The sequence below is a fragment of the Leptonychotes weddellii genome, chromosome 9, assembly GCF_054177405.1.
Source record: "Leptonychotes weddellii isolate Sample4059 chromosome 9, ASM5417740v2, whole genome shotgun sequence".
NCBI classification, from domain to species: Eukaryota; Metazoa; Chordata; class Mammalia; order Carnivora; family Phocidae; genus Leptonychotes; species Leptonychotes weddellii.
Window position 1 is genome coordinate 43,162,872 of NC_138377.1, and position 144,179 is coordinate 43,307,050.

Below are 144,179 nucleotides of genomic sequence, written 5' to 3' on the forward strand. Positions count from 1 at the left end.
TCTGAGGCTCCTCTCACTGAACAGGAAGTTTGTGGAGTGGGCAGGGGGAGTCTATCTTTTGCAGTAACTGAGTTGAGCTCCTGCATCTCAAGCTCTTGCCTTCACTTCATTGTTTCACTATAGCTTTTGGGATGTTTGGCAGTCAAAGTAAACCAAATTTATCTGTGGTCCAACACATTTCAGCAGCTTAGAATTATGAACTTTACTTCATGTTCATGCTAAAAGTCCCCCATGGAAGGGACAAGAAGGTCTTACTGAGGAACCAGATTGCCAGAGGCCCCATCTGAACAGGCTTCCTTGATCATAGGGGCAGGGGAGAAGGAGCATGACAAACCACATGGGGCTCTTGAAGCTTAATATTGCTCATATTTCTGGAAATGACCCATCATATTGCTCATATTTCTTTTGTCAAAGCAAGTCATATGGCCATATCTGGGCTTAAAAGGGAGAACATGTATAATTTTTCTACAGGGAAGTGCCCCCAAATACTTGGACAACTTACCACAAAGAGTTAACTGAAAGTTAACAGAAAACCCCTCTAAAAGCAGCTTAAACAATTAAGGGGTTATTTTCTTACACAACAAGAAGTTTGGAGGTAGATCAAGTCTCAAGTTGATAAATCCAGTAGCTCAAAGATGTCTTCAGGGACCCACTTTATTGCCATCTTTCTACTTTACCATCCTTAGGATATCAGCAGTATCTCTCTTTGTGGTCACAAAACAGCTGTAGCAGTGTCGGCCGTCACATGCAGACAAGGAACACCCAGAGAAGAATGATAGTGTTTCCTTCCACTAGTCTCAGAGGATTGAGAAAATCTGTCCCAGAACCACCAGCTTACCTCGGGTCCTGTTGGCTAGAACTAAGCCACGTGGCCATGACTCAGCCAGTCATGAGCAATAGGAAAGACCACTTCCTGGGATACGAAAAGGCCTATTTTCCCTTTGCACAAACAACTCTGATTTCTATAAGAAATATGCCACTGAACATAAGAAATCAAGAAAACAGGTAACCCAGTTTTACCAATTATGGTAAGCTCCTTTATTCTGGGTGTAAATAAAGAGGGACAATTCTTTTATGAAAAGCCAGCATTTGTGCTTACATAATTATTCACAGTCAAATAACTATGGGCAAATAAAGCAAGCAAAACAGGCATCTAATAGGGAAGGATCATTTACCTAACGGGCAGGGAAATAAGAAACTACTTTGGACTGATATGACACTCATCTCAAAAGAGTTGACCAAAAGAATTCACCACTCCCTTCTTTGTGGCCACCCTGGACTACAGCTTAAATGTTCTTTCTTCATCATTCACCCACTACACTTTATTGCCTTTACCTGTGTACCTATCTCCAACTGCAAAACGATGAGCTCTTTGAAAGATGTGGCGTGTTTCATCTGTTTATTCCTGTGCATGCTAAAAATAATAATGGGTAACATCATTTGATTGCCCGCTGTGTACCAGAGCCCATTCTAAGTTCTAAATGAATTGATTCTTGTAATACAACTGTCCCATGAGGCATGTGCTATTATCTATGCTTAATACCTAAAGAGTTGGGAGGGTGAAAAGGTTAAGTCATTTGACCAAATGTACACAACTATTAAATGATAGAGTTGAATTTCAAATGGAGGTGGCCTAGTTGGGTTATGCATGGTACATTTGCCCCCAAAACAGGTGAAGCTAATCTGCTTTAATATACAATATGAAGGTGTGAGAGAACAAGAGTGAAGGACAAGAGATATTATCTTTTATTTACATGTAGAATCTGAAATCAAGTATGATAGACTTAAATTCTCTGAAGGTAGAGATCATGTATGTTTCCCTTGCTCAGGATGGAGTCTCTATCTCCTAGTATACTTCCTGGCACACAGTAGGTCCTCATGTGTTCCTGGAAGTGGGGGAGGGAGAACAGGAGGGACCGAGGGAGGAAAGAAAAGAGGGAAGGAGGAAGGAAGAGAGAATGAATGAATAAACACAGTTAATGTCCTCTTTGTCTTGCTCCTTATATTTTCTACCTTCTTTTCCTGTATTATTTCTATGGGCAATTTCGTGTCTAAAATTTACAACATCTTACCTAAGATAGGGGGAAGTGTTAGTTTCTCTAAGTATCAAGGGTTTTCAAGAAGAGAAGAGTTTAAATGTAACGTTGTTGCAGAGTAGGGAGGATTCTCTGTGCCCTATAATTCATTTGGCTTTTGAAACAATGTGTCTTATATAAAGTTGATTTTTCCTCAAACAGACACATTTTTTAAGAATTTGTGGACTTGTGCTTTTTCTTCTAATTGTGTGCCGCTTGAAATGTCAATACAGTGTATGGACATATTGATTTTTTTTTTTAAATCAATGCAAGGCCATAAACAAATGAACAGTAATAATTAAGGAAATGGCCACTGTCAGTTGATGGAAATATTACTGTAGAAGTCCCTCCACCAGCAACATGTTTCAGTAGACAAGTAATAGGTTGAGAACACTAAAACACCATGTTTCTTCTTTATTTTAGCCCCAGCATCATCGGTGTCTGCTTCCATAGAATGCTCCAAACAGACACACAAAGTTAATACATTAGATTTAATCGTTAGACCATATAGACCGCCACTCTGGTTTTAATCAGCAAAGTAAAATCCTGGTGAAACTGAATCATTACACTGTTGTCACAAGTGAATTTTAAGTGTTCTTATTCTTAAAGGGTGTCCACATTTCTACTGTTGATTTTGTTGTTCCGATTCCTATCCAGAGAGCTAATTTTAAAAAGTGTTTCTGTGGTCTAACCTTGAACTAGAACTTCATGAGTCCCTGAATATCCCAATTTTCCCCCATATTCCATTTTTTCCTTTGTTCTTTATTCTCAGATGATTTTCAGATTTCATTCAAATTTCTTTGAGTTATTAGGGATTTTTTTTCATATGTCTCATCCAATTTCAATATATCAAAAAATGAACTCACTGATTTCTCTCCCCCATCTGTCTTTCTCTCCTCCTAGGTTCTGTCTCTTGGTTGATGGCACCATCATTCACTCTTTGATCCAAACCAACATTTAGCCACTTTTGATGGCTCTTGTTTTTCCACTTACATACAGTTAGTTGATAAGTCCATTCATTCAACCTCTAGATCCATCCTTCCCTTTTCATTCCCATGCCCTAAGTCAGTCCCTCATCATCCTTGCCCAAAATATTGCAGTAACCCCTCCCACCCCCCAAAACTGGCTTCCATTGTGTATCTCTTATCCCACCAACCCATCTTCTATATTTCCATTCAATTATATTCTAAAAGAGAGATGTATCATGTTTCTTTCCTGCTCAGAAACCTACAATGGCTCCTTATTGCCAATTTTTAAAAAGTCCAAACTCTTTAATAACATTCAAGACTTGGGGCACCTGGGTGGCTCAGTCCATTAAGTGTCTGCCTTCGGCTCAGGTCATGATCCAGGGTCCTGGGATTGAGCTCCACATTGGGCTCCTTGCTCAGTGGGAGCCTGCTCCTCCCTCGGCCTTCCACTTCCCCCGCTTGTGCTCTCTCTCTCTCTGTCAAATAGATAAATAAAATCTTTTAAAAAATAACATTCAAGACTCATCTTTAGTTACTCCCAGCCTACCTTAGCAGTCCCATTTCCTATCACTCCCCATCATTACCTTCCTTAGTGCTGCACATACATGTGTTCTCCTCAGACTTATTGTGACATTCCTCAGTTCTATCTACCTGGCAAAATCCAAATTACCCTTCAAGGCCTAGTTCAAATACCCTCCTTGGTATCCAGGTGGAGTTAGTCAGTCCTTCTTTGCTCTCATACCATTTTGTTTCTATCCTTATTATGCCCCTGTCTTAGGTCAGGTTCCCAAATATAGACCCTGAGAGGAGGATTTGTAGGAAAGTGTTTTCTTTCTTTCTTTCTCCTTTCTTTCTTTTTCTTTCTTTCTTTCTTTCCTTCTTTCTTTCTTTCTTTCTTCTCTTTCGGTCTTCCTTTCTTTTTTAAAAGATTTTATTTATTTATTTGTCAGAGGGAGAGAGAGAGTGTGAGCACAAGCAGGGCGAGCTGCAGGCAGAGGAAGATGCAGGCTCCCCACTGAGCAGGGAGCCCGATGTGGGGCTCGATCCCAGGATCCTGGGATCATGACTTGAGCTGAAGGCAGATGCTTAACCGACTGAGCCACCCAGGTGCCCCAGGGAAGTGTTTCCTTAAGGAAATATTCCCAGAAGAGATTGGCCAGTGAATGAAAGAAGGAGACAGGCAAGAGAAAGGGATTGAGCAAGGGTGGCTTTAGACAAAGTCACAGAGGGAGTGGCTCAGCCTCATTCAGTAGAGAAAGCCTGGACATTAATTTATGCCATAGCAAGGGGGCTGGGCCTTCCTACCCCTACACCAAGCAGTCACTAGCAAGGAACTCAGCTCCCAAGCACTTGCTGCTCTCTGAATATGTTCGCAGTACTCAAGGGCAGCCGCTCAAGGAGTCATAGGTGCAAGCCATTGGAAGCAAAAGTATGTCAGAGTTGATGGAGACCGGGAATGGTAAAAAGGGATCCCCAGGCATTTGGGAGGAGGCAGATAGTGTCAGCTACACTCCTCAGTATACTCGGCCTTGTTTCCACCTAAACACCTCCAGCCCCCGGACGGTGAATTACTTGGGAGGAAAGACCCCTTCTTAGTCATCCTTATGTCCCTACAGCAGGGAAGATATTACTTCACACCTGGAAAGTGCTTAAATAGCATTTACTGGTCTGAATTGAATACTCGTTTTGTAGGTCTTTTGCAACATTTTGCTGCTACTAATCATATTCCTGGGATTTTTTTTTTTCCCCTAGCTGGTTTTAGCTCAATAATAAAAGATAGGGCTTCTGGGGTCTCAAAACTTAAGGTTCAACTTTTCACCTTGCACTTTTCTTCCCAGGGCAACAATTTGCTCAGCATATCTCTTCCTAAATTCCAAGACAGGCTGCTTGCTCTGTTCAGTCAAGACTGCCAACCCAAGAAACATTTTCAAAAGATCACAGTCAACGTCATTGCCAAAAGAAGAAGTTCTTGGCACACAAAGGACCTGGTTCAATATGAGATGCCAGATGGTGATTTCAACTTCAGCTAAATTCCTGCTGAAAAAAGTGTTTGAACTGCAGATGAGAAAAGCTTCTATGACAAATTTCCAAGTGTGAGAAGCTTCAGAGGGAAATGGCAAGTGTTGATGCACCCCTCCCCCCCAACCACATGCACACACCATAGAACTACTACCTGCATCTGGTAATTAAGATTCCGACAAAGATGTCTCTGCTTTTTAAGAAGACTGAGCCCTGATTTGATTTTTACCAATATTAAAGTGTATTAACTGAGTCCATTAAAAGCAAATACTATTTGATTACATGTAGTGTTTTTCAAAGGATGTGTCCCCTTAGCATCTGCTGTAAGCTTTTTTAGTATCTGGAGGTAGTTCTCATTCCTCTCTACCAATAACTCCATTATTAAGCCAATTAATAATCAGCATGTCTCCCCTCCCTAACTTTCTTTCTTTCTTTTTTTTTTTCCTCCCTAACTGCTTTCAAATTACAGGGAATATACATGAAGTATAAATTGATGGTGTTCTGCCTGGACACTCTTGTGTCCCTGACTTCCTTTCTCCTTCCAGGAGACTGAAAGCCCATCTCCCCTGATTCCAGTCAGGGCACATTCTGAGATGTGGTTTATGCTCCAGAGCTCCATTCAAGATTCAACTGAGGTTGAGACTTTGCCTGAAAGTGTACTCTTGGCTGATTCCTTCTCTTCTGCTTTCCCTATCTTATTCCTCCCTCCCCATCCTTCTCCTCCACCACACTCCCTTACAGAATTGAGGAGCATCTCTTTAACAACATTCTTGCACCCAAATCCTTATTTCAGGGTCTGCTTCTGGGGAAATGACTTAAAATTCTGTGCAATGGAAAAATTCAAGGCATTTCATGCTGATAGAGAGAAGGGCTATTGTTTCTGGGGCAAGAAATGTATTCATACTTACTTTATCAATCAAGATTTAGAAGGAAATAGTGGATAAACTCAAGTTAGGTATTTGGAGAATAGTTAATAAAAGGGCTGATTATAAAGGGATGGGCTGGGTGCAGAGAAACAAGGAGAATACCTGCCTGGAAACTGATAACAGGGGGTGCCATTACCAACCCTAATGGGCTCCACTGGAAAGCAGAGAACTGGTGATAGAGTTGCGTGGAGAGGGCTGTGTGACAGAAGCTGTGATCTTGAGGGATGCAGCCAGCCTAGGGGACCCTACAAGGAGCAAGCTGGCCAAATAAATACCGCAATCTCATGCTCCTTCATTCCTCCCATCTTTTACCAGTGATCCCATCAGCTAATGGGAAGCCAGGTGCAAAAAAGCCCCTTCGTGTAGCACATCTAAGCTGGCCTCTAAGGGCATATAGGGCAGGTGGAGAAGGGCAGAGAGGGCACCCCGAGGGACAAACAGAAGCTATCTGGCGTAACTACCTACCTTTTCTCTCTCTCTCTCTCTCTCTCGCTCACACACACACACACAGTTTGTCCTGTTCTTGATTTTGACCTGTGACTAGACACATATAAATAGGCACTGATTTTTCTCCCTGCTGATCTTGTTTCTTTTTATCTTATTTATACTTCAGAGAACCCAGAGATAAGGCTGCATGATACATACAATCAATCATCATACAGACTATCAATAATCAAGAATCAGACAAAATACATTTTTATTAAAGTCTGAGTATGGTATCTGGGGCATCTCAACAGTAGCCCCCAAACCTCAGCCTCTAAGATGGCATTTTTTGTAGATTGAAATATGACTACAGAGCTCACTACCATAAAATTTATCATCTCTTTGACCCCAGTATTTTGATGTAAAGAGCTCTAATTTATATCCCTAGAGAACCATGCCCATTTTCTCCCAATTGAAAACAAAATACAAATCAAAGATTTCTGTTGTTTTTTCTAATGATGTGCCTAATTGCTTTCTCATCAATCCAGGTGCAAAGATGCCCTCATTATTCGGTTTACTCCCAGATGTCCTCATTATTGGAAGCAACACTCTCTTTCTATTGGTCTCATTTTCTGTTTTTGAAATGATCATTTTCCCCACGAGCAGCTTTGGCTTGGTTCAGAATATAAAGCACTGCAAAATGTGCAGATTGAAGACAAAGGGTCACTCAGTTATTTGAAGGTCTTTGAGATTAATCATAGAAAGCAACATCCTGGTCCTCGGGATGCTGGCAGGAGCTGATGTGGGTGAGATGAAAGACAAGATGGAGAAGTACCACTTCCACATATCCCTGGAGGACAGGCAATGCTCAGCAGTGCCTTCTGGGCCTCTAGCCCTCTCTCTCTGCTGGGTGCCCTGCAGACTCAGATACAGCTGAGCAGAAAACAGGTAGGTCGTGGGGCACACATTAGCAAATGACCTACAGGGCTGCTCTTTCTAAGTACTAAAATAGTATAGGGGTGCCTGGGTGGCTCAGTCATCAAGCAGTCTGCCCGGGGTCCTGGGATCGAGCCCTGCATCAGGCTCCCTGCTCCGTGGGAAGCCTGCTTCTCCCCCTCCCCGCCCCCACTTGTGCTCCCTCTCTCTGTGAAATAAATAAAATCTTTAAATAAATAAATAAATAAATAAATAGTATATATTGGGCTATTTTCTTCTGAAATTTTATTTTTAAGATATTTGTGGGGGGTCCAAAGGTTTTAGAGGGTGGTGATTTTTTTTTTTTAATATTTTATTTATTTGACAGAGAGAGACACAGAGAGAGAGGGAACACAAGCAGGGGGAGTGGGAGAGGGAGAAGCAGGCTCTCTGCCGAGCAGGGAGCCCGATGCGGGGCTCGATCCCAGGACCCTGGGATCATGACCTGAGCCGAAGGCGGATGCTTAACAACTGAGCCATCCAGGCACCCCTAGAGGGTGGTGATTTAAAATATATATATATCTCTAAACACCATGCTTCATTTTGAGGCAGCTGTTTGCATCACCCATGCAAACACACCATGGAAGGGGAATGCGAGGGTGGCCGGGCTCTGTGTAGGCGTCTGATGCAGTCAGTAGGAGATCCTGCTGAGCAAGGCACCCAACCCTCCCAAACCCAGGTTCCTTGTGACAACAAGGAATGAGGTTATGAAGCTAGAATCCTCTTCTTGTTCTAACATTGCACTGTGAGCTACAGTAGCCACTGGCCTCATATGGCTAGTCTGAACTGAGATGAGCATCACCAGATTGCCAAGATTCGGGACAAACGCAATGTAAGTTATATCATTAAAAATTTTTATATTGATTGTGTGTTGAAATGATAATAATTTGAGGTATATTAGGTTAAATGAAATATAAAAATTTTACTAATTTACTATTTAAATTGTGGCTACTAGAAATTACGGAATTATACATGTGGCTTATATTACATTTCTATGGACAGAATGGGTTTTTTGATTGATTGAACTATTTAAAAATGTATGTTTCTGAGTTCCCATTTCTTCTGGATGCACATCAAATTCTAGAAAACTTGAAGAAGTCTTGCTTGGGAAAAAATATTACCTCATTTTCCATTCAAGGATCTTTTTTTAAAAAAAGGTAAAAATTTCATGTCATGTAAGTGTTGAAGAGAGTGTGAGGAGAAAGAACAGCAATGTTCCTTAAACTAGAATTTCATTTTCTTCTACTTTGAGTGAAGCTGGAGTGTCAGTCTTTAGTTTTTAGAGCAGTAGAACATTTCCAGATTGCAGACACATGAAAATAGATGCTTCCCAAAGTGAAGAGCAGCCCTCCTCCCCTGCCACGCACACACATGCAACATTTCTTCTCCATGTGAGTGCCAAGTATTTGGAAAGCACCTAAATGCTCAGTTCATGAGCTCCAGGAGGCACATGTTCAATAACCACTTCCTGCTGTGCATTAACTGCTGGGTCAAATAAAGAACAGTAGACAGAGACAGGGTATCAAAATATGCCCCAGGACTGATGATCTGGGCAGAAAGGGCAGCACAGGGAAGATTCAGAGCCACATGAGAGCAGAGTGGAAGGAGGGTATGTTGTTTGGGGACACTGAGCCAACATCTGTCTGCAGGGATCAAGTAAGGCCTTGCCTATCAGAAAGGAGATCTAGGACCTGACATGAAAGAAGATGGGCTGAGTGATCTAACGGAAGCCATGTTTTAGGGGACTCATCCTCTCTTCCCTGTCATGCTATATGTGTCCGGCAACTGGAGGACCTGATTAGAATCCAGTGCTACCCAGGGGCGCCTGGGATCGAGCTCAGCAGGGAGTCTGCCTCTCCCTCTGCCCTTCCCCCTGCTTGTGCTTTATCTCTCTCTCAGATAAATGAATAAAATCTTAAACAAACAAACAAACAAAATAATCCAGTGCTACCTCACATCATTTCCTTACTGTCTCCGGTGCATGTTTTTTGCTTCCCCCAGGGAGAATGATACAGTCAAAGGCAAGAGCCAAGGTTGATGTTTCTTTTGAATATCTCATGATTTCCAGGACAGTTGTAGGCACAGAGTAGGTAACTCAATGCTTACTTTAAAAATAATAATAATGATGAATTAAATTGTGCTAAATCCCTGTGTCCTCTTCTTTCATATATTTCATGAGGGAAAATGGAGAATCCTAATTCCTAATTAGGGTTCTTCAGGGGCAAAAGTATAGATCAGTTTGCCTTCTATTTCCTGTCCCCTTTCTGTGTTTATCTCCTTTCTTCCCAGCATCTTCTTGGGTTCTTACCACCATCATTTTGTCACTGAAACTTTCTCCTAGCCTTTGACTTACGCATCTGGACGGAACCCAAATTTCCCCCTTCCTCCTTTCATCACCCATTACCTTAGGTTCTTGGGGAGAGTATGATGTCCCTTCTACCCAGACAGTCCCTTGCTTGGACTAGAAATGATGATCTGCTTTAACCATTTAGCCCTCCCTGATGCAGCTCTGTAACTTACCTGAAGATTGTTCTGATCAGTTCACATGGTCAGAGAAATAAGAAAGTCATTTATTGAAGTGTAGAAGGAGCTGTGAGTTACTATAGAGTGACAAAAACATTTTTGTTTTGTTTTTGTTTTTTAAAGATTTTATTAATTTATTTGACAGTGAGAGAGAGCACAAACGGGGGAGCAGCAGAGGGAGAGGGAGAAGCAGGCTCCTTGCAGAGCAGGGAGCCCAATGCAGAACTCTATCCCAGGACCCTGGGACCATGACCTGAGCCAAAGGCAGGCGCGTAACTGACTGAGCCACCCAGGTGCCACTGTTTTGCTTTGTTTTTAATTGTATGGTGACTAAGAAATAATTTATACCCGACTGTGACTTTAGGAAAGGGTAGACTGAGTTTGGTTAGAACTATGGGCTTTCCTTGCCCAGAAAAGAAATATAACTCTGTAGATCCCAAGGAAATTAACAAAGCCTGAATTTTCTCTCTCTCCTTTTTTAAAAAAAAAAATTCACTTTTGTTGTCCTGACTTTAAACTAATCATTACAAAGTTACTTCAAGAAGAAACAAAGAATAACTTTCTCTTCCCTGGATTATTCTTTGGTTAACTTTTTAGAGCTTTTAGCCACCTGAGAAAACCAATCCAATACTGAAAAATGTTGCCAAAAGCCATTCAAAGACCTCACCTACCCTAATACTTTAAGGATCCTGAGTCCCCGAACAAGGCTCTTTATAAATTGAGAGTTAATATCAGAGGCAGACAAACTGCAACAGATAAAAGGGAAATGTGGTTTGTAAAGGCTGGGTAAATGTTTACGTCTCTTTTCATTTTTTTCCTTCTATTGCATAGGAGCCTGGCTACTTTTTTTTGCTATCTTCATTTTTGTTTAACAGAGAAAAGCTCAAGTGTTAGGTTCTAAGGTAAGTCCCTGCTTTTTTCCAGTGACTCTAGACTGGACTAAGATTAACCTTTCACCCCGTGCAACCTAAACTGCAGGCACATGGTATTAAATTATCTGCCTTGGTAAGACTGTCCTTGCAAAGCTACACCACAAAGTAGCCATGCTCCACACTCACCCCTCCTTTGTAGCAAGGCTGGGGGTTGGATGTCATTGCAGGTTTCTAGTCCCAGCATTAACTCCACCCCACTCACCCCTCTCAAGAAAGAGTATCTTGTGTTTCTCAAACCAAACAACCCCCACCAATTCTGACCTTTCTCCACAGGGAGTGAATGCCACCTCCAGCATCCCCTGACTCCCAAGAATCACCATTTTGAATTAATGAGCAATCCCAACCTTAAGGATTCTTGCAGGTAAAAGGGATGCTTGGAGAGAGAACCAGTAGGATGAGGCTCCCATGGCAGAGATTAAGTGAAACAAGGAAACATCCCTTCATTCTTACCTTCTAAGACTGTTGGCTGTTTTCCTCCCCAGTGAACATTCTTCTCTATAAGATGACACCTATGTAAGTATTCTGGTCACAAGTTAGCTATTCACTTAACAGTTTGTCTGTGTGTTGTGTAATTACTACTGGACGGAACCGTGCATAAAGTATATGAATGTGTGTGTGTGCACAAGAGTATTAAAAAGGGGGGGGGAGCATGTGTTGAAAGAAGAGAACTCGGTTCTAAAATAAGACTGATATGCTTTAAAAACAAACTTTTAATTTGGGGACAACTGTAGATGCACTTTAAGTTTTAAGAAATAGTATAGAGAGATCCCTTATAGACCTTTTACCCAATGGTAATATTTTGAATAACTGTAGTATAATATCACAACCAGGAAACAGACATTAATACAGTCCTAGGGCCTTATTCAAATGTCACCACTTTTGTGTGTACTCATTTGTGTACTTAGTTTGGTGCAATTTTGTCACATATGTAATCTGCTTTTGAATCTCAGCTGTGCTAAGTACTAGCTGTGTGACCCTGAACAAGCTCCCTAGCTTCTCTGAGGCCCAGTTTCCTCATCTGCAAAATGGGTATAATGTCTGTCTCCTAAAGGTGGTGCGAGGATTAGGTAAAATCATTTCTGCTAATTTTGCAGCACACTGGATTATCAGTAAATGCTAGCTTCCTTCCTATCACTTGTTCTTTAGTAGCGAGGGAATATTCTCCAGTTTCTTGCTGAAATAACCAGACTTGTGGGTTACAATAAATCAGGCAGCTCCTTCTTCAAGGCCAACACATTTAACCCTGCAGTTCAAAGAAAACACAGTGGATGTCACCTGCCCACAGCTGCTGCCTGTAGGCCTGGACTTGGGATCCTGCTTGTATCCAGATCAGAAGTGTAGAGATGGGGGGGGGGGCGGGGAGTGAAAAAGGAGAGACTCAGGGGAAGCTGTGGAGTAGGGGTAGGAGGTGGTAGAAGGTGGTAAATACTGAACAATCGTTGGCTGGAGAGCTACCAATTCCAAGGATTTTGCATCCGGTGTGCCTAGAGACCGCGGGTTGGATGTACCCGCGGAAAGCTAGATAGCGGGTGGGAGCCTTTGAGGACATGGTGGGCAGGTGCGGAGGCCAGTCTAGACCTGGTAGGAGGATCACACTCCTTCCAGAGTTCAGTCAAGTCTAGAGCTCTTTTGTCTACTGCAGTCCCCTTCCAATGACAGCCAAGGAGCGCTCAAGGGGGAAGAAATCCAGGATCGCCTGGGAGGCACCTGAATCCCCACCTTAAGGTCCGCTGGCTGGAGGCAGAGGCCTTTCCTCCCGGGTGTCCTAGACGAAGCCGAGGGTGAGCAGGCGGGTTTGGAAGGAGAGGCTAGAGGACAGGGGGGTCGAGGGGTGAACGCACTAGCCCCTGCTTGGTGGCGACCTCGAGGCGCCGACCTCCTCTACCTGCGCGCCGCCAACCCTGGCGTTTCCAAGTTCAAATCTCCGAAGCGACCGCCCCAGCGTCATGCAGCAGCCAAGCCGGGACCGGGCTCCGTGTTCCCGCGACCCGAGCAGTCCCCGGGAGCCGGGGCGCAGTCGGCGTCTGGGTGGGGGTCGGGGGGCGGACCCCGCGAGGGCCGGGACACCGCTCGGCGCTCCTCCCTCGGCCGCCCCCAGCGCCGCGGGCCGCGGAGGAGGAGCCGCGCCGGGGCCGGCGTCGCCCTGGCTCCTCCTCCCGCGCGGCCCAGGCCCTTCCTCCCCGGCGTCCAAAGCTCCGGGTGGCCGCGGCCGAGCCGGGAGCTGAGCGCGCTGGGCGCGGCCGTCCCGCTGCCGCCGCCTCCGAGCCCTGAGTGCGCCCGCGGCCATGGTCCCCGCGGCGGCGCCGGGCGCTTGAGCCCCGGAACGCGGTAAGCGAGGAGCCCGCTCCCGGGGACCCCCGCCCCGCGGCCTGGGGGTGCGCGGAGGCCTCGTGCCGCCCCCGCGCCGTCGGCAGGGCCCTGCGCGCCCAGGGCGGACCCCGCACCGGGACCGGCTGGGGCTTCCCCTTCGGGGCCCGGGGCCAGGGCAGGAGCTGTCCCCGCGCGCGGGGCGCTCCCGGGGGACGAGGCGGGGAGGGGGCGGCTTCGCGGGCGGGAGGAGGGGCCGGTCGTGGCGGCGCGAGCTGCGCTGCCGGGGTGGGTGGGGGGGTGGGGGCGGGCCGGCGGGCGGGGAGGATGCGCGCCGCAGCCCCGGAGAGCCGCGCTTTTGTACGAGCTGGCTCCTTACATATGGAAATGACGCTCGCGCGGGTCCCCAGTCGCGTCCTTCTGAAGGACGCCCGCCCGGAACCACGGCGTCGGCTGCGAAGTATTGTCCCGCTTCGCGAGCCCTAACAAAGCATCCTCCTTCGCTTTGCAGGGCCCTGGAGGCAGGCGGCCGGCGGTGCGGGCGCAACGGAGAGGCCGCCAGAAGGTAGGCGAGGACGGCGGGGGCCGAGACGGCGTGCCGCCTGGTGACACAATGGGGTGTCTGAGGTTTCTGGCGGTGCGATGGGCAGGCGGGTCGGAGACGCACCTGCATCACAGGTTGCCGGGGACCGGGGCGGCGCGCCCGCCCTCCCGCCGCGCCTCCGCCTCCCCGCACGGCCGCACAGCGGGGTCTGGGCGCCTCAGCCGCCCGTGCGGTCCCAGCCCGCGGCCGCCGGCTCAAAGCCGCTACTGTGTGTAGACCCAGGAGCGGACTTGAGTCCCGGAGGGAGCAGAAAGGGTGGTGGTTCTGTTGCCTTGTGCCACCCAGGCAGCCTTGTGATTGAGCAGCTGAAGAGAAACCTGTCTGGGGAAACCCGAGGTGATAAGCCTGGACTCTGAGCAGCGGAGAGCTGTTTGGGGCCCTGAAGGGGGGCGGGGGGCGGCATCTTAGAAGGCGTGTGGGAGAAGCGCATATAGAAAGACTTTGCCAGTGCAATGACTAAGAACTAAGGGGAAAAGGACCAAATGACATGCGGTTATTGCCTGAAAACCTTGATCGCCAGACCAGCGGAATGGAAGTGTGGAGTGCTGCGGGAGAAGCTTCCAGGGTTCCCAGGGCTGGGCTTCTGCGACTACCAAACCGGTCCCTGACAAAAGGACAAAGCTGATGGAAACACTTTACTGCGGAAAGCTCTGTCTGTGAAGTTGAGAGAGAGGGAAAGAAAGAGGCGTTTTCCTGACCCCAGCCCCGACAAACCCGGGTCGAGGTGCACGTACAATGGGGGGTGGAAAGATTGCCCTACCATGTACCTTGCTTCGACAACTTAGCTATTATGAGATCCTGTGCCTTCTTAACAGGGACAGAGGAATTCCTGAGATGGACTCGCCATACAACTTAACTCTGAATTTATGAAATCAAAACAGATTGCCTAGTTGTCTTTTGTGACTGACATGGTAGCTAGAATCCCCATAAAGTCTATCCCAGCATATGGGCTGAGCTCCTGAGACCATGGAAGATTTCTCAGTGGGGCTCCCTTAAATACGTTGACAAAAATTTATGCCTGCTTGTTTCCAGAGGCTTGACATTCTACAAGGAAATGTATTTTTCCTGTGTCAGCTTAATTTTATCTTGAATCTTCTGGTGGATGACCTGAAATATTGGCAGATCTTGCTCTGGAGTTGAGGGGCGGGTTGTGAAGATTTCCAGACTGTGTGTAAAAGTAACATCACAGGCTGGCTGAACAACCAGTTTGTTGTCTCTTCAGCTGTTGTCAGTGTTCTTAGGGAGGTGAAGTGAACTCCTGGGGAGTTCATTTGCAGGTTTATTTTCACCTGTTCTCTGGCGATTCCACAGGGGAAAGCATTCTGAACTGCAGTAGAGATAAAGGGAAGGACTAACAGATGTTCCAAATGGGTTGGGCGTCAATAAAGATATTGCCAGGGCAGAAGGCTTTACAGGGGCAAAGGAAAGGAAGCTATCAGAAGCACAGACTTCACATTAAAATGTCAGGGATCAGTCATTTTAATAGGCATTTGCTCAGAATGGCCTGGTGTCTGTCTTCGTCTTTTTTCATTTTCGGTATGTGATGACCCTTGATATCAAAAGATGTTAACTGTCACAGAGGGGGAGAATAGGGCCCCAGTGAATGCTGAACAGCCAACCTTAATTTAATAGGCAATATTCTTATCATAAGTCAGATGTTAAAATAAATTGTTTTAAATGTCACTGCAAATGACTTTCTAAACTAACATTACACCAATCTTGATGCTTCCATTTTATGTTGATAATGAAAATACATTTTATTAGTCTTACATTGATAAAGGGTTGACAAGTTAGCCGGATTCAAGCAGCCTAAAGCCTTTTCAGGAGGTTTATTTTTATAGATGCCAATTCATCTGTAAGCCAATAAATTAAGTGGTTTGAATTCTGGCTATTGAGCTTACATCTGTTGGGCAGGAGCTTGTGGAGAGACTGAGGCTTGCAAAAAGATGTTTTCATCTTATTTACAAATGGAATGGAATTTTATCAAGATTATGGGGAATATGCAAGTGAGCAACTTTTTTGAAATTTATATCAGCAGTTAATATTTGTTGCAGTTTATATCAGCAGTTAATCATTTATTCAAGTTTTGGATGGAACAGTTACAAAGTATTTATGTTCTAACGTTCACATAAAAAACAAATGGGAAAATATCGTTTATAGATGTGAGAAGAGAAGTTCTTCCCCAGGGGACTGTGCTCATAGATGCAGGCATTCTGAATTAATTCCAGTAAATATGGCTCAAGAAGTGAAAGTTGTTATAAGCAGTCTCTTTTAAGAGAGTAACGAACATGTAGCTCTGTTTTCTGCTTCTATCATTTTACTTAGTAGCTGATTACAGGTTATTGAATCTACAATGTGCTAGGCTAATGATTTTGTTCCTCCAGCTACCTTGAGTTAACTACTTGATTGGTAATCCCCCTCACTGTTAGGTTTAACAAAAGCTTGGGTTTGGCACATCATTCAGGATAGAAAAATACTAAAACTGTTTTTAATGTTTTAGAATAAATGCTAGTAGGATGTCCTTAGTTAAATTCAGTTTATTTTATGTTTTTTTTTTTTTTAAAGATTTTATTTATTTGACAGAGACACAGCGAGAGAGAGAACACAAGCAGGGGGATTGGGAGAGGGAGAAGCAGGCTTCCTGCAGAGCAGGGAGCCCGATGTGGGGCTCGATGTGGGGCTCGATCCCAGGACCCTGGGATCATGACCTGAGCTGAAGGCAGACGCTTAACGACTGAGCCACCCAGGTGCCCCTTAAATTCAGTTTAATAGTGTAGTTAACAAAGGTTGTTATTTTCTTTCAAATTTATGTAATGTGACTTTTGTTTCTGTGCAGTGGCATTTAACTTTTGTGTTATATCTTTATGCCATGGTTTTATTCTTGGTGATACCCTGGTGCTTATGGTATCCAGCTAGAAGTGAGGTACTGTCTGAACCGAGAGGAGGCTACCTGATAGGAGTCATTTTGATGACCAGCAGTGGTTTCTGGCAGAAATATCCTATATAGATATGTAAATAGAGACAGTTGCTTTTTTTGTTAAGCTTTTGCTGAACTTGAATTTATTCTTGTCACTATTTCGTTTTATCTGGAAATGGATCCAAAATGTTAAGATGCGAAATCTTTGCAATTAGAGTGTCTGCAAAAAAAAAAAGAGAGAGAAGAAGAGGAAACATTTTAATTTGATCATTGGCATTATGAGGCTCTGACTTGCCAAACGGTGAAAGCTAAAGGCGTGAATGAAAAGCGTTCCCAGAGCAGGGTTTCTCCATGTTCACCGCTTTAGTTATAAAGTAACTAAATTAGTCACTTGGTGGTCACTGCCTGGTCTGTGGACCCCCAACAGCTATGTCTGAGCACAAACCTAAAAGCATCTATTATGATACCCAGGGAAAGCGGCTGAGCCGAGAGGGGCATCCAGACATTCCACATAGCTGTTCAGCTGCTGGACCATCTGGAGGGAAATAAAAGGCCTGGGCTAGGGGCTCCAGGCATTGTGCTCATTTATTATTTGGTTTTTCCCTTGCCAGACTTTGTCTCTTTTTCACTCCCTCTGGCCCAGAACAGACGTCCCCTTTGGCTGGGGTGCCATTCTTACAAGCTCCTTTCTGTACCTTGGCTGCCGGAAAGTTCAGAAGTTCACGCATCCACTTCATGGTGGCCTGATGTTGGGGACTTCATTATTCCAGCTGTACCTCCAGTTACGTCTTTTCCAGTCCCAGTGGGCACCGATTTCATCAGCCGGGGTTGCCGAGCGGCACGCAATAGCACAGATCTGTAATGGACATCCCCGTCGGGGTCTATGCATGTTGGCAGCCTTGTTTTGAGTTATTTGGAAGGAAAACGCTCCAAATAGTTCTCATTATGGGCGCTTATTGGGTGGTAAATGTTTTGATAAATGGCTGTGTGCATTTGCCTCTTATTTAGCCATCCCTAGTTAGAACTCCAAAATATTGCCCACCCTGGCCCTTCTATTCCAAAGGAATTGGGAAGGCTTCTGTCCATGTGATTGGGAAGGTAGATGGCGAAGAGAGGCCCCGGCTTGTGGTAGGCTTCATAAAGCTGGAATTGTGCTTTGTGATTTGAAGGAGGGCTTGTCACTCAAAACCCAACTTTTCTTCATCTCTGAGGAAGATTTCTGTCACTGGTAGGTGTCCGTTAGGCTTTAACTCTGGGAAGCATTGATGGCACAGATTAGACATACTTAAATATTTTGAGGGAGTAATTTAACAATGATCAATTTCTGGACTATGCCCACTGTTGAAGATATGGGACTCTTCCCGATCATTTTTATTTAAAAAAAATTATTTCTTCCTTGCCCTAAATCCCAACGCTGCTTTGGAAAAAAGAGAATGCTTATTCTATGTATCTCTAGTGCCTTATAGGCTCTAATTAGTCAGTAAATGGATTAGAGAGGTAGGGAGGAAGAAGCCCTACCCTTACCCCCCCCCCCCATCCAATTGGGAGGAGTTTGTGGCCATCAGGTTTTCGTGGTGGTTTCTGGTACTGTTTAGCTGATTAACACATGAAGGTGGAGATGAGGGATTTGTCTTGATATTGTTTCAGTGGTCCCATTCATGTGTTCTGTGTGCATGCATAGGACTGAGAGATAGTATCATTCAGAGTCAGACCAGAGTTCAGATCTCAGCTCCACCCCCATCTTAGCACTGTATCCTTGGACAAGTTGCTTAGTTTTACCAAGCCCCAATTTCTTCATCTTAAATGGGAATATGATGGTCTACTTTAAAGAATTAGAGGGATTAAATGAGCTCATTTATGTAAAGTACTCAGCATAGGCCAGACTTCTAGTAGATGCTCAGAAGTTTAAAGATTTTTATTTATTTATTCATGAGAGACAGAGGCAGAGGGAGAAGCAGGCTCCCCGCGGAGCAGGGAGCCCCATGCGGGACTCGATCCCGGGACTCCAGGATCATGACCTGAGCCGAAGGCAGTCGCTTAACCAACTGAGCCACCCAGGCGCCCGATGCTCAGAAGTTTAAAAAAAAAAAAAATTCTTCTTAACTCCCAATTATATTTCAGCCTTTCTGCTTTTGTTTGATGTTAAATTTATCAGTAATCTGCCTTTAAAGATGGAGGTAGCACTGAACCTTACCCGCTGCTGTTAACCATTTAGTAATATAATATTGTATATATACATAACCCCTGCCCTGTGCATTCTTGCTGTCTCTAAGGCATTCCACAGCTCCCGCTCTGCTTCTTTGAAGGCAGATTTCTGGCTGGTTGACTTGTGAGTTACCTTTCTTCAGTTTACCCCTCCTTGGTCAGTCACTCCTATTTTCCTGGTTGTTTTTTCAGTACCCCTCTTGTATCAACTTTCTCTGGGATTCTCCTGTCACTTGCTTGCCATCTTTAATCCCTAGGACAGCCCTTCCAGATGGGTATTATTATCCCCATTTTATAAACAGAGGGACTTGGGAAAGTGTTTTAGTACAGAATCCCCTCCTAAGTCACATCCTATAACCGCCCCCCCAAACAAAACAAAACAAAACAAAAACCAAAACCCAAATGCAGCTGAAGTTTATGAATCCATTGGCTTAGTTACTAACTCCTTAATCAAACTCCAGACAGTTCTGGATGCTACAGTTTGGGAGTGGGTTCTGGCTTTTAATTCTGTTAGTTACAGCTAAGACTGAAAATGCCTTTGAAAAAAGGGTTGGATGGGGGAAGGAGAGGTGTGCTTGTGGAAGAAATAGGCATTTCAAAGACTTCATGTGCTCATTATATCACTCTCATCCAGGGGAAGTTTCCACTCAAGGATCTCCCTACACTAAGTCAGTCCACGGTGTTTACTGAGTTTCTGGTGTGAGGAACAGACTGTATGTACTATGCATTTGGGGGAGGATAGAAAAGAAATGAGTTGTGGACCTTGTCCTTAAGGAAATTTCTGCCAAGTGGGGGGAAAAATTCTTGCACATGAAATTACTCATGAACATTTGGGGGATAATATCAACCAGTAAAAATGCATTCTGTGCCAAACGAGGACTGACAACTTGTCACCATATGCAACATCATTTGGATGTTTCTGTATGCTCATTTGTTCCTCAGAGTTGGGGCTGTTTTTCCCCTTCAGTCAAAAGAATGTTTCCCGAAGCACAGTGTCTTGGGAAAGAGGGAGATGAAATAAAGAGATTTAAAAAAGGAACGGCCGCTGTGAAATGAAAGAGATTTGATTTAGCAAAAATCCAATGACCTCCCAAAGAGCAGGGCATGATAGCTTATCAAATGCACAGCTGTGGATGAGATCAGGACTTCGCAGTACATTATGAGTTTTATGCCCCTCTTTCATTGGTCTAAATGCACCAATCCCCATGCCTTAAAAATAATTTAAAAAAGAGGAAATGTTAGAATTCTTTCACTGTTGAGTTTTTTTTTTTTTTAAATATGCAAAATCAAGTGAAAGCAGAATAGCCTGCCTTTTATGAAGTTGGTCAGATTATAGCCCCGGGTACTGCAGAGCTATGGCGGCCCCAGAAAATCCCAGAACCCCTGGGCATTCTCAGCTCTTAGCCGACAGCAAACTGGCCGGCTCTAAGTGAATCTCATGAGCCAGCCATTGGCCTTGTCAAAATCCCTAACTTTTGTGGCTTTACTTAACACCTTGGTGTTTCTTTTCTGATGCTCTGGTGTTTATATAGCACTCTCAACTTATTTTGAAAACATTTGCATGGTGATTAGTTAACCCAACAGACCAACCCTGGGAAGGCAGCCAGAGCGGGCAACACCTTAGTAATAGAAAAGCTGATAATTAGGAGAAAGCCCCCCTGCCCCCCACACACCCAGACCAGGAGCCTGGACCTAAATGGTGCCACTTTGCTTTAATGAGTGACCCCAGTAAAAACTGATCAGTGGTCGAGCTGTTTGAATCCACCTTGAGTCCACCTAGTTCTGCTGAAACTCTTGGGATGGTCATGGCTCTGTTTGAGCTTGTGGTGTTTGGACAGTTGTCTGTAGGAAGAAAGCACCGCCTAGAGCAGCACTGATGGGTCACGGGAACCTCTCTCATTTTCAGTTCTGGCCACGTTCAACACCTGAACTTGGATGTTGCCCGTGTTTCCCATCTGCTCTATGAACATCACCTCTAAGAGAGTTCTCTTACTCAAGGCTTTTGTTAGTTAAAGGTGCTGCTTTTAAAACTAGACCGGTGATTGCCAGAGGCTGGGGGAGGGGGCAGTGGGAAATGGCTCCATGGTGGGTGTAGTTTCAGTCACACAAGATGAACAAATTCCAGAGATCTGCTGTACGACAATCCACATACAGTGAAGACGACTGTCCTGCACACTTAAAATTTTAATAAATTTTTGTTAGATTTCATGTTATGTCTTTTTTATCATAGTAAAAAACGTATCAGCAAGATAAATATATTTTTGAAAGTGCTGCTTTTTATAGTCAAGGGGCTGATTCTGAGAGCCTTGATTCACATGGGCTGAGGTCACCGTCTCGAGGGTGTATGTTGTGTTTGGCTTCCATTGCATCATGGTGAAGGTAGCTTTCGACGGGCACGTTTCAGGCTTTCATTGGAAGCCCCACCACATTAAAGATGAATTATTGTGCAAGCAACCCCCCTCCGATTTCACTCATAATATATGAGGTACCTAGAATTTCATGATGTATATTTTTAGCAGAAGTGATTCTGAGTTAATCGGGAGCCCACGTTTTTACTGATCCCATGGAAGGTGAAGAAACGGAAGGCCTGGGGTTGGAAGGGGGGAAGACAGATTAAGCAGGTGTACAGACGTGAGGTGGTCTGGATGAGGGAGGCTCCCTGAGACTCTGTACGATTCATGTGGTCTGCGGCTCCTCTGAACCTCACGGTCTGAAAGCTTGGAGTAGTGTTTTCCCCTTTCCCCTTTCTCTAGGTAACGAGGCATTACCTAGAACTCCCGGGGACTACAGCGGCGCTTCAGGGAATACTCTTCCCGCCACACCTCATGTAATTGCACCAATGAAGTTAATTGCACTGCTTTTTGAGGAACTTGTGCAAAAGGCATTGTGTCTCCTGTAAACAGGGAGGTGGTTTTGTATCAGACCCATTCATCCAGTGCCTCTTGCTGCAAGCCCCGGGCTGACTGCGATGGGGGGCATCTAGGCATCTAAATAGCCCAGGGGTGGAGTGCAACATCTGGGCAGGTGGTCCCGAGCCCGCCGACTTGTGTGGAAGCTCAGGCCCCGCAGCCTGCAGGTGCTACCAGTTAGTTTGAAAGGACTGTGTCCGGAGTGGCCTTTCACCTTCTGTAAGTCCAGGGCCAGATGAGCTGATAGAGAATTGCTTTCAGTCTTGAGTTTGAGACTGGCCACCCGCCTGAGGACCAGGCAGGAGAGGAGACTCCCTCATTCTGGTAACAGTACCCCCGCGTGACCCGACCTGTGGCTGTGGCCCTGGTGGGAGTGGCCATGGGAGCTGGCTGGCCCGGGCTGGCTCCTGGAGAACCCCACAGTCTTGCTGGGGGAGGGGAAGGGGGGCGGGGTGCAGCATCTCTCCTGCGAACCCCGCAATCTTTCTGGGGGGGAGGGATAGGAGGGAGCGGGGTGCAGCATCGCCTCTCCTGCCCTCCACCGAGGTCCCGATGGGCCAGCACCAGGGGCCAGGGCACACAGAGCATTCCTGAGGGGTGGGCGAGGGCAGGGGTAGGACTCCTGGGGCTGCCACAACCCCCCCTTGTCTCTGTCCCACCCAGGTGAGCGCCGTGGGCTATGGGATGGATGAGGTGGAGCAGGACCAGCATGAGGCCCGACTCAAGGAGCTGTTTGACAGTTTTGACACCACGGGCACTGGGTCCCTGGGACAGGAGGAACTCACCGACCTTTGCCACATGCTGAGCTTGGAGGAGGTGGCCCCGGTGCTCCAGGAGACGCTGCTTCAGGATAACCTCTTGGGCAGGGTAAGGTCTGGGGAAGAAGCAGGGTGGCGGGAAGTGGGTGCGGCTTTGGTCAGAGGCTGGGCGAAGGGGGGGGGGAGGTAGGGGCAGAGCATGCGTGTTGCAACTTGCTTCTCACATCCTGGCTGTGTGTGCCCCTAGCTGTTAACCTGATGAACAGAAAGAGAAAATGTAATGGGCGGGACCCAACAGTGTGGTTTGCTTGGGTTGTAGAGGACCTGCTTGGGTTTGTGCTCTGGAATATAGATGTACCCGGAGCATCTTAGATGAAGGGAGAAAAAGAGGCAATAAGAGCATGTTTTCCAGCTCTTGTTCATGGTGGATCATTTTATGGACTCTGCATTCATCATTGGGGCAGAGGGAGGGGACCGAGATTTCCCTGGAAGAGAAGGAAAACACAGTAAGAAAATTGCCACTCACAGGATGAACAGATTGCTGTTATGACTTTTACTTCCAATAAAGCTATTTCTTGTGCAGATTGCTTCTCGGGTGAAGTTTTAATTAAACCTTTCACCTAGGAAATAAGACAGGAGGGTAAGTAAATACACTGCAGGTTCATTTAAAACCCAGCACGACTTCCTTCCAGCAGCGATATGCATGTGTGCTGATGGTAACTTCTGCATTTGACAACAAATAGTCATGTTGTCCCCACAAATCAAGTCACAGAAATGAGTACAGGGTGAGAAAGGGCCTTTTTAACTCCTGCTATTAGTGGGAAGGATGTTCGATCTGTCTCGACCTCCTATTGCCTTCAGTCCTCATAATTCTAATTAAGAGCATAATTTGTATGGCTTTGAGTTGAGTCTTACTGTTGATTGTTAGAATGGATGAGAGGAAAAAATGGGCAGTGCTTTATGGGCTCTGTTGTCACTGATGATACTTTGTAGACATTTGTTTTTATCATGTAGCGCAAACTGAGGAAGGAGTTGTGAAATCCAACTTTATTCTAGTGACTGAATTTCCTTTTCTTCATTTCATTTTCACTGTCTCTTAGTTGACAAGTTGGGTAAGTGACCTCAGAGACAGTACGATGGATTGGCTGGCTGTGACACAAGACAGACGGGAGCAGCGATCATTCTGAAATTAATGTACAAAGGATGCTATTCTCAGGGGCTTGGCGCTATGAATGTCATGTCTAACAGGGCTCACACTTAAAAAAACAAATGTGAGGTGTTTTACAAAACTGGAACCATTCTTGGTCACTCTGAGAAGGGGGGATTAGCTGCTTGTGAGGACATGTGGTCTCTAAAAAATGCTGAAAATCTTGCTTCGGAAGCCATAGAGATGGGAGGTTTGAGGATGAAATCATTTGCTCATCATGTAATGCACTCAAATGTGTTTTCGTTCTGTCTCGGTCTCGGACACCTTGGGCAGTCAAGGGAGTCTTGAGTTTCCCACTGTGGTCCTGGGGGATCTCAGCCTTTTGGGATATAAGGGTAGTACCAAGAGTGGATCTGTTTCAGGGCTGATGAAAGCCTGAGAAGACCTGACACAAACTAAGGCTTCCCGTGAGACGTCTCCGAGTCAGCGTAAATACACAACCCTCTGCTGCTGACAGATTGCGCCTTGGCAGCGCATTCACCGTTCGCTCTCCAGATGTTGCCCATCTTTGCCCCCCGTTCGGCAAACTAAAGCAGGGGAACAGTTATCGATTGATTTGTTAACGACTTGACACCATCAGCCTGCTTTTTACGTTTGCTATTTGCCTATGAATAATGAATACCTAAGTGGTCTATAGCCTGATATTTACTTAGTGAGCCAGTGATAAAAGTTAAATAGATGTATGCATATTGATTTCATGTGGGACGTCCCTGGTGACTGTCTTGAGAGCAGGGTTGGCATGAATTAATGCACTACTGTTCGATTTGCATTTTTTATGAAACTGAGTTATTCTCCTCAGATGATCACATAAACTTGGCCATATGTTGTTAAGATACTCTACATGGTCTATAATTTTAAATTATAAGGAAAAAAATTCCTTAGAATTCACTGAAGAATTCTAAGTGCTAACACCTTCTTGATCGTGAGTTATAAAATTACACGTTGTCTTCAATGCCAGTCATCTTTCTTCTCTTTAGAGGGTATTTATAGAAAAACTTGTAAGGGTTGGCAGTTTGGTTTCATAAACAAGGAGAAAGAATAGTAGCATGACAGATCTCAATATATTCAACTATTCAGTAATTCAATAAATACGTATTGTAGGGATCCTGCGTGTCAGACTTTCTGCTAGTCTGTGGTATGGGTGCCACTTACATATGTTTATCATAGACTAAGGTTTTCCATTAAATTGGCTTTTGGGTACGGTAGTATCCAACAGCTTCCTGGATATTTAGGTTTAAATTTATCTTTAAATTTTAATGAGTATAGTTTCTAAATGAAACAAAACTTCCAAGTTTACCTTTATTGGAATTGGGCTGAATTAATCATTTTTTCTTGAAAAAGAAATAAGATAAAAAAGCATTGCCCTCCTCAATAAGAATATGAATATTTTCTGTTTATTTTTTATTTCAAATCCATGTGTAATAACTTCCTGGTTTTTTTTTTTTTTTTTAAGCCTAATATTTCTTTTGACAGTTGTTAAAGAAAGTAACTGAAATTGACTTGCCATTTTCATGCATTTTACTCCTAGGCCATTTACCCCCAAATTATGTTTCAGTTCATCTATCTGATCTTGCTTTATAACTTGAAGTTGTATTCCCCTGAGCGTGGTGCCATTTAAGTATTTGAAATGCCTGAGGATTGTGGATCACTGATTTGAAAGAAGCAAGACATTGCTGGTGGGTGTTTCTTGCTACATTATCAAAAGAGCTCCATGTATCAGTTAAGCATGTATCCATGTATCCATGTATCAGTTAAGCACCTGTCAGGTGGGTGGGAGCCCAAGGCTAGGGCCAGGGACTCCTGAAGACACAGAAGTACTTTTATTCTGGTCAGGTAATGTGCCTAGCAGCTGAACAGCCTTTTTTTTTTTTTTTTTTAAGATTTTACTTATTTATTTGAGAGAGAGAGCATAAGTGGGAGAGCATGAGCTGGGGAGGGGGTAGCAGAGGGAGAGGGAGAAGCAGATTCCCTGCTGAGCATGGAGCCCGACGCGGGGCTCAATCCCAGGACCCCGAGATCACGACCCCAGCTGAAAGCACACAACCGACTGAGGCACCCAGGTGCCCCCACAGTCCTGAGAGCAAATACTACAAACATATAAGAAAGTAGAACAGCATTAGCTCTTTTTTTGAACCAAGTTTTCATCCAAACAATTGATATTGGTCATAGCTACTTCCTGTTTTTTGTCTTTTATTTTTCATCTTCATTATTATTTTTTTAAATTCAAGTTAGTTAACATATAATGTATTATTAGCTTCAGGGTAGAGTTTAGGATTCGTCAGTTGCATATAACACCCAGTGCTCATTACATCAAGTGCCCTCCTTAATGCCCATCACCCAGTTACCCCATCCCCCCACCCACTTCCCCTCCTGCAACCCTCAGTTTGTTCCCTGTAGTTAAGAGTCTCTTATGGTTTGCCTCTCTGTTATTATTTTATTTTTCCTTCCCTTCCCCTATGTTCATCTGCTTTGTTTCTTAAATGTGTCTTTTATTTTTCTATTTTTTATTTTTTAAAGAATTTATTTACTCATTTGAGAGAGACAGAGCATGAGCAGGGGAGAGAGGCAGAGGCAGAGGGAGAAGCAGACTCCCTGCTGAGCTGGGTGCCTGACGTGGGGCTCAATCCCAGGACCCTGGGATCACCACCTGAGCTGAAGTCAGACACTTAACCATCTGAGCCACCCAGGTGCCCCTTAAATGTGCCTTTTAAATTATATGTTGTCATATGCTTCTCTCTTTTATTAGAAATCAGAACATAAATATGATAGTCTACCTTGGCTTTATTGAAGCTGTCATATCAGTTTTAAAAATGCGTTTTTCTTTACTTAAGGAATATAGCAACTTTGAGACCTAACAGCCCCCTGAGATTCTAAGGAGTTTCCTTGCTGTACTCTCTGGTAGGAATCTGGATGCTGAGGTACTCCATGTCCTTGGTACTCTTCAGAATCAGAACAAGCCCCCTGGTAGCAGAACCCACAGTTGGCTTCCGAAGAATCCCATAGGTGTGTGGACTTTGGTCATCAAAGGCACTTTGAAATTTTTAGTGTTAAAATCTGATAGCTTTACAAATATAATTTAGCTCACTTTTTCCACCTTTCATTTCAAAGTGCTTGGGGGTTCTTTTATAAATATCATGATTAATTTCATATGATGGATTTGCTTATTTGTTTCCAGTTCATTAAAAGCTTTTAGGATTTCTTTCTCTTATATATATTTTAACCATTTGAAAGGTAAATCAAATACAGAAGTACCTTTCTGGTCATGATTATCTGGACTTGTTCTCCGTGTGCAAAATTATGCATGATCATCAAGTAGTGTCTATTTATAACTACCCCGTGTTCATGCTCCTGTTTCATATTATTGATCTGAGGCTTTTTAAATGCATTGGAGGAAATGGTGGCAACATTTCTCATTGCATCTCTTATTAAATGTCTGGAAGCTGCCGTATCACTGTTTAACCACCATAGTTTAACCTGATATGGTGAGGTGTATTGTCTGATTCCCATTTGGTCCTGTGACTCTGTAAACCATCACACCCTTCCATTACAACAGTCTCCACTGGGGTTAACTTGAACTCCTAAGGGTCTTTGGTTCCCAATTATAGACAAGAAGACCATTCTGATTAAGAGTCTGCAAGACTTGCTTCTACTCTGTATTAATGCTTCGTTGTCAAACTCATTGCAAAATTAACTTCAGTTTTGCATGCTGCAACCTTGAGCCTCTCGGAGCTATTGAGTCTAATGGGAAGCCAGGGCAAGGGGCGGGCTGTTGGGAAGATCAGGCAGCTCTCAGTGAGAGGTGGGAACAGGTGCAGAAAGGCTGTTCTCTCCTACCTGCTTTATTTCAGTAATGACTGCCTCTTTCTCCGGAGAAAGTATGGTCCAGAATGCCGATTTGATTTCTGCAGTATTCTGCTGATACTCTTAAGAGTAGCTTCTTGGGACAGAGGGGACTTAAAGTTCTTTAGTGTCCATCACAGATTTTAGACTTCAGTGTTCATCTGTATGACAAAGAAACCTTGGAACCCAGAACTTGGGAAAGCACATTGGCCTGTCCAAGGTCAGGCAACTCATTTCAAGCAGCAGCAGGATAGGAACCCAGATTCTCCATCCCTGAATTTGAATGCATGTCTTCACAGCCTCCTCAGACTCCAGACGTAGGCAAGAAAGAATCTCATTCTCCACCCCCACCCCCATCACCACTACAACCACTTCAAGACAGTATAGGATTAGAGCAGAGTCTTTGAAGTCAGCCCCGGATGCGAGTACCGGTTCTTGCGATTTTTAGCCCTATGGGCATGTTACCTTGTAATAGTCTGAGCCTCAAGTTCCTCATCTGTATAATGGGAAAAATAATACCCTCCTTACAAGATTGTGATGAGGGTTGAATTAGATTGTGTGTGTCAGACTTATCGTAGAGCCAGGCACGCAGTTAACTACCATGTTCTAGGTCTGCCTGTATGCTTCTCTCCTCCCTCCGTCCCTTACATACCTAGAATGGGTCTTTGATAAATAGTGCCTTCCCAGTAATGATTTCCTGAGAAAGCTCCTAGGCGTGGAGAATGGATTTGCTAGAAATTCTCTTGTGTGGCCGTGGTTTGCATCTGTTTCCATCTGTAGGCAGGGCCCCTTGGATCCTCTTGGAGTACGACTTCATACACTTGCTCTAGGCTTGGACTCCCCTTTTCAAATGAGCTTTGCCTCTCTTCACGTTGTCTGCAGTAGATGATTGCGGTAACCTGAATGTGTTACTTAGAATCAGACATTTCACAACGATGTCTTTCATTATGAAACTGTGTCTCTTTATCTGTATTCTTTCTCTTTTGCATAATGCTGTGCACATCATTTTCCTGCACAGTGACCTTCTGAAGAGTCTCGATTTTCTCTCCCCATTGCAGCTAGCACTTCATGTTTGGAGTGTTCTTTCATCGATTTCCCTTTGTATTAGGAGATACGAACCTCCGTGGTGTGATGATAGTTACATGGGCCTTTGTCTCGTTTAATAAGATCACTTAGCTGAACACTTGGCTTGAGCCTCTCATCCTGGGGCTGTTTGAAGTGCTGCCTGCACACATGTGGAAACTGTATGTATTTGATCTCCATGATTGCACGAGACAATTTTATGCAACGTTAAGTTCCTTGTTCTACTTCCTGTTGCAGGGGGGTTTTTTGTGTGTGGTTTGAAGTAACGTTTGTTTCTTATGCGGTGCTTACTTTCTTTTTTTCGGAAAGGCAAATTGTGTTTCTAAAAAAGCATCCGAATGAAATTTGGAGAGGAAAAATGATGAGGTAAATTTCTGTTAGGTGGGGGTGACACATGACGAAAAAAATCAGACTTGACTGGTCTTCCCGTTAATTTAGCTCAAATGCCATGTGTGTTTTTAGTCCGTCAGGTAATTTTCCCGATGCTGCAAACTGCCCTTTGCGGCATACAAGATAGAGGAATGCTTGTAAATGAATGGCAGCAATTATTATTCAAATGAGGGGGTACCAACCGGGAGAAGCACAGCTTGGAGGCTTGTTACCGCGTGAGATTTAATTGCATTGTATATTTGTGAAGATTTCTAAATTTTAACATAATGCAATAGTAAAGCTCCCTTGGAGGAGAAAAATGGTACTTCGAAATTCCAGTTACTGAACTTAGTGAGCCCACTGATGCACATTTCTTCACAATAGAGGGCATTTATTAACGTTTTGGTTCTGGGATGTGCCCTAAGGGGCTTTTCCACCACATCAGTATTCATGAGCATTGTTAGAAAGTAGCAGTTACCTGCCTCTATTAGAGAACCATCTTCTTGGAAGATGCGGAATTTACTGTTTATTTAAAGTGGAGGGTCCAGTGTCTATATGCCCTTGCAGGAGGAAAAACAAAGATCAGTTTAAGACTTAGGACTGCTCCAGTTGTTTTGATCAGCTTGCCATGTTTTCATTTTTTGGATTTTTAGGTGTGTGTGTGTGTGAGTGTAAAAGAGGTCCATCAGATAAACGTTGTTGGATTATGAAGAAGTTAATCATGTCTAGTCTTTTATAGACCCTTTTTCTTTTTAAAAAAAATGCAGCTGATTTAGTAGGTCCATTTTGGAAATGGTGCAGCCCTGCCTGTGAATATCTTAGCGAAGCCATATGTCCCGAAACTGTCCCACCCCCTTGTTTTTGTGTGTCTCAGAGCACTCACCAGATTCTACCTTACAGGTGCTAAGCAGCTTTCCTCTCTTCTTCCCCTTCTGCCCTCCCACAGTCAAGATTCTCTTCCTCATCTTGGAAATTGAATGGGATTAACATCCAGAGTATAGGTACCTTGGTCATTTTTCAGGGTGAGTGAGATTGAGGTACATAGACTCCTGGGCTACCTTCATGGCTAATACTTGCTGTTGAACTATGTCAGGACTGGATTCAGAAGGGCTCTTTCTGATAACCTCTGTCAAAGCTTAGGCCTTTAGAAGACCCAGCAGAGACCCACGAGTGAAGTGTAGAGAATTTGAAGTTCTCAAGGCGAGTACCTCCCTTTTGAAATGGGAGCCTCCTTCTGTTCAACTCACAACTGGCAAGGAGAGACAAAGGTTTCATTCAGGTCACTCCATCAATATCCTACGGGAGGAGAACCCCCCCCCGAGCCGAGCTCCCTAAACACAGCATGCTGGACCCGTTTCTCTGATGTTGGGCAACTGTCCAGATCCTGGTGGGGAGGCAAGATCCTGGCTGTCACCCCCACCACCTGGCTGTCCTGGTTACTCTTGCTTTGCTTGAAAATGTGTCCATTTCTCTGTAAAAGTTGAGGAAACAGTCATGCCATATACCTATTGGTAGTCACTAGCCTCTACCTATCGGTAATTAAGTATACCAAGTGGTATTAACTTCCACTTGCTGAGTACCTGATAAGTCCCTGGAAGTTCTAGACACCTTATGTAACTCTCGTTGTGATTTCCTGCTGCCGCTGTGTGGGAGGTGTTGTTATAAATAACATGAAATACATGCGGTGCGTTCACACAGTAGGTGCCTGGGCTCCCCGTGCTGTTTCTGGAATATGCACTCCGTGGCAGCACGATCTCCATCACTCTTGTTCACTAGGATAGTGCCTGGCCCGTGGCAGCTGTCCGATAAATATTTGTTGAACGGATCATAAGAATTGTTAGAGGTCCCCATTTTTACACACGAGCAAGCTGAAGCTCAGAGAGGAGAAGTTTAGTAGTTGAGCTACAGCAGGAAGTCAGTGGCTGAGGCAGGGCCGGAACCTGGACCCGGCTGGCTCCAGCGCAGAGTCTGTGCTCCTCACCCTCCTACTGCTCGCCCTCAGGGGAAGGAATGAGTCTAGTAGGCAGTGGTAAATGCCTGGCAAGTGTCCCGGGATGGGAGAGCCCTTGGATATGTGCTGTTTGTGGACTGGCTGCTTGGGAAGACGGCCTTGCCCCTGGAATCAGGAGCCAGGATGCCACAGTGCCTGAAGCCCACACTGACTTTGGGCCGGCAGCAGGGCCTGGCCCTCTTCCCTCCTGCAGGCTCCTCGGTCATTTGTCCCTTGCAGTCTCTCAACCTTTCATTGATTGTCGGGCCCTGGCTCTCTAGCAGATGCTCTGCCTCCCTTGACAGACTGATTTTTTTTTAAGTGGGAGAGGAGGAGGGGAGGGACAGAGGGAGAAGGAGAGAGAGAATCCCAAGCAGACTACCTGCTGAGCGCAGAGCCCAACATGGGGCTCAATCTCAGGACCCTGAGATCATGACCTGAGCTGAAACCAAGAGTCAGACGCCCAACCCACTGAGCCACACGCAGGCGCCCCTGCCTTGACAGGTTTCTGCTCTGGATCCATAGAATATACTGCTTTTTTTGGTCTATACTATCTAAAGGAACATGCTTTTAGAAAGTCATTTTAAGTGATCAAAATGGATGTGGTAGAAAAAGCACATATACTTTGGGAGACTATGGTAAATTGCAAGCATATACAATTTTATGTCATAGGAACCTCAGCGTACTCCTCTCCTTTGCATCAGTTTGCATGGATAAGACAAATGCTTTCTTTTCTCCATTGCTTAGATAACGAATGAGGTTTGCTGCTTTTCCTAATATAATTTGGCAGTGGTTTTTATGTGTCACCTATATTCAAACTGCTAGGCAGTGTTTCGTAATGATGCCCAACGAGACCTGTAGTGGTGCAAATACCAAATTGACTGACATTGTATTTACATATGGGCTTCTGTGTAAATAGGTGCCCTGTTATCAAACTAGAGTTATGGCGAGAATACCATCTTTCCCTTCTGCCCCATGGTGAAGTCACACAAATTTAAGTTATAGGAGAATAAACTTGGCCATAAAGAAAACCATTTTACCCCTTCAACCAAAGCAATATCCCCATTCTGAGTTGTTACTTGAATAAAACTCATGTTCTTTCATCCTTCTATCAAGGTCATTGTGTGTTTAAGAATTCAAGAGAATGCTTCCCAAGGTTCTTTTATTCTTTGTGTTTACGATTGATTTCTTTTTGTTTATAGAATCACAGGGGCCTTGGGAGATAAATATTAGGTACCTGCCTCAGGCAAGACTATATTCAAGTCATCCTCAAATGGTCACACATTCTCTTCTAGAATGTCTTAAGAGACGAAAGCATCTTTGGGACATTGTTACAATGGATCATTTACTTGGGAAGTTTTTCCTAATATCTCACCTAACCTCTTTCTCTTGTGGTCTTGTTCAGAAGAATAAAAGGAGTTGAGTTCAAAACATCTCTTTTTTTTTTCTGAGTTTACAAAGAGTGTTTTGCTCTATAGCTTTCCCCCTCAGGGTTGAATAAATATTGGTATTAATGTTAGTGTTTATGACACTGGGGTGTCAAAAATGATCAGTGCACTTTCCCTTCAGTGCTTTAGAGAAATGAAGAAAAGGGAACAAAAGCAGGTTATGACTCACTTCAAGGCTGTCAGGATGCTACCAAGTGGTTGTGGCACCTTGAAAATGGATTTACTTCATTACGGCTATGGAAACTATTTTGAATTTATTTTTCGTGGTTTATTTTTAGGTGCATTTTGACCAATTTAAAGAAGCATTAATACTTATCTTGTCTAGAACTCTGTCAAATGAAGAGCACTTTCAAGAACCAGGTAAGGGCACTCACTAACTTTTCTTCTCTACATTCCTCTTTAAAAATTGTCCAGGGAAGAATTCAGGGACCTTGAAGCATGTCTGTGAAAGCTTTGGGTGTCTGTCTGCCTTTTACAGATTGAACAGTTATTTTCAGTGACTTGTCTTTTGATATTATCCTAAAAGCCTTGCAGCTGTTGAACACTAAAATGAGTCTTCCCTGCCACAACAGTGTATTATGGAAGAAATAATTGGATTGTTCCTAGGCAATATGTCAGATCATGCACCAGTAACTCATTCCTGGAATGAGCAGAGTGAAGGTGGATGGTACTTCCTTCGTCCTACTTCCTGTGTATGGGGAAGGATCTGAGTCGGGGGTGGAGGGTGGGTATTTTGCCTGAAAGAAGAGTGGTCAATCTAGAGATAATCTTACTTAGTCCTGGTAGGTGGATAAGACATTATCGCATTTTATTATAATTGATAATATATATCTCAAGGGATAGTTCTTGAGGACCATGTTGTTCATTTTTGTATTTTCAGTGTTGAGGGGAATGCTTCACACATCGTAAATATTCAACGAATGTTAAAAAACAAAGAATATTACACTTCACTGATTTTTTTTTAAAAGCACTGTAGATTATAAGACATCATAGTTTTATGTATCTCTGAAAAGAAAATTTTTTTTTGCCAGTTATAATAGTAAAATGCCATTGATCGTAAGACTTATCCTAATGTCAGAGTGTTCGAATCTTGGTGGGGGGGGGGGTGTCTGCGTGTGTGTTTAGTGTTTGTGTGTGTGTCTGTCATCGGATCAATGAAATACGATAAATACTTAAAGGAGAGTCTAAACAGGGCTGAAATTTGTATTATAATACAGTCCCGTTTTATCAAATCATTGGTTCTCAGATTTGGGTTAGGGGTTGGCTATAAAGGAGCATGAGGGGATTTTTGGGGTGATGAAACTGTTTCATATCTTGATTGTGGTGGTAGTTACAAATATTAAGAGTTTTTCCAACCCATAGAATTGTGCACTAAAAGTGAAATTCTGTGTGAATTACACCTCAATAAACCTGATTTTTTAAAAAGATAACAAAAAATAGTCCAGTTTTTGAGATTGAGGAGAAATCATTAACATTTTGTCGCTACAAAGACTCATTCAATGTGACCTATTTAGATAAAGCACAGATGGGAACTCATTTCTTCACTGGTGATCTAGTTCTTCATTGTACCTTCTGGAATGCTTAAGATTTGTGTCATGTGTATGAACATTGCGTTTAGCAGTATTTTGGATTCCAGATTGAGTCGCCCCTTTCTGCCTCTTGTCACCACCCCTAAGAAGGTTATCTTCAACTCTGAGGCTTGCCAGCGCTCTCTAGAAGCCCACAGTGAGCCTGTGGGGGAGGTTATTGCCTTCTGGAGACTTTCCAGACTACTAATAGAATTACTACAGATGACCACTGCTGGAACATGGGCTTCTGTTCTTACGAGGTTTCACATTTTGTTGGTATTTTTATTTATTTAAGGTTGTCTTTCATCTTGATAACAATAGCCCGAGATCTAGGAACCCTGAGTAGAGCTATGGTGCCATCTCCACATTTTAGTTAATAAGAGCGTCCGTAACCTAAGAATTCAGTTTGTTGCTCTTCTATGTGTTGATCATGTGCTTTTATGTGGGTTTGGAATGGGCAGTCCTGCCACCAGTCCACGTGATCTCTTTGCTGCCCTTTCTTCAAAACCTGTATGATCACTTGCCAGAAAAGGGTCATGCTAAATGCACCGATTTATGGTGACCACAGATGTGAAGGGTACCTCCTAGAGTTGCTCAGTGTTGGGATCTAAATAATAGGATGAGGAGGTAGACAAAGGCTGGCTGAGCTTGGTCATAGCCGATTTATGAATTTATGATTTACAGATCTAGCTCCGGATGGTGGGTTCAGAGTTCTCTGTGTGCCTCACTGCAGTGCAGGTTGAGACCATAATTTGGACAAGTCTTCCAGGACAACACACAGAAGGGATTTTATCATGGCGCTGTGTGCTCCGTCCTTTGGGTAGGCTGCTGCAGACCTTCGTGAGAGAGCTGCCCCAGATCAGGGGAATGAAGCAGCAGAGTACCTATCGACAGCATTTTACACAGCACTTGTGGGCCCTCCCTAATGTTTGGCCTGCAGGGTAAAAGCTAGGATTGAGCCAGCACCTTAAAGAGTGTTCTATCTCTTAGGAGCCAGTGAGTCAGCCCTGCCTCCCACAGTCCCCGCTTTGTTCCTGAGCATCTCTGCTTTTTCTGTCTCTGGCCCAACTCGCTCTGGCCCCTCCAGTTGTTCCTGGGGATCATGCAGTTCTTTCCACGGCAACATTCTCTCACCCACTCGAAAATGCGATTCAACCCCCACGGGCTGACTGGCTTGGCCTGGTAAGCAAGCAACAGAGAAAGAAGGTTCAGGACTCAAACGCAGTATCCAGAGTCCGCCTGAGGTCACTCCCTTCTTCCCCTTTATGAAGATGACTGTCCCCTAAATCCTAGACCATACCTTCGGAGGGCTGGAGAGAATGCTGGCGTTTTCCCCATGAGCACACCGAGGCCCGAAGAGACACGTGGCTTAATTGAAGTCTCACACGTGGTGGCAGAGGAGGTTGCTGCCGCTGTGTCACTGGGGGGCTCCTCCTCTAGAGGAAGCTCTGGCTTAAGAATGTCAACCCCCAGATGTATGAGCTGGGGGCACACCCAGTCCTCAGTCAGTGCGGCCTGGCCACAGAGATTCTGACAGTTGGCCAGAGTCAGCAGGAAGGAGTGAAAAGAGCAAGTTTCACCTGATCATTAGTGACAGGAATGCCTGTGTCTGCAGCCTTCTTTGGCTTTTCAGTACTTAGGTCATCCTGTACCATAAGGGCCAGACCTGTGGTATTTTTGTCTTGTCTTTTGAAATCAATGGACCAACTAGACTTTGAGAGGGAAGATTGCCTTTAAGCAATGGAAGGTGACGGAAAGAACAGGGCAACAGTGCACAGTCTTTGAAACAGAATGGGTCACGAATGGATATTTTATAACACCTAAGATTTTTATCGGTTAAAAATACCTGACTCTGTACCAGAGTATAATAGAGAAAGCCCAGCTTGATCTGGTGGGAAAGGCCCTCAAGCCAGGAGGGATAAAATATTGGCTCTGCCTCTCTAATTGGGTGGCCTCCTACGTCACCTCCTCTGTGGTCTTCGGTCACCTCATATGTGAAAGAGGTTGTACTGGAAAATACTTAAAATCTGTTCAGCTCCAAGAGTCAGTCGTGTCATCTCTGAATATCTAAATGACCTCTAAATTCATGAAAAAGACTAGCTTTGTGTTTCTGTCAGATTCTCCCTAACCTAAATTGACACTGGGAAGTTCTGCTTGCTAAGGACAAATGCCTAGTGGACTTCATGCTTTCATATTCCTCTAATAAAAGACAGTTATATGTAAATAAACAAAAACAAAGCTGTATTTGGATTTGGGACGAGGGGTGCCCGGTGGCTCAGTCGGTTAAGTGTCCCAGTCTTGATTTCGGCTCAGGTCATGATCTCAGGGTGGTGAGATCGAGCCCCACATCAGGCTCTGGGCTGGGCATGGAGCCTGCTTAAGATTTTTTTCTCTCCCTCTCCCCACCTCCTCTCTCTCTCCCTCTAAAAAAAAAAGAAAGAAAGAAAAAAAAAAGAATTTGAGAGGAGATGGAATTAAATCATTATTTCCATAGACTTGGGTTCTGCCGTTTATAATTTCTCTGAGGTAGTTTCTTTATTTTTAAAATTAGTGTGATTTTCATACTAGATGATTTTCAACATCCATTCTACTCTGATAATTTATGATTCTAAGACTCTTAGGGAAGAGTTTCTCCCCTAAAAACAGCAACAACAACAAAATGAAAAATGCTGGTATTGAGATAGGGACAGGAAAATGGATTGGGGATGTAGGGAATTGTTTTTAAATTCCTAACTGATTGACATCAGTGACGTAATTCCTTCATATCTACATGCACAATTTAATTTTTAAATTATTTTCCTAGAATAAGAGAGGGACAAAAAGTTAATTATTGCTTATTTATTCAATTTGCTCTGCTTTAGATTATAGGATTTTTGTAATGGAAATGCCACCATGGGCCTGAGCTACATGGTATCAACATACTGTCTGGATCTGTTCTCCAGAGATTTTGTCCTTGTTTGATGTATTTTGCATTCGATTTCTGTTCAGTAGTAGGTGTTAGCATAATACTGGAAGCCCTTTCTTTCCCTGATATGGTTAGTGTAAAAATCTTCCCTTTGTTTACCCGGTGAGGGAAAACTGAGATCTGCAAAAGCCAAATCATTAGGAAAATAAGACTATGGGTGGTTTTGGTACAGATGACTGTTTTTTGGGTTTTTTTTTTTTTTTTTTTTTTAGATAATATTCCTAATTCCAAGAGCTACCCTAATTTAATTATTTTTCTTATATTTTGAAGAAGCTATAAATATAATAAACAGATATCATTTCATTCACTCACCAGATTTGCAGGGAAGCAGGTCTTATGAGCAGGTATCGGGCTAAAGATGGGTGTTTGCCACTAGATTCAGAGGCCTTGGGCCAGGCACCGAGGTCTGGCTGAGGGCCCTGTTTTTAGGAGATCTACACACAAATGGCCCAAGAGTTGTGTTCTGCTGTGCTCTCTCTGGTTGAATCAAGTAAGTAAGAACTTGGTTCCCTGTTCCCTTGTTGTCTATGAGGACCAGAACAGTGAGGACCAGAACATCTTTCCAAAAGTTAAAAGCAAAATAAAACCACCACCACCACCATCAAAAAAGGAGTGAAGAGTCACTTCCTGAGGTCAGGGGGAATTGGAAACACTCACACCCACTGCGGATCACATAAAATGATAGGACCGTCCTGGGATTATATGGAACAATGAACAAGCATCAGAAACTATAAAAATTCCTTTGGCTAATCAATGCAGCTCTCAGATTTTATGCTATGGAAATATTTATGGATGTGCACAAAGATGTGTGTATAAGGATAGTAGAAATTTGAAATAGTGGAAAAATATATATCAAGCATAAATATTTGATAATGTATAATTAGGCAAATTGTGATGTATCTGTAATCAAAGAATAAATAGCAGTTCAAGTGTGCTATAGAAGAATGCTAATGATGATTTTACTAAGAATACTTAATGATGATTTTGCATGTGCTTCATTTTTACTAAAGGGCAGAAGGCATTCTTCTAAAAACTACATGTGCTGTGCAAAAAAACAAAATACTTGTGCAAAAGACCAAAATACTCCTGTGAACAAAACCGTTGGCCCAGGAGTTGTGCCAGTGTTGTAAGTTTATGTCAACTTCAGAGTCTGAGAAGGTTTCCAAAGCAGGGACGTGAAAAGGAGAGTTAGGGAGTCTTAGCGTCCCTCCCATATCAGGTAAAGGGGAAGGAGGTGACAAGGAAGAGAAAATTTGGGTAAGAATGACACAGAGGTGGCTCCAGTTCCTGAGAAGACAGACTGGATCACAACATTATGCGTTTGCCGCTGATCTTACCCATTACAAAAAAATGAGGTCAAGGAAGTTTGCTGCAGGTTTGGGAGCCGTGGAGTCTCTGACTTTGCTCCCCTGGCCCAGCCCACTGGCTCCAGGCCACTGTTGGCCCCACAGAAGTCTGGGGCGGCAGTGGGGGAGCCCCATGGGGTGTGTCTCAAGCTTCTAGGCCAGGAGCTACCAGACAGAACAGCATCCTTGTCCCACTGAGCTCCTGTCGTTTTCCCTTCCAGAAAAGTAGGCTAAGCTTTCATGACATTAAGTACTCCTGATCTTGATGAGGACTGAGGGTTCCAGTCCAGGTCTGTTTGAATCAAAGCCCAGGCAGGCTCTTTCCATGAAGCTCTGCTGCCCTAGAAAGCCTTACAGCCCAGCTGGGCTGGTAATTGTACATGTAAAATGCTTTTAGAAAAAGAGGACCATGATCATTATGAAATCAGGAGCTATCAACAGTATGGGGGGCACTGAATTCATAGAAGAAAAGGTTCCATGAAAGTTGTACCAAGCCAGTTACTTGAGAGAAATACGTTTTGAGTTGAACCTGGAACTACGGGGAGGATTCACTTAAGTGAAATGTGAATTCTCTGCCTTCTTCCCCCAAAATGGCTCAGGATGCATGGCCTTCCAACAGGGATCAGCAGGCTGACACCCCTAGGAGGAGGCTGGGGAAACAGTCCTATCATCGTTAACAACTCAAAGCGTTTTTCTGTGGATCTTCAACGGCTTTAGGGCTCCACAGGCCAGCTAGTCAGACCACTAGGTCCTGGGCTGGCCACACCCATCCACCATCCCAGGCACCCTGGTGGGGGGCAAACCTTCCCCTCCGAACTTTCCTCCCAGGCAAGGTTAGTCAGAGCCACCCCATTAGCTTTGTGCCCCGAAGCACCTGTGTGCTCCAGCAAGAACCATCAACTCAGATTGGTGAGAACTGGCTATGGTGACCACTCCTGAAATTCTACCACCGCATTCACTGAAAGCCCCGGATGAGCCCCCATGTCTTGTGTGTGGATTCCAGGACAGAGGGGTAGCTGCGGAGCGGGGTGCTAGTGGCCAGGGCGCAGCTGCCCCAGCAAGGGCCGTGTGTGCACAGAGGTGTGGGGTGAGGACCCTGCTGGCTGATGACCTCCCACGGAGGCACAGGGCACACGGGGAGGCGGAAGGAACGTCCGAAGGCTTCCCTGATGTCTTCATGTTGTTCATTCTCTCTTGGACCCTCTTCTCCCCTGCCCTCCTTGGGACATCCCCCTCCTCACCCCTTTCTTCTTTCTACCGCTCCAGCTCACCTCTGCCCTCTTCCTTGGACCCCCCACTACACTTTGCCCCCACTTCTGGTCCCCTCCCCCATCTGTTCCTCTTGCTCCCCACCCTCCATAAGCCTCTAGGTCCCTGCCCATCTTCTCCTTCCCACCCCCTCTCTCCCCACCTGTGTCGGTCCATGTCTGTCTCCCTCTTTCTCCCCCCTCCCCCACCTCTCTCTCTCTCTCTCTCTCTCTCTCGGTCTTCCTTTAATTCTTTCTCTTCCCTTTTCTCTTACTTAGTATCAGGTATGAGGTTGCACTCTGTGTCATGCCCGTGTAATGGTGTTATAGGAGGTGGGGAGGTGGGGATGCGCCACGGGGCTGGAGGGTGTTCATTTGCTGCCTGACTGCCCTTTCCCAGGGAAGCTTCTTGCGGCTGCTCGTCCCGAGGTTTGCAATGTGCTTCATTTTTGACTCCTTATTTTTAAAAGAGTTTCAGGAATCCCATGTGCTCAGCAGAAATGTAATACGGAGGGCCTCAGACCAGAGTTACCCTGTGCTGAGGGCCTTTGGCTTTGGAAGGGGCTGGTGTCCCTGGGAACAATTGTCCGGGCTAACTGAATGGGTCAGGAAGGGAAGGAGAAAGCAAGGGTCCATACAAGCAGTTTCAGAATAAGAATATCAGCACCAAAAAGACAGAGCTTTGTTCTTCATCCTGGAAATAGCCTCAGGTCAGTTTTGGGCATAGGGAGGTTTAAATCAAAAAGTGATAAAATATCCACGGACTATGTGCTCTGTACTGTTCAGCGAGAGTTGAGGCAGGGAGCGAGTCGAGAGTGGGATGAGTGGATGAGTGTCTGTGGTTTTGCCTGCCTGCAGCTGGCTTATCCCCTGAGTGGTCATTCTCACTGACTCTGCATTTCAGTTTTACTTTTATTATAAGTGCAAGACTCTGGTCACAAGACATGCATATGCATGGTGGTTCATCCTGATTCTGGAAGGTGGACATTATTACAGGTCTGGAGTTTCTCTCCTTGGGACAGATGGGATATGGAGTGAAGAATGTGGTGTCTGAGCATCCAGATTTTGTTTCATTTCTAAGACTGGGAGAAATAGTATTTCTTTGATCTTTTGAACTCCCCGTTTAGATTCCCCCCACCTCCGCAGCTGCTCTGTAGAGACTATTAGTTGTTTCTGTATTTCTCTAGCATTCTTTAGGGGAGTGAATCAAGATATTTCTGTTGTCCCCTACTCATAACCAAGTGTTTGGTGTATGGAATAACACCCAGATCATCTAGACTAAGTCACATAGGACTGCTTCAACACCACTTTATTAGGATTGGTGCATTTCACGATAAATTCTCCAAGGATGGGGTTCAAGACTCCTCTAGGCAGTCTGGGCTTGTCTTCTTTCCTTCAAAGCCCATTTTTATTTTTGTCAGATAGGAGAAATAAAAAATTGAAAGAAGCGAAAATGACTCCGAAGCTTGGCAATCCAAGTAGAGGCGTAAATAAATTTTCAAGGAAATAAAACACTGAAAGTTTGGCAGTCCCTTATATATCGTGTCACTGGCATGTCATATCCCTTCTTGGAGCACTTGATTGGAGCAGTCGCTTAGGCTTAGGCTATAGGACATAAACAATTTCATTTCTGAATCAGGCAACACCATATTATCTGGCATAGGTAAAACCATTCCATGATGAAACCCTGAAATGTGTAAGTTACATCTGGATACACTCATAAAGGACATAAACTTTGCCCCTGGGCTGCAGTTTTGTGAGTCTCTGTTGGACGTGGTAAGGATGGGGTAGAGCATTCTTTAATTTAGGGGTATAAGAGTGTCTTAAAATTTATTTGGTGGGCTGCTGCTGTGGCCTTTTAAAGGCCTGGTTGCGATTGGTAAAGAAAATCATAGTTTTCAAATGTTTAACACATTGATGACTGTTGACCACGAATGTTCTCTCTGGACGTCCTTCGCTTCTTATCATGTAAGCACAGTGATGCTCATGCTCTAAATAGAGAGAGATGTGAGTATGTAGTCAAAGAAGTGACTGTTGATAATTGGTTCGATTAGTCTAATTCTTTAGTGGTCACAGAGACGCTTTGGGAAATTCATTATGAGGTCACATTAATACCCCATTCTTCCTTTGTGTGTGCTAATATCTTATCCCCCCAAAAGAGTACACAGTATAACAGATTTCTCTAGAAATTGACTTTGTGATGTAGTTACATTCTATTAAAGATGCTAACTTAAAGTTTGCTCAAAATTACTTATAAAATATGAAATAAATATTTAAAACAATTGTTGGCAATGCAAAAATAAGTAAAATAAACCCAAACCTCGCAAGGTCCCTAATGGCTCACAATCTGTTACCTTCCGTCCCTTATCCAAATCCAGCACTGCTCCCTGCTTGGCATGAGGCATTTAGTGGTAAATAACTGAGGAGTCATTTTCCCCACAGGTGGGTTCTGGAGTAACTCCCAGGAGTCGTTTTAAGCGGGTCGCTCTGTCCCACCAGTCTTTTCCTCTGTAAAAGCGCAGGACGCGGTGAGAGCAACTTTGTCACTCCCATCCCCAGACCACGACCGATCTCACACCGGGGAAATGTCATGTTCCTTTTCTGACATCCTAAGTTTTTCTTTTCAGCTTTTCCGACCCCGCCCCCATTGTCATGAATGTTATATCTTGTTGTCTGCCAGTAAGATATAAGAATGTGTAATAAATTAAGGATGGTTCTGCATTGCCTCTTACCTGACCAGCATGTGGGGGTCTCAGCTGCCAAACATAGCTCGAGTGTCTGGGCCGCTCCTGAATACTCACAGGCTGACCCACTCTCTCCTGATGAAAGGTATCTTCAAACATGCATGTGATTTTCAATATAAATTGTGAATGCTTAAAGCCTCCCTGTAAGAGAGTCGCTCAACCGAATAAGATGACTTGGCTGGGACTTTTAAGAAGCTGGATATAAATATCGCTAGAAATTATAGAGCAGGCATAAATACTTCACTCCGAGCTTTGCTGAGCATTTTCAGGATGCTTCTGACCACATCTGTGAAATCTGAGCTTATACGGGAGGAAGGGCGGCGGGGGCGCAGGGAAGGGCGGCGTTAGTCAGACGGCATCCCCCGTCCTCCCAGGGAAACGACAGCATGATGGCTAACCCCGAACGTGGTTTCCGTGGTGGTGGAGGAAGGGTTTCACTCTGCCAGTTCTTCTCTAATCAGCCACCCTCGTTTTGATGATGGGTGTCCACACCTCATCTGAAAATCTCCATGTCTGAGTTCAGACACATCTTGTGAAGACTGTCACGTTCAAACAGAACAAGCATTATGTTCTCTAGGGACGCTGTGCTTTTGTGGATGATAAGAACCGAAATCAAAGCATTGCCAATCTTTTGTATTTTAATAGAATATCTTACTCTCCTAATTCTGTGCAAGGTGCTAAAAAACCTGTCTGTGTCTAAGATGACGTTGGTATGGAGTGAAGTATTTATTCTATTGCTTTCAAGCTACCCATTGTAGAGAAAGGTTAGTGTGCGGTGGCGGAGGCGGTGGCCCTTGTACCTGAGACGTGTTACACCAGAATGCTGAGGTCCTTCTTTAAGGTCAAGAAACGACTCTCGCCTTACGCACGTTCCTTTTTACTTTGTGCAACACCGAAGCTCATGAAGAGGAAAAAAAAACACATAACGTACCGTTTTCCTTTATGCAGTTTTGCATTTACTGTTTTATTCCCCAGCTTTTAATTTTATAAGGAGGTCTTGATGCCAGGTTTCATGTAAGCGATGAGCTGTCCTTCATTTATTAGGATCCACTGTGTCAGTTTCTTTGTTCTGTCACCCTGCTTGTCTGACGGAGCAGAAGGTGGGATGGTTCACAAAGGAGTCGCTGAGGTACAGGAGGGCTGTGTGAATGCTAACGGTGTGGGCGTGGTGTTCGGTTTAGCATTATTCTCCAAGACTTCCTCCAGCATGTCTCCCTGTCAGGACGATCTCCCCCTCTCCCTTCTCCCTTCTCTGCAAGACACCAGCTTCATAAACAGAAGACCAAATAGGACAGCTGGCTTTAACCTGATCTTAGTTCTGTTCTCGTCTTGCCGCCATCGCATCTCTCGCGTGGGATGCAGGGATGTGCTCGGGGTGCTGTCAGTCATTCCGAATGAGAAGCTGTGCTCTGCGCCTGACCTGGCGGCTCAGATCCACCCACGTCCAGCACAACTGGCCAACAGTGGTGGTTTATTCTGGGGCTGGTATAAGAGGCTGCGTCTGACGGCTGTGAGTGTCAGCTAAAGGGCTGAGTCTGTCATGTAATGTGGCCTCAACTCTTGTCTCCTTGCCTAGACTGCTCACTAGAAGCTCAGCCCAAATATGTTAAAGGTGGCAAGCGTTATGGACGAAGGTCGTTGCCTGAGTTTCAAGAATCCGTGGAAGAGTTTGCCGAGATTGAGCCCCTAGAGGAAGAAGCTCGGCCCTCACACAGCCCAGCCGGTGACCGCCACGAGGTAAGGAATGGGACAGGCATCGCCCTCCCGGGCCAGAGGTGTGGAGACCCCCACACGCCCCCACGGTGGTGGCGTGGGGACAGGAGAACTGGGGGGGGGGGGTCATGGCTTCTCTCTCTTGCTAATCTTAGTACTTGCCCTTCGGGTGTATAGATATGGCCAGTTTGTCTATGGTTTGAATGTTTTCATCTCTGTTTCCGCTTCTGGAGAGCTGACATTTCTGTGCCAGCCTAATGTTTATATATTTTACAATTCAGTTACTTTCACCTCATCTGGGGTCTGCCACTTCTGGCACTTCCTGGGAATATGTCTCTCCTCATGGCACCGCCATTTTTAGTTGTGTAAAAAGCTGCCCCCTGCCCCCCCCCCCGGCGCCCCGAAATCCATAAACCAGCGTCCGTGGCAGGTGCGAGAGGAAGGTGGCACGCGTAGGCATCTTGAGAGCCGTGCCTTGTCTTTTGTGGCAGCATAAAGCAGCTTTCCGGCTTGGTTCTTGTGGCCTCAGCAGTCGCCACGGCTCTCCTTCGTGGGTGCGTGGCACCCGGGCCTGCCTGGCCTCCAGCAGCCCGCTTCGCCTGCTTTGCTCATCTCCCTGCTTTTCCTTGTGCACGTCGCCGTAATCTACCAGCAAAGGAGAAGCAGTAACATTTTCTTTATTCTTCCCTCACGGCTCATTTACCAGCGTGCCATTTATAGAACATGGTCGAGAATGCCGTGCTGAGCAAGCTCTAAATATTTCTTGCAAATCCCAGCTCAGACTGGGGGTGCACATATTTCAGATATTAACACCAGCTGGGAAAGAGACAAAGTGCCTCAGCTTTCTCAAAGTGGTCTGTTGATTGGGGGTTGATGGAGGTGTGTGTGTGCATGTGTGTGTGCACGCGCATGTGTTCATTGCTAACACCCATGTTCAGCTCCTTAAAGCCCACAGGAAGCTTGCTCCAATAAGGTCCCCAGCAGTCAGACATCTAGCATCTTCAGCCTTGCAGAACGCCCACAAACCCAAAGGTAACTGAAAAGAGCGCAGGTGCTAAGCAGAAATGAAACCAGCCATAATACTGCAATCTAGAAGACATAGGACTGGTCTGCCGATCCCAAGAAGTTCCCATCATTGTTTTAAAGATAAGGAGTCCCTGGGGGCACCTGGCTGGCTCAGTTGGTTCAACATCTGCCTTCAGCTCAGGTCATGATCTCAAGGTCCTGGGATCGAGCCCCACATGGGGCTCCCTGCTCTGCAGGAGAGTCTGCTTCTCCCTCTCCCTCTGCCCCTGCTAGTGCTTTCTCTCTTGCTCACTCTCTTTCTCTCAAATAAATAAAATCTTTACAGGAAAAAAAAAAAATAAGGACTACTTGTCCTCACACCAGAAGTGAAGGAACAGTGGCAGACATGTGAGCGAGAAGAGAGGAAGAAAAGCAGGCAGAGAAGAAAGATAGAAACCCCCCCAAAACGGTGTAAGAGTGTCGTGGGTGAGAGGTGACAGCTGAAGACAGAAAGACCATGAGAAGCAAAGAAGAGAAGTTACTGCCTGGGACGTCACAGCACGGGGCTGGTCAGTCTGGAAGCAGAGGCTACTTCTCTTCTTGGGTTCAGTCAGTTGCAGACCCTTTCTCGGGTCCCTGTGAAGATTTAGATCGGGCCCTTTCCCCAGGAAAACGCATGTGCTTATGTGCACAAAAATTTTGCTTATCCAATTTCAGAGATGCGAGTAATTTTCCTACTTTAGTTATTGCTGTGTCCATATTTACCTTGCTGTCAGGACGGGTCTCATTTTATCACATAAAGTCTGTTTTATAGCCCTGAGTAGTGTGGAATGTATCTGAGACACTTCTCTCTGGGGGAAAAAAAATGGTTAAAATATTTCTCAACACTTCAGGGGGTAAGCTTTTGTTATGTGGGAAACACTTTTAAGTCTAGTATTTCCTTTCTCCAAGTACTTTCAGTACCCAGGGCATTATTATTTGGTGCTAAGAAATAAAGTGATTACTTACTTTTTGATAAGATAGTTTCTAGTTACTGCCTGGGGGGTACCCAGAAAGTTCTTGGGCAGAGCTGATTTTGTTGCTGGCAGCTTATTTCTTATATCCTTGTTTTATCTACCGACTTCCAGTGAGATTTACTGTTTAAAAGTGAGACTTTGGGCTCACGTGTGGGTAAAGATAAGAGTTGAGGCCTGAGTTTGGGCAAAATCCTGCCGCTGTGTCTTAGTAAAAGGGTACGTTGGGAGACCCATTTCACACGCGCTCGCCCCGCCTTGTATTACCACTTCCCTTACTCCTCCAGAACCTCGTAGGTGAGACCTTCGGACACTGTATACAGAAGCTTTAGTGCTCAAGGGCCCCTCTCAATAGAACAGCAAGTAGAGGCCCAGAAGGGCCCTTTCTCCCCATGTCTGTTCTCCAGGAGGACCCCTACTGACCCGACTTTGTGAGTCTGTATATCCTGCCCCCAAAAGCCTTACAGGGGCACTGGATCACCCCCTTTTACCCTTTTTAAAATTGCTGAAGGTGGACTCAAGCCGAAGGTCATGCAGATGCTTTCTTGCCTAAAAATGAAGTGTTTTGTGAGCTGAATTGAGCCAGTCGGTTCTCAAAGCGATTCATCACTTTAAAACATCAAGAGCTGCACGTGTGACGTGCTTGAAGTTCCTCTTGTCAACGAAGGGCCCGTCCAGGCTTTGTGTCTCAGCCACGTCCGTACGTCACACTCACTGCCTTCACGGGTACGTGCAGTCCAGTGCCATCGTTTCCCCGGGATGTCGCTCTTAGGGCACACTGTCGTGTCAGGACCGCATTCCTGTTTCCTGGCCGCTTCCACGGGAGTCTCAGCAATTTAGGGCCTCGTGGGCCAGCAGAACTCATGCTCTGGGCAGCTCGAGCTTGCACCAGAAGTACCCTTGTCTCTTGGGAGTGCCCGCTAATCTTCCTTATTCTAGAGTGGCCCCCACTCGGGCACTGAGGGGAGGAGAATGTTCTTAATAACCTGTGGGGTTTATTTAGTCTTACCTTACAAGCATTTGAGAATCTGTCAGGAGTTCTTTACTCTTCCGTTGGCTCCCTTTTTTTCCCTTTAGATTGCCTGGGCTCCTTTTGTCTCCTGCCCTTGGCTGTTAAAAATTTATTTCTTGGGTGTATTTGTTACCAGTGGCTCATACTTCATGTCCGTGTCACTGGGCAATATTGAAGGAGGGAGCAGGGAGGGCTGTCTCCTGACGTGAATAATTCACAAGGAGTCGTCAGCTGGGGAGCCGGGGATGGGCCTTCTTGGTTTTGACTGTGGGTTTCCTTCGACTCCTGGGTCCTGGCTCAGGGAAAGGTGAGAATCCTAGCTCGCCTTTAGACTGCAGTCTAGTCTCTGCTGCTCTCAGACACGCCCGATTTTCCCTCAAGTGACTTGCTGGTTTTTTGATGAAGGTGAAAGGACCTGAACTTGTGGTCGAAAGTTACATGGAGTAGAAGCCCATCTGTTGCTACCCAGCAGGAGACCAATTTTTGCCCTAGGATGAATCTGTTATTTTATTTATCTGAGCATGTGGAGAGGGATGGGCAACGGAATGGAATGGTGTCACAAACACCCCTGAAAACTGTCCCCGGCGTGGCTTGCTTCCTTCTAAGAACTCCTCCTATAGGGATAAGTGAGCAGACAGTCATCAGAAGGGATAGAACAGGAACTCCCCCCACCTCCCTTCCTTCTAGGGTTGTTCCATAATAGGGAAGTTGCTATGGATTGACAGTTCATTCCTCGGCTCCCGGATTAGTGGCTCACAACATTTTTTCTGCATCCTTATTTGGGAGGCCTTCTCCCATATGTACGACCAGAATTATAGGTAATACTTCTTTGTAACTCCAGCCCTGCCTCCCATCCAAGAAGACATAGACATGCAGACAGATGAGAGTGATGCCATTATAAAGGTTGCTTTCAAGCAGCTAAATTTATTTTTAATGTAAGTCCCATGGGAAGCTTCCGGCTTGCTTCGTTACCTGGAATCCCTCTCATGACCACTCCTGGTCCACCACCGGGATGTGGTGCCTTGGGTAAGAACGCACGTGGTTGCTATGTGGTACCTAATCCTCTACCACCTTGGCCTCATCCTCTGAATGGAATATATGACTGTAAACCTTGTTAGGAGGGGCTTTTGATGTTTCAGTTCATATATGTTGAACTAATAAAAATTGTACACATTTTAATCTTCTCAATTCAGCTTTATTCCAGCAATTTAATTCTTTCCTGTTTTATGCCAGTGATTTGATTCTTTCCTGCTGAAACAGAAAATCTCCAACCTAGCTATTAAGAATGCCTCCCCTACCATGTCTGGTTCACAAGGCCCTGAAAAGCCATCACATGGGGAAAGACCTATAATCCTAAATTTTCAGCACTAAAATGTGTATTTCAGAATTTCATTTGGAAACCCTGAAGCAGAATGTGCTAATTCACAAGTGACAAGTAGTTTCCACATCAGGCTGATATATGCGTTCACCTTCCAATTTAGTGTGTTTATCTGGCAAATGGATTCTCTTGGGAGTCTGACCTCTCAGGTGGCATTGAAAGGAAAGTGGTTGATTTTTCTTTTTTTTATGGGATCATTATCACTCAAGGCAGTTCGGTTGGACATTCGATTCTGAAAATCCAGACCAACAAAGGACACATTCTTGATTGCAGCATAAGGTGTGATTAATGCGACCGTTTTCATGGCTGTTTTTGCTTTACTTGGTTAAGAAACAGAAGTGAGATTTTAGGTTCCAAAGAGTACTTTTTTTTTTTTTCTTTTTATATGCACACCTGCAGCAGCTACTGAACTGACCTTGAATTTTAATTTTGTGCTTTCTTCTCAGGATAGGTGGAAGTAGGGAGAAACAAAACTAATGCCCAGTTCCAGTCTGTTCCTCAGACCTGGTGGGTGAGGTGGTTCCGTGACTATAAAGCAGGGCCACTTTGCTTTCTGCCCTCGTTGAAAACAGGGGACACCTTGTTAACTGTTTTCCTCCACAGGGAATAAAGCAGGTCTAGTAAGATTAGTATCGAGAGCAGGAGGCTTTAAACAATGATTTCTCCCACTACAGACAATCGTCGTGTAAGCCAAAACCAGGCAGTTTAAGTGAGGGCCTGAGAGAAAAGTGGAAGCCAGTTGCTTCATGTGCTCAACAATGGATGGGCAATCACGGCTTTGTGTCGGGACTGTGTGGGGAGGAAGGGGTGTGGGGGTGTGGGGTTTAAGAACTAAAAACGAACAAACCAACCCCCCAAACTGGCTTTACTACCCTACGGAAAATTAGACTTTGCCAAGCACTGGGAAACTGACTTCTGGTCCCCTTAACGTTCATTTTCATATAGGCCTAACTTCACAGTTAACCTTCGTGAATTCCTCGTTTATACTGTATGGAGGAAATATTTGATGCTGGAGCAAACTTCTTAATAATGGAGCGAAGTTCTGCCAAGAACTTTTGTAGCTGAAATGTACCTATTCCTCCCATTAGATTTTCTTGTTCTAGTCTTTGGCAAAGTAAGTGGTCTCATTCCTGATGCCATTTACTTCCATCAAACGACGTGACATCATCAGGATAGCTTTTCTTATTAATGGAATTTCAGCATTTCCCTTTCTTTTTCTTAAATCTGTTAGACCCTTTGGCCATTCCCAGAGATGAAACGCTCATTCAAGATACAATTATAGACCACTTGAAAGTGATGTAAAGAAGTCCCTTCAAAGCTAATACAGTATCTCTCATTCTAACGCAGATCGCAGCTTTCCGACTTTGAGGCTTTGCTGTCCTGGGTAAGCCTTCCTGACTTGATCCTGGAGGGAATGCCCTTGGCGTCCAGCCCCCCCCCCCCCCCACGTCCTTCCAGGTCAACAATTTCCAGTAATTATTCTCTAACTAGAAAATAAAAGAGACAACAAATAAAAACATTAACTAGTTAATTTTAATGATAAGAGTAACTTTTCCAACTATACCATTAGGTATATTTTCCAAATGGAAAAGTGGTGTTCACTATCCACCAAGAGCAGCTCTGATGAGTAAGATCTGGTGAGCAGATATATTTAAAAAATCCCTTTCTTTAGGGACTTTAGAATCCAGTGAACCGAGAGCACTCCCCAGCCTTGGTATGAGAGGAGACTTTAAGGCTCAAACGCTTTTAAATTCAGCATTTCTTCACACTGGCAGTCCCAGAGGCGTTTTGGCAATGTAGCAGGACTCATCTAAATGCGTGTGCCGCTAAAAATCCTACATTAACTCCTGTTGTCCCCAGGACTTACTTGTAGCTTTTAATTGCTTTTATTTTTTAATTGCTTTTAAAGATAAAGGAACTGATGGGCTTTCTGGTCATGACAGACCTGCAGCGGAGCAGCTTGTCTCTGGGTTTGGAGCGGAGAGACCGGGAGCTGGGCGGTCAGGCCTTCATTGCCTGGCGTGCCTTCAAAGGCAGGGTGGCAGGAACGAACTGAAGTCCCAGGAGGTGTGTCCCTGCGGAAACAGGGGCCCTGCTGGGCGTACTGGGCTCCCGGTACCTGGCTCAGAGCAAGGGCTTTATAGATATTTAGGACTATTAGTTAAATATGCCATAGATGCCGTATTTTTAAAAGTCCTCAAGTTTTGGCTATAGGCACTCTTCTAAACTGATTTCTGTGTGTGTTTTTCCAGAGACTTCCTGGGCTTAGCTAAGTACACTGCTCTCATCAAATGGACACTACAACTCTGTTTGGGGAGCTTTGTTATCCCAGTAGATTTCCTTCCTCCTCCTCTGGGCTTGCAAAGCTTTCCCCTTTCAAAAGAAGAAGAAGAAGAAAACAAAACAAAACATGTGCTTAAGCCTGCTGAGATCAGTTCAGCCACCTCTGCTGGGAAAGAATAACCCCGTGTGTGCCCCCATAATCGTTTTAATTAGCCATACATTCTGCAGGGCACGAGGTCTGCGTTGGAGCAGATGACTGGTGGGGGCTGGGACTGGGCTATTGTGGGTGGGGGCCTCGCCGGGCCCAGCCTCGGGGCTGGAAGCCTGGGCTCCAGGAGGCTCAGGCCATCTGCTCTGCAGGCCAGCAAAGCAGGTGGCCCTCCCAAGAAAGCGTTCCTGAAAGCAGTTTCGCTGGTGTGGCCCACGTGTGCGGGGCACCCTGGCCCAGCCATAAGACAGCTAGAGCGCCAGCCACAGTTGCCAGTGTGACGTGGAGAGGCACAGCCCACGGAGTGGGTGCGGGGCTCCCTTTGTCTGCCCGAGGGGGGCTGGGGGCTGCCTTTGGTAGCAGCCATTTTGGGGCCAGGCAACCTCTGACCCTCTCCGCTCCGGCTGCTCTCAGTGGGGCTGTGGGCCAGCACGCTGGTCATGCTAATATGGAAGCACGGGCTGCCCCTGCCGGCTGCGGCCACCCACAGGGCACTGCCGCCCATGGGGAGGGTGCCCAGGGAGGCCCTGCTCCTAAGTTGAATCAAAAATTGATTGCTTCATCACAACAACCATGTTCAAAGCTGTAGCTTCTACAGAGTCTCTTTTGGGTTTGTTTCTAAAGCTGACGTTGGTCTATCTGCTGTTTCTTTTCTCTGCCCTTGTCCTAGTTTTGGACACCCAAATAATAGGAGCAGTAATAGTAATACCGATTTACTTAACAGACACTTAGCTCTTAATTTGTAGCAGGCACCATTTTAAGTGCGTTCCAAATATTAGCACACCTTTGTAGGCAGGCATTTTGAGATAATCGAGGCAGGCGGGGAGTTAAGTAATGAGTCCAGGGTTGAACAGCAAGGAAGTGGTGGAGCTGAAACTGAACTGGGGGGTGGGGGTGGGGTCCAGCTCTGGAGCCCAGATCCTTACCACATCATTGTTGTGGCTGAACTAATAACAGTGGCTAACACTTCTAAGTGCCAGGCATATGCCTGCACGTTCTTGGGCCTGTGGCCCAAGCCGGGTACCCCAGGGGTCACAGAGCGCCAGAGCCAGACTTAACCCCGTCTCTCCGCTCAGCCCTTGTGCTTACGCCCTCTGCCCTTTTGCCTCCAGGGGCGGAGTAATTGAAGTCCCACAGAATGATTTGAAAACATTTATTAATACCATTTCTCCAGTGCGAGGTGATGGAAGATTTCAGGGGAAAACTTAACCCTTTTTCGTGAATTAGTCTCGAGAACACATGCCAGCAATTGTCCCTCCTTTCTTCCCCGACTTTTCCAAAGGTTTTTGAGATTACCTCCCTTCTGATGCTCGTGGCTGATCTGTGCTCAGAGGCCACCTGCCGTGCCAGGCTTTCACTGCACTGGGTAAACCAACAGCAATGAAAAGACCTTGTTCCAGAATGATGCCTTCTTTTATTGGTGCTATTCTAGTAGGCCAATGATCTAATCCCCCCAGCCTTCCAACCTGACATCCCCCTCCCGCTGCCCCTGAGCTATGAATGAACTGAATCTCTCCCCTACCCACTCACCCCTCGAAATTGCAACTTAATAACAAACATTCAGCCACCCTGTGCTTACCTCCCCCTTATGAAAGGGACGGACCCTTGGTGGAGAGTGGGGAGGGGCGCAGCACATTTCTGGGCAGCAAACCCCATCTCCAACTGAAGCGGTCTTGGAATGAAACTACAGCCATTCAGCCTAAGTTTGCTGCTTCTAGAAGGCTGGTCCTAGCTGGATCTAGGTTTCTTACACAGGGCCACGGGAGAAATTGTGCGTGACTGTCACCCTAGCGATTTTTTAACAAGTTCTCCCTTACCCGCCACCGCGTGCCCAAAGTAGTTTGTGTGAGATTGTATAAGCTGCCTGAGCTGCCTGGGCTTCAGAAGGCGGGGCTGAACCTGATGCCACCCGGTTAAGCTACCTCCAGGGTGTCCCGGTCTCAGGCCCCCATTCGGATCTCCGACCAGTGTCCCTGATCTTTCCGCACTCCGCTAAGCTCAGGAGGCACCAGCAGGAACCGCACCTGGGCCTCCTGTGAGGCCTCCTCTGTCCCAGGTCACAGGGCAGGACGAGGCCGCAGACATCACAGACATAGGAAATTCATTTGGTGAGGATTTGAGGGCAGGTGGGTAAAAGAAATAGCAAGGTCGGACCTGTTCCTATTGCATGAACGTCTAGAATAGCAAAGGAAATATAATCGTTTGCCACATTCCCTCAACCAAATGAACCAATTTTGATTATGTCTGTTTCCTTCCAGTCTTTGTCTTATTGTATAAATATTTTTGCTAGCGGCAGTCATAGTATAGAGAGCATTTTTGTTACGGTCTTTCATTTAACATTTCATATTTTTCCGTCTCCTACATGGTTTTATAATTATAGTTTTAATGACTACATTATGATGTATAATTGTAGTTTGTGCCCCATTGTTGAGGGTTTTAAATTGTTTTCTGTACTCTTACAAAGAGTGCTAAATGTACATATCTATGCATATGCCTTTTTCCTTTGACTTTACTATCATTAGAAATCATATGAAATTACTGGGTCGAGGAGTATGAACGTTTTTATGGCTTTCAAACATGAAGCAATTTTCTTTACTAAAAGGGTAATGTCCATCCACATTGCTACCAGTAACATTTTAACAGGCCTATTTTAAATCATAACCTTGATGGTAATAGGACTCCTGTCTTAAATACTGCTAATTTAATGGGAACAAAGTGATTCCTTGGTTTTAATTTACACTTCTTTGCTGTTGAAATGAGTCTTTCCCCATATTTGTTTAATTGTGTTGCCTTTTATGTGAATTGTCTGTCTGTATTCTTTGCATATCTGCTAGACTTGGCATTTTTCTTACAAATTTATATGAATAACTGATACTTTCCCAGGGCCACCAATTTAACGCCTTAAGTTTAAACATGGTAATAAAAATAAAATCTAGCAAAATAAATTTAATAGGTACTACATAAACACATGAAATAAGGTTTTATAGTGCTTATTATGTGCTAAGCACAATTCTAAGCATTCTTGCCCAACTCTGTGAAATATGTACTATTATATTCCCATTTTGTAGATGGAGAAACTGAGGCAAAAGCAATTCATAAATGTGTCCAGGCCAAATTCAGTAGATAAGGCAGTCTGGCTCCCATGTCCCCACACTCTTATTAGTTAGGAGGAAGAATCAGGGAAGGAGGGCAGCAGGGAATACTGTCCTGAGAAGTGAATCAGATACAAGCGTCCAGTCCCATAGACTCATAAAATATTTGAAACAGTATATTGGAGCCTCTTGCACGTCTGAACTAATTGCTCACTATTTTAAAGTTAATTGAGAGGTGAGCAAATGTAAGAAACAAACCTTTCTGTCACTGTACGCACCTCATTATGTTAGGAGTTGTTACCAAGGGTTTTTTGAAGGTGTGTGTTTGCATTTTTCCATCTGTTTATCCTAGTGGGGGCTCCCTTTCTTGTTTGGGTCCTGTGATGATGCATATTCTCCTGTTACTTTTCCTGTCCATTTGTGCTGTTAAAAAATTGTCCCCTTCTCATGATTTTAGTAGGTTTTATTTTGAACGGTGGTTCTTAGATCATAGAAACCCATTTTATTTGTTTTAGGTGGATTTAAGGGATTCCATTTTAGGGTGCTTCCAACTTATATGCTGAATAATAAATTTTCACAATGTGGGGTGCCAAAGTAGTATAAGAATTTAAATCTTCACTCTGTGGGTGAGGAAATAGATATGCTGGGACAGACAGGCAGGCTGCTTTTATTAGTGGGGCTTTATTGATTTAAATCATTTCATATGACAACGGTTGAATTCTGCCCAGAACCAATAGTGTAAGAAAAACTGTACATTGGGCTGCTTACCCCACTGCTCCTTCCTTACCCCCACCGTGCCTCGTACATCCACCAGGTTGGCACTGTGTCTTTATGAGGAAATGTGGACTGCTAAAATTGTAATCACAGACAAGCAAAAATCACACTGTCCCCTAATTCTGTTTCCATAACTACTCTGTGTATTAGCGACTTGCGGTTGCAATCTGAAGGAGTCGTAGTGAACTTCTGCATTTCGAGTCACGGCAAGAATGACCCATCTCAGCATCGTCAGTTTGGAGTTTCAGTATAGTGTGGCAGAACCGGGGAAACTCTCTGGTGCTAGCTTCAGTCTCTTTCTAAGTAAAATATGGAACTGTGAAACCCTGGGAGATCGCTGTCCTTTAGTTAATTGGAGAGGACCAGCATAGGTGAGTATGGGGAGGAAGGAAGTAGATGACCTCAACTTGTCTCGGCTTGAATGAGATACCGAAAGTCAGCATTCAAGCTAAGGATTTTGGGTGGCGCACTGTTTGCCATGAGAGATCCAAGCTCTTGGAGACGAGTTCATCAGGTGTATTTTCCTGTTGCGTTTCTTTAGGATCCCAAGAAATCAGATCGTCTTGTGTAGTTCAGCCATCACAGAGAAAGGGCTGGGTATTTGTTATCAAAGGCAGCTTCATTCATCAGGTTGGATCTCTGCTGAGACAGCAGCCAGCTTTCAAAAGGGGGGCTACCCCGTTTCTCAACAGGGTTTCCTGCGATGGTTGTAGACCCTCCCAACAGGAGTGATTAGGCGGCTCGCTGGCCAGCCAAAGGCCACCGCGAACCTACTCGTTGCCAATGACCGGAAGTAGACCTGTGCTGTGCTTGGCCGGTGGAGCAAGGGCTGGAGTTGTTCTGATTTGTGCCCTTGGCTGGGTGCTCTTTTGCAGTACACAGATTACGAATGTATGCTGTGACTTGAAAAAGACCCAGTAGTAACACAGCACAATGGGCAAGATGGTCCAGTTCAGGTAATTTTCACGGCTTCTAATGCAATTTACCGGTAACATATATTTTATTTAACTTGAGCTTTCTAGCCTACTTGTTTTGGGTTGTATCTCTGTCTCCTTCCTCACTGTGTCACAGACACACTAGGCTCATTCTTGCCTCTGTGCTTCGGCAAACAGTGGCTTCTCCTTCCTTTTCACATGGCTCTCTCCAGTTCACCCTTCAGGCCTCAGTTTAGATGTTGCTGCTTTCAGGAAGTCTACCCTGATCTCCCGAGTCTGGAGGGTCCCATTTAGGTACCCTCATTAACATTTTGAAAACTTGCCCATCGTAACACTTAATACGCTACAATATTGTACTTTCTGTGTTCTTGTGTGCATGTCTTCATTAGCATATAAACTTCTCAAGGCAAGAAATGTGTTCTGTTCATAGTCGTATTCTGAAGATGTACCATAATACCTCGCACCCAGTACACATTGAAGAACAAATTCATAAATGCATGGTATGAATTTTTGTTGGTTGATGGATTCTGAATATTTGCTTTGGCTTTGTTTTATTGGCTGTGATAGGCTTTGCTGTTGAATGAGTCAATTTGCAAATGCAAAAGGCAAATCCCTAGTGAAATAGCGCAGCCGGCTCTGTGGTGTTTCTTGAGTCTCTTGATTGGCTGGTTGACTCAGGAGAGCCCACCTGGAGGGTTCTGAGTCATGTGACTCACCCAGGTGATGATTTCAGAGCCAGGGAGTGTTCTGATCTTGGAAAGACTGAATATGTACTAACGCACACTAATCTTCTCTTGCCTTCTCTAGCACTGGAAGACACAACGCAGTGAGGAGTATGAAGCAGAAGGTAGGAACCGAGTGTGTGTCGGGCTCTGCCGGTCGCAGGGCACTCAGACTCCACACCCCCTTTCCTGCAGCTCTCAGCCTTCTTCCCAACAGCCTCGCTTGCTGGAGGCCAGCTAAGAAGTAACCCTGAGAACAACAGCCATAAAAAATACTCATTCCCAGGGGAAAGTTCATAGTTTTAAAACCCTAGCATTTAACCTCATGCAAGGTATGGCAACTAAGATGTGGAATTTTACTTATGGGTCAATTACTCTTAAACAAACTTTGAAATTAATCTATGAGCAGTCCTAAACTAAATAGAGACCTATTAAAATGCACCCATTGACAAGTTTCAGATGGATTGAAGAAGCCACAGAACATGTTGAACTTCTGGGGCCAGCAGATGGCACTGTGGTTCAGCTGCCAGAACCTTCTCCCACTTCTCAGGCTACCCTGGCGAAACTCCACTTAAGAGTAATTACTGTGTGTTCTCTAGGTCTCTAACCTGGAAAGACACAGCAGTAATGAGCTTAATTTCTTCAATAAATAGTAAGGGTAGCACTAAATGTACTTCTCAGCCTCCTAAGGTTCTTCCAGGCACAGAAAATTGTGCCAGTTAATTATCTCATGATTGAGTAATGACTTTAGAAATGTCTAACATGTAAGTGAAAAATTTACCTTGAAGTGAGAACTTTGAATAGAGGCTAAATACATTTTGATTTTTAAATAAGTCTGATCCTTAAGCATTCAAATAAAACCTATCCTTAATGTTAAATGATTAGTAACGTGCAATTTACAACCATTTATTCTTTCAAGTGGGTTTGTCTGTAGGGCAGAATATTTGAAGGTGTAAAGATTTGGAAACAGGATAATCCTGAGACTTTTATGATTATGTTATGATACTTATCATGAAATCATTTCCTTCTCAGTAAAAGCACTTCTAGTGCTTCGACTAGAAAGAGCGGCAATAGTGACGTCTGGTAGCTATAGTTGGGGCAGGGCATAGAAATCTCTCTGGACTGGCTCTCAACTAGCTTTCTCCCCCAGTCACACCGAAGCCTGAAGCCTGTGCTTGCTTTCAGCTGGAATAAAACAAACCTAGAACCTTGGTATGCCTGCGCAGGAGGTGTTTCTTGCATGGTGTAGAAAAAAAGGTGCCTCTTCACTCTAGTTGCAGCCCAAGAACCTGTGGTTCTATTTCATGTGAACTGCAGACTCAAATCAAAATGGAATCCGCATTGATAGTCTCTTTCCTATAATATTGACTTTCAAAAAGCACGATTTTCTTTGAGGATAGGCTCTCTCTCTTTGCAATTCCTTTGCGCATAGCACAATAGATGTTTTTATTTCAGGTCAGTTAAGATTTTGGAACCCAGACGACTTGAATGCCTCACAGAGTGGGTCTTCTGCTCCCCAAGACTGGATAGAAGAGAAACTGCAGGAGGTTTGTGAAGACTTGGGGATCACCCGTGATGGTCACCTGAACCGAAAGAAGCTGGTCTCCATCTGTGAGCAGTATGGTCTGCAGAATGTTGATGGAGAGGTAAGTCTTGCCTCATATTTTTATTCAGAAATAATCATGATAATGTCTAGACTGGCCACAGGCTAGGAAGAGCCATATTTTGGCTTCCTGCCGCGTGTTACAGAGACTCCAGTCTCTTTTTTCTCTAGGAAGTAAGCCATGAAGATTCTTCCTGGAGAAGCTCATGTTGTGTTATGGAAAACAAACAAAAAACAAAAAATCCCTGACAATAGCTGACACCCACTGAGCCCCTTGCTGTGCTAAGCATGTTACCCCACGTCATTATCAGCCATGACCTCAGTGCAGCCACGATGGCAGATACATTTGTAGAAGTGGCTTCCACAGAGCAAATGTGGGAAAGACCCGGAGAACAGATTATGCAGGCAGCTGAGAAGATTGGAACTGGGCGAGTATTTCAAAGGCCAGGCTGATGAGTTTAGGTTTTTGGAGCAAAGATCTCATTATCAACCACAGAATGAGTAATATGTAGGACAGACTTCGATACTGAGGATGGTCTGAGCTGCTTTTGTGGGGTATATTGGTGTTGGGACAGCCTGTGGCTAGGGGCCCAGCCAGGAGCCATCACAATATTCTGGTCATGAGGAAATGAAAAAGGGGAGGTTGGTGGTTTTGAAGATATACAGAAGAATCTTGAAGGAGCCCCCAAAAGACTCCTGCTTGATAAGATTCTGAGCTTTGTCTTTTCTGAAGAATTAAGAGGGGAACTGGCAGGACTGGGTGCATGAATAGCCGTGAAACATGAGAATATAAATAATTCTAAGATTTGTCTTTCAAAGAGCTGAAAATAAGGAGGGACTCAGAGGTTAGGGCTGCAGTTGTAGTTGGGGGAATCTTTGATTATAATGATATTTGAAACCATATTGTCTGCTTGCTCAGGGGCTATGTGGTACTATTTTCCTAAACCAGATATTTATCATCAAAAGCTACCAAGTAGCAGAATTTGCAGAAAAGCTTTTCCCCTCCTTCTCCCTAGAATATGTGACTGTTCTGTACCTTTTGACTGTCTTTTTAATGGCTCAGTGGTCATTTATTTTTCAGTGTTGCTTGTTGAGTCATGAAATTAAATTCATCCTAAATTATAAACCAGTGCAGTATGCAGAACCTTGGGTGGTTTTGCCGAGAAATACTGCACACACTTGGATTATTTATCTAAGAGCAATTCTTGGAATAAACTGTAGCCATTTGCGGAGTGTTGCATTTTCTTCTGTGGTGGAGTTTCCAAAGCCCAGGAAAAAAAGTAGCACATTTAGTTATTTTCCTCCGATCCAAGGATGAGTAAAAGATTGCTCATTGAATATAGCTTTTACTTAATGTTTCCCCCTGCCAAAAAAAATCATGAAATACTATAGTACTTCATACTACTGGCTCTAGACCACAGAGGAGCTGAAAGTTCAAGATGATCTCATCACCCTGTAACTTGGGATCATAGGATTTCATGGCCGAAAGCAATTTTAGATTTTTAGACCCCTCATTTTATAGATAAAAAAGTGATGTCCCTGCTGCTTGTTGCCGTTACCATGAAGGGGAACTAGATTCCCTGTCTCATGTACCCTGCTTTCCAGAAGCAAGGACAACTGTAGGGCGGGGATGGCAAACTATCGCCCTAGATGCCAAATATGGCCCAAAGTTTTGGGGGTTTTGGTTTTTTTCCTTTGGCCTGCCCAATGTTTAAAACTTGAACTTTTGCTACACTTTTTTTTTTTTTTTTTTTTTTAAATCAGGAGATTTTTCTAAGAACCAGAATATTTGACTCCATTGTGCGAGCAGTGAGAAGTGACTGGCGAGCTCCTTTGGACAGGGCATGCACTCACGTGCTCAGTTCCCTGCTTTAAATGGCGCCACTCTGTGATGTCTCAAGCCCACCGGGCCTTATTAATCTACGTTGCCTTCCTGGCTTCTCTGGGTATTTGGGTCTGTTAACCCTAGTCTGGTGCGTCATTTCCCAGCTAACACACTGGGAGATCAACCATCCGAGACCCGGCTGGTGTGTCATGAGGAGTAAGAATGTCCTCTGGGTTCTAGATTTGGCTCCTGCACAGGGCCCATTGCCCATTTGCCTTGCATTCTGTTCAGCCCAACCCTGCCTTCTGAATCCACAGCCGTCTCTTCGCCACTTGCCCGCTCCCCTGTGTACAATTACTGGCAGGACTCACTTGCTCCGCTACTTTGAACAGATGAGGTGATGGGTTTTTTTAGGCAGTCTGGAAGCTGTGCGTCGACTTGGCCAAGGTCACAAGTCCCCAAGCAGTGTGGAGCTAAGGTTAGAGCTGAAATAATGCTTGTTAACTTCGGTCAGTGCACCGGGATTTACTGTGACTTCTGGCTTGGTGGTCCTGAAAGCCTAGTCCTCCAAGAAAGTGGTCTTCTGGTTGGTAAGAGCGAGACAGAAATGCTAAGGGATCTTAGTAACCCCAGAATCTCACCCCAAACACCTTTCCATTGGTTTTACCATTTAATTCTCTATTAAGAACTGTTCTTCTTCCAAAGATTTCCACTCTTTAGAATGGTTTCTTAAAAAAAAGAATGGTTTCTTGTTTCGGACACCTCTCCAGAGGAAGTGGTATTTAAAAAAAGGAGAGACATATGTTCCCTATTGGATGTGAATTGGAAAGAAGCATTTGAAATAAATGCCTCAGGCACTTCCATGAAGAATAAAATAAACAGATATGAGACGACAAACCCTAGCAACAGTCCAGACTTATGAAATGAATCGTCAGAATTTAAAGATGTGTCACAAAGAGGCCTTTGTTAGAATGGACCCAGTTGCAGACTCTAATGCCTCATGAGTAATTTTGCTGCTTAATCGGTTTCCTTGCCCCTCAACAACATGCACATCACCTGAGAGCTTGTCAGAGATGCAGAATATCAGACCCCCTATATCAGAGTGTGCATTTTAACAAGATCCTCAGGTGATTTGTACAACGGAGGAGTTTCTGTATAGAAAAACCTTAGCCCCACCCCAGAGTAAAGAGGAATCCAACTGCCAGGAAAAAGGAGATCATTGCCTTTCCTCCCTGTTTTGTGGTGTCAGTGACTCATATGCTGCTTTATTCATCCCTTTATATTCCTCTGTTGAGCTAGGGGACAAACCACCTCCTAGGCAAGCCTCTGGAAGGGACTGTAATCCAGTTTCTCCTTCCCCAGTTACGTGATGAGGACTACTTATTGTTAGAGGGTACAAAACAGCCAGGCAAAATTCCCTTCTCTTTACATCTCTGGGATCCTTCCATTGGACACACACAAAATCTGTCTTATCTGATCTTCATTTCTCCTGTGCTGAAGCATTAAAACAAATAAAAACCCAAAACATACAATGTTGTTCCAAGTAGTGCTCTTAATCCCAAGTCCTGGGTTTCAGACCCAAACTCTTAGATAATTGCAATCTGTCCCAGACTAAATTCTGCTGTTCTAACATACCAATTTCAAAAATTCAACATAAGCAAAATATCATGTAGTCACCACAATATAATGGCTTAATGTTTGTCCAGACTTTTTTTTTTTTTTTTTTTAAGAGAGGTAGGGGAGGGGCAGAGGGAGAGAGAGAATCTTAAGCAGGTTCCATGCCCAGTGTGGAGCCTGACGCGGGGCTCCATCTCATGACCCTGTGAGATCATGACCAGAGCTGAAATCAGGAGTCGGACACTTAACCGACTCTGCCACTCAGGTGTCCCCAGTCCAAACTTATTTCTGTTATTACAACACTGGGAAGCTCTACCTTTATCTTTTTAAAGTAAATTTTTAGTCCATAGAATAATCTATAGCAACATTAAAGATTACCCATTTTAGGAGTATGAATAAGAGAAAAAACAGTTGATTGCTAAATTGCATAAGATTATGAAAATGGATGTTTACTTTGTGGAGGAGGAAGGACGTATTACTGAAAAGGAAAATAAATTCAGTGAAATGAGAATAAAGGGACGTGTTCTATTTCTGGAGCCTTAGGGTCAACAGTGGTGCCAATTTCTACTGGCCACAGATGTACTTTGGGCCTTGTGTTATTTTGAGGGAAATACTGAAAGTAAGTGGTTACTATTTTCTAGATGCTTGAGGAAGTCTTCCATAATCTTGATCCTGACGGTACAATGAGTGTAGAAGATTTTTTCTATGGCTTGTTCAAAAATGGAAAATCCCTCACACCATCAGCATCTACTCCCTATAGACAGTTGAAAAGGCACCTTTCCATGCAGGTAAGAAATGAATCGGAAGTGATTTCTCCGTGAGTAGAAGTTAAAACCCATTTGAATAGTTTGTAATGAACTAACCTGTTGTCTGAGGAAGAAGAAGGAGAAAGAGAGAAGCAAAAAAAGAAGAAAGACTAAACCACTGGGAAGGAGAAGTTGGGTTTGAAAAATGACCATAAATTACAGAGTGGGAAGCCACTAATTATGCCCCTTAATGTTAGCTGTGGGTCAGAGAAACCTGGTGTTAAGTAGAGACACATCTATGTCAAGGGACTTGCTACCAGATCAACTGTTTTTGATAAGTTTTACATTCTTGACTCACTTGGGAAAGAAAGATCAAAGGGGCTGCATGACTTGTTTTTCTGGTAGCGTTAGAGAGCCATCTCTTCTGCTCATTGTGGTCAAGGCTGTCCAGTTTGGGTCAACGTCTGGTTGAAATGCCTGACCTGGCTCAAGTCTCTTTCTTCTTCCAGTCCTTCGATGAGAGTGGCCGACGCACCACAACCCCATCAGTGATGACGAGTACCATTGGCTTTCGGGTCTTCTCCTGCCTGGATGACGGGATGGGCTACGCATCTGTGGAGAAAATACTTGACTCCTGGCAGGAAGAGGGCATTGAGAACAGCCAGGAGATCCTGAAGGTATGGCAGCTAACGTGGGAGAAAAAGGACAAATTGGGCAAGGGCTGAAAAATTCCAGTGCTTTTGAAACTGATTTGATTTCTCCTTAATGATTCTTCTTTTCACAAGATCTCAGGGATAAGAGGTAACTTTTCTTACCCCGTTTGACCAGGAGTCTGTTGCTAACTACTTTCCATGTTTTTAACTCCTAAACTATTGACAAGTGCAGTGCTCTTAACTGATCTCTGGTTGGTAAAGATTAGAGTCACACTATTGTATTTATTTACAGTGGCAGATAGTATTTTTTTAAACATGCAAATAAGTACGTTGTTTCCTCAGAGAGATCTTAGATTGAATATTGTCCCTAAGCAGTCACTAAAGAAATGTAATCATCCGGCTTCTTGACTATACATCCACTTCTCTGAGTTTGTATACCCTTCACTGCTTCCACTTTAGAGGACAGAACTTATAATGGTCTTTAACTTGTTCTGATTTCTAGGCCTTGGATTTCAGCCTTGATGGAAATGTCAACCTGACAGAATTGACACTGGCTCTTGAAAATGAACTTCTGGTCACCAAAAATGGCATTCACCAGGCGGCTCTGGCCAGCTTTAAGGCTGAGATCCGACATTTGCTGTGAGTTGGGTAGAAGGTTCACCTGCCCTGTTCCCTTTCCCACTTGTGCAACAAGTCCTTTAGATGCCTGTGACGCATTCTGTAGGCAGATGTGGCTTGTCTCCTAGCATCTCACCACTGTGAAAACGAGGTAACGCTTAGATTTGCATTAGGCTTTTGAGGGGAGCCATGGAAATGTCTTTCTGTTTTGGAGGGGTTCTGGTTGTCTTGGTTTTGGTTTTGTACTGAAGCAAGCCAGATGAGAGCTTTTCTGGGTCTCCTTGTTGCTTAGAGACAGTTTCCCTTGAACTCTGTCTATTTCTCATTCTAGGGAGCGGGTTGATCAAGTGATCAGAGAAAAAGAGAAGCTACGGTCAGATCTGGACAAGGCTGAGAAGCTCAAGTCTCTCATGGCTTCAGAGGTGGATGATCACCATGCGGCCATAGAGCGGCGGAATGAGTACAACCTCAGGTGTGACTGGTAGGGCCACGTCCCTCCCTCCCACCACCCTGGCCCCTCTCGGTGGGGGTCAGCCTGCCTGCCTGGTTGGCCACACCCGGCTGGAGGGCCGTAGGTGTGGTCAAGCCTAAAGGAAAGCGGGACACATTAGGTCCTTCAAGGAGCTTCCCATCTCTGTGACTTTCTGTTTCCATTTTTGATGGATCTGCATTGGACCTCTGAGGGACTTGATGGCAGCTCATTGGCCTTCCTTTCTCACAGGAAACTGGATGAAGAGTACAAGGAACGGATAGCGGCTTTAAAGAATGAACTCCGGAAGGAGAGAGAACAGATCCTGCAGCAGGTGGGCAAGCAGCGTTTGGAACTTGAGCAGGAAATCGAAAAGGCAAAAACAGAAGAGAACTACATCCGGGACCGCCTTGCTCTCTCTTTAAAGGTAATCCTCCTATTAGGTCTCTGGCCTGTGTCCCTGCTGGGGATACTGCCTGGAAAACTAGGGCTCCATAAGAGGATGGTCTGCACAGGGCTCAGTCCCAGGATTCCCGGAAGTTTGCCTTGCTGAGTCATGACCCAGACATGGCCGAGCCCCTGCTGGGATCCAGATTTCAGGAGTAGCCAGGTTTCTGGTTTGCTGACAGTGCTGATTAGTGGATCTTGTTCTTCTTCCCCCCCAAGTTGCACTGAGTCCTTAGGGCTGTTGGACACCTGGTCGAGGCCCTCTCCGTTCCCTGTCTCCCACCCCAGGTCAGAGCAGATGGCATTATCTCCTGCCACACAGAGCTCAGCAGCTTTGTTTCTTTGCTTCCAAATATGTCTTTTGCCTTACACATCCTCCTCTCCTTTCCTGTGTCTCAGGAGAGGAAGCGATCTTTCTCTTCATTGGACTGTGGTACAGTGTAGCAGTGTAGCCTAGAGATAAAGGGGGTCCGTTGTGGACTCAGTCTGCCTAGTTCCATTCTGGATACCACTCCATACTGGAACACCTTGATCACGTTATCCCACCCTGTTTCCTTGTGTAGAAAGGAGCGTATTTAAATATGTGGATTAAATGAGATGCTGCATATGCAGTGTTTGGAAGGTAATAAATATACAAAGAATATTAACTGTTGTTCCTGAAACTCCACACATGAAAAACTGAGCGAATTCTCCCACCCTCACCATCAAATTGCTTCCTTTTCGGAATTTTCTCCTTAATCTACATCATGACCATGTGCTGTCACAGAAGCTAAAATCCTCAGTCGTCCTCACTCATCGGTCTCTCAGACCTGCCGATGCGCTGAAAGGTCTCTCAGATTTATCCCCTTCATCTCCGTCTGCAACCTCTGCAGAGGTTCGGAATTCATCAGAATTTCTCAGCCGACCTGTGTGCACCTTTTCTTCCATCTCCCCACCGTCCCTATGACCCCCAGAGTTACCTTACTGAAGAACTGACTGAAGAACACGCTGTTACGCTTCGTTAAAGTGCAGCACGGTAGCACCAAAGGCCCCTGGAACGGAGCCTGGCCTCCTGCTTTTCCAACTGCAGGTCCCACCAGTAGCCTCCCGCCCCCCAGCCATGGCCCTGACCCAACCGCAACTGCCCTCAGCTCTCTTGGTTCCTCAGCGGGTCTTTAGGCTCCTTCACTGCTTTCTCCAGCACGGCAGACCACAGGACTCTTTCACTCCCATGATGCTTGCTTTTTTCTTGCCAGAAGAGAAGGCATCACAGATGACCGTATCTACATCTGTCTCCCTCCCCACAGTCCAGATTGTGTTTTCCCTGTGGTCAGCAACAGAATCTGATTGGTTAGTTTCCACAGCACCAGCACAGGCCTGATACGCAGAGATTGCTCCTAACTGTTTTGACATCCAAATTTAGACATACTTTGAAAGATTAGAGTTTTAGAACTGGCATTTTGGGAGAAGGTGGGGTTTTTTTTTTGGTAAGAAAAAAACTCTTCAAACACATTCTTTTTTTATTCCATATTGCTATGTGAGGGTGTGAACTAGAATGTATTAAAAATATACTGGCTTTATATTCTTTTGGCAAAATATACTTTGAAAATAATGTTCTTCCAATTAGCCTTTAACACTGGAACAGAACATACATCTAAATGCACGTCTGTGAGGTTTATTTTTTTAAGCAAATGTGGGTAGAAATCTAACAAGTATTATATATACAGGAAAAAAAACATCTTTTGTGGATTTCAGTTGATGTGTTATTTTATTATAATATAAACATACAAGTTATGAAAAACCTTTATGTGCAGCTTTTATAGCATCAATAAAATTGATTTTCATTATTCTACTTTTTATACTTTTCTGAGTTCTCTTTTGCTATCAGATGAACAAGGTTTCCTGCCACCAATTTTGACAATATATTGAGAATGTTTTTCATGTCATTAAATATTATATTGCGATGCTATCCAATAGAAATACAGTGCAAGCCATATATGTAACTTCACATTTTCAAATGGCTGCATAAAGTGAAACAGGTGAATTTAATTCTGAATTTTATTTAATCCAGTATCTCTAAAACATTATTTTGACACATAATCAATATACAAAAATTATTATTGAGCCATTTTACATTTTTGCCTTAACTTCTCAAAATCTGGTGTTTTATATACTTAGAGTACATCTCAGTTTGTGCTATACACATATTTCAAGTGCTCACTACCCACATGTGACTGCTAGTTGCTGCCATATTAGACAGCATCATTCTGTAGGATCAAAGAAAGAGGAGGCAGACTTTTGGGTTATAAGATAAATATCAATTTTTTTATATTTACTTTTGTCCTCTCTAATCTACTGAAACTTTGAAGATGAACAAATTCTCTCAATCTAGGGCACAAATTTATGCATCCTATAAAAAGATACAACAGTTTGCTTATTTTTAGTTCAGTGTCCATTTAATTTCCCCAAATTTCTTCAGGAAAACAGTCGTCTAGAAAATGAGCTTCTGGAAAATGCAGAGAAGTTGGCAGAGTATGAGAATCTGACAAACAAACTCCAGCGAAATTTGGAAAACGTGTTAGCAGAAAAGGTAAATCTGTTTAAATTTGATCTCCTGACACGCAGCCCAAAGTGTAGTTTACTCAAAAGAGCAGAAGCAATGCCACCAAGGAAATGTCTATGAGGGAAGTATTTAGATGGTTCAAGGAGGCCGTCGGTTTGGCAGGGATGTAATTTCAGAGCTTGGATACGAAGGAAACATTGCCTGGCACTGAGAAGTGATCCCTGCCTTAGTTGAACACATCACTCTAGTATGTTCTTCCCATCATCCAGTTGGTAATGTTCTGCTTAAATGTCACATTCCTTTCATACTCAAGAGACCATACTCTGCGTGAACACCAGAAAGTGGGGCCTTTGGTGGGTTAAAGGTCTAAGAGGGACACTTGGGGAAAATGAAAACTATGTCCTTTTCCTTTTCTAGTTTGGTGACCTTGATCCCAGCAGTGCTGAATTCTTTCTGCAAGAAGAGAGGCTGACGCAGATGAGAAATGAATATGAGCAGCAGTGCAGGGTGAGTGACTAAAGAGAACCTAATATGTGGAAGAGGGCCTGGGTTCAAATCCCACTTCACCATTTACTAGTGACCATAAGCAAGTCACTTAATAATCTGTGGGTGCCTCAGTTCCTCATCTGTAAGATTGGTAAACATAAGGGTACCCTCTCAGTAGGTTGTTGAGAAGAGTCAATGAGTGAATATTTGTACAGTGCTTAGAACAGAGCCTGGAACATTAGTAAGCACTTAACCCAAATGTTAGGTGTTATTATCTAGTATCCCCAAAATATTAGGGAATCAGGCAAACTGCATTTAAGTCTGCCTTATCTAGGTCAGAAATTGCTAGTGCTTAGAGGAGAATATAGTTTTATTCCAAGTGGAGAAATATGTGGTCATGTTGATGCCTTAATCAAACACTGCAGACCTAATCTGATGTAATTTGCTTTTGTCCTGTGGTTTTTGGGGTTTTTTTCTGAATACATTCCTTATTTTATTCACAAAATGCAAATAAAGCAAAACCACTCAAGTCTTTAGCCAGTAAATCATCACAGATTCCTACCAGAACTGGCACAAAAACAGACATATAGACCAATGGGAACAGAATAGAGAGCCCAGATATGGACCCTCAACTCTATGGTCAAATAATCTTCGACAAAGCAGGAAAAAATATGCAATGGAAAAAGGACAGTCTCTTCAGTAAATGGTCCTGGGAAAATTGGACAGCCTCAGGCAGAAGAATGAAACCGGACCGTTTCCTTACACCATACACAAAGATAAACTCAAAATGGATGAAAAACCTCAATGTGAGACAGGAATCCATCAAAATCCTAGAGAACATAGGGAATAACCTTTCGACATTGGCCACAACAACTTCTTTCATGACACGTCTCCAAAGGCAAGGGAAACAAAAGCGAAAATGAACTTTAGGAACTTCATCAAGATAAAAAGCTTCTGCACAGCAAAGGAAACAATCAACAAAACAAAGAGGCAACCCACAGAATGGGAGAAGATCTTTGCAAATGACACTACAAAGGGCTGGTATCCAAGATCTATAAAGAACTTCTGAAACTCAACACCCAAAAAAACAAATAATCAAGTCCAAAAAATGGGCAGAAGACGTGAACAGACACTTCTCCATAGAAGACATACAAATGGCTAACAGACACATGAAAAAAATGTTCATCATCCTTAGCCATCAGGGAAATTCAAATCAAAACCACATTGAGATACCACCTTACACCAGTTAGAATGGCAAAAATTGACAAGGCTAGAAACAACAAATGTTGGAGAGGTTGTGGAGAAAGGGGAACCCTCTTACACTGTTGGTGGGAATGCAAGTTGGTACAGCCATTTTGGAAAACAGTGTAGAGGTTCCTCAAAAAATTAATAATAGAGCCACCCTATGACCCAGCAATTGCACTACTGGGTATTTACCCCAAAGACACAGATGTAGTGAAAAGAGGGGGCACCTGCACCCCAATGTTCATAGCAGCAACGTCCACATAGCCAAACTGTGGAAAGAGCCGAGATGCCCTTCAAAAGACGAATGGATAAAGAAGATGTGGTCCATATATACAATGGAATATCACTCAGTCATCAGAAAGGATGAATACCCAACTTTTGCATCAACATGGATGGGACTGGAGGAGATTATGCTAAGTGAAATAAGTCAAGCAGAGAAAGTCAATTATCATATGTTTGGAACATAAGGAATAACACAGAGAAGGAAGGGAAAAATGAAGGGGGGTGGAAATCGGAGGGGGAGACAAACCATGAGAGACTATGGACTCTGAGAAACAAACTGAGGGTTTTAATGCGGGGAGGGGGGTGTGGGGATGGGTTAGCCCGGTGTTGGGTATTAAGGAGGGCATGTAATGCACGGAGCACTGGGTGTTATACGTGAACAATGAATCATGGAACACTACATCAAAAATTAATGATGTACTATATGGTGACTAACATAACATTAAAAAAAAAAAAAATCCCTACCAGAAAAGACAAAAACATCCTTATAAATAATAGCAATCTCTGATTTTTTTTTTAAAGTAACCCTCCTAAGTTTAGGAATTTGGGATTTTTTTTCCTTAAATCACAAACACTTACTGATTTTAACAAGGGAAAATATAACAGTTCTAACTACTTTAGATGAAAATTGTACTCGTCCAGAAATGAGGAAAATAATCACTTCCTTATGAGGTTGCTTATAGCCTGCCTTCCCAGGAAATACACGTGCACATTTTGAGAAAAGAAATGAAACAATGCCACTTTTACAATTAAGGTTTGGCTCTTGGCTCTAATCACGTAGAGGTGTTTTCCTTATAGATCTTTAAAGTTATGATTTCTTTAGTAAAATCTGTCCTCTCTCTCCCCAAATTCCCCAAATCCCCCAAATCCATTCAGTGTTCTTTTTTAAAATAGATTTATATACCATTCACCCATACAATTCACCCATTTAATGGGTATAGTTCAGTATCTTTTAGTATATTCACAGAATTGTACAATGATTACCATAATCGAGGTTAGAACATTTTCATCACCCCAAAAAGAAACTCCCGTTCCACTTAGCTGTAATCACTCCCTAGGCAACTAATAATCTACTTTTTGTCTCTGTAGATTTGCCTATTGTTTACATTTCACGTAAACAGAATCATACAATATGTGGTCCTTTGCCACTGGCCTCCTTCACTTACTGTAACGTTTTCATTGTTCATCCATGTTGTAGCATGTATCAGCACTTCTTTTAATTGCTGCGTTATATTCTCTTGTATGGTTATACCGCATTTATCCATTCACTAGTTGATGAACACTGGGCTTAGTCTGTTATGAATAATGCTGCTATGAACATCTGTGTGCAGGTTTTTGTGTGGATAGGTTTTCATTTCTCTTGGGTATATATCTAGGAGGGGAATTGCTGGGTTATAAGATTACTGCGTGTTTAACCTTTGGAGGAACCGCCAAACTTTTCCCAAGGGGTTTGTACCATTTTACATTCCCGCCAATGTGAGAGTTCCGGTTTCTGCACATCCTTGCCAACAGTTCTTGCTGTGTCTTTTGGAGTCGAGCCATCCCTAGGGGTTATGAAGTGGTGGGTGTTTTATTTGCATTTCCCTGATGACGAAAGATTTTGAGTATCTCTTCAAGTGCTTTTCAGCATATCTCTTTTGGAGAAAGGTCTATTTGAAATCCTTTGCCTATTTTTAAATGGATTGTCTTTTTATTATTGAGTTGTAATAGTTCCTTATAGATTCTAGTTACAAGTCCCTTATCAGACCACATAATTTGCAAAAACTATTCTGCCACTCTGTGGGTTGTCTTCTTACTTTCATGATATTCTTCGAAACAAAAGTTTTTAGTTTGGTGATGTCATTTACTTTTTCTTTTGCTGCTTGTGCTATAAGACTGGTGTTGGTTTTTAAATTCGAGGTATTACAAGACCAAGTGGATGAACTCCAGTCTGAGCTGGAAGAATTTCGCACACAAGGCAAAGTGTTGAGACTTCCTTTGAAGAACTCACTGTCAGAAGAACTTGATGTTAACACGGGTTGCATCGAGCCTGACCAGAGTAAGCCATTCCGACATCATCTTTTCAGAGGCTGTGCCTTTGGTTTTTACTGTTAGGGCCATGTTTGAATGTAAAATTGCACAACTTTGGCAACCAACAAAAACTAAACAGAAAAATCCTGGCAATATTTTCTTGAGCTATTTCACTTGTGGTCTGTTTTTTCATTTGTCTTTAAAGTCTTTCTGAAAATATTTCTGATTTTTATGTGTACCAGCAAAGGAATGGAAAAATCAAACCACAAGGATATTTGCTTTGTTTAAAAAAAAAAACAAAAAAACTGTCCTCAAGTCTGAGAATCTAAGGCCTTGGGAGTGTAAGAATTCAGGCACTGAGCTCTTGAATCCTCCCTTTCTTAAGGAGTGCGTCACGGGGATGGTGATGGTTTGGGAGACCAGGGCAACTAGAAACCAGGATTCAGTTTTCTCACACCGGCTTTGTTAAATATCAGCATTGTCTCTGTAACACAACAAATAAATAAGTGTTGGTTGACTGCGCCTTTGAGGAGGATTTTGGGTGGCGAGGTGGAAAGGCAGAGTTGTCTGGCAGCCCTGCTCCATGTGTTATTAGCTCTTTTCCTCCTTCCTGCTATTCTGCCTCTTTCCTCCCTGTCCTGAGTTTGAATTTCAGAAGGGGCTCATAATAAATTCTTCTGTTATAGTCTTCTCCACTGCTACAGAAGTACAGGTCCTTACAAGGTTTGTTTATTCCTCTTCGTATCTATTCATTGTAGAATAAATAAGGGATTGGGGAGGGGACTGGGTGAAGACCTTTCCTGTGGTTCTAAGTACGCAGTCGGTAGCCTTACTGTAGTGTGAGGATGGGGCCCAACGGATCGTATGATGCATCTCAGAAGCTTTTCTGGAACTTTTTCTGTAGTGTTGGGCATCCTCCTCATAGGTGTGTGAAGCTGTGCCGTCTTGGGTTTGCTTACACCCCAAGTATCTCTTCTCAGTTGGGGATATGCCAATAGATGAAAAGAAACCCCAAGGCAAGACTGTCAATCCAAGATGCCAGACAGGCCCTTTCTCCCATCTGCCTATGGGCCCCCACAGGAAAAACGTTTTTGAATCCCCTGCCTTTGGAGATTTCCACACAGTATTAGACATCATCACTTTGTCTGTGTACTGGCTCAGCCTCCAATTTATGCTTCACATTTCAGTGTTCTTCTCAGTTGCCATGATGGGCAGTTGTGGAAGTGAACCCGTATGTATGAGTTGAGAATTTTTCTCCCAAACTGCCCATATCTAGGTTCCTAACCAATGCACTATTTTTTTTAAATTTTAGCTGATAATTTAAAATGGGGTTCCACTTGCACTATAGGAAATCAATATTATAATACTCAATCTTCTGTAACTGAGTGGTGGGTTTGAGATCTTGACCCATGAAGGTAATGCCTCCGGGCATCTTCTGCCACGCTGCCCTCTGCTAGTTTGTCTGATGGATAGAAGGCTGGTTGGTTTCACCAAGTTACCTCACTCCACAGCATTTTCATTTAGAAGGTCACCTTTGAACAGTTTCCACCCCTACCCCTACCCACCTACTCTTCAAAAAGATGGATTCTGTTAAGGTTTGGCACAGAGTCTGCACATGAAACAATCTTACCGTACTGCCTGTTCACCTTCATTTTTAATACTTGAAAACAAGAAACTTCTTGGCTTCTATGGTTTCCTAGTAGATCTCATTAGTGGTAATTTAGGCTGAAAATTTTTCCTTAGTTTAACTGGATGTCCCTCCTCAGATGCCAGTTGTGTTATTGAAAGAACCTGCCGCAGGGTCAACAGATCCCATGTGTTTTCAGGGCTTGGTTCTGAAGAATGCAATCCATTGAATATGAGCATCGAGGCGGAGCTGGTCATTGAACAGATGAAAGAACAACATCACAGGGACTTATGTCGCTTGAGACTGGAGCTTGAAGAAAAAGTAAGTCCTTCTTATCCTGTTCTCTCATTTCTTTGAGCTCTGACAAGCTTTTGCATGTAGGACATTCTTAATTCTTTTTACTCATAGATAATCACCTTCTGTGCATTTCCTCTTGTGTCTGGAGGCTACCAAAAACCCCCTTCCTCATGATGGTTTCGTAGGCTGAGCATGAGGCCTTTTCCTCCTAGGAGAGAATTTCTCCAGAATGTATTCTCTTCAGCCCTAGCAAGCATGAAACTTGAAGGCCAATACATTATTTCCAACTGGTCCCAAAACATCTTAATAAAACCAAAAAAGCCCTTTGATATAGCTAGCATTAGGTACAAGTTCTGAATCTTCACCTCCAAAACCCTCCACGATGTTGCTTCGACTTATATTTTTAGTCTTTTCTTTTACCTTCTCCTCTTGTCAAACCAGTAGTTGGCTGTTCTTCATCAAACTGTCCTCTTTTGTTCGTGCTATTACATGCTATGTGATTTCTTTCTATCTCTTGAAAGTCTCCTTCCCTTTCAGAGTTTATATCAAATGCTACCTCTTGCATGAACCCATTCCTGAACACCCTTGACCAAATGTGATATTTTTCCCTCTTTGGATCTCCAGGTTACATCATAGCTCTCTGTTTTCTATACCTTTTATATTTTTCAGTCTGCCTTGTGGTATACTTGTTTGTACTTGTCAAAACCACGTCTAGGGTGGTTTCTCCTGGATGGCAGGACTGTATCTTACCCAATATCGTGTCCCCACAAAGCCCACAGAATGCCTATGATAGGTGTTCAAGAAATATTTGAATTTAATTAGTTTAAGACCCTACATCTACAGTTGGACAGGATGCCTGGGAAGACAAATGGTACCTATGTGAAAGTCTAGTCATTTTTATCGGAGTTGTTCAGAAACTAATAAAATTTGGGGCACCTGGGTGGCTCAGTTGGCTGAGCGTTGGACTCTTGATTTCGGCTCAGGTCATGATCCCAGGGTCATAGGATGGAGCCCTGCATTAGACTCCCCACTCAGTGCGGAGTCTGCTTGAGATTCTCTCCTTCTGCTCCCTGCCCCTCGCCCTGCTCGTGTGCATGTGTGCACTCTCGCTCTCAAATAAATAAATAAATAACATCTTTAAAAAATAATAAAATTCAACGGAGTTAAAAAGGAAAGCAAACTATGCTTGACTCAAATATATCTTATTTAACATGTTTTAAAGTTGTTAAAATGGGAAAACTGAAGAATGTATCATGTCTCATAGGCAAAAAGTAGCTTACAGCCCCGATCACCTTTCCATGGCCTTGAGTTGAATAACATTATGGTGGTTTTGCTTTCTGACCTTAGGTGCACCGTTATGAAAAGCAGCTAGATGAAACCAAGGTTGCCTGTGAAAAGGAGCAAGAGAACATGAAGCAAAAGTATGAGAATGAAGTACATGTCTTAGAAAAACAAATAAGTGACCTTAAAAATGAAATTACAGAACTTCAGGGCCAGACAGGGGTGCTCAAGGAGGCACAGCATACAACTATCTGCAGACACGAGGATGAGAAAAAAGAACTGCAAAAGAAGTGGGATGAGGAAAAGACTCACCTGCAGGAGAAGCTGAGGTTGGAACATGAGTTGGAACTCAAGGCTAGCCTAGAGCAGGCAGAGGAAAGCTTTAACCGAGAGAGAGAAGGACTCATTCAAAATGGCGCCTGGACAGAAGAGAAAGTGAGAGGCTTGACTCAGGAACTAGAGCAGTTTCACCAGGAGCAGCTTAAAAGCCTGATGGAGAAGCACACTCTTGAGAAAGAGGAGTTGCGAAAAGAGCTCTTGGAAAAACACCAAAGGGAACTTCAAGAGGGAAGGTAAGAAAATAGGGGGAAATGGAGAAACCCAGGACACTATACCTTGGGGGCACCAGAAGTTCCAGTCAGTTAAGGAGACTTTGACTAGACTCTTTAGTTTCTCAGCCCGTTTATCCACAGACATAAGCCTACCCTGGGGTTATTGGAACTGTTTTTTTTCAAAGACCGTATTTCTTGTATCAACAAGTATCCTTTCAGGTTCCAGATGAGAATAATTACTGTGTCCGAGAAACGCTATTTGTAAGCTAAATTCTGGGTAAAGTTCTATTCCTCCCCAAAGCGTGAAATGCCGCTTTGTGCTTACCTTCCTCACGTGAAATCTCAGGTACATTTGAGGGCTTTGATGCTTCATTCTATGATTAACTGGGTGCTGCTTTATTAAATAAGAAGGAAAAATGTAATGATTATGTTAATAGGTATGGTTTATAGGACTACTGTCCTTGCAATGTATACTTAATTAAAATGAAGGAATTTTATATATTTCCCAAGTTAGGGATTAGGTTAATATGCGTTTGATCAGGGGCGCCTGGGTGGCTCAGATGGTTGGGCGTCTGCCTTCGGCTCAGGTCATGATCCCAGGGTCCTGGGATTGAATCCCGCATCGGGCTCCCGGCTTAGCGGGGAGCCTGCTTCTCTCTCTGACCCTCTCCCCTCTCATGCTGTTTCTCTCTCGCTCACTCTCTAAAAAATAAATCTTTATAAAAAAAAAAAAAAAGAATATGCGTTTGATCATTGATGTAAAATCAGCTTACATTTTCCATAAACAAACACATCCCAGGAGTATGCCAAAGAAGTTGGTTTCCAAATTTTCCCTCTAAGTGCAGAGAGAGGTAAGTCTTATAAATTAATTATGGCTGCCAGTCCTAGCTCTCAGAAATGAGATCCTGTCTTTGTAGAAATCAATTACGTAGGAATAAGTGAGGGCTGTTTTTAGAAAGTGTTTAGATTGTGTGCCTGGCAACTTCTTCTGTGCATGGGGAACTGTTTTTTGTTTGCTTCTCGAATTGGTGGCAGTTTCAGTAATGCTGTATGTTGACTACATTTAGGGAAAAAATGGAAACTGAGTGTACTAGAAGAACCTGTCAGATAGAAGCCCAGTGTCAGGCTGATTGTCAGAAAGTCACTGAGAGGTGTGAAAATGCCCTGCGAAGCCTGGAGGGGCACTACCACCAAGAGCTGAAGGAGCTCCTGGAACAGCAGCTTGAGGAGAGATCCCAGTGGGAGTTTGAGAAGGACGAGCTCACCCAGGAGTGTGCAGAAGCCCAGGAGCAGCTGAAAGAGACTCTCCAAAGAGAGAAAGCCACTTCTCTGGTCCTGACCCAGGAGAGAGAGATGCTGGAGAAAACCTACAAAGAACATTTGAATAGTATGGTTGTTGAAAGAGAGCAGCTACTCAAAGACCTGGAAGATCTAAGAAATGTGTCAGAAAGTCAGCAAAGCCTACTGTCCGACCAGATCCTTGAGCTGAAGAGCAGTCGTGAAAGGGAGCTGAGGGACGGCGAGCAGGTCCTGGGCCGGGCAGGTGCCTCGGGGCATCTGGCCGGCCAGCCGCTGGAGAAGCTAGCAATGGAACGGGACCGGGAGGAGCAGGAGATGGTGTCCGGGCTGCAGGCCATGGAGAGTGTCCACAGAGTGACCTGTGAGAAAGCAGACCAAGAGAGGGCTGAGATGAGCACAGACATCTCCAGGCTTCAGAACAAAATTAAGGAAATGCAGCAGGCATCTCCTCCGTCCAGGAGAGAGAATGGCTGCCAGGCGGCAGGAGGGGAGGCGGCGGAAGGCAGTGGAGCCATGTCCCTGCTCCAGCAAGGAAAGCAGCTGTTGGAAGAGAATGGAGATGTCCTCTTAAGCCTGCAGAGAGCTCATGAGCGAGCAGTGAAGGAAAATGTGAAAATGGCCACGGAAATTTCGAGATTGCAACAGAAGCTGCAAAAATTAGAGCCGGGCTTGGTAATGTCTTGTTTTGATGAGCCAGCTACTGGGCTATTTGGAAATTCTGTGGAACAAACAGAGCCCTTTTTGCTGCCAAATCAAATGAAACAAGTAGAAGGTGTAAGCCCACCTTGCGTCCTCAGTGACCTACCGGACGATGAGGCCCCGGATTTGGGCAGTCCAGGGACGGGCTCTCCTCAGAGACGGGCGGTCAAAATGGAGGAGTCTGAAGCATCAATGGAGAGTTTTTCCGAGCTCGAAAATAGCGAAGAGACCAGGACTGAGACCTGGGACCTGAAGAATCAGATTTGTCAGCTTAAGGGACAGCTAACGATCCTGCGTGCAGACTGCAGTCGAGCTTCTGAAAAGAAACGGGACCTCCTTTTTGACATCGCCGTGCTGAAAAAGAAACTGAAGATGCTTGAGAGAATCCCTGAGGCTTCCCTCAAGTATAAACTGCTGTATGAAGACGCCAGCAGGGAAAATGACTGTCTCCAGGAGGAGCTGCGAGTGATGGAGACGCGCTATGACGAAGCCCTCGAAAGTAACACAGAGCTCACTTCGGAAGTTTTCAAACTGCAGCACGAGCTAAAGAAAGCGGAAGAGGCGACGGAAACGTTCTTCAGCCTGGAAGAGAGTTACGGTGAAGTCAAGAGAGAAAACGAGGAGCTGCATGTTCTGGTTTTGAGACTTGAGGGTGCGCTGGAGAAGCTGCAGGCCAGAGCGGCGCTCCAGCGTGACTGCTGCTTATGGGAAGCCCGCTTGGCTAAGCTGGAAGTCCCGCCCGATGGGAAGGTGCCCGAACCCCACCAGACGCTGGAAGAGTGTGTGCCCGAGGTGAGGGACGTACACCGTATCATAGAAGAACATTATCAAGATCACCAGTACCTCGAGCAGGAGAATACACAGCTTCTGGAAAGAGTACAAGCATGTGAAATTGCCTGGCTACACAGACGAGTCCGGACACATGGAGAACAGCCCCGAGTACAGAAGCAGGTTTTACCGGAGGAAGAAGACACTGCCCTCCTAGGCCTTCAAGACAGACACCTTCCGCGTCAGGCCACGATAGCAGAGTTAGAACTGGAGAAAAAAAAGCTGCAAGAGCTGACCAGGAAGTTGAGGGAGAGAGTCGCTGCTTTAGTTAAGCAAAAAGGTGTACCTTGTCAAGGAGAGAACGAGGAGGAGCTGAAGGCAATGATGCACGACTTGCAAATCACGTGCAGTGAGATGCAACAGAAAGTTGAACTTCTGAGGTAACGTATATGCCTTCTGAGCTCCCTGGACTCCCAAGAGCACCTCACCACATCTAACTCCCACTGCTTGCTCTGCCTGGAGAAACTAACCTGTTAGCCTTCGAGAAGAGAGCGCTACTGTAGACTTCTTTCTGCTTCTGTGTCGCATTAACAAATAGAATAACCTGGCCTAGGAGGCATTCCCTTCCTCTATGGGAGATAAATGTCGTTCGTTGGTGTCATAATGGAGAGTGTGTGCCATTTAACCATGTGCATCATCAGTGTATGTCAAGTCTTTAACTCTTTCTCTAGCGTTTCATTTGGATCGATAGTTGTTTTGGTTTTGGTTTTGGTTTTTGCTCAATGTTAGTTATTTTCTTCCTGTGATGGAACGTGTTCTTTGAGAATGCCGTTTGTTTATTATTAACTCACTTGGTAGATGAGAACCCTTATCCTGTACTAATGTAGGAAAAATGTCATGCTTTGTGGCTTACAGTTTTTCCCTTATAGCACTTGAAGTACATGGCTGATACTCTGTAAACAATGGAAATTCATCTTAGAACGTAGAATTTTATTGAAGAGCTATCAGAGTCTTATAAATGTGCTCGAAATAAAGATAAAAAATGAAACTAATTTGAACACTGCTCACTTGACTTTATATGAGTGCAATTGTCTTCTAGCAAATTTGGTTTAAAAAAAAACTTGTAAAATATTACATGTTTCTGAAGTATCTTGATAGGAAACAAAGTAATTCTAGATGTAGTTTTTCCTCTTCAGACCATTTTTAGTTCTAAAAATCAGAATGTAATGAGCTGAAAAAAAATCACAAAGTAAACATGAATGTACATATTTCAGTGTGGTCCTTTGATTTATGTACTGAATTCTCTTTCTCTAGGAACCCTGAGGCCTGTAACTAAAGCTAATACAGCTTAGTATTAGGCTTATGCTTATCCAGAGCCCAGAGCAAGTAGGACTTGAGACTGAGATAAATGAAGTTATTTGCTCAAAGCTGTATGCTTGCCGCTGAAAAAAATTAGCAACCATGGTGGGCAGAGTCTCAATTCCTGTCTCTGTGCTCAAGTGTTTTAGCCACACTTCCCTAACGTCTTTTTGTGAAATTCTTAACTTCCCAAAAGAAATGAGTCAATATGTCATAGCTTGACTTCCATTACTAAGAGTCTACTAATTTAGACTTCTCTTTTTAATGGGCATGGACTGCTTGTTTTATTGGAAGTTACTAGAAAGCATTTTCCAAAGATGCCAGATGACTGCCTTGTTATAACTATTTTTTTTTAATCTCTGTAATTCAGATATGAATCTGAGAAGCTTCAAGAAGAAAATTCTATTTTGAGAAATGAAATTACTACTTTAAATGAAGATGATAGCATTTCTAACCTGAAATTAGGGAAATTAAATGGGTCACAGGAAGAAATGTGGTAAGACATATACTTACATTTTCTTCAGGCATTTTTGCAAGGACTAAAACTGTTTTTCTTCAACTTTTAAAGCCTAACTCTTAGGTTATATTTTCACTGTCCCTTTAGGCAAAAAATAGAAACTGTAAAACAGGAAAAAGCTGCAGTTCAGAAGATGGTTGAAAATTTAAAGAAACAGGTAAGGAGATACTTAGTATTTCCCAGTGTTTCTTGATTCTGAAGTTTTCTTTGTTTGAAATTTATAGCATATGCTACTAGAGTAACATGTAGCTAATGACAGTAAAGTTGTAAATCTGGAGTTTCAGAATGGAAACTCACCCCATGCTGACTCTAAACTAGGTTTCTGTTTTTTGGTTAATATTATAATATATATACTACTTCTAGATTTTGAGGGCTTAATACAAGCTTTATAATCAGTGGGAATGGGGAGATGGTACCTCTGAAACTATCTGTGAAATACTACCTCTATCCCTCACATTCTTTCAAGTAATCCTTCCTCTTTTATCACCGTGATTGAAACCAGAAAGTTAAGGACGCAGTTTCACAGATCTAGAGTAATGTTTCATCAGTATATCTTTGCATAGAATTGCAGTGTATTCAGATAGCCTGTGCTGTTTGGCACCCAAGTTGTGTAATCTCACAACATGCAATTGCGCAGGGAAAGTCCATTTAAGAATCTGTCTGAAATAGCCGAAAGACAAGGACATCCTGGGTAAAGAGCATTTTCAGGACTTAAAACAGACAAGGTCTTAACATCCAAAATATATTCTGTACTGTTACAAATAAATGGCAAAACACCAGTTGAAAAACAGATAATTGGTTTGAGTAGTCAAGGAAAGGAAAAAACAAATACAATGTATAAAAAGATAGCCTAATTAGGGAAGTGCAAATTAATTTTCCTTTTTTCATCTTTCAGATTAGCAAAAATTAAAGATACCGTCTCTTCTTTAAAGAGGGGTGAAGAAATGAATGTACTCATACATTTTTGGTAGGAGTATAAGTTGGTAGCACTGTGAGGAAGATACTTTGGGGATATCTATCAAAACAGTGATGTGTATGCAGACCTCCTAACCCAGCAGCCCCACTTCTAAGAAAATGATCCTAAATATAAAATGCTGCCATGTATAAATGAATTTTTCAAAAGGTTGTGTTTCTTCATAATGAAAAGAATGATAAACTTATATGTCTGTCAGTGTGGGAATGGATAAATACATTATGGAATGTCTTAACACATAGAATATGCTATAACCACTAAAAAATATAGCATGTGGTGGTTTCCGAATGCACTGACTTAGAAAGATGATAAAAGTCTGTAAGATATAATTATAAGTGGGAAAAGCAGGCTGTCCAAACATCTGAAATGATTCAAATTTTTGTTTTAAAGAGGAGAAAAACCTCTATGTGCATATGAGTTTTGTATATACGTAGAAACCAATCTGGAGGGATACAGACCCAGCTGTGAACAGTGGCTACCCCCGTGGAGTTAGACTGAACCAAGGGTCTGTCACTTCTCCATACATTTCCCAATTGATGGAGTTTGTAATAATGAGTGCTGTATTAGTTCTATTAGTAAGGGTGTGTGTGTGTGTGTGTGTACATGTACATATCTATGTATAAAACCTTATCTACGGAGGGGGAAGAACCAGTTAGTCTCTGTTATCTGTTTTTTAGTAGAAGTAGGGTAACTTGTTTGTAAAACTTATTTCAATTTTAATTAGATTGCAGAATTAAAAACCAAAAACCAAGAGTTGGATTTGGAAAATACAGAACTTAGCCAAAAGAACTCTCAAAATGAGAAAGAACTGCAAGAACTTAATCAACGTCTAGCAGAAATGCTGGGCCAGAAGGAGGAAGAGCTGGGACCCAGTGCATTTGAGAAGTGGAAACAAGGAGCGTCTCATCTGAAAGAAGAACTGGAACAATGTAGAGTGCAGGTATGGAGGAGAGCCACCCTACAGCCTTAGGGGAGGAAATCCCAAGAAATAAAGTAATGCTGGTACTAAATTTCTTACATACAAAGTTTTAATAATTAAAACAGTGTGGTACTGGCAAATGAATAGGCAAATAGATACATGGAATAGAAGGTCTAGGATTAGAGGGCGCCTGGGTGGCTCAGTTGGTTAAGCAACTGCCTTCGGCTCAGGTCATGATCCTGGAGTCCCAGGATCGAGTCCCGCATCGGGCTCCCTGCTCAGCAGGGAGTCTGCTTCTCCCTCTGACCCTCCACCCTCTCATGCTCTCTCTCTATCATTCTCTCTCTCTCAATAAATAAATAAAAAAAAAAATCTTAAAAAAAACCTTTAAAAAAAATTAAAAAAAAAAAGAAGGTGTAGGATTAGACTCCAGCACAGATGGAAACTTAGTGTATAACAAAGGTACCTTCTCAAATCACTGGGGTAAAGATGGATTTTTTTTTTTTTTTTAATAAATGGTTCCTGGACAACTCAGTAGACATTTGGGAACAGATAAAATGAGATGCATATCTTGTACTGTACATAAGGATAAACTCTAATTGGATTAGGAGTCTAAATATAAGAAACAAAACTACATAAGTACTAGAAGAAAACATGGATGAATTTGTCTTTAACCTTAGTGTAGAGAAAAGCTGTCCAACTCATAAACCATAAACCAGAAGCAAAAAATAAATAAATTTTTTTCATGGCAAAAAAAATACCACAAAGCCAAAAGATAATTCACAAACTGGGAGAAAAATATTTACATCACATACCACAGAGAGTAGGGCTAATATCCCTATTATGTAAAGAGCTCTTAAAAATCCATGGATTTGGGCGCCTGGGTGGCTCAGTTGGTTAAGCGACTGCCTTCGGCTCAAGTCATGATCCTGGAGTCCCTGGATCGAGTCCCGCATCGGGCCTCCTGCTCGGCAGGGAGTCTGCTTCGCCCTCTGACCCTATCCCCTCTCAGGTGTTCTCTCTCTCTCAAATAAATAAAATCTTTAAAAAAAAAAAAAAAATCCATGGATTTGGGGCACCTGGGTGGCTCAGTCAGTTCAGTGCCTTCAGCTCAGGTTATGATCCCAGGGTCCTGGGATCAAGCCCCGCATCAGGCTCCCTGCTCAGCGGGGAGTCTGCTTCTCCCTCTGCTTCTGCTTCCTTTTCCCTCTCCCTCTCCCTCCTGCTCCCTCTGCTTATGCTCTCTCTCTCTCTCCCCCCAGTCAAATAAATAAATAAAATCTTAAAAAGAAAAAAGATGCAAAATTATTTTTTTTTAAAAAAATCCCTGGACTTAGGACCAAAATCTGATAGCAAACTGGGAAAAACACATGAATAAATAACTCACCAAAAAAAAAAAAAAAAAAAGCTAAAAATGTCCCTCAAGCCTGTGGGAAAAAATACCCAAAACTGGGGCACCTGGGTGGCTCAGTTGGTTAAAGCATCTGCCTTCAGCTCAGGTCATGATCTCAGGGTCCTGGGATCAAGCCCCATGTCGGGCTCCCTGCTCAGTGGGGAGTCTGCTTCTCCCTCTGCCCACCCCCTGCTCATGCATGTGCGCTCTTTCTCTCAAATAACTAAATAAAATCTTTAAGAAAAATGCCCCAAATCACTCATAATTAGAAAACTGCAAATAAAAACAACACTGATACATCTTTTCTCAACTATGAGATTGGAAACAATTTAAAAATAGGACTTTCTGTTGGCAAGGCTTTGGGGAAGCAGGCACTTTTATACATTGCTGGTGGGGGTGTAAACGGAGGTTATCCTTCTGGAGGGAGATTTGCCAATTCTTCAACAGAATTACGGATGGGCTTACCATTTGTCCCAGCAATGCCATTTCTAGGGATTTACCCTAAAAGTACACCTCCAACAATGTGAATATTCATAACACACAGAGCTTGGAAACAACCTAAATGTTCATATGTAGGAGAATGGTTGGATAAATGTGGTGGATACAGTCACACCGTATAGTAGTATTCAGCTATAAAAGGAAGGAAGGAAGGGAGAGAAGGAAAGAGAGAGAGACCTCTACCGATATGAAATTATTTCCAGGACATACTGTTAAGTGAAAAAGAAAAGCACAAAAGTGTATAGGATGCCTCTGTTCATGTAAGAGAGACAAGGACGTGAAAAAAATACACATATACTTGCGCATTTGTGTGAAAGAAACCCAAGAATGATGAACCAGAAACTAAAAATATGGTTACCTACAGTGGGTAGGTGGGAAAGGGATGGAAGAGAGGAATGGGAATGGTGTCAAAGGGAAGAAGGAAGGGAGTATATCTTTTCACATAGCTCTGACTTGTAGAATCATAGCAGTGTTTTCCATACTCTTCACATACCCCAAAATAAACACAATTATAATCGATCAAGATGGCAGGGTATAACAACATGGAACGCAAACACTAAGAATTGAACCTAACTATTATAAATGGATAACGTAATTACAGTGGGGAAGAAAAGAATTAAGTCATTTGGAAATTATTATCTGACTCCATACTGTAGGTCTAAAGATAGAAAGAAGTATATACAAATGCTATAATAATCTAGTCCGTAAATGTGTTTCTCATGGGGGTAAGTTAGTAATTCTGAAACTGTGTATATTAGAATTGAATAAATAAGTAAATAGATTACAGGCAACAGAACTGAATTTCTCACTGCTGGAGAAGGAAGCTTCAAGTAGGAAAATGAGGAAACTAAAAGGAACCTTCTGGTGTTGTACTGGAATTTGAGGCATTAGTATAAACTCATGTTTCTTAATATATATACACATTGATAGAGGTAGAGATGTGTGTATATGGATGGAGTGCCCAAATCTTGGTTTCTAAACACCATTCTCCTATAGAAGAAACCAGGGCTCCTTGGAAAAATTATTGACTCCAGGCCTGGAGCAGGGAAAATTCAGGATGAGCCCAGATCACCTCATGGTGCCAGAAAGAAAAAAAGTGTTAAAAAAAGATGGGCACATGAAAAGGACACAGAGCCCCACCTGAAGGAGCTCCTAATGGCCAAAGCTGGAATGGTTTGACCAACAAAATAAATAATTCTAGTATAGCATAAGATAAATATAAAATGAAATAAATATGTATGGGCACATCCTGATATTAAAAATTGATTAAATGGGGGAGAAATAACAGCTCTTCCTCACAGAATTCCAATTAATGAATGTAGAAAGAAAGAAGGAAATAGAAAGTCATCATCAGGCAAACACGAGGGTAATAACTGTCGTAGACAAAATCCACTGATAGAAACTAAAATAAAAAGAAGTTTCAGGAGGAACACGATTTTCATGGTCTCAAACTATCTCCCCCAAGAGAAAGTAACTTTGCAGTGGAGTAACCTGCAAAACCCACCTGAGAAATCATGTTCATACCGTTTGGGTGCACAGTCTTTCAAAAGATAGCTTTGGTTCGTTTCACCGAAGATAATGGTCATAAAACAGCGTGTTACTGAATTGGGGCTAGGGTTTCCTGACTTACTGCTGCCTTTTGTGGATCTAGTAAGTTTCCCCAGGCTACGTGAAGATGTCTGTGACTTGACTTTCTAATTTTTCTTCTTAGTCCTCTACTTTAGTGTCTTCTCTGGAGGCAGAACTATCTGAAGTTAAAATACAGACTCATATTGTGGAACAGGAAAACCTCCTTCTCAAAGATGAACTGGAGAAAATGAAACAGGTAAGACTGTGCTGCTTGGAGTGGGCGTCAGGGGGGAGGCTCATAGAACAATATGGTACCTGATGGTCTGGCTTTTCTAGCCACCAAATGTCCTTTATACAGACTCCTGTCAACTAGCTTATTGCTCTTAAAACTGAGGGTTTGCAGGACAGGCCCACTTATAGGACTCCTATTGCTAATTCTCTAAATGCTGTTCTAGTTGTGTAACTTACATATGTTGTAGACTGAAATTCTATTACTATAAATCAGTCACAACCATTTCAGTTTAAGAAATTTGTTGTTCTGCTTTCTTCTGGCCAGGTGATAAATATGTGTCTAAAAAGAAAGTGACTTTCTTGCTTGTAACTTTAATAACTATTCATCTAGATTTGTGAGACACAATTCTTAGAACAAGTTTGAGGCTTCTACCCTGGGCTAGAGAGTAAATTCTAGAACATTATCAGGGATGCAGTCTCACTTATGAATTTGACTTTAAGAAGCCTATTTCAAAGTTTCAAACAAAGACTTAATTTTAAATATAAAAGAGGGTTCACCTTAAGGTTATATCCTGAACGTTGTCCTATTTTATTCTTTATTCTGAACTTTTCAGTGGGTACAGGATTTGAGCAATCCTGATTTATGAATAGAATTTAGTTCTGTTTTTTTTTAATTTGCTTCACCAAAGGTTTACTTTGATATTATGACATCCTTAGATTATAAAATTCTCTCGCTTGTATCTGTTCAGCCTATGAGCATAAAGGTGTCCTCTGAATGCTGAAATATTGAGTCTCTACCACTGAGTTTTATGTTTGTGTTGGTCTGTAGTTGACTCCTATAAGTCTTGATTTCCTAATAGGATTGTTAAGACTTCCGGGGAATTTGTGTCCCTTGTAATGCCTAGTGATTGGTACCTGATAGGAGCTTTATAAGAACCTTTTCAAGTCAGATGCTGCTTTGCAAAGTATATCTCTTCTGCCATAACAGAAACTGTCTGCCATTATCAACATTCCAGAAGTTAAAACTCATAGGGCCTTTCTGTTGGTGCATAAGTATTCCAAAGCTGTTATTACCAAGTTCATCCTAATTACCATGGGAATACTTTTCTCCTTTACCTTTTGAAAATCCATTGTTCAGTCTTTAAGATGTTTAATGATGGAGTCCAAATCCATAGCATGAGAAGTGCGTGTTTTGTGACTTCACTAAGCCAGAGATCAGAAGGAAAGGAGTGCATTGGGGAGTAAAATAGCATGAGGAGGACATCATTTGGTACATTTTTATTGTGTATTTTTTACAGAGGTGTTTATAAATAGTGGAGTGGAAGAATGGTGAGCCCTGTCTGCTTTTGCTAGAAGTTGTATCATGGCACCTGGACTCTTTGGGATTACAGCAGTGGGGTAGTATCAGCCCATTGTTGCTGCCATACAGCTTGGACCTAGGAAGTATGTGCTGCTGTAGGACCCAATACAAGTAAAAAGCACTTTGTGAATGAGAAACTCTCTGTTGCACAGAAAAGGAACACAAGGAGCATCAGCAGAAGTCTCATGCCAGTCTCTACACCCAAAATGGTACCAGGCTTTGTGAGGGTCTGGGGATGAGGAAGCAAGGTAGTGAGCAAAGGAGACAGGTCCTTTAGTAAACCAAAGCCCAGCTACTTTAAAATAACGTTTTCCTATGTTCTTCTGACTTTAGATTTGTAAGGTATGCTGGATTTGTTGTCAGTTGAAGATTCAACCCTTAGAGTCTATTTTGTCGTCTTACCCCTAAAGCTAAATGTGAAAGAACGTAAGGTATGAAGTAGAAGGATGACCATAAAATCATAATGAATAATAATTGAATATGTGAAAGCCAAGTGAAACAGAGGGAAATTAAAAATGTAGGAACTGTGGGAAGGGTAAAGAAGTAGAAGGAACAATCAGTCTCTTTAGAGCAGTCGTTGGGGGAGGTGGGAATTACTCCCCCACCCTGGGACATTTAGCAATGTCTAGGACCATTTTTGGTTTTCACAAGTGGTGTGTGGGGAGGGGAGTGCAACAGCCATCTAATAGGCAAAGCAGAGATGTTGCTAACCATCCTCCAGTGCGCAGGACAGCCCCCCAAAACGAAGAATTATCTGGCCCAGGATGTCAATCCTAGTTAGGCAGATGCTGAAACGGAACAGAAACTGTCTTTGGTTTGTCTTGATTCCAGTAGAGAGGAGGAAGCCTGTGCGTCCACATTTAACATTTTCCTGAGCAAGTCAGTTTTGGCCTCTTCCAAAGGGAAGGGCACATGGAACAAATTGAAAAACACTGATTGTTTTAGCTTGAAAACTTGCCCTTGTATTGATTCACAGTACTTGTTGGTTCATGCCAATTCTGTAGTCTTGACTGAGATTTCTGAAAAAGATTTTTGTCTCGTTAAAAAAGCCTGAGGAAAAGGTATTGTGCTGTATCGTACGCAAGTTAAATTGATGACAGAACGGCAGTATGTTACTTATTTTACCCTGAAGGTAAAACAGAAAGTGAGGACCATTATGTAACGTGTCTGTCTACGTGAATCCCTCTGGGCAGACGTTTTGGCAGTCAATTGGAGAATGGAGAGAATGTAGCAGGGAACATTTTGTTAAATTTAATTTTAGTCCCCTAGAGTTTATATGTCCCCTGAAATATCTATGTAGATAAGGAAATAGCAGCAACCATGAAAATGCCCTGTTTATAAATACCTCTTTATAAATACAGCCATGAGATGTGATGGGATTGTTTATCTCTTACAGCTGCACAGATGTCCTGATCTCTCCGACTTCCAGCAAAAACTTTCTAGCGCTCTAAGCTACAATGAAAAACTGCTCAAAGAAAAGGAAGCTCTGAGTGAAGAATTAAATAGCTGTGTGGATAAGGTAGTAAACATAAGACTTTCTAACCATTATTGTATAGTGTATACCATAATGAGCATTTCTCTGTACAGTGGCATCTGGGCCTCCCATTTTAGCCTAATTGTTCCAAGCCTACTATCCTAGTAGAACAACATTTCAGCTGGCCTTATGTGATCTAAGCGTTCCGGAGGTCATGATTTTGACAGGAGTGTACATTGGTTAATAATTATTATATGCAGTAATATGTAGTTTATCTCATTTTAATATATAACCATGTTACTTAATGTATATTATTTAAACATTTATTATTGAGAGAGAGCACGAGCAAAGGCAGGGGACAGAGGGAAAGAGGAGGAGAGAGAGAACCTTAAGTGGGCTCCACACCCAACCTGGGGCTCGATCTCACAACCCTGAGATCATGACCTGAGCCAAAATCAAGAGTCAGACCCTTAACTGACTGAGTCACCCAGGCTCCCCTTAATGTATATCATTAAATATATCACTATTAACATATAATACAACTGTGGTTGCTTTTAATAATCTGAGACCTATTACATAGGCACTTTTTTTCTGTTTTCCCTAGCAAATCCCCAAACACTGCTTTTGTCCCACCTGCCTTGATAGGTATTCCGTATTTTCCTATTATGGTACTCTCTTGAGATTGGGGAAGGAGGAAGGTTACGGGGAGGGGAGAGGCAGAGAGAGAATCCCAAGCAGGCTCCATGCCCAGCGCGGAGCCCAACTCGGGGCTCAACCTCACAACCCTGAGATCATGACCTGAGGTGAAATCAAGAGTCAGACACCCAACCGGCTGAGGCACCAAGAGGCCCCTTGAGATTTCTAATTGCCTTCCAGCCTACCATTTCTCACCCACAGTGAGGCAATGAGAGAGAAAAATGGAAATTGCCAAAAAGAAGAGATTCCTCAAAATTAAAGGTAGAAAGAGAGTCCGGAAAACATCTTCCTTTTTTTTTTTTTCTTTCTTTTAAAGATTTTATTTATTTATTTGACAAAGACACAGTGAGAGAGGGAACACAAGCGGGGGAGTGGGAGAGGGAGAAGCAGGCTTGCCGTGGAGCAGGGGCTCGATCCCAGGACCCCGGGATCATGAGCTGAGCCGAAGGCAGATGCTTAACAACTGAGCCACCCAGGCGCCCCAGGAAAACACCTTTCTTTTACCTTGCCCTGCTCCCCCATGTAAACAGTTGGTGCTTGGTCTTTTCAGCATATATAGAGGTATAGAAATTTTGAGGCTAGATATGTGTGCAAAAATGCGCCGTTCCCTCTTTTCTTTTCCTGAAACAGTTGGCAAAATCAAGTCTCTTAGAGCACAGAATTGCCACTATGAAGCAAGAACAGAAGTCTTGGGAACACCAGAGGGAAACCTTAAAGTCCCAACTCGCGGCTTCACAGGACAAGGTATGTGGCCAATTCTTGTTTCATCTGCCTAGTTAATATTTTCCTGGATATTCCAACAGAACTCCCAGGAGAAAGAATATTCCGGGTGGAATTGGCCTAAGAGGGCTCAGAATGCTTCAACTTGACTAATACCTGTCACATGCTTACAGTATGATGAAATAATTTGAACAGTTCCCTCAAAGCTCATTATTAGAATTATGAGATTATCTCATCATTATGAGATTACTTATGAAAGCTGGAGAATAATGTGTAGAAAGGACTGCTGGTTTCTCATTTAGAAAAAGGGTTCCTAAGGCAGATTCATGCCCTGTTAAAGATCTCTATCAACCTTACTTTCATACATTTAAATTATTTTTAATTAAAATATATACTAGATGTTAGCATGGAGTAGGGTTCTGACAGCTATATATTTTCATTTTTAAGAAGTCCTTTACAAACCAACACCACTGGCTAAAACACAATTTCTACAAAATTCAGTAAAGCCATCTTCTGTCATGCCATTTGGTTCTCATTGGTTCTGTAAGACACCACTTGCTAATATACCAGATGACTGTATCAGCAAGACCCTGTTCCACGTTACTGAGCTAAATACAATGTTCTGTAAATATACGTAATATCTGGGGTTTCCACTGAGCTACTCAAAAGAGCTGTATATAATTAAATAGAAACAGAAGAGACCTTGGAATTCTCTTATCTTAGCTCATTCACTCCTGGACAGGCTTTGGTGAGACTGTGAGGATCTGTGTCAAGTGTAAGATTGTTCTCATGATGCAGGTTCAGAGTTTAGAAGACACCCTGCAGAATGTAAACTTGCAAATGTCGCTGATTAAATCTGACCTACAAGTGACTCAGCAGGAAAAGGAGGCTTTAAAACAAGAAGTGATGTCTTTATATAAACAACTTCAGAATGCTGGTGACAAGGTAATTTCTTTTTTATTGAGGTATAAGATGCACAGATTTTAAGTCTATAACTTACAGATGTATGTGTGTGTTTACATAAATGAGCAACCTAGGGGTTAGGAGCTCCGACCCCCTGCACAGTCAAAAATCCACATACAACTTCTGACTCCCCCAACACGTACCTATTAATCATTAAGACTACTGTTGACTGGAAGCCTTACCAATAATATAAACAGTTAATTAACACACATTTTGTATATTGTGTTCTTATTGTATACTGTATTCTTACAATAAAGCTAGAGAAAAAATCATAAGAGAAAATACATTTACAATACTGTACTGTATTTATCAAAAAATTTGCATATGAGTGGACCCGTGCAGTTCAAACCTGTGTTGTTCAAAAGTCAGCAGTATATTTTACATACCTGTGTATGTATGTGCATATGTTTATATTTGTGTAAACACCTCCTAGCTCAAAATATAGACCAGTTCCAGCACCCAGCAGACTCTCTGGTCTCCCCTCCAGTTGATAACCACAAGGGAACCACTTCTCTACCGTCTGCCACCGTAGGTTAGGGATGCTTGTTTCTGAACTTCATATAAATGGAACCACAGTGACAAGGTTATTTTTTGTATTGTGCAAGACAGGGGACCATGCTGAGTTATTTTGTAGTAGCAAAACTAAAACATTTCGGTATTGTATAAAGTGTGTCTCATTTTAATATATCAAAGTGCTGCTTCACCTGTGTGCATAGAAATGAAAAATGGTATTAAAGATGTCAGCCTTGTGGAGGTGTTAAGAGTTTGTCCTACAGTAAAAGTAGGACAGTTATTTTAATCCAGTTATTTTATATCTTTTTATTTTTATTTATATATATATATATTTTTTAAGTAGGCTCCACACCCAGTGTGGGGCTCGAACTCATGACCCTGAGACTAAGAGTCTCATGCTGTCCCCACTGAGCCATCCAGATGCCTCCTTTTTATTTATTTATTTTTTTTAAAGGAAAACAGTTGTTTCCATTTTTTAAAATTACTTCTGGGCTGACATTTTCCTCAAAATGAGATTGTAACTTTTTTTTCTTTTTCATGTTTTGGCTTAAAAAGCAAAAGCCCTACCTACTTGTTACTTTCTTTAAAGCATTTTCCAGGGTCCAAAAAATCACTTTGGTAGCTAAAAGCATATTCTGAAGTTCAGGCCTCAATTATATGGATAGTATGTGCTTTGGATTCTAAAAAAGGATCTGATTGCAAATGTGAAAAGAGTTTAGCTTGTGAAAGCTTTCAAGTTAGCAGTGTATTTTGAAGTTCCCTTTGTGTCCTCTGTTAACCAAAAGAATAGTTATCTGGGGCCAAAGGGTTAACTTCACAAAGATTAAGCAATTTTTAAGGCCACCAATGTCTATGCACTTGGGTTCTATATAGAATCTGGACTTGCCCTATAGTCATCTTTGCTATTAGACTTGCTGGAGCTATTTTGCCAAAATAGATTTAGATTTTCATTCTAAACAGAATTTCCAAACCTTTTTAAAATCAGACTCCCAAAATATTGTTTTTATATCTGTGTATACAACAGACATGCACACCTCCATTAGAAGACATGAAGAATAAGAGGTGCTTACTAAGAATTATTGTCATTGAGTAAATACACTCAAACAGAAATCAGCTTGTTTTTAAGGCTTAACTCTGCCCTTTGCTGTTAAGAACTGGGGCCCAGAAATAGCCACCCATCCATCAGGATTCCCTACGCAGCAGCACTGGCTGACTTGGGACAAGATGGATCATCTGATAAAGGAGGAACAAGAGCTACTTCGGCAGGAGAACGAGAGACTCCAAACCGTGGTGCGGAACACCAAAGCGGAACTCACGCACTCCCAGGAGAAGGTAAACTGAAAAGCTGCAGATGGTGGTGTAGGATTGAAAATACTTAGTTTGATAGGAAGATGAGAGTTTGACATGATTGAAACTGTTCTAGGGTATGGATCTGAGTATTCTGCTATGGCAGACTTATTTTAGAATGTATAATTCATCATTTACTAGCAAGTAATTTTACCCTGGTATGTTTATATAATATTTTTCATTCTGTATAATCAGTTCAATATTAAAATCAATGATTTTAATCCTCCTATCCAGAATAGCCTCATGGAAATTATGTTAACTATATATTCTCCACTCAAATGGACTAGCTGCCAAGACTGGTAGTACAAAAATGGCAAAATTAGACTCACATCTTGTTGGGCTAACTCCTTGTAAGAGAAAAGGTACCCCTTTTTATTTATTTATTTATTTATTTAAAGATTTTGTTTATTTATTTGAGAGAGAGAATGAGAGAGAGAGAGCATGAGAAGGGGGAGGGTCAGAGGGAGAAGCAGACTCCCCGCCGAGCAGGGAGCCTGACGCAGGACTCGATCCCGGGACTCCAGGATCATGACCTGAGCCGAAAGCAGTCGCTTAACCAGCTGAGCCACCCAGGTGCCCAAAGGTACCCCTTTTTAAAGACTCAGCATTTCAAGGTGAGAATGGTCTCTAAAGAGGATCTTTTCCAACCACTAAATGGATGTTTATATTCTTTACTTCTGCTAAGTAGCTGACCAACTATGATGAACCTATGCTTAAACACTTCTTTTAAGGAAGAACTCTCTGAAGAGCCACAGATAGTCATTTAGAACAGCTGCTCTATGTCAGAAACTCTGCTCTCACTGAAGGTGCAGACTCGACCAAGACAGACATGGTAGCTGTCCTCATGGAACTTGGTTGATATAAATGCATTGTTTCAGGTGTGAACAGTCCAGTACAAAGTGGATGGGACCATCACCTCATTGACTCCTAAAAGTTATGCTCCTATCAGAGAGAAAATGCCTAGGACTACATCTGTCTTCTTGACAGCCACGCCACACTGTTGACTCCCAGCCGATTGGTAGATCCAGAGGTCCCCTCTTCTCAGTCTGATCCTTACAGTCATTGGATTTTTAGACCCATACAGACTAAAAATAGATTTACCTCGAAGGATCTTTTGAAATCCAAAAAAGTAGAGTTCAAGAATTGGCAGACTTGGGGCACCTGGGTGGCTCAGTCGGTTAAGTGGCTGCCTTCGGCTCGGGTCATGATCTCGGGGTCCTGGGATCGAGCCCACATCGGGGCTCCCTGCTCAGCCAGGAGTCTGCTTCTCGCTCTCTCTCTCAAATAAATAGAATCTTAAAAAAAAGAATTGGCAGACTTGACTGAAAAAAAAAAGTGTTTTTAATACAACAAAACCTGGGGTGCCTGGGTGGCTCAATCATTAAGCATCTGCCTTCGGCTCAGGTCATGATTCCAGGGTCCTCAGATCGAGCCCTGCATCGGGCTCCCTGCTCGGCATGAAGCCTGCTTCTCCCTCTCCCATTCTCCCTGCTTGTGTTCCCTCTCTCGCTGTCTCTGTCAAAAAATAAATAAAATCTTAAAGAAAAAAAAAAAGAATTAAAAAAAAAATACAACAAAACCCAAGTGCTGAAAAAAAAACCAACTTTCCTTATGTTCATTTTTTTTCTTTCTTGCTAGATGACTATATTAACATTTCTTCCTCTCACGTATGTTCTTGTTAAGGTCCGTCAGCTGGAATCCAACCTTCTTCCCCCCAAGCACCAAAAACATCTAAACCCATCAGGTACTATGAAGCCCACAGAGCAAGAGAAGATGAGCTTGAAGAGAGAGTGTGAACAGTTTCAAAAGGAACGATCTCCTACTAATAAGAAAGTGAGTTTTAAGAGTTTATACCGTGTGTCTATTTCTTTACTATGATGTGTCCCTATGTGTATGTTTTTTTCCCTGCATGCTTCCAACAAAATGATTGATTACAGTGGTATATTTTGGTTCTTCCATCTATCTATACTTTTGTGATCTTATCAAATAGCATCATAGTTCTTTTTGATTCAGGGATGGTTGAAAAGGAGCAGTTAACTTTAAGTATTCATAATGAAGATGCTTAATCTTCAGTAGTATTATAGCCCTTTTAAGTTAGTAAAATCTATTTTTAAATGTATATATCCTGAATATTAGAAACATCTTAATATGGTCTGTATTAGCTACCTATTGCTGTGTAACAAAACAACAAACATTTGTTGTCTCACAGTTTCTGTGGGTGGGGCATTCAGAAGCAGCTTAGCTGAGTGCTTCTGGCTGAGGGGCTCATGAGGTTGCAGTCCACACATCAGCTGGGACTGCATTTATCTGAAGGCTCCACTGCTACTGAGGGATCCACTTCTAAGTTCAGGAATGTAACTGTTAGGAGGAGGCTTCTATTCCTTGCTGGCTGATTACAGAGACCTCAGCTCCTCACTGCCTGGGCCTTTTCTCAGATCATGGCAGTGAGTGATAGGAGAGAGATCCCAAAAGCTGTGGTGCCTTTTATAAGCTGTCCTGGAAGTGACACACCATCATTTCTGCTATCTTCTGTTGGTCACACAGACTAACCCTGGTACAGGAAAACTCCACAACACTGTAAACCCCAAGAGGTGGAGATCAGTAGGGACCATCTTGGAGACTGGCTACCACGTGGTTAAACCTCCGTAGCATCACTCAGTTTGCTTTCTGTACTTTGTTCCATGAAGTAAGAGTTCTAAGACCAGTGTTACCCTGGGAGTTCTGGTTGTTAACTTGTTTTCTTTCTTTTTTCTTCTAAACTAAAACTCAGAGTTTTCACTGTTATCTTCCTCTTCTGAAAATTATGGTTCATGTAAAAATCTGGGAAGAATGATGAACAATCAATTACTTCTGTTATAAAAACTGTATGAAAATGTTAAGTTTGTGAAAGTTATCATGACCATAGGCAGTAAGAAGACTGGTTTGTGCTCTAACGGGGAAATACCATTCAGTTTTAGGTATATAAACTTTTCAGAAAGATAAAGGGTTTCATCCAGCTGCTAAGGGAAAAGTCTAATGATAGTTTTAACCTGAAAAGCTTACACTTCTCTTTAACAATTTTTGCTCCTCTCCTCAGCTCTTTTTGATAGAAACCAAAATCAGGATTCTACAAGTGTCATATATTTTCTACTTAGCAATATTCTGAATTCCAGGGTCATGTAGCTCATTACATTCCTCCTATAATAGAGAATTCTAAAAATGGATACTCACAAAATCTTCAAATTTCATCTTTAAAATTGAGAAAGGAGTTCTCCAACTCAGGTTTTATGTACTCTCAGTTTTAAGCCTTTAAACTTTGCCTTAAGACAGTGTTTTTCCCACTGCAGATCCATAGTAGAGGATCATGAAATTGATTTAGTGAAATATCAGCCTTCTTTATTAATAAGATATGCTAGAAAATATCAGAGTCCATGGCTCATGGTAAGGATAAATTTCATTTCATGAAAGTTCTCTTTCAGTGATACGTACTTATAATTGGTTATGGGTGTGGGCTATGTCCTGGGTATATTTCTTAAGTGAGCAGCACTGAAGTTTGAAAGCCAGGTGCCTTCTGGAATCTGTTCCACGGAAGCAGTGGTGATTAAAAACTATCCTACTTAAATGTAATCAGTGCACTGAATTATATTGTTTTCCTTCAATGAGTGAACTCTGCTTTCTTCCAAGGGTTAAGATTTCTGACTAGCATAAATTTGTCAAAATAAAGCAGAGCAACTCAAGCGTGTTTCGTTTTTTTAAAGGGAATTTTTTTGTTTTTTAGCAGGTCAGTCAGATGAATTCCCTTGAAAGAGAATTAGAAACGATTCATTTGGAAAATGAAGGCCTGAAAAAGAAACAAGTAAAACTGGATGAGCAGCTAATGGAGGTAAGTTTTTAAGCAACTGGCCTTAGCTATGAAGAATATTTTAATCCATGAATGTGCCATTTGTTGGGAGAGACTAGCATAGCACTGAATTCCTATTATGAAGAAAAGTGAAAAAGTATGCTGCCAAGCTGAATTCTTTGGTCTGTCTTACCAAGTTTGATAGACGTTGTTGCTCATTACATAGTCACAGGAATTCATACTGCTTCAGAGAGGAAGGAATCATGTTGACTATTCTAAAATGCAAGGACCCATACCTCCACAAATTCAGGTGGCAGGGACTCTGTCTGATCTTGGCCAAGAGGCCCAGAGCTCCCCCACCACCGCTGAGGTTGTAACAGTTTCCTGACACCTCCCCTATTGTAGTGTTTTACAGATGGGTTGCTAACAACCTCTTTAGTTAGGAAATCCGTGCAGGGAATTTGGGAGCATTAGCATTTAGAAGTTTAATCTTCCAGGGCTGTCACTGTTCATTACTACATTTGTAACTCAGCACTGCCTTGTGAGAGGTACATCTGTTAAATATAAAAATGGAGTTGTAAAACTTGTCAGCTTGGACACTGAGTTTCCAGTCTACTAGACTGCTTTCTGAATACTAAAGACAATGATAGGATATAAAACAACTTACGTACAAATCCTCCTTAACAATACAAATTTCACTGAGATACTTTGCTTGGGGTAGATGAAAATGTCATGTGGTGAACTGTAAAATTTATTTAAGGTTGAGAGGCATGGGTAGAAAACATCTTTTTGTGCTCTTAAAAAGTCGTGTGTAAACAAATATTTTAGAGCCAGAATTATAGGATGAGAGAGATTAAATAGATGGTTCTTAAATGTGAAATATGGGCAGATATGTCACACTGACATTTAAATGACCGCTGAGGTTTCTGCCAATTTTATGTTCTCTGATTTATCCACTAATAGGGGGATTAAACTATAAATAGTGAAATTCCAAACCCTTTTTTTCTTTCTCTGACAGCACATAATAAATGTGTTCCAAAGCTTGAGCTGCAGGCTGTGTTTAGATGTAGAGATGCTTTCTGATGAAATAATTGTATATTGTGATGAATAAGATATCTGAAGCTAAGCTCCACATGTCTCATACCAAATTGAAAAGTAACAGGGTATACTTAGTCACTGGTAGATCTTCCCCAAATGTTCTGCCAACAGGCCCATCCATCTCCCACCTGCTCTAGCCGGCCTCAGAAACCTCTCTCTCTTCCTAACCCCACTTCACATGTTTAACTATCATAAGCAATTTCCCTTCATTATTTTTCTCCTTGATCTAGTAGTAAATATTTGCTAATGGATGAAGTAAACGGATGTTCATGGTACTAGAGCTGAATAACTAAAGGAAACACTTGAATTTTCCATCGGAACACTGAAAAGAACATCTCATACACTATTCTAATGAAACTTTCTTTAGGCAATAAGACAGCTATTAACTCTGTACAGACCGATACAAATTGGATTCTTCAGCAGCTTTATTAAAATGTAATTCATATACCATATAGCTCACCTATTTAAAGTATATACTTCGATGACTTTGTTATATTAATTTTTTAAATGGTGGTAAATATATGCAGAACCAAATTTGCCATTTTAAAATTCAGTGGCATTAATTACATTCACAGTGTTCTACAACCCTCACCGCTACTTCCAAAACATTTGCATCACCCCAGAGACTCTAACCATTAAGCAATAACTCTCCCTATCCCACCAGCCCTACAAAGTGGGTTTTTATTTATGTTCTGACATCTATAGATGAGGCCACTTTGGGGCGCGTACAGTGGTTTTCACACCATTTTTTGTGCACACCTCACCTGAGGGATAGGTACATTCCTCTGACTTGGCAGGGATTCTCATTGGGTTTGGGTGAGGGGCAGGCGGCAGGGGGAGGAGATGTTCCAACATCAGAATCTTTGGGATCAAGGATTTTAAGAAAAGCTCTCTAGGCGATTCTAATCTGATGTATGTCCTCCCTTGTGGGAAGGAGTTTCTCCTCATCCTTCTGTGTCAGTTTAAAAGTCACTGATCTAGGGGCCCCTGGCTGGCTCAGTTGCTGGAGCGTGTGACTCTTGATCTTAGTGTTGTGAGTTTGAGCCCTGTGTTGAGTGTAGAGATTACTTAAAAATAAAATCTTCAAAGAAAAAAAAAACGTCACAGCTAATACAATATGTACCCATAGCCTAGGGCAATTAAATTCTTCCTTTTCCTAGTCTAGTGATTTGAGATCTTTAATTCCTACTCCAGGGCTTTTTCAACGACATGAGGCAATGTTCTCTAAATAACTGAATTTGAAGGTTCAAGAAAAGGGTTACAATCTGCATCAGCAGTTCTCAAGTCAGCCTAGCCAACAGTTCCAACACTTGAGCAACAAAATTGCCATTTGGAGATGCAGAATATAAACTATAAAAGTATTTAGTATCAGGTCCATCCAGACTAGACCTGGAATGTTCTAAATAATTCTGTTGGGACAGGTGGAGGTAAAGGTGGTAAGTTCACAAACTAGCCAAATCACAGTAGGTGAGGAAGCAGTTGCAGGATGAGAGCTATGAGACATTTTAAGGTCTGTAAAATTGGTATACAGAGAAATGTAAATGTTGTCCTTTATAAGTCCTTCCTGACTAGAGCACACATGTTCAGGTATATAATATACCCAGTTTTAACTGTTCTCTTTTTATAACTCATACTTTTCTTCCTCTTTTTATGACTCCTGTAATTTTCTTTTGTTTTTGTTTTGTCTGTGGCTAACCTGCACCTAGAACTCTGTGGTTGGAACTAGCAGAGAAGGGTGCAGTTCTCTGCCTGAGCTAGTGTGTGAAGGTAGAACATTCTCTTTCAATGCATTTCATAGCATGGAGATATCTCATTAGACTCCTTGTTCACGTAATCATTTTTACTGACTCTAACAGTTAGTAAATACGTAAGAGCCAATATTCATTTTGCTTTAACTATGGAATATGTCTCTGTTTCCATGTACACCAGGATTTTCCTCAGTATTTAAAGATCTAGGTGAAGAAAATCATCCTGCTGATATAAAATCATGGGATCATAATTCTCCCTATTTTTTAGTCCTGAAAATAAAATGGTGGGTTTCTGAATCTACAACTAGAAAATTTCAAAATGGGTAATCTCCCACCTCAGAAATTTAGATTTAAGGAAATGGATAGTGGCTCTGAAGTTTCATAACATTTAATTATAGTTGTGTCGTGGAGGGCCTTTTTCCCTTCTCACAAGCCTGGAGGAGCTGCTTCTTGAGTCTGGTACTTGAGTCTGGTCATGTTCATTGCATGCCTTCTGCGGGGTCCTCTGTCTGCTGAATGTGTCGACAGATGTGGAGTGGCATGCCTCACTGCCAAATGCAGTGCGTTCTCCTTCTCCTTTTTCCTCTCCCCAGCTTTGGCATGTGATACACATATCATTTCCTCATTGCCTTGAACAAATATTTCTGTTCCATATACTTCAATTCCCGGGGATTCTAGGATATCACCCTTTGTCCCAGAATTGCTTATCTTATAGTGCTATTTAAGAGTTGAACATTGGTGAACTGAAATAGAGTAAAATAATTTTAGATATGAGATTCTTTGTCTATCCTGGAAAATATATAGTCCTTGAACATTTGCTTTTAAGAATCTTTATGAATGGTAAGTAAAGTGGCAAAACCCTAAAGCATAACCACTTTCTCCCCTTTGCTTACTCCAACCCTGTCTGCATTTTATTTGTTTTAACGAGGCGTAATTAAATGTTCTAGTATAAGGAGACAATGAAGTAGAATTTAGACACATTATATATAGCGTGTACCTCATGCCCTTACAGTCACTCAAGAGTGAGGAAGTACAGTGTTTTAAGTCGAAAACTAATTATATTATCTCCTAAGGAAAATGACGCTTCCCAATTACTTACTTCTACTCAAGTCATGTACTGTCCTGTTTTCAAGTTATCAGGGGGTCTGAGAGGCCACTAATGAATCCATCAGCTTCATTCACTCTGCTTGACACTTTCAAGAGTAGCTCTGTGCTGCAAAGCACTGCAGCTGACCCGGGCTTTGCCTTTGTCGTCCAGAAGCAGCACCTGAGGTCCACTGTGATGCTTAGCCCATCCCCTCATGCTTGGGATCTCCAGCTGCGCCAGCAGCAAGCCTGTCCGATGGTGCCCAGGGAGCAGTTTCTGCAGCTTCAACACCAGCTGTTGCAGGCTGAGAGGACAAACCAGTGCCTGCAGGAGGAACTTGAAAACAGGACCTCCGAAACCAACACACCGCAGGTATGAGGCTCTTTCTTCCCTGCTGGTTAATTCAGCTCACCTCACCTCATTTGGCCTGTTTATGGGAAAGTTATACCCGTTCAAAGGTGGGGATGAAGAACCTAAATCTCTGTCAGAGAGCACCATCTTACCTGTATGACAAATCCACAGAACTGCAGTGTTACTTGGGGGTTTTGTTTTGGTTTTTTTGCAGTGATGCTCTTGCACTCTCAGCTTTGAAGCTGGGTAATGAAGCGTTCTGGGTCTCCTTTGCACATTCGTAGTTGATGAAGTATCAGGATCGCTTGAGCGTAGTGTACAACTGACCTAACGTTTTTTGACTTAACATTTGTCTGATGCCAAAAATATTACAGAATTCAAGTACAACTCTAGGATATGCATTATTAACAAAGCAACCTGGGTTTTCCTGTACTAGAGGGGTAGTCTGCTGAGTTCCATAGAATTCACAAGTGGGGACTTTAAACAACTAATAGAGTGTGTAGTCAGTGACTTGAGTTGATGTATTTCATTTAACTTAATTTTTAAGAATGATCAAGTTTGAAAACCTCTTCTTAAGGAAATAAACATCTTTTCCCTTTTCCTTTGAATTAGCCTTATCCTAGCTCACTACAGACACAATCTGATACAAGCTGGGTTTCCAAATAGTTCTCTTGAGACTTCTGAAAAAGCTTGACTAGGAATGAAGCACTTCATGCTTTTTGCTTGCCCAATTTGTTTATTCAAAACTAGGAATAAAATAAAAAATATTCCTTAGTTTGTATAATTCTAAATTCAATCTGGTTTGGATGCTTTTCTTCTGTTGTCTCTCAGTTGACTTTTCATAAGGAATTTCCCCACCTCCTTTTCTGTAATTGTCTCAAATTAGCACTATAATTATACCCTGGAGCAGTTCTGTCTTCCTCTTCTAGTAGTGGCTATCTGTGCTTTGTCATGATATGCTTCTGTCAGCTAATCTTTTGAACAAAACCTTAAAATTATTTTTGTCTTCTGTGCTTTAAAAGTTCACGTTTTTGGAAGTTTCTGCTATTCCACTTCAGTTTCCAAATAGTAAAATTGTGCTGGTGGGGTGTTGAACAGATGCTCCAACAATTCATTACAGAACTGAATTATAAAACCTTGACCTCAGTTTTTGTTTTTTTAAGATTTTATTTCTCAACAGAGAGAGCCAGCGAGAGAGGGAACACAAGCAGGGGGAGTGGGAGAGGGAGAAGCAGGCTCCCCGCCAAACAGGGAGCCCGATGCGGGGCTCATGACCTGAGCTGAAGGCAGACGCTTAACAACTGAGCCACCCAGGCGCCCTTGACCTCAGTTTTTAACAGACATTTTAAACCAAAGGATTAGGCGAAGATTTTATCTATTGCTTTCTCATACACACAGTTTTCAAAGCATGCTCTTCTACCCTACCTGCCAGTGTTTAAAAACAGTATCCTTTTACTCCGATTACTTCAGGATTAGATAGACAAAAACTGTTCAGATTTTTGTACTAAAAAAAAAAAAATTTCTCCAGTTGGATGGCAGAGTGGACTGCTTATTGCTGTCGCTAGAATGCCACTGCAGACTCTCCTATTTCTGGTAACTGAGCTGCCATTAATTTTGAAGCGACAGAATATTGTTAGAATCTGCACGATGCCTCTGTGTGTGGAGTGATGTGATGTCTTCTGCCTGTGTGTTGCTTTGCTTGCATGTGTAGTGTTCGTGTGCTTTTAAAAATTGTTTGCATTATAAATGTGTGAATTTAGACTCGTCCCAAAACATACTCTTGACATCAGGGTGAAGTGTACCACTTGCCTTCTTTCTCTAGGCCTTGCTACCAGAGCAGCGAGCAGTGCATGCAGATTCCTACAGAAGGATTGGGCACCTGTGAAAACTGGGCTGCTATTGATGGCATTTCTTACCATGGCAGATACTCAGATGCACACACCCATACACCCCGTGCGCGCACACACACACAGAGACATAAGCTGAAAAATGTTTTGGAATCAAGTGCTCTTTTAAATTATTGTTATTATTGCCTTTGCAGTATTATGTCTCTTATTTATTAATGTAGAAATGACAGATTTTGTGAATCAAATTCACAAATTTCAGCTTGTTTTGAATCGTTTTATTTATACCATTTAAAGAGTGTGGACTTGAGATTCTGAAAAGGATGTATTCTATATATTTTCTCATTCCATATGCTGTAACTGTTTTTAACAAGAGGTACTACTTTTATATATGGAATTTGAAGAAAATTTGGGTTATTTATACTGTTTTGTATAAGATGTATAATGCTTTTTTGACAGGAAAAAGGAAAATTTTGACAATAAAATAAATTTTAAATATATGACTGCCTTTGTTTTTCCTCTTTTGCCATGTTCCATGTTCTTCGACTTATCTGTTATGGTTTTGTTTTGTTTTGCTTTTTTTTTTCAGGCAAGTAGAAATCAGGCATTTTCCATTTACGTTTGAACTTTGAAAAAGCCATTATATCTTTTAAAATACAGTATTTTTTTTAAAGCTAGATGTTCTCAAGGCCTGATTTCTTGAGGTTTACTTTCTGCATTAGACTTATACATACTACAATTTTTGACTTCAAATTGGTCACATGGTTTAGTTGCTTATATTTGAATAAATGCTGTTATTTTATCCAAACAAATGTTGGCTTTCCACCCATGTTTGGTCATTCTGCATGCTTTTAAGAGGAGTTATATCATCAGCCATTAACACCTGAGTTTTGAAGAACCTTTTAAAATCTGAAATTCTGTATGTGAACATTTTAGTGGCCTGCCGGGAGAGGCCGTTGGTTGCACTCTATGTCTCTGTGTCCTTGGGCTCTCCAGACCCCACGGAATTCCTTCATCCATCACTGTTGTGTGAGGAGAGGAGGGGCAGCCGGGGGTCTTCTTCTGCCCTATTATTTTATCTAGGAGTCGTGTGTGGAAAGAGAATTCTTAATTTTAAATCTTTTACGATAAACCCATCCTCAGTGCAGGTGTTTGCTTCACACTGACAAGTCAAAATGGGAAACAGATGACTACAGTAACTGGCAGGAAGAGGCTGATTGTTATGAGGAAAGGAACACTAACAAACACCCTCACATCACAGTAACCAGCCATTTCACACAGGAAAAATGGACCTGCACATTGCAAGCTGATTGGAAATGTTAGGTGATCCTGAATAAACGCAGTTTTGTTTTATTCTTGAGAGACCCACAGTATGGCAAAGGCCCCAGTCACAGATGGAAGGTTGATAACCATAGTTTAATTTACTTTGGATACCCATCTTACTAGAGGAGATGCACACAGGTACTAAATTATGGGTTTTAAGAATATGGCTTTATCTCAGGGGAAAATGGTAACACAGGTAAGATTTTTTTTTTTTAATCTTTGATTCCTTCTCTGATAGGATTTCTTTTCTAACGTGCAACCCATGCAATGTTCAGAACCCCCATTTCACCAGAAATCCACCCTTCCAGTTACAAAGGCAAACATTTCCTGTCCTTTCTCTAGGAATCTTGTGGGGAAAAATAAATTACTAGTGTTTTTAGTATGGCATGATTTTCCAATGATAAAACCCTTTTTTTCCTCCTTTCAGGGAAACCAGGAGCAACTGGTGACCGTCATGGAGGAACGAATGATGGAAGTTGAACAGAAATTGAAACTGGTGAAAAGGCTTCTTCAGGATAAAGTGAATCAGCTCAAAGAACAAGTGAGCCTCCCGGGTCACCTCTACCCACCCACCTCACATTCCACTTTTAACTCCAGTTTTCCATTCCTTTATCGTCATTAACTTGTTCACTTCTGTTGTCAAATAAAGGCAAATGCTACTACAGATGTACAGCAGAATTTAGGATTCACTCTCCCCCATACCACTCCAGAAGTATGAATTCTGTATTCTCTACATTATTTTCCCAAAGCTCTTTTAAGGCAGGTTGGTCCACAATTTCAAAAATGTACATTTGCTAACAGAGACTGACACGGACCTAACGAATTAATTCCTAACAAAGTTCAGCAGCTCAAATTTAATGTTTGTAGATTTTTTTTATTTGCCCAAGACAGGAAACATTCTGTGGAAATAAACAGAAAATTTATGTTGGTAAAAAATTGGAAGATAAATGGAACTTTAGCTTTCCTGTTTACAACAGCTATGATGACCTCAAAAAGTACTTATGGCTATAACCAGACCCCAAAATGCTGTGCTCTGAATTAGAATAGGGACCCAGAATTCCAGGACCACTATGGAGACTGACCCTTTTCACCTGCTGGTGGCAGGTGTGGCCTGTGTTTAGAAAGTATTTGTGTAACCACTGATGACATGCAAAAAAGGACTACTTTATAGAACGTGTTGTAGTGCTTTGGAAACTGAGATGAAGAACTGAGGGGCGGGGGCAGAAACTGTCCAACCTGGTTTTCTAGATATATAAAAAGAAGAATCATCCCAAAAGAAGGTCTTAATGCAGAGGTAGACTGGAACTTTCCTTTGCCCAATGTCTTAATCACAAAATGGAAAGAAAGTCTTACACAATACACATTTATTCAATCCTTTAATCATTCACTTATTCAAAACATAGCTACTGTGTGCCAAGTCCTGTTCTAAGCACTAGAGATACAGCAGCGAACAAAACAAAATCCTGCTCATGTGGACTGTAATTCACTTACAAGGTATCGATCATTTGGCAAGGTAGTAATTTCAAAAATAAAGAAAATGGAGTCCACTTCAGCAGAGGAGAACGTAGAGAAGAAATACTTGATCCAACTCAGGAGTTTAAAGCAAGTTTCCTGAAGGCCTCTTAAACCAAGTACTGATGCTGAGTAAGATTTGAACAGATGAAGAAATGTGAGAAGGACATTGTAGGCTATGGGAACATCATGTAGTTATGACAACATATGGGGTGTGGACATCTACAAACATTTTGGCATTAACAGTTCATACGGTCCTGAAAGAAGCAGAAGAAACTAGAGCAATAAGGAGGAGTGGGCAGTAGAGAGCCCTAGGTGCTGAGCTATGGAGTTTGAATTTCATTCTGTAGGTGATGAAGAGCCATCAAAGTGTTTTTTAAAAGTGAAGAAAGGGGCGCCTGGGTGGCTCAGTTGGTTAAGCGACTGCCTTCGGCTCAGGTCATGATCCTGGAGTCCCGGGATCGAGTCCCGCATCGGGCTCCCTGCTCGGCGAGGAGCCTGCTTCTCCCTCTGACCCTCCCCCCTCTCATGTACTCTCTTTCTCGCTCTCTCAAATAAATAAATAAATCTTTAAAAAAAAAAAAAAAGTGAAGAAAGAAGGGGGAGAGAGAGAGATGAAAAGTTGTCTTAGGACAGTTTAATCGAGTAGGCGAGTATGTTACACCAGCCAGTCATCTAGGTCCTGGGCTTCAGTGTCACCATCTTTATCATTGCCTTTTGAAATGCTAATAAATTAGCTAAGCTTCAGTTCATTATTCCCTAAAAACTCTATACTTTCAGATGCCCTGGTTAAAACTGGGTGTAAAATGAGGTGTAACGAGAAAAGGGGGATTGGAATACATTAATAGGGACCATAATAAAATTATCCCAGGGCTGCTGACCAATTTTCCCAGCCCAACCTAGACTATATCTTCTAATCCTAAAAATTAAAATATATCTTCTAGACAAGCTCTACTATGCAAAAGGGGAAGAGCTAAGGAAAAGTAACTGCCCAAATCTTACCTTTGTTGTATACAATACATGGACCAAATTTTAAAATAAACAGTAGGTTATAGCTATGAATGTTCTTAACAAGTGCTTGAGCTTCCCAGAGTTAAAGTTCATACTCTATACCTCAGAAACTATAAAAGTATTTTGATATATTTTTAGAGAATGAAAAAGTAATACCTAATTTATTTAGGTGGAAAAAGACTTGGATTTTTGAGCCTTCAAATATTAATATGTTCTTTTTGTTAGTGACTTCTACAAGCAGCATGCAAAGAAACAGCTTGGAATAAGTGGATTTGCTCTACTTGTATCCCTGATGCCAGGTCTGATGTTAAACCTGTGTTGTAAAATAGAAGAATGTAATTGATAGACGTCATTTGCCTTTATGAACAACTGTCCTAATGTCACACCTTTAAACTTAATTACAGAAATGGAGTCAAGATGTTTCTGGTTCTGTTTCTAGCTCTACAAGAATACTAAAGCAGATGCAATGGTGAAGGATTTGTATGTTGAAAATGCCCAGTTGTTGAAAGCTCTGGAAATGACTGAACAGCGCCAAAAAACAGCGGAAAAGAAAAATTACCTCCTAGAAGAGAAGATTGCCAGCCTCAGTAACATAGTCAGGAATCTGGCACCAGCACCACTGACTTCTACACCTCCCTTGAGGTCATAGCCAAGCCAAAGGATACACTCATATTTGTGCACTTTACTGAAATGGATGGAACATTTCAGTAAGTTCTCTCAACCATTTGTTGTTTAAACCTTTAATGGTTTAAAGTTAAGCTCAACCTAAAACTGCCAGCAACAGAACTGGTCTCCATTCATTATAATTAGTTCTTCCAAAGAGACTAAATTATTCCCAAGCTTTGAATTTTTAAAAAATATCCTAATAGCCACCAAAAAGGTAGATATATGAACACGATGCAAGAGTCTTAAAACCCCAGTTTTGAATGAGTTTTTTTAAAATATTATATATAAAGCTATGTGTAAATGCCAGATATTTAAAGTTTGAGATCTGATTAGCCTATTGTTTTGATCTTTATTTAAAAAACAAATGTATGTCTTCTTACACCTTCAAATATGGAAAAGTCATTCTGTTTCTAATACTTTTGGTTCTTTGGTAACAGACCCTGGGCTCAATAACCACAGAGGTCAGAAAAGCCAGAGTCCATAGTACTCTACCTTTTAACAGCTATGACAGTATTACCACCCTTGATGTATTCTAGATGTAAAACTGATTTATTCAACTGCACTGTTAACTAATGTTAAAACTGTACTTTAAACATTTTTTTTCCTCCTTAGAAGTTTCATTCGGGGAGCTTATCTTCTAAAAAATGGATAAAGCCACGTTCTTAAAAGCATTTGAACTATAGGGAAAGCATTGAACAAATCACTTTGGAGTAAACAGCTACTCTTAGAAGAGAGATAAGCAAACCATGGGGGTTTCTCTCTCAAGTCTTGGAGTTCATGAACTTACATTTAGGGTTGCTTCAAGAACTCAGGGAACAATACTTTGAATGGTCTTCCTGAAACACTGTAGGGCCTCTTTAAGAATCTGAAATGCATAAACCATGTGACCTTATTTGTCTTATATTTAGAGCTATTCTGTGATTTTTATTTCTATATTTTTGGTGAATTTACTCTTCTGAAAAGCCTTGATTTTAGAGCTAAAAACTTATGGAAGAGTTATTTGCTTAACATAGGTTAAAATTTCCATGCTTCCTATTCTTCTAACACTTCAAATCTGATCATAAGAATTTCTTACTCTGAGGGTACCTGGGTGGCTCAGCCGGTTAGGCATCTGCCTTCTGCTTGGGTCATGATCCCAGTGTCCTGGGATCGAGTCCCGCATCGGGCTCCCTGCTCAGCAGGGAGTCTGCTTCTTCCTCTGACCCTCCCCCTTCTCGTGCTCTCTCTCTCTGAAATAAAATCTTTAATTTCTTACTCGGATAAGGACTGGCATGCCATCTGAGGTAAAAAAGTGCCAAGTAGGATTTTCCATTCAGTTCTCAAGACCAGAACTTTATAGAGCAGTCAACGTTTTTACGATGGGTAAATATTTTCCCCCAAATCAAAGCTTTGCTTCTTAGCCTACTTCAGCCAGCCAGCCATTGGTGGAGGACTTATGTTTAGGACACTGACAAAGCTCATTCTAGTGACCTACTTGTTTTTGTGGAACAGCAATTAGATAAGAAAAATTCACTCTGATGTATTCCTGGAAGGCCAAACCCATCGATTTACAAGACCGGTAACAGCAAAATCACGCACTGCTTTATGGGCAGGGACAAAAGATTCACGAAAACTGCCTAAGAAGTCATATGATGTTTAAAAATCTCAACAAAATAATTTGCATCAAGCAACTTTCAGGTTCCTCGTGGCCTAACCATCTGTTGGTCCCACCTGACAAGCTAGGGCCAACACAGAAATCCTTACTCCAAGAGCTCTGACAAGGTATGGCCATTTGTGGTACTGGAATTCAAACTCATGAAACAAACCTTTTCAGGTCTGGATAGCTCTTACTATCAGAAAGTCCTGATTTCTCCCTGGAAAAATAATTAATTTTAATCCTTCCCTGTAATTACCCTTCAAAACATGTCACATCTGCTATCATGCCTTCCCTAATCTTTCATCCCAGTGCAAACATTACTAGTCAACCCAAGTACTTGTATGGCATTGGCTTTAACAGAGAATGTTTTTCACTTAAAACTGTGGATAGACCTAGGGGACTAAGGTCATAAATAAACTATGCATCTGTGGTGTATTTATGTGATATGCTTCAAGTTACTCAAGGTTATTACTATCAAAATTGAACACCAAGCAGATTTCTCAAATAACTGGCTTTAGCATGTGATCACATGTGTTGTAATTTTTGTTGTTTTTTACATTACAAAAAGTGTAGGTTAATTTCTCATAAATCTATATTTATGTGTATATAAAATGCTGTATAATGAATGTAAATATGACTTTCTGGAAAGTTTTAGACTACATTTAGAATCCCTTTATCCAAAATCAAAATGCTGCTCAAATGATTAATTGAATCAACATCTAGGTGCTTTATTTCTTGTTTTACTGCACTTATAAAAGGGAAGAAGATCAACATGAAGTTACCTTAAATTTATACATTTGTGCAGCAGTTTATTTTTGTAGCCTAGAGTGGGAATTTAACTGGCAATTTATAATAGCATTTACAGCTTTTAAAAAATCTTTTAAAGAGATTAAATTTGAACTTAAATGTTTAGGTTTTGCTTTCAGACTTTATAATAGCACTCTTAAAAATCACTAGTTATGTATTCTTCTATAGGCATTTAGCTACTTGTTTGTTAAAAGCACTGGTTAAACTTTCTTTGGCTTTCTTAAGAGTTATTTAAATTAGTCTGAGAAGATGGGATATTCATTTCAAGGAAAGAGTCAAGTTTGCCTTTGTGATAATATGTTACGCTAAGACAAAGAAAGTGTGGATCACAAAACCTGCGTTGTTCTATTTTGCTTTCTTCTGCTCTTTAGAAGCCTGAACTCTTAAGCTCAAATTGTGAAGGGAGAAAAGTAGAAGGGGTGGGGTAGAACCGATCACAGTATTTTATTTATTTTTCTAAAACCTGGATTTTAAAACTATTTTAAATGTGAATCCTTCCCAGAAGCTTCAAATACATTGCTTATATATTTAATCTTGAGCATATTTTACATAAATAGATTACAAAATCATAAGCTTTCACAATATAGAAGGAGCTCTTACAGGTCTAGTGTTTCAATAATGTACAAATACCCAGGACAGGTATTATTATGAAGAACATTTTTCTTTAAGAATAAATAAAAAGTCCACTTTATGGTGGACTTTAACATGTGGGAATGAATTTATTTTTTTCATTTCTTTTTTTTCCTGAGGGAAGGAAAAGAGAAATATGTTGCTATTGTCAGCATCTTAAAGGTATTCCCTATCAAGGCAAGGCTAAGTGCTTTGTCATAGTATTAAGCAAGTCTTGTTTTGAATGGATTACCTGTAATGGCTCATTGGAATGATATACAAGTAATGCCAAAAGCCAAGTCAAAGCCTAATAACCAAAGCATTCCATATTTAAAACTTATTTATCATATCATATTTGGACCTATTTGAACATCTCAACACTCTAAAAAAGAAAACTGTATTATGGCATATGGATAGCTGTTTATTAAAATTAACCTTTTATTGCTCAGCTTTTTTGAATGATTTGAATTAACTTTATTCTTGTGGGAAGACATTTTCACACCATGATTTAAGGGAACACTAGTTTTGTGGGAAAAAAAACCAAAACCCTGAGTTCATCAAAAGCCATCTATAAGATTCTTTTGAGATAAAAATTAATGTGTATGTGTTGATATCAACTTTGTATATTTCATCTTAGCCATTCTCTCTTAAAGGTTTTAATGTGAGCTTAAAATGTAAATAAAGAATTTTGTAAACATGGCTCTTGTTTTCTATATATCCTGAACTTTTATACAGTGTCAGTACGTTCATCATTGGTCTTTAGAGTAAAAGCATCAAAATACTGCACTAAACACATTCTACAAATGCAGAAGCTCTGCATCCACCCCAGACCTAATAAATCATATTCTTCATATTCTTCATTTTAAGAAAATTCCCAAGTGATTTGTATGTGATTTAGAGCACTGGGACTCCATTTCTGTCACAGAATTGAAGACTTTTACACCAGCAAGTTTGGGGTCCCTGTACCCTGTAGTGGTTCGTAATTTACCTCCAGAATCCTGACTCAACCTCAGGTGAGGCCCTACTTGGGATTTTGAGTGCTTTGGAGGTGACTTTGTTTCACTTTCCCATCTTTATGGGTGACTCAGACTTAGTTGAGCTGTTTGTGAATGATGTGATATATACAAGTATAGACATAAATGTCAGCCTGAAAATACATTAAGTCACTATGCTGAATACTGAAATGTAGAATGGAAATGGTGGTCAAACTAGACCTGTCTCACAAGCCTTGTTTAATTATTTTCAAAGCTTTTATATCAGCCTTACACTGCCTTTAGGAGGCAAGAGCTATAATTATCCCCATTTTACAGGTGAGCAAACTGAAACTTAGCAAAATTGTGACTTAAGTCCACACAGCCAGCTAAAAAGGGCACTCAGGATTTAAGACCCTGATTTGTCTGTATTAATATGTTGCAGCACTTTATCAGTTTCTACTTCCATCAACAACATGTGTTGACTGAATACCTACCATGCATACTATAAAGAAAAATGTAAATCATTCCTGGTTTTCTGTTTATGATTGGGTTGGGGTAGAGTAGTAAGATTTATGCACAAAAAAATTAGAAAAAATATCCATACAGAAGATGATTAAGTTTTGTTGAAGGATTCAGTACTATGGGCATTAGGATAAGGAAGATTAGCATCTTGAGGTATTTTAATGTAGAATGAGGAAGGTTCTTCACCTACTGTGTTAAATATAATTGTGTATGTACTTCATTGAGATTAGTGTAACCTGTTTTGTAGTCTCATTCATCTTGCATTCAAAAAGTCATATTTTCCCTCTGATATTAATTTGATGTCCATTTTCCCATAATAATGGTTAGGTTTTATCCAAAGGATCAGAATTTTGACCTAAAGTATATAAATTATCTATAATCTATTGATTAAAATGTTAATTTAATCTAGATAAAATATGTTGTAAGTCACAAAAGTGGTTGTTACTCACTGTTTGGTTTTGCCTCATTTGCAGATCAGGAAAAATGACTGATTTAAACGTCTTTTAAAAAAAATTAAAATTCCACAAAGGCGAACTGTAAAACTGAATCAGCAAAATGTCAGCTAAAGAGTAGGCAGCCAGGATGCCTGGCTGGCTCAGTCAGTAGAGCATTGACTCTTCATCTCAGGGTCATGAGTTCAAGCCACACACTGGGTATAGAGCTTACTTAAGGAAAAAAAAAAAAAGGGCAACCATGTAAAATAAAGCTAGATACCCTTATGTTAAAATATTTAATTTTAGGGGCGCCTGGGTGGCTCAGTCATTAAAAGTCTGCATTCAGCTCATGTCATGATCCCAGGGTCCTGGGATCGAGCCCCGCATCAGGCTCCCTGCTCAGCGGGAAGCCTGCTTCTCCCTCTCCCACTCCCCCTGCTTGTGTTCCTTCTCTCACTCTGTCTCTCTGTCAAATAAATAAAATCTTTAAAAAAAATATGCTTTACTGGTTACAGCAAAGTAAAAATCTAACAGTCCTTAGAGCCAAAATGAGCATTCACTATTTTTCTTTCCTGTTAGGAATTTTATCTGTCTTCAAGATCTCAAGCAATACATAAGCACCAACCCAGTCCCAGGCACTAAGATGTTATCCACTGGAGTGGTGGGCAGTGGGAGGGATGGGGTAGCTGGGTGATAGACACTGGCGAGGGTATGTGCTATGGTGAGCGCTGTGAATTGTGTAAGACTGTTGAATCACAGACCTGTACCTCTGAAACAATACATTATATGTTAAAAAAAGAAGATTGTAGGAAGGGAAAAATGAAGGGGGGGAAATCGGGGGGGAGACGAACCATGAGAGACTATGGACTCTGAGAAATAAACTGAGGGTTTTAGAGGGGAGGGGTGTGGGAGGATGGGTTAGCCTGGTGATGGGTATTAAAGAGGGCACGTATTGAATGGAGCACTGGGTGTTATACGCAAACAATGAATCATGGAACACTACATCAAAAACTGATGTATGGTGATCAACATAAAAATATATATTTTTTTAAAAGATGTTATCCAGTATTACAATGCTATGGACAATAAAAATTGTCAATGTTATAAAAAGCAAAAAAAAAAAAAAAAAAGCCTGTGGAAATGTCCTAGATTAAAGGAGACTAAAGAGACTTGACAACTAAATGCAATTAACTACTCGTAGGTTGGAATTCTGTATTGGAGAGGCCAACTGGATATGGATGGTACAGTAGCCTAATAACCAAAGCATTCCATATTTAAAACTTATTTATCATATCATATTTGGACCTATTTGAACATCTCAACACTCTAAAAAAGAAAACTGTATTATGGCATATGGATAGCTGTTTATTAAAATTAACCTTTTATTGCTCAGCTTTTTTGAATGATTTGAATTAACTTTATTCTTGTGGGAAGACATTTTCACACCATGATTTAAGGGAACACTAGCCTTATATCAATTTTAAATTTAATGAAGTTGATAATTAGTATGTTTATGTAAGGCTATATTCTAAGGAAATACACACTGAAGTTGTTTTTAGGGATAAAGAACCATAATGTATGCAACTTACAAATGATTCAGAAACACAAAATTATACACATACACACAAGGACTCAGAGAGTAATGAAGTAATTGTGTGAAATGTTTAAAATCTTGGGAGGGGCACCTGGGTGGCTCAGTCAGTTGAGCATCCAACTTTTGATTTTGGCTCAGGTTGTGACCTCAGGGTTGTGGGATTGAGCCCCATGTTGGGCTCTGCACTCAGTGCAGAGTCTGCTTGTCCCTCTCCCTCTGCTCCTCCCCCACTCCCTCAAGCTGTCTCTCTCACATAAATAAATGGATAAATATTTTTTTTTTAAATAGGGGAAGGGTATGCAAGTATTTGTAATATTCTTTTAACCTTCTTTAAGTTTGCAATTATTTCCAAATAAAACATTTCTATCTACAACATATAGATAGAAATTTACTAAATGTGGTAGTAGGCACTTAACTTCAACTTTCCTTACCCTCATGGCAACTCTGAAGCGTAGATGGTATTCCAATGGGAGAGAAGAGGAAACTGACTAGAAACCACGTATGGCAGCCTATCCATATGCCTATGGTCTATTATGTAAATTTTGGTAGAATCAGATATTTTTCCTATTTCCCTGGAAATATAGAAAATGGGAAAACATGGGAGAGATGGAGGCATTTGGCAGAAGAAGTAAAAGCCAGAAGAAGCGACAAGGGGGTCCATAGGGTACAAGAGAAGCTGTTCAGGAAAATAATCCCCCCTCCAGACACAAAACGACAGTCCTTAAAGCAAGACATAAAGGTCAGTAGGAGCTCAGGATTAACAGTGCACCCTCTTCTGTCTCTTCATTTGTTAGCATGCAAGTATTTATTTTTCCTGAGGTAGAAAACACACTTTATCCATGCCTACAAATGATTGTACTCTCCTTCTACCCTCTGGAGAATGTGACTCAAAGAGAAACTTGTGGCAAGTTAAAGTAAAAGGGGATTTACTATAAGAAATCATATTTGTTTCACGGAACCGAAGGTCAGAAAATACAGACAGACTTCATGAGGTATCAAATCAAAGACCTTTGGTGCTCTCCCCTGCCCCCCTGCCCCCCTCTCTATCCTTAGCTATCTCTCATCACGTGGTCTCTTGTTTTTTGTTCCTCCCTCTGCACCTGTTTGGTGGTGGGGGTGGGGGGCAGCAGCAGTGTTTTCCTATCACTCTCCTGTTCAAATGCTAAATAGAGTTCAACAATTACTAAAATCTGGTTGGATTATGGAAAGACCCTTGCCGGGTCAATCAACTATGGACAGCAAGGGTCAGGGTCTTGGGGTATGGTACAAGCTGCAGAGGTTACCACATGAGACAAAATACTCTCATAGATAAGGGGTTATGATGGATAGTGAGGGAAATTTGGGCTTAAGATGTGTAGACAGTGGATAAAAATGACTTCAAGGGTAGGATTTTTTTTTTTTAAGATTTTATTTATTTATTTGACAGAGAGAGACACAGCGAGAGAGGGAACACAAGCAGGGGGAGTGGGAGAGGGAGAAGCAGACTCCCCGCAGAGCAGGGAGCCCGATGCAGGACTCGATCCCAGGACCCTGGGATCATGACCTGAGCTGAAGGCAGTCGCTTAACCAACTGAGCCACCCAGGCGCCCCAAGGGTAGGATTTCAAAGAGATTTTTCTGTTTACTCACACTTTTATGGAAACCTATTCAAAGATAAGTGCCATTTTAAAATGCCACCTGGTGACAAAAGTAGTTGCTCACTATTGTTCATGTTATTCCTATCTTCTGTCCTTGTTCCCTGCCCCCAGGTCTTTGTCCTGATTCCTACATTTTCTCCAGATACCACATTCAGAGCTTCGTCAGGGTGTCCATCCAAGTCACAGTGGGTATAATAAATACCACCTACCATAACCAACGTAAGCAGTGCAATCCGGTAGCAATGTATTAAAAATATTGACAGGGAAAGGCAAAAGTTAAAGGTCTTTTTAAAAATATAATTACAGAAGATTTAAATTTTGCATTAAGACCATGCATAAAAGAAATTCTATTGAAGTTTGTCAAGATATTATCCTTTACTCTCAAAATCTGGTGTAGGAGCCCCTCCTATGTGCTTGCATAAGCACCCTGTGTATTTTCAGGTGAAGCTGGTACCACTCTGTGTAATTGCCTACTGACTTGTCTCATCTCCATTAGACTTTTAAGATATTCCCAGTTCCCAACCCAATGAAAAAAAATTGGTGCCCAATTAACACTCATCACATGGATGGAAAAGCGTATACGTTTTTTAGTTTTTCATCCTGTAAAGGCACTGACCTCACAGGAGAGTATATATGCCAATTGTCTTATGTATATGATTTAATGGTGCTCTTCTCAGTCTTTAGTGTTTATTAAAGGGCCAAAATTTTAAGAATATATTAGTAAGAAGTTGCAGAAAATTTTCCAAATAATTTAAGGAAAAATAATCTTTTAGCAGGATAAAATCAAGTGCTATATTCCAGCAGTTGAAAGAATACATTTCCTTTCCAGGCCCATAAATCACAATCTAGTAACTGACAAAAAGTAGTAAAAGTTCATGACATTTACTTAGATTAATGGATTGTAAGACAGTATAACAAGATAAAGACCACTTTTTCTAAAGAAACAGGCAAAATTCTAGTGAATTCTTTTTGACAGAGATGCTGGGCTTAAATTATCTCACATAATGTTACAATTGCTTAATCTTTGCTATTCAACAAATTGCAGCATTCTCATTTTTCTGGTAAAAGCAAAAACTGAAAAGTTGGTTCTGTTTGCATGCAATGGGGTCAGGCTTTGCCTCAAGGTTTGTGCCTGGATGTGATTTAAATGTCTTCCTGCAATAAACTGTCACCCACCTGATTGAACCTACCAATCCCATGATGCAAGAAGATAAGTGTCTTCCCACCCACTTCTTTATTTCTATTCTTCTGCTCATTAGTACTTTAAAATGAAGGTAGGCAAGGACCAGGGCCACTTCAGAACAATTCATTAAAATTGTCTCCCAAAATGAAAAATAACTGCATCTTCTTAAATTCAAAGATGATACATATTTTAAGAGAATATTCCAACACAAGATAGAATTTTTATTTTTTAATGGAACTCATTCTTACAATTAGCTTCCCTATAACCTCCACTCACCAGGCTTAATTCCACCTTTTGAAGCTAAACAAAAATCATTCTAATTATACTCCTACACAGCAGTAGCTTCTCCCAATGATAACTATCACATCTCTACTATGTCTTCTCTCTATACATTTACAATTCCTTTTGGTGCTTCTAGTATGATTTGGTTTCTATTAATGTCTCCTTCCCATTTTACTCTTCTGCAGTTTGTCAATTAGCTCAATTCCTATAATTTAGTGATTTCCTTTCTTCTAAAAAATGTATTTAAAAAAATTTTTTTGTACTTAAAAAAAAGAATATTCCAAAAAAAAATTTTTTTAGGGGCACCTGGGTAGCTCAGTTAAGCATCTGCCTTGGCTCAGGTCATGATCCCAGGGTCCTGGGATCAAGCCCTGCATTGGGATCCCTGCTCAGGGAGGAGTCTGCTCCTACGTCTCCTTCTGTGTGCGTGATCTCTCTCTCTCTCTCTCAAATAAATAAATCTTAAAAAACATTTTAAAGCACTATAAAGTAAAAATTACCCCAAATCTTAAAACCCAGTAGGAGCCACTGTTAATATTTTGGTGAAATCTCTTCCAGACACAATTTTATGCTTACATATGTACACATATGCACACATGCACAGTTACACAATTTTATGTAGAGGACAGCATATGCATACATGTGTATACACATATACACACACATATATATGGTGTGCTCCATAATTCTCCTATGTAACAAATGTCACATTATTTTCCTTAACTAGTGTAAGTCTAACTTCAAACTCCTCAGTCTGTCAGTGACTGGTCTTAATTGGATGGTCCTCCTCCTTTTTAAGATTGTACAGGAATCCCATCTACTAACCTTTAGGCTACTACCCTCCATTACCCCCCATTTATTACAGAATTTAACACCTGGATCATTACCTTGTTGATAACTATTCCTTTCATTATTCTTGGTGACTTCAATTTCCATACAAAGGACAAGAGTCTAAGGGAGGTAAAGAGTTTAGGCAGCAATTCTGTTGAGAAGTTGGCTGTGAAAGGAAGGAGAGAGAGTAGGAGGTAGATATGGCCCACAGAGAAGCCCTGTTTTAAGATAGGAGCTACTTGGGGCACCTGGATGTCTGTCATTATGTGTCTGTCCTGGGATCGAGCCCTGCATCAGGCTCCCTGCTCGGCAGGAAGCCTGCTTCTCCCTCTCCCACTCCCCCTGCTCTCTCTCTCACTTGTGTGTGTGTGTGTCTCTCTCTCTGTCAAATAAATAAAATAAAATAAAAAGATAGGAGATACTTAAGTATCAAACTTGAGTCTAATGGAAATCAGACAAGTAAGTGAGAGTAGAAAAGGAGGGAATAACTTAAATTGGTCATGATAAAAGCACAAAAAGGAAAGGGGTTTGAAGGTATGTCCAGGGTAGAGGTTTAGGGAAGAAGCACAGAATGTAAGCTAGGTGAAGAGAGCAGTGGGGACAGGAGTTGGATGTGGGTAAATAGTTGACATATGTTGAAAAGTAGTAGAGTCAGTGTTTGGGGGTAAAGATTTTTTTGAAGGGAAGGTGCTAAAATAGAGTGGAAAGGTACAAAATGATGGTCAAGGAGTGGGATGTTAAAAGAATTTCTGAGGTAGCACACATAAGGGTCATAAAGTGGGGAGAAGAAAAGATCAAGAGAAATGAAGAGATCAAGCACCTGAAAGGCCAAGATTTGGGATTGCTTTCTGGTCAGATGTCTGTTCCCATCATTTCACGAAAACTGCACTTGCCAAGGTCACTAGGAACCTCTTCAAGTTGCCCCATTCCCACTGTACTTGACATAACCTCCAAACGTAGTCCTTCTAAAACAAAACTGTAGGCCACACTAAAACAAAATTAAACATCACACTCTTGTTTAAAGTCTTCCAGTGTCTCCCCATATCCTCAAGCTCAAGTCCCCATTCTTTAACATGGCTTACGTCCTTCACACTCAGAACCTAACTTCCCACCCTTGCTCACTGTCCCCCATGCCCCACAATTCAGCCATACTAAATTTTGGCCAACTTCCCAAAGGACAAGGCTGTCTCTTGCTGTGCTGTGTCTGTGTATTGAGTAGGGAGAGAAAGGCAGAACAAACAGTTGCCTCTAATTAACCATTCTTGCCTCTTCTTTAAAGTATGGATATTGAAATTAAACCATGCATGGAATTACCCAAATTTAAGACTACATTCCCTAGCCTCTTCTGTAGCTGGGTATGGCCATATGACAAGGTTTTGGTCACTGATATGTAAGAAGTCTGAGAAGATGTCTGAAAGGGATGAGATATACCTTTCTTTGTGCCTTCTTTGTTCCTACTATCTGGAGTAAAGACGATGACTAAAGATCTAGCAGCTATTTTAGACCACGAAAGTGAGGGCCTCATCCTACAGATTGAAGAGCAGATTGCTGGAAAGGGCTGATATTGCTAATAAATTCGTGTAGTTGTCATTCCATTCCAGCAATGCAATATTATTCAGCCACAAAAAAAGAAGGAAATCTTGCCATTTGTGACACTATGGATTGACCTTGAGGGCACTATGCTGGTGAAATAAGTCAGAGAAAGACAAATGCCATAAGATTTCATTTATATGTGGAATCTAAAAACCAAAAAAACCAAACTCATAGATACAAAGAACAGATTAGTGGTTTCCAGAGAAAGGGGGTGGGGAGGAGGACAAAATGGAAACAGGGGGTCAAAAGGTACAAACTTCCAGTGATAAAATATTTAACTCACGGGAATGCCATTACAGCATGGTGACTATAATTGATAATACAGCATTGCATATTTGAAATTTGCTAAGAGTAGATCTTAAAAGTTCTCATCACAAAAAAGCAAAATTTGTAACTATGTATGGTGACAGACATTAACTGGACTTATAATGAAGATCAATTCAAATGAATACAAATAATGAATTGTCATGTTGTACACCTAAAACTAATATGATGTTATGTCAATTTTACTTCAATAAAAAATAAACTATTGAAGATCCCAAAAAAGTTTTGTTTATGTGGGTTATATTAATTCATATTAAACATATTGGAAATTAAGACAGAGAAATTTATAAAAAATCCCTCTGGACATCTTTACATAAAAGGAATAAACTTTTAATTTGTTTAAACCATTGTTAATTTAGATTTTGTTGTCACATGCAGCCAAACCTAATCCCAGTGGAGACCAGGAAGTGGCTGGATATTGGGATGGCATGATGTGGTCTTGACCTTCTAACTTAAACCTAGAGAAGATGTAAGATGCATGCCAATCTGGTGTAGATGGAGAAGACCAAGAAGGGTAGACTTAAATTCCATAGTAGCTTTCCTAGAGAGAACAGGGCTAATTTTATTTTAAATTAAAGGTGATCTATCTACTAGGGAAGGACAAAAGTGGAATCCTGAGAAATAAAAAAGCAGCAGGCTGCACTGTTGGAATCTCATTAAGTGCAGCAGTTTTATTTTTACATGGACATCCAATGTGACAGTCTCTAGATTCTACTTTTCAAGTAGTACTAACTTGGCTGTGCTTTGACCCTAAAATAAGATTGTCCTAGTTTCATTGAACAAAAGGCAGAACTAGATAATCACACATATGGTATTAGAGGGTTAGACTTCTGGCACTACTACTCTAACATTTGCAGTGAATACATGAAATTAGGGTCTTCAGAAGAGCAGCCATGAGGTCTTTGTCCACAGATAGCAGTATCATTGGACATAGACACAAGGCAGTGTTTTACAGATTTTCTCACCTACATAGGGACAGTCACTCACAATGAGGATGTAAAATGAAGAGGAGTCCCAAATAGGTAGTAGAATAAATTGAAAGAGCATCTTTGAAGATTCCCTTTGAAAGATCACTTAAGCTTTTTCTTATTTTCTAAGAATACAAAGTCTATCAAAAATAACTAGTGGAAACACAACAGTCCAAAAATTGCAGGATGTAGCAAAAGCAGTTCTAAAAAGGAACTTTATAACAATACAGGTCTCCTTAGAGAAACAAGAAAAATCTCAAATAAACAATCTAACCAGGGGCCCCTGGGTGGCTCAGTCAGTTAAGCATCTGCCTTTGGCTCAGGTCCTGATCTCTGGGTCCTGGGATCGAGCCCTACGTAGGGCTTCCTGCTCAGTTGGGAGTCTGCTTCTTTCTCTTTCTCTCTCTCTCCCTCTGCCCCTCCCCACCACTCATTCTCTCTCTCTCAAATAAATAAAATCTTAAAAAAAAAATCTAACCTTATACTGAAAGGAACTAGAAAAGAAGAACAAAGTCCAAAGTTAGTAGAAAGAAGAAAATAATAAAGATCTCAGAGGAAATAAATGAGAATAAAGAAATAAAAACAATAGAAAACATTAATGAAACCAGGTGTGGGTTGTTTGAAAAAATAAACAAAACTGATAAACCTTTAGCCAGACTCAAGAAAAAGAGATGGAGGACCTAAATAAATAAAATCAGAAATACACAAGAAGGAACAACAAACACCACAGAAATACAAAGGATAAGAAACTACTACAAAAAATTATAGGAAAACAAATTAGACAACCTAGAAGAAATGGATAAATCCCAAAAATATACAATCTTCCAAAACTGAATCAGGAAGAAATAGAAAATATGAATAAACCAATTATTAGTAATGAAACTGAATTGATAATTGAAACTCTCCCATCAAACAAAAATCCAGGACCAGATGGATTTACAGGCAAATTCTACCACACATTTAAAGAAAATCAATATCTATTCTTCTTAAACTATTACAAAAAATAGAAGAGGAAGAAAAACTTCCAAATACATTCTACTAGGCCAGCATTACCCTGATACCAAAATCAGACAAAGATAATCACTTCCCCCCAAAAAAACTACAGGGCAATATTCATGATGAACATAGATGCACAAATCCTCAAAAACATTAACAAACAGAATCCAACAATACATTAAAAGGATCATTCACCACGATCAAGTGGGGTTTATTCCAGGGATACAGATATAATTCAGTATCAGCAAACCAATCAAAGTAGTACACCACATTAACAAAATGAAGAATAAAAAATTATGTATGATCAACTCAAATGATGCAGAAAAGCATTTGACAAAATTCAACATCTGTTCATGATTAAAAAAAAAAACTCTCAACAAAGTGGGTTTAAAGAGAACATACCTCAACATGATAAAGGCCATATATGACAAACTCACAGTAACATCATACTCAATGGTGAAAAATTGAGAGCTTTCCCTTCAAGGTCAAGAACAAGACAAGGATGTCCTCTCTCACCACTTTTATTCAACATAGTGCTGGAAGTCCTAGCCACAGCAATCAGACAAGAAAAAGAAATAAAAGGCATCCAAATTGGTGAAAAAGAAGTAAAACTTTCACTATTTGCAGATGACATAATACTGTACACTAAAAACCCTAGAGACTCCACCAAAGAACTTTTAGAAGTAACAAATGAATTCAGTAAAATTTCAGGATACAAAATTAATATACAGGAGTCTGTTGCATTTCTATACACTAATAATGAAGTAGCAGAAAGAGAAGTTAAGAAAACAGTTTCACTGACAATTGTGCCAAAAATAATAAAATACCTAAAAATAAACTTAACCAAGGAGGTAAAAGACCTCTGAAGACTATAAAACACTGATGAAAGAAATTGAAGATGACACAGACAAATGGAAAGATATTCCATGCTTATGGATGAAGAACAAATATTGTTAAAATGCCCATACTACCCAAAGCAATCTACAGATTCAATATAATCCCTATCAAAATACCAATAGCATTTTTCACAGAACTAGAACAAATAATCCTGAAATTTATACGGAACTACAAAAGACCCTCAATAGCCAAAGCAATCTTGAAAAAGAACAAAACTGGAGGTCTCACAATCCCAGATTTCAAGATACACTAAAAAAGCTATAATAATCAAAACAATATGGTATTGGCACAAAAAGAGATGCAGAAATAAATGGAACAGAGTAGAGAGTCCAGAAATAAACCCATGATTTTATGGTCAATTAATCTATGCCAAAGGAGACAAGAATATACAATGAGGAAAAGACAGTCTCTTCAATAAATAGTGCTGAGAAAACAGGACAGCCACATGCAAAAGAATGAAACGGGACCACTTTCATACACCATACACAAAAAGAAACTCAAGATGGATTAAAGACCTAAATGTAAGACTTAAATCATAAAAGTCCTAGAAGAAAACATATGCAGTAATCTCTTTGACATCGGCCTTCTCATTTTTCTAGATATATCTCCCGAGGCAAAGGAAACAAAAGTGAAAATAAACTACTGGGACTACACCAAAATTAAAAACTTTTGCACAGTGAAGGAAACTCTCAACAAAACTGAAGGGCAACCCACTGAATGGGAGAAGGTATTTGCAAATGATTTATCCTGTAAAGGGTTAATATCCAAACTATGTAAAGAACTTAAACAACTCAACACAAAAAAATCCCCAAATAATCCAATTAAAAATAGGCAGAGGACCTGAATAGACATATTTCCAAAGAAGACATACAGATGGCAAACAGACATACGAAAAGATGCTCAACATCACTAATCATCAGGGAAATGCAAACCAAAACCACAATGAGAGCGGTGCCTGGGTGGCATGTCAGTTAGGTGTCTGACTTGGTTTCAGCTCAGGTCATGATCTCATGGGTTGTGGGACCAGTCACGCATCTGGCTCTGTGCTCACCAGGGAGTCTACTTGAAAGGCTCTCTCCCTCTGTCCCTCCTCCTGCTTGCTCTTTCTCTCTCTCAAAATAAATAAATAAATCTTAAAAAAACAAACAATGAAATATCACCTTATATCTGTCAGAATGGCTGGTATCAAAAAGACAAGAAATAACAAGTATTGGTGAAGATGTGGAGAAAAAGTAATCCTTGTGCACTGTTGTTGAGAATGTAAATTGATACAGCCACTGTGAAAAACAGTATGGAGTTTCCTCAAAAAATTAAAAACAGAAATACCATATGATCCAGTAATTCCACTACTGGCTTTTGCCTAAAGAAAACAAAAACACTAATTCAAAAAGATACATGCATCCCTATGTTTACTGCAGCATTATTTACAATAGCCAAGATACGGAAGCAACCCAAGTGCCCATCCATAGATGAATAAATATGTAGTATTATATACACAATAGAATAGTACTCAGCCATAAAAAAGAATGAGATCTTGTCATTTGCAAAAACATGCATGGACCTTGAGGGCATTATGTTAAGTGAAATAAGTCAGAGAAAAATACCATATGATTTCACTTATATGTGGAATCTCAAAAATAAACCAAAAAAAGCAGAAATAGATCCATAAATACAGAGAACAAACTGGTGGTTTCCAAAGGGGAGGGGAGAGGACATGGGCAAAAGGGGGTGAAGGGGAGTGGGAAGTACAAGTTTCCAGTTAAAAAAAAAAAAAGTGGATTTTCATTTCCTTCCTCTCCCCTGTTCAACATTTCCCACCTCCCCAGAGCCACTTTATTGGCTGAGAGATTGTCCACTGAAATCTATAAATGAGACAAGAATGCTCTGTTTTTCTTTAGGACACTTTCTCCCAGCTATGACACCACAGATCTCAGCTCATCACTACTAACTGACCAAGAGGCCAATCCCAAGTAGGAGACTTTAATTAAAACCAGACTAGTCACTCCTTGTTATTATAGTCATCTACTTAATTCCTGGCCATCCCCTTACTGACGTGGTCCATGGTCTTCCTCTCTCTACTTCTTCTATCGCCATTCTTAGCACTTTTTAAATCACATAGTTGGTATATCCAAGTCATGTGGCCTCATCTTTTCCTCTATCCCACCTTCTCATCACAAATAATTTCACCATATCTTAAATTTTTATTTCAAGTATCCAACTATTTGAATATCTATCTTTCCTCTTCTTTACTTTTAAAAGTCCTTTCCTGGGCGCCTGTGTGGCTCAGTCGGTTAAGCGACTGCCTTCGGCTCAGGTCATGATCCTGGAGTCCCGGGATCAAGTCCCGCATCGGGCTCCCTGCTCGGCGGGGAGTCTGCTTCTCCCTCTGACCCTCCTCCGTCTCGTGCTCTCTGTCTCTCATTCTCTCTCACAAATAAATAAATAAAATCTTTAAAAAAAAAAAAAGTCCTTTCCTCCATCCACTGGTCCTACCACTCTTTCAATTGACCATCACGAATCCCTACACCTACCTCATGTTCTCATTTATCTCTTTACCCAGCTTATATTCCATGATCCATCACCATAATCACTCCCTTGAAAACGCAGTTTGCTTGAACCTATCTACTTTCATTATACCCAGCTGGAACAACCCAAACCCTGGTTAAACCCAAGTCTCCCCCTATTCTGTTCTGGCAATTATACCAGAACAAGTGAAAGTGACTGGAGAAAAACAAATGGCTGCGCCACTTAGTCTCACTTTAAATTTACCAACACCAATATCAAGTGAGCCTTCAGCATTGCTTAGCAATTCCATTGCATTTCTTTAGAAATTTGATTTCCTATTATCTAAGAAAATGGTTTTCACATGTTCTCCCTATTCAAATCTCCAATACTCCCATTCATCTTCCTTACTCTCAACAAAAACTTAATTCTCTGAGAAATTAAAAGGAATCATAAGAAAACTACCTCATTTACCCATCACCAATTCTACCCAGCTCCCTGCATCTCTACCAGTAATTTTACAATGAATGAACTGTCCCTGTTCCCCAGGCCAACATCTTTGTGAACTGGGTCTTGTCCCCTCTCACCTTCTCGAGGATGTTTTCCTGCAATTATTCTTTCTCTCTTATATACCCAGGTATCTTTTCTCTGTTGTTCCCATAAGTATCTCTCCCTTTCTCCATGATTCTTCTAAGGTCCCTGGGAAAAAAGTGAGCAATTTCATTCACAATTTCTCTTACTATTCAATTTATTTTGTCTTGGAAGGCCAGGAATAGCTATTAGATCTACATTTATTTTAGGATTCCACACAATTCTACCTTTTTTTTCCCCTCTAGTACAAAGATTTCTCTTCGTTGGCAGAGAAGAGAGAAGCAAAATAGGCATATGACACTATCATTTGCACATCTCCCCTTCAGGTGCCTGATTTCTCAGATCATAAATTTTTAAGGAATTCTCTGATTGTATTTAGCATATTTGCAAGTTCAAGTTCATTTTAAAAATTCTTGGTACTACTGGAGTGCCTGGGTGGCTCATTCGGTTGAGCGTCTGACTCTCGATCTCAGTTCAGGTCTTGATCTTGGGGTCATTAGTTTAAGTACCTCATTGGGCTCCCCACTGAGGGTGGAGCCTACTTTAAACAATTCTTTATACATTATTCCAGGCCTATGTGACATTTGTATATTCTTACTTGATTATAGTCCTATCTTTTCATCTTTTGTACAATTTTTTTGACGCCTGAGCTCAAGGAAAATCTCTCTCTTCTACCATTCAAAATTTAAATAGTTCTTCTCTTACCTTCTTTGAAAGTATTTGCATTTGTACTTTCAGATTTTGAGAGTTTGAGGCTCTTTTTTATTCCTCTTTCCCTCCAAGATTTCATGCCATATAACACTACTCTTGGGTGAAATAGACTTTTTACAGTCTTGGCAATATATTTGACCATGTCTAATTTTTCTCTCCTTAACTCTTAGAATTCTCCAACATCAGTTTTCCTGTTCCGTCACTGGCTTTTGCCAACAATTCCTCTTTATTGCTTGGAATTAAGTACAGAGTAGCAATCCTCCTACTTGTTGTTTCTGTCTTCTTGGTAATTTTAACCATTGGTGAACACTTTTTTTGGTCATCTAACATGGACCAAATACTATCACTGTCATTACATTGTTTTTATTTTCAGAGGACATTGTGACATAAATATATATTTTTTTCAGATGAAGAAATGGAGATTCAAAGAAATAAAGTAACAAGTAATATTTTACTTATTTGATCTTATATTATATACAATATATTATTCTAGAAGCTAGAAATACAAACAAAGACAAAATCCTTGGGATTTTTAATATGGTAGCAAAGAGAAAATCTGGCAGAAGACAGCTTCACAAAACCTGAATGTACTGAAAGTAGAAGGTGGGTGGTCCAGACAGTAATATTGGAATATATCAGAAGACTTCATGTTACCTGACAAAATGGATGTCTACTATAAATTTGATGACTGGAATTTATAAGGAACACAAACTAAGGGCACACTGGAGAGAGCAATATGGAGTTTAGAATATCAGAAAATTTCACCACAGTAAGAACAAAGTTAGGAATTTCTCATCCAGCTTCTTACTATAAGAAGCTATATAGGTACAATTAGTTGTAGCAACGTGGTTTAGAGCATTAAGTCAGAAAATTCTAGGATGGAGAAAAATCTGAATTTAAATTCCTGGGATCGAGCCCCACATCGGGCTCCCTGCTCGGCGGGAAGCCTGCTTCTCCCTCTCCCTCTCCTCCTGCTTGTGTTCCCTCTCTCACTGTCTCTCTCTCTGTCAAATAAATAAAATCTTTAAAAAAAAAAAAAGAAAAGAAAAAGACAGTCTCTTCAACAAATGGTGCTGGGAAACCTGGGCAGCCACATGCAAAAGAATGAAACGGGACCACTTTCTCACACCATAAACAAAAATAAACTTAAAATGGATCAAGGACCTAAACGTGAGACTTGAAACCACAAAAATCCTAGAAGAGAGCACAGGCAGTAATTTCTCTGACACTGGCTGGATCAACATCCTTCTAGACCAATCTCCTTAGGCAAGTCAAACAAAAGCAAAAGTAAACTATTTAGACTACATCAAAGTGGGAAGCTTCTACACCGCAAAGGAAATAATCAACAAAAAAGACAACCTACTGAATGAGAGAAGATATTTGCAAATGCAGTATCCAATAAGGAGTTAGCATCCAAAATATAGAAATCAGTTATATAATTCAACACCAAAAAATAATCCAATTAAAACATGGGCAGAAGACATGTATAGACATTTCTCTAAAGACAACATACACATGGCCGAGACACACGGAAAGATGCTCAACATTACTCATCGTTGGGGAAATGCAAATCAAAAGCACAATGAGATATCACCTCACACCTGTCAGAATGGCTAAAATAAAAAATGTAAATAACAACAAGTGTTGGCGAGGATATGGAGAAAAAGGAACCCTAGTTAGTGGGAATGCAAACTGGTATAGCCACTGTGGAAAGCAGTATGGAGGTTTCTCAAAAAATTAAAAATAGAATTACCATATGATCCAGTAATTCCACTACTGGGTATTTATTTACCCAAAGAATACAAAAAACACTAATTTGAGAAGATATATGCACACAGATGTTTACTGCTGTTTATTTACAATAAACAAAATATGGAAGCAACCAAAGTGTCCATCAATAGATGAATGGATAAAGATGTGCTACATACATATATATTATAATGGAATGGTCCTCAGCCATAATAAAGAACGAAATCTTCCCATTTGCAACAACAGGGATGGATCTAGAGGGTATAATACTTAGTCAAAAAAGTCAAAGACAAATACCATATGACCTCATTCATATGTGGAATTTAAGAAGCAAAACAAATTAAAAAAGAGAAAACCATAAAAACAGACTCTTAAATATAGAGAAAAAACTGGTGGTTACCAGCGGGGAGATGGGTGGGGAAATGGGCAAAATAGGTGAAGGTTAAGAATACACTTATCATGATGAGCACTGAGTAATGTATAGAATTGTTGAATCACTATATTGTACATATGAAACTTCTATAATACTATATGTTAATTACACTGTAATTAAAAATTTAAATGGAGATATTTAAAAAATTAAAACTGTAACTATCATATCTGGCAATTCCACTTCAAGGTATTTATCTGAAGAAAATGAAAACACTAGGTCAAAAAGATATCTGCACCCCCATGTTCCCTGCATAATAGCCAAGACATGAAGCAACCTAAAGTGTCCATCAAGGGATGAATGGATAAAGAAAATGTGTTGTGTGTATATGTATCATGGACTATTATTCAGCAAAAAAAACAGGAGAAAATCTTGCCATTTGTGACAACATGGATAGATGTTGAAGGCACTATGCTAAGTGAAATAAGTCAAATAAAGACATACCATATGGTCTCATTTTATGTGGAATCTAAAAAAAAAAAAAAAAAAGAACTAAACTAAACTCATGGAAACAGAGTAGATTGGTGGTTGCCTGGGGTGGAGGAAATGGGTGAAGGTGGTCAAAGTGTACACATTTCCAGTTATAAGATGAACACATTATGGGGATGTAATGCACACCATGGCGACTATAGTTAACAATACTGTGCTGTATATTTGAAAATCGCTAAATGAATAAGCCTTAAGAGTTCTCACCTTCCCCCCCCCACACACTGTAACTACATAAGGTGATGGATGTGTTAACTAAAATTATGTTAATCATTTCAAAATATACTCAAATATCAAATCATCAAGTTGTACACCTTAAACTTACAAAGTTACATGTCAAGTATCCCTCAATAAAGTCGGGGGGGGGAGAATGATAGGCAGACAAACTATAGTTATTCAGACTTTGATATCTGGACAGTCTCTTGAAAATGAAGGAAGTGAGCCTACAATTTTAAGAACAATAACTGACTACATTTGTTGTCAATGGCCAAATTTAAGCTTTCAAGAGAAAGTTCTGAAAAAACTTGTACCTGCCATGGTGACTTTGATAGCTTCCCAATACTTAAAGACTTCTGGGTTAAATCAGTGGTGATCTTTATGAATATGATTTTAAGGTATTATATAATGATATGTATCAGAATGAGAAGACGTGCACAACTTGGTAACCAATATTTGACCAATGCATGAGGTTATAAAATCTTGCCAAGGAGTGCCTGGGTGGTTCAGTTAAGCATCTGACTCTTGATTTTGGCTCAGGTCATGATCTCAGGGTGGTGAGACTGAGCGTGGAGCCAGCTTAAGATTGTCTCTCTCTCTCTCTTCCTCTGCCCCCACACTGCCCACCCCCACTGCCGCCACCCAGCTCATGCAGTGTGCACTCACACTCTCTCTAAAAAAAAAAAAAAAAAAAAATCTTGCCAAGATAAAAGATCCAAAGTTCAGGACAGACAGTATATATTAATGTAGGAGGGCCCAAAAAAGTTCATTGGTTTCTGATTCCACATTACAACTTACTTTTGAGAAACTACTATTTGTTGAATGTGGTTTCATATCAGTGATTAATATCCACAATTATCTGAAAAAGATATTAAAATACTCCCTCCCTTTCCAACTACTTAATATGTGAGGCCAGGTGTTCTTCATATAACTTCAACCAAAACAATGCATACATACAACAGATTGAATGCAGAAATAGATGAGATAATTCAGCTATTGTGTATTAACCCAGACTTTAAAGAGATTTATTTTTTATTTTGTTTATTTTTTTAAGTAGGCTCCATGCCCAGTGTGGGGCTTGAACTCATGACCCTGAGATCAAGAGTTGCATGCTCTACTGACTGAGCCAGCCAGGCACCCTTAAAGAGATTTCTTTATAGCTTTTCTCACCGAATATTTTTGTTTTAGAAATATGGTCATTTTTTCACAAAAATATGTTATTTGCGTTAACATATAATGGCCTTATTATAAAATAATACTTTAAAATTTTTCTCAATTTCAATTCTAACATGGTCATTAATATTGATAAATATAATCCATATAAGCAAAATCTCTTTGAGGTCTTCAATAATTCTTAAGAGTTCAAAGTAGTCCTGATACCAAAAAGTTTGAGAACGATTACCATACATTCTTTATAGTTAGCCTGCAGACAAATGTAATTTTGTCAACCTTGGTGTTATTTGATCCCTTTCTCACCAATGAATACATATTTCTGATATCATAAACCATTGGTTTTAAATCCATATCTCACTCATTTTTCCAGAACCAGAGAAAGAGATCTATTACATAAAGAGGAACACAAGTAAAGATGACAACAATTTTTTTTCATCAGAAAGAATGCAAGCAATCTATTGGAATAACATCTATATAGTACTAAAAGAAGATAAAGGGGTGCCTGGGTGGCTCAGTCAGTTAAGCGTCTGCCTTCGGCTCAGGTCATGATCCCAGAGCCCAGAGTTGGGCTCTTTGCTCAGTGGGGAGCCTGCTTCACCCTATTCTCCTGGCTCACTATCTCTGTTTCTCTCTCAAGTAAATAAATAAAATCTTAAAAAAAAAAAAAAGAAAGAAAAGAATATAAAGAAGAATCTAGCCCAGAATTCCTTACCCAATGAAAAAACAAAAACAAAAAATTGTTTAAAAATGTCAAAGGGCCTTCTCAGACATAAACAAGCTGTAATGTTGTCTCAACAGTAGACCTACACTACTAGAGATATTAAAGGAAAACTTTTACATAGGTAAAGGAATTACACCAACTGGAAATCTGGATCTAAACAACAACAGCAACAAAAAGTGTAGAGTACTAGAAAGTCTAACTACATGGGCCAATGTATTATTTTTCTCTTGCTGCTGTAACAAATTACCACAAATTTAGGGGCTTAAACAATTTAGTTCTGAAAGTCAGAAGTATAACACAGGTCCCATTGGGCTATGATTAAAATATTGTCAGCACTTCACTCCTTTCTGTATCCTCTAAGAAAATCCATTTCTTTACCCTCTCTAGCTTCTAGAGATCACCTATATTTTTTGGCTCATGGTCCTTGTCATCTTCAAAGCAAGTAATGTTGAATTTCTCTGACCCTTTTTCCATAGCTGCAGATCCCTCTGAATACAGCTGGGAAAAGTCCTCTGCTATTAAGGGCCCATATGATTAAATTGGATCCACCCAAACAATCCAGGGTACTCTCCCCATCTCAATACCCTTAACCTAATCATGTCTGCAGAGTCCTTTTTGCCATGTAAAGTAACATACTCACAAATTCTGGGGATTAGGATATGGACATCTTTGGGGTTCTCTTTGCCTACCACAAATGTAGAAGACGTAAGCACTATCAGCAAACTTGAACTGACATTCATAGAACATTCTACCCAACAGCAGCAGCATACACATATTTTTCAAGTGCACATGAGACATTTACCAATGTGTAAATTTTGGGGTGTAAAACAACTCTCAATACATTTAAACAGATTTAAGTCATATGAAGTAAATTCTCTTTTAAAGGGCTTTTACTAAGTATGATAAACTCGCAAACTCAACAATAAATAAACCCACTCAAAATTGACAAAGATTTGAACAGGCACCAAATAAGATAAGAATGGCAAATAGGCATATGAAAAAAATGTCAACATCATTAGTTATTAGAGAAAGGCTAATTAAGATCACTGGGAGATATCACTACATACCTATTAGAATGGCTAACAAAAAATGAACAGAACAACTGTGTGTGAGGATGTGGAGTAGCTTGAACTTTCACAAACACTGATGGTGAGACTGTAAAATGCTACAACTACTCTGGAAAACAGTTTGGTAGTTTCTTACAAAGCTAAAAATGTATCTATCACATTACCCAGACACTGCTTTCCTAGGTATTTAACCAAGAGAAATGAAAGCACATGTTCACATAAAGGCATGTACATGAATGTTCACAGCAGCTTTTTTTATAATGGCCCAAAACTGAAAACAACCCAAATGTCCATCAATAGATAAATGACTGAAGAAATTGTGGTTATGTTCAAACCAAAAACTACTAATCCAATGAAAAGGAATAAATTCATCTAATGACATGGATGAATCTCAAAATATTTGAATTAAAGAAACCAGAGAATAAAGAGTACATACTGTGTAACTTCATTCATACAAACTTCAAGCACCTGAAATCTCATCTATAGTAACATAAAACAGATTAGGTGGGAGGTTTTGGAAAGGAGCAGAAAGGGGAGATACAAAAGGGGACAAGGAGACTTTTTGGGGTGATGGACATCTTCATTATCTTAATTATGGTGATGGTTTCTCAGGTTTTATATGTGTCAAAACTTACCATACTTAAACACGTGCATTTTACTGTATGTCAATTTAGCTCAAAGCAATTAAGAAAAAAAATAAAGGGGTAATAATAGAAACGTGTTAGAACACAGGTGGCTAAAGAATGAGGAAGAATGTGTTAATCATTATCTACATCCAGGTGTCTGCATATTAATCTGTGTAATATGATGTTTCTATTTCTTTCCTTTAATTTTTTCCCATTGCTTCTCTCATTTGGTAACAAAATAGTATAATGGGTCTGCTAAGTTTGTCCTTTTAGCATGAGATATTAGGGATTCTTGATATATTTATTCCTACTACTGGCTTTCCTTTTTTTCTTAACTCCAAAACACATGATATGATACTTACCTAACTTCAGAGGGCTCAAAGTAAAACTTATACACTTCTTTAAAAAAAATTCAGGTCAAATTTTTCTTCAGTAACTTCTTACTCTATTGAAATTCATCAATATTGTTAATAAACACTTTTGTGGATCTATCGGGGTCTGGAGACTTTGTGAGATGAAAAGAGAGGCAGAGGATATATTCTGTACCCTAGAAAAGTTTATAGACCATTTATATCAAAAAGGACATGAACGTAAACAAGTGGAGATTAAAGAGACACTCTCACACAATGTGATAGGAAATTCAGTGATCAAAACCTTGAAACTATTTGCAAACTGTTTGCATTAGTTTCTTATTGACAAATTACACAAATTTAGTGGCGGAAAACAAAATAAATTTATCACTCAGAAGTTCAAAATCCATCTCACTGGGCTAAAGTCCAAGTGTCTGCGCGGCTGGTTCCTTCTGGAAGCTCTGAGGGGGGGAATTAATTTCCTTTGCTTTTTCAGCTTATGGACGACGCTAACCTACGTTCCTTAGCTCATAGCTCTTACATCACTCCAAGCTCTTGCTTCCATCATTACATCGCCTTCTACTCTTATGAGGACCCTTGTGATTACATTGGGCCCACCTGGAAAATCCAAGCTACTTCCCCCATCTCAAGATCCTTAACTCAATCACAACTGCAAAGTCCCTTTTACCATGTTAATGTATTCACAGGTTCTAGGGATTAGGATGTGGACATCTTTGGGGTGCCATTATCTAGCCTACTACACTCTGACCCAGAGATTCTACTTCTAAAAGTTTAATCCAAAGAAATGTGTGCAGGGATTCAACTATAAGGATGTTCACCTGAGAAACCAATCAATGACTTGATGTAGAAGAATTTCTCCGTATCTTTAGCAAAAGCTATACTGCTTGTCCTTTATTTGGGCTGTCCAGCCATGGATCCTCATAGCATACTCAGTAGTGTCTGGAGTTCAAATATTAGTTATTAATACTACTATTAGAATCGAATAAGGTTTGGGATTTAGATGGGAGCAGTTTTTATGTGACGGATGATGTGTGTATGGGGTAAGAGAAATGAAGACAGTAAAGAAAGTAGCTTGAAATTCCTTCTTCCCCCCATTCTCAGCCATTGTAAACTCAAGTAAGAAATATTCTCAATGTTGTCACTGGAAAAATCATTGATACTATAATTAAGAAAATTCTCTTTGTTGCCAGATATGATCATTCAGTTCTATTAATTATCATGTATAAGATAATCAGTCCCTGGCATCAAGTCTATATGTGCTCTAAATTTGGCGGAGACTATTATGGAAATTCCAAGCATCAATTTGTTTAGAGGCCTAATAATACTGTGAATTTAACAATGCAATACATTAGAGAAACACAGTATTTGAATGTCACTACTGTGTGAACAGAACTTCTCAATAGAAGTTAATGGAATTCAGAGGCCTTTTTGTAATACATTAATTATAAGGAAGAAATCTAGTATTTTTATGCCCTTTATTTATACTATCCTTTCCTCTTCCTCTTCTACTGATTTCCGAGACATTCCCTTCACCCTTTTTTGATGGCTCATAGTTTATTCTTGCCAGATTCCATGTCTTCTAACATGCTGCCTTCACATTCCTTAACTTTCTCAATTCCATCTTTTCCACTCTACTCCAACTACTGGCTAATGTTTCCAACTGGTAACTTATCATTCAAAACTCATAAAATTCCCCTCTGACTACAACCTCCTGTTCATGCCCTCCTATTTCCTCACTCCACTGAATCTGCTCTTTGTCTACATTGTTATTTCTAGTGCCTCAATCCTGATCAGTATGAGGGAAACAGCATCACCAGCCAAAGGCAAAGGATCCTGATATTTATTTATTTATTTATTTATTTATTTTATTTTATTTTATTTATTTATTTGACAGAGAGAGAGCACAAGTAGGCAGAGAGGCAGGCAGAGGGAGAAGGGGAAGCAGACTCTCCACTGAGCAGGGAGCCCGATGCGGGGCTTGATCCCAGGACTCCGGGATCATGACCTGAGCCGAAGGCAGCCACTTAACTGACTGAGCCACCCAGGTGCCCCAGGATCCTGATATTTAATGTCCTGTTTAGACCTGTCTTGACTAAATGAATCTGGATTAAGTTTTTAAAGATACTAAGCTCTTTAAAGTAAAAAATTTTAAAGATGTATTAATATAAGAAAATGCAAGACAAATTAAAAAATTAAAAAATTTGACAAATCTTGGTTTGTTGGATTTCATCCTCAAGTAGGTCCTTTTCAGAAGGGCCATGCTGCTGTATTCCCACAAGTTTTTCATATTTCATTGCCTTTCTTTTTCTTCTGAAACTTCAGCTTTTATCATCTTAATTTGTTCCAAATTGTACATGTTTCTTAAATTCCATCTTTTCGTAGGTACTTCCTCCTAGAGTTCTCTTAATTCCAATTCCAATCTGGATTGAGTTCCAGTTGTCCAATTGTGATACATAGACTTAAATTTATTACTCTCCTGGGTTAGATTCACTATTTCTTTAATCCTTATTTTTCTCTTTTTGTTTTGCTTGTTCTTTGTGTGTGTGAGTTTATTCTCCCATTTTGTTAGAACACACTTTCTGGTAACTTACTAGAATAGGATATATGGGAAGTACACTTTCTGAGTTCCTTCATGCCCCAAAATGTCTTTACTCTCCTTTTGCTTTCTAGTGACTCTTTGGGTGGATATGGAATTGTAAACTAAAACTGATTTTCCTTCATTTATTTGAAGGCATTGTTCCATTGTTTTATAGCAATCTTTGTTGATGATGAAAAATCTGATGCTAGTTTGATTTTCATTCCTTTATAATTGAAGTTCCCACAAGACATGAAATAAAATAGAGCATTTGAGGCAGGAAGACTCTGAAGAGGCCCCACAGTAGGCCCCAGGCTGGAGTAAGAGAAGGCAGTATTAAAAGACTAGTGAAATCCCCAATAGCTACTGAAGACAGATGAATATTTTGTTTCAATTTCTATTTTGGGACTTCTGGACATCATCTTTATAGGAGGACTCTGTATCAGCATGGAGTAGCTACAGCAAAAGAGAAATAGTGGTATGGCTTATTTAGGCAGATGGAGTAGAGATGTATCCCTTGGCTCCCATGTAGTGAGGAAAGGATGAAGGTGTTTCCACATTAGGTACATGTCAATAGCCACCCTCCCCCCCCACCCCCCAATGACAGCCCTGGGCAAATTTGTAATGACTTCTCAAAAAAAAACTTACTGCAGGCCAAGTAAAAGTTGTTAATTACAAAGAACAGTTAAAAAATAAAACTGGAAGTGGCTGAATATAAGACCCAATTTTGGAAGAAAATTTGCTAGGGCTAGAGAGGCAAAGATACAGAAAGGCCTAGAGGACATAAAACTGAAGTCAAAGGCTACCATTGTCAAGCTACGAAACTCATTTTGGCTACCTGGCAAGGTTTCAGAGGACCTCTAAATCTAGGCAATAACAGTATATAGGAACAATAGCTAAACTTAGGGACAGAGCTTGACTCTTTTTGATCAGACTTACTATACTAAAACTCTACATTATTGGGGGGGGTACTCATCAGACACTAAGAATTTGGGAACCCAACTAGTTGCTAATATTAAGCATTTATATTTTCAGAACTGTGTAAACATCACATATCCTTATCCTTCATAGGGAATTCCTAAAGCTTCTGCCTCCAAAGGGTAAAAACAAAAGTTGGGAGGCTTGAAGAGCCCTAGATCCTTACAGATATTACTTCCTCCTGATTCAGATTTCGCTTATCTTGTTATATGACCAAGAACAGTGGGTTAGAGAATAGATGCTCCTCTCCCTTTTCTTTTTTTTGAAGAAGCTCCGTATGTAGGTCTTACGTCCATTTGGTCCTTTCTTGAACAATCCTTTATCACATAGTTCACCCTTTCAAATTACACACTTCTTACAAGAGCAAGTAAAAATAGCATAAGAACCTTGGCTTTCTTTGAATGTAGTGAACAGTCATGCAATTTTATTTTTATGCTAATGATTTTATATAATGCTGACATTGTAACTTTTACTTTTTTAGTGAAAACAACAATATAAATATTTTTAAAGATGAGAAGTCACTTATATACCCACTGTCCTACTAGGGCAACTGTTTCAATTTTTGTATATTTCCTCCTGCCTATGTGGCACAAAACTATAGGGCTGAAAGACCCTTTGAAAATGAACTAGTCCAATTCCTTCATTTTCAGAGAGAAAACTAAGATTCACAGAGCTATGAGGTTAGCCCAGAATCACACCTTACCACTTTCTTTAAAAGAAATTTTAATCCTAAAGAAAAAAAATTTAATCCTAAATTAATAAAAAATAGTTGTTAAGACATGAGTAACTCCCTAATTTATCTTCTCCACTGAGAAAGCAACTGCAAGGGGGAAATATCTCTATTATGCAATATAGTATTAGTCTTATCAAAAGCATTATCTGGAGAATTATAGCTGCAAAGTCTGGATTCTTTAATAAAAGCTCCCAGAAGTCCAGGAACTTCTAGAAAACAGATGTGAATTCAAAGCCTCTGGATTTAAGGATTTGTATTCAAAATTTACATAACGCTATGCATTTGGCTACTGCTGAGACTGTCTGCAGATTGTGGATTCTGGAATGTACCCTCCTTGATAAGATAGCAAATTATAACTCTTAAAAAAGAGCACCTAATTGAGTCTTTCTCTGTGCTGTAATTCAAAGAATTGAAATAGCATTGAAAAGGGGAGTACTTAGTAGGGAACGTGGACGGCTTTGCCCAAAACAACTGTGTTAGAAAGAGTCTGGACTCACATTAGTGGGATTTTTACTGTGCCACAGCAGAAAAAGGCGCAACATGGGAACAGAAAACTCCAGTTCTGAGACTAGTCTGACTCTACCACTAACCAGGAATATAATCTGAGGCAAAACACTTACTTTTTCCAGTTTTGTTCCCACATGCATAAAATGAGGTGAGCCTAGCTGGTTTCAGAATTCTTTTCCAACTATAAGATTCTGATTCCTTCTCCCATGTATGTAAAAGCTAGCCTGTATTTCAGTCTTTGGGAAAACCCCAGGTGTTGAGAGCTGGCTTTATTAACAAAGTCCTAATAAACTTTCGTTCTCTTATCCTTCTGAGGTAAGCCCTGGGCAGAAATCTGACACTTTGAGTGCCTCGTTCCCTCCTTCATCTCCTGCCTCCATACCATCTATAACAAAACCCCATTGTCTCCTCATTTGTTTCATCACTCCTTCTTCATCCACATGACCAATACTGCAATACCAGGCCTTCTTTTTTTTTTTTTTTTAAAGATTTTATTTATTTATTTGAGAGAGAGAATGAGAGACAGAGAGCATGAGAGGGAGGAGGGTCAGAGGGAGAAGCAGACTCCCTGCTGAGCAGGGAGCCCGATGCGGGACTCGATCCTGGGACTCCAGAATCATGACCTGAGCCGAAGGCAGTCGCTCAACCAACTGAGCCACCCAGGTGCCCAGTACCAGGCCTTCTTATCTGAGCCAGGAACAAGTCTCTGCTTCTCTCGTGTTCTTCTCAGTGTATAATTTGCTATTCTATTGAGCTCTCTCTTCTGTTCTATCATTAAGATTTACATACCTACAGGAGTGATCCTTGATTTCTCTCTTTCTCTCACACTTCATATTCAATCTGTCAGCAAATCCTGTTGGTTCTGTCTCTAAGATATGTCCAAAATATGAGCACTTCTCATCCTCTCTACTGCTATTACCCTGGTCCAAGCCAGCAATAGCTTCTGATTGATCTTCCTACTTTCACCCTTGTTCTCTATCAATCTATTATCAACACAGCATCCAAAGCAATCTTATTACAACATTGTTAGATCACGTCACTCCCCTGCTCAAAGTGAAATTCTTTGCAATGACTTACAAGGCCCTCGATGCTCTAGCCATTGTTACCTAACTTATTTCCCACTATGCTCCTCCTCTGCTCCAGCTACATAGACTTTCTTCCCATTCCTCCAATTTGCCAAGTAACTCCAATATCTCCTTCTCAAGAGCCTTCTCCAGGGATTCTGTTACACTGCCTAATATCGCAGACCCTCATTTTCTTGTTCTATTTTCACCTCCACAGTTATTACTATGTAACACAGTATGTTTTACTTATTTTCCTTCTTTATTGTTTCTCTTCCCCATGAGAGTAGGGATTCTTGTCCGTTTTGTTTATTGCTATATTCAATGCATCTAGAACAGTGCTAGCATAGTGGATGCTCAATAAGGATTTGCTGGTTATTGAATTAATTGTGAGAAACTCTGTACCAAGGGAACATAACAGCATATAAAGATGGAGACAGACACTAAACGTCTTATTGGTTTGTTCATGGCAAAACAAAATTTGATCATCCTCCTAATCTTATGTAGTAAAAAAAGTTATTGCCTTTTAATTGTTTTACAACTCTTTTAAGATGTTTTCGATCTCAGGGAAAGCATTCTCCATTATCAAAGCCTTAATCTGTTCAGTACGGAATGGATCCCCTTATTTTCCAAATGTTATTGTGTACATTTGGCAGCTCCTCTAAGTTATACAGAAGAAACTAAGCTCTGTTTTAAATTAAAAATTTCAGGTCCCTTGACCTTTAGTGCTCAAAATCCTAAAAAATTCTAAGATTGTAATATTAAATTCCAAGTATATTCAATGTAACAATGAGAGGGATGATGAGATATTATGCTAACATCAAATTTATCGAAGAGGTAGTATAAACTCCATTTTGCGTTTTCCCTCTGTTTTTCCTTTATCAGAGAGACACACCCTGGCATACAGAAGATGACTGATCAGTGATTTCTGGACAGATTAGTGTTTTCAAGAAAAAGAGGCATCTTGAATTTTTTGTCACCGCACTAGCCTGGGGGTTGTGGTCTTTCAACTCTATTCGCATTCTGCGTTATCAGGGACCTGAATTTACCAGCCCAAGAAACTCCGGGAGGGACGTCCTCACACAAGTATGACGACAAGAACGCTTCTCCGGGAGGCGTCGCCCGCTCCCTCAAGGTCCCGGGGAAACATCTGTGGGTAGAAGGGGCTCCACGGCAAGAGCGCGCGACGGCCTCCCGCGCTCAGTCGGGCGGCCTTGCTCCTTATCTCCCGACCGCAAGACCCGCTTCTCCTCCGAGGAGGCAGAGGGGCCCGCCCGTTAGCTGACAGCGCCGCCCGGCGTCCCGCAGCCCGAGCCGCGCCCCGGAGCTGGGGTGGGGGAAGGGCGGCGGCGCTCGCGCTGCGTCGAGTTTCCCAGAATTCCCAGCGGCCGCGGGGAAAGTTTACCGGACGTAGGCGGCGGCGGCGGTAGCGGTTACTAGGCGGCCCTCGGCGGACCATGGCCCTGGCCGGGCGTTTCTGGCCTCTGCTCACGGAGTTCTCGGGCAGCATCGCGGAGCGAGCAGATTTCCAGGAAGGAACTGACAAGTGACTGAGTTGTGGCCGGCGCGCTTAGCGCCCCGAACATGCGGCAGTCCCTGCGGGCGACCCCGGGCTGCGGAGAGGCGGCGGCGGCGGCGGCGGCTCGGGAGGGAAGGAGGCGGAGGCGCCGGCGGAGGTGGCGGCGGGGCCGGCCATCGCCTTTCGCGGAGCCCTAAGGAGGCTGCTTGACGCGGCCTGGGGCCTCGTCGACAAGGATGCTGTCCCGAAAGAAAACCAAAAACGAAGTGTCCAAGCCCGCCGAGGTGCAGGGGAAGTACGTGAAGAAAGAGACGTCGCCTCTGCTGCGGAGTGAGTGTCGGGCGGGGCGCACCCACACCTGGCCCGAGCGGCAGCCGGGAGCCTCGCGGGCGCCCGACGCGGCTCCCTGCGGCTTCTCTTTCCTGTTGGTCTGTGAAATACTATTTTTTAAAACTGTATTGTGCCTGAAGTGGTGGTCATTGTTTGAAAGCCGATAAAGTGTAATAAGTTTAGATTAGTCCTTCCCCCGTGGGCCTCCCTAAAAATAACAAACTTTCCCGTTCCCCTCCAGGGCGGAGTGTTGTTTCGTTTTGATTACTAGAAGAGGTTCTTTGGGAACGCTTAAATTGCTGATTCCCTGATGCTACAGGGGTGAAAGTGATTAGACTGGGGCACACTTTTTCCTCTTCTAGATACCTCGAGATATGCCTTGTGTTTGCAAACATTTCGGGTGTCACTCGTCCGTGCAGGAAGTTGTGCGAACTCGGGCAGAATTCCTTAGCCCTTTTGCGTGTTGTAGACATGAGGAGGTGACAGTTAATCGTCGCTGTTGTAGCCGCTATCCAAAGCCTCATCATCAGTCTTAGATCTTAGAGAAGCCAAAATCATGTGTGTTTGGGTATTTAAGTGAGCATTGCTTCAAATACCACCTTCCCTCCCCGAGTCCAAAAAAAAGGCGAAGTACGCAAAAATTTCTATCGTACTTCAGGAGAAATTGCCAAAAAGTTTTTTTTTTTGAACTTTAATAGTTTTTGTTTCTCTCTGCCTCCCCGCCACACTTTTCAATTTAAGCATTTGACTCTGCTTTTTCAGCTGTATCTTTTGAATTTTAAATTCTTGCTTGTGTGTTCAAAACATCTGTGAGATAAGGAACTAATATTTTGATATTCATACTGCATGGTGGGCACTTCGTGTAAGTGTCCTTCTTGGAAGCTCCTACAAATCTTGTGACTTAAGCATTACCTCATTCTGTAATTGGGAAAGCTGTTCATAGAGGTTCCTAGTATTTACCCAGGATCACACAGAAAGGTGTGGAGAGCATGTTTTTTAAATAATAACCACATCATTAGCCTTAGAGATTTATCCTTGTATTTGCAGTGCTTTCTTATAGAACAACAAAATAGATCAATGGGTACATCAGTAACCAGAAAATTGATTTTTATTTATTTATTTTTTTAAAGTTCATTTATTTAAGTTACCTCGACACCCAGCATGGGGCTCTAACTCACAACCCTGAGATCAAGAGCAGCTCATTCCTCCCAATGATCCAACTTGGCACCCCTGAAAATTGATTTCTTTTTTTTTTTTTTAAGATTTATTTACTTATTCGAGAGAGAGAGAGAGAGAGAGAGAACCTGAAGGGGGAGGGGCTAAGAGAGAGGGGGTCTCTAGAGAGTGCAGCGGACTCTGCTGAGCTCGGACAGGGGACTTGATCTCACCACCTGATCTCATCACTTGATCACGACCTGAGGCTGAACTCCAGTCAGAGGTTTAACTGACTGAGCCACCCAGGCACCCCATGTTAGCCATACTTTAAAGCAAGTTTATTTGGATATTAACTTCTGTCTAGAGTTAGCTTCTGAAGCTTATTAATATCAGTGCTGTCTAATATTGTTTACTTAATAAATGAATAAAACAGTTTCCAAATCTAGTTTTTTTTCATGTTATAAAGTTATTTGCTTTGTAACCTGACATGTCTAAGCCACTTAAGTTCTGTATTCAGAAGTACTATATCCTGAAGGCCATTGTTCTACTGTTATCTTCTGTTTTGAATTATAATTGTGTGTTCTTAAGGGAGCCATAGTTTCGGGCTTGGCATTTTTAAAAAAATATTTATTTGACAGAGAGAGAGAGAACACAAGCAGGAGGAGGGGCAGAAAGAGAGGGAGAAGCAGACCTCCCGCTGAGCAGGGAGCCTGATGTGGTGCTGGATCCCAGGACCCTGGGATCATGACCTGAGCTGAAGGCAGACACTTAACCAACCGAGCCACCCAGGCACCCCAGGCTTGGCATTTTTGAACTGATTGAACATTTGTATGCCTCTTTGAAATGAGATCTTTTTATTTTTTAGTTTTCATAGCTAAATTTTTTACTTTCCAACTTTTGATTACTGTACTAGTATTACGTAATTCTGAGAGGAAACCAGATTATTTTAAAGTCTTTTATTTTTGAAATTGTGTTTGCTTGTAAAAGGATTTTTGGGTATTTTGAAAATGAAGTGAAATCAACAAACAGAATAATCTTAAATTATGTTGGTGATGTGTATCTATTTGTTAGGTTGTTTCTTATTTTTACACATTTATTCATGAGTATTTCATTAACCGTAATTAAGCTTACTGACATTTCATCATGTTATGTATGGTGGTATGCAGAATACGTTTGATTCTGACTAAATGTACACATACCACATTCATACAAATTATAAATTCATTTGAGTGGGAAAATACTAATTAAATTAGCCTTGATTTTAAAATACCCAAGTACTATCTTAAATCAGAATTTTAAATTGTGTTTGCTTAAGTCCATTGAAATTTTGCATTTGGGGGTAATAGATGTAAATGAACAAATTTTGAAAAGTGTAATTATTACTAACTGAAGTGGTCATTTTACTCTGTTTTATTTTATTGTAGATCTCATGCCTTCATTTATTCGGCATGGTCCCACAATTCCAAGACGAACTGATATCTGTCTGCCAGACTCAAGTCCTAATGCCTTTTCAGCATCTGGAGATGGAATAGTTTCAAGAAACCAGAGTTTCCTAAGAACTCCAATTCAAAGAACACCTCATGAAATAATGAGAAGAGAAAGCAACAGATTATCTGCACCTTCTTATCTCGCCCGGAGTCTAGCAGATGTCCCTAGAGAGTATGGCTCTTCTCAGTCATTTTTAACAGAAGTTAATTTTGCTGTTGAAAATGGAGACTCTGGTTCCCGATATTATTATTCAGATAATTATTTTGATGGTCAGAGAAGGCGCCCACTTGGAGATCGTGCACATGAAGACTATAGATACTATGAATACAACCACGATCTCTTCCAAAGAATGCCACAGAATCAGGGGAGACATGCTTCAGGTAACTTAAAATTATAAATCCTACATTAGTTTAGATTTATTAACAGTTAAAAAGATGCTCTTTTCTGGATTTTCTTGGGAACCCAACAGACACTACCAGAAAAATACTTTTCCATTTTGCCAGTTTTCTTAAGCCAGCTTGCAAATAATTAGTAATCTATGCTGAGTGAAAGAATTTTGTGCCCATTTATTTTATTAACTCATTTTATAAAAATTTAGTACTTACCGGAAGGCTATCTAGACTATTTATTTTATTTTATTTATTTATTTTTTTTAAAGATTTTTTTTTTTTAATTTTTATTTATTTGAGGCAGAGAGAATGAGAGACAGAGAGCATGAGAGGGAGGAGGGTCAGAGGGAGAAGCAGACTCCCTGCCAAGCAGGGAGCCCGATGTGGGACTCGATCTCGGGACTCCAGGATCATGACCTGAGCCGAAGGCAGTCGCTTAACCAACTGAGCCACCCAGGCGCCCGGCTATCTAGACTATTAACACTATGAACCTTGAAAACCTAGAGAATTTAATGTCTACAGTTGGATTGAATCTAGGTTTAGGTTTGATAGAATGGGAAGGTTAGAGTTTCAAAGAACCTGGTCTTAAACCCGAGAAAGGAAAGGTGGATAGGAAGAATTGGGCACAGTAAAGGATACCGTGGGCAACTGCATCATTCCTCAGCTACAGCCTGCACTGTTTCTCCTAGCAAAACTGTTTTCCTAGGCCAATAATTATTTCCCAGGTTGGTCACAAAGACTTACTGTCAAATGGTTAATTGTGTGTTGTCTGTCCTTTTGTTCTTTTAGGAATAAAAATACTAGCCATATAATTTTTTTTTTTAAAGATTTTATTTATTTATTAGAGAGAGAGCACATGAGAGGGGGGAGGGTCAGAGGGAGAAGCAGACCCCCCGCTGAGCAGGGAGCCCGATGCGGGACTCGATCCAGGGACTCCAGGATCATGACCTGAGCCGAAGGCAGTCGCCTAACCAA

At 41.5% G+C, this 144,179-nt stretch overlaps 3 protein-coding genes and 2 long non-coding RNA genes across 9 annotated transcripts in view; 4 read left to right on the forward strand and 1 right to left on the reverse strand.

Annotated features, from left to right (window-relative positions):
- Positions 1-4,928, forward strand: part of PYGL (glycogen phosphorylase L) — a 90,389-nt gene extending 85,461 nt beyond the window's left edge. Inside the window, exon 22 of the mRNA XM_081830532.1 lies at positions 4,882-4,928. Within this exon, the coding sequence (XP_081686658.1) occupies positions 4,882-4,913 (32 nt within the window). The 3' untranslated portion in view covers positions 4,914-4,928. The remainder of the gene's footprint in view (positions 1-4,881) is intronic.
- An 8,087-nt stretch (positions 4,929-13,015) lies between these two features.
- Positions 13,016-110,291, forward strand: NIN (ninein). Of its 5 annotated transcripts, none has more exons than XM_081830534.1 (31): positions 13,016-13,169; positions 13,660-13,713; positions 22,447-22,650; positions 32,757-32,838; positions 43,925-44,085; positions 56,569-56,608; positions 57,939-58,129; positions 62,170-62,316; positions 62,784-62,951; positions 63,430-63,566; positions 63,877-64,017; positions 64,267-64,441; positions 66,920-67,030; positions 67,421-67,510; positions 70,916-71,054; positions 72,853-72,974; positions 74,298-74,803; positions 75,850-77,988; positions 79,278-79,403; positions 79,512-79,581; positions 81,122-81,337; positions 84,919-85,032; positions 87,764-87,886; positions 89,168-89,281; positions 90,056-90,202; positions 91,886-92,065; positions 93,764-93,913; positions 95,838-95,942; positions 100,005-100,205; positions 103,779-103,892; positions 106,314-110,291. In XM_081830534.1, the coding sequence occupies exons 3-31, from the start codon at positions 22,468-22,470 to the stop codon at positions 106,521-106,523; spliced, it is 6,402 nt and encodes a 2,133-aa protein (XP_081686660.1). In that variant the 5' UTR covers positions 13,016-13,169; positions 13,660-13,713; positions 22,447-22,467; the 3' UTR covers positions 106,524-110,291. The 5 variants fall into 5 exon arrangements, with proteins under 5 accessions (XP_081686660.1, XP_081686661.1, XP_081686662.1 ...); XM_081830535.1 differs by having other exon boundaries at positions 95,841-95,942; XM_081830536.1 differs by lacking the exons at positions 103,779-103,892; positions 106,314-110,291 and adding an exon at positions 102,007-103,696.
- On the reverse strand, positions 16,277-22,667 carry LOC145723438 (uncharacterized). The gene is made up of 3 exons (XR_014148493.1): positions 22,573-22,667; positions 17,365-17,525; positions 16,277-16,889 (listed from the first exon to the last, which is right to left on the reverse strand). It is a non-coding gene; the product is annotated as an uncharacterized LOC145723438 (long non-coding RNA).
- Positions 22,733-29,786, forward strand: LOC145723439 (uncharacterized). Its single transcript, XR_014148494.1, has 2 exons — positions 22,733-26,435; positions 26,651-29,786. It is a non-coding gene; the product is annotated as an uncharacterized LOC145723439 (long non-coding RNA).
- A 29,406-nt stretch (positions 110,292-139,697) lies between the features above and the next one.
- SAV1 (salvador family WW domain containing protein 1) overlaps positions 139,698-144,179 on the forward strand; it is an 8,945-nt gene continuing 4,463 nt past the window's right edge. Inside the window, exons 1-2 of the mRNA XM_081829762.1 lie at positions 139,698-140,172; positions 142,752-143,208. Of these exons, the coding sequence (XP_081685888.1) occupies positions 140,079-140,172; positions 142,752-143,208 (551 nt within the window). The 5' untranslated portion in view covers positions 139,698-140,078. The remainder of the gene's footprint in view (positions 140,173-142,751; positions 143,209-144,179) is intronic.

Bases quoted from the DNA above. Each gene is read 5' to 3' on its own strand.
- NIN (XM_081830534.1), top strand. From the start codon at position 22,468: ATGGATGAGGTGGAGCAGGACCAGCATGAGGCCCGACTCAAGGAGCTG. The intron at 62,317-62,783 runs GTAAGAAATGAA...TTCTTCTTCCAG, and splicing joins AAAGGCACCTTTCCATGCAG to TCCTTCGATGAGAGTGGCCG. The intron at 81,338-84,918 runs GTATGGAGGAGA...TTTTCTTCTTAG, and splicing joins TGGAACAATGTAGAGTGCAG to TCCTCTACTTTAGTGTCTTC.